The sequence below is a fragment of the Lepisma saccharinum genome, chromosome 12 (genome assembly GCF_977018435.1).
Source record: "Lepisma saccharinum chromosome 12, izLepSacc3.1, whole genome shotgun sequence".
In the NCBI taxonomy this organism is placed as follows: Eukaryota; Metazoa; Arthropoda; class Insecta; order Zygentoma; family Lepismatidae; genus Lepisma; species Lepisma saccharinum.
This window is the reverse complement of record NC_139240.1, coordinates 53700168-53844346: the sequence shown is the minus strand read 5'-3', so window position 1 is coordinate 53844346 and position 144179 is coordinate 53700168. Positions and strand designations below refer to the sequence as shown.

Sequence of the window (144179 nt, the reverse complement as noted above, 5' to 3'; positions counted from 1 at the left end):
CCTCTTCTTCCTCGTTTATCTCTCTCTCTCTCTCTCTCTCTCTCTCTCTCTCTCTCTCTCTCTCTCTCTCTCTAAGTAAATTGACAATCACATTTTAGCTAACGTTAACAGTTTTCGATTTTTGACCCATCAGTAATATACAATTGACCGATTGATTTGCTTCATTTTACTTCGCTTCTTGTGCCACTTTTGGCTAATTTGCTAAGATGGGGGGTGAAAGATGATATGATGAAATTGATTAATGGACATCCAAAAACCTCCCATGCCCAGGCCAGGATTCGAATCCGGGACCCCTGGCGTCGTAGCGCGATGTTCTAACCACTTCGTCACCGGAGCCGACAGTAACACAATTGACACGATCCTATTGTGTCATGCTATATGGTAACACACAGTGATAAAAAATGTAGTAACTGCTCAGATAAAAATATCTAATAGCCACATAGATCTACTTTTTTAATATTTACATTCATCACTGTTCTGATTCGTTAGTGGTTATTAAGAGTTGTGTTTCAATTTTAACACTGTGTTAAATATTATCTGATCAGATACCAATTCTGTGCAATTTCCGCAACGGTTTATAAATCGGAAAACTTAGGATTTCATTAGTATATCCGTGTATATGTAAGTGCAACGAAAGTTCCTGCCATCAATTAACTTAGGATATTGATAAAAATACAGAAGATGGTCAGGTTTTCAATGAATGCACATGGTATACGATAAAATGAGGCATTACTCACGAACTAACGGGAACCACCTTAATCTGTTAACCCTTTTCTTGTAAAAATTGCAGTTATCATGAAAAATGTACTTTTTCGTTCAAAAATCAAATATTCATGATCGTAATGTAGTATGGGTATTGGTTGGTTGAATTGAGGTTTTAAGTCCACTTTATGCACAGTAAGGCCAATTAGGGAATGGACCTACAGTTTAAAGTGGGATCCGAACCACTATGTGCCTCCACCGGGAATCGAACCCGGGACCCCTTGATTACAAGGCGACGACGCTACCACTGCGCCATCGGGGAGGCCTGTAGTATGGGTATGTATCAAACAATACTGCAATATGATTATAAATCTTTTGATTTGTTTTAATATATTTTTTTAATTTTAGTATATTTTATTGGATCGGAGGCAAAGTAGTACCAACTAACTCCCTAATATCTACGTAGACAGGTTGGTTTAGAATAGAATACAATGTGAACAGGCGATTTTAACTCGAGAAATAGGTTAAGAAAGGGAACATTTTTCTCGAGTTGGAGTTTATTTATGCACAGCTAGGGTAATCAGGACAGGACCTACAGTTTAAAGTGACCAATAGTGCCTCCACCGAGTGTCGAAGTCGGGACACTTTGATTACAAGCCGACTACGTTACTATTGCGCCATTGGGAAGGCCCGAAGATTCTTTCGTAGAATTTAGTTCTAGAATAAGTTAAATTGTTATTGCTCTAACTCTTAGGTTAATCGTAGCGATGAGGATCACGAAGAACAGTTTAACTGGATTAACGAAATGAAACATCCGTGTTTAGCAATGCATACTATTCTATCTATAAAACACGATTACATAATACAATTTTTCTTCTATTAAAGGAAACTCCCACCTGTTCCCCCTGATGACGACGTCCTTGAAAAACACAACGTGTGTCAAACTCTTTGGTTATTGCTTTTCAGCTAGTACCTAAATTTATCGCCTGATAATCGCAGGGTTATAGGTTCGTCTTATTGTTGGGAGGCTCAGTGCTGACAACTCGAACAAATCTGTAGCATCAGTCCATAATAGTGTCTGATGAGAGGGAGCTGGAAGTGAGAGAAGGGAGAAAGGGGTGGGAGGTCGAGAAAGAAAAGAAAGAAAAAGAAGGAGAAGAAGAAACGCCTCCATCTTCTCTTCCTCAGAGAGAGAGAGAGAGAGAGAGAGAGAGAGGGTGAAAGAGAGAGCGACAGTGAGAGAGAGAGAGGGATGGGGTGAACCAGAGAAAAGAAAGAAGGAAAGAAAGAAGGGTCCATATCGGCGCCCCCCACCCCGATAGAAAGGAAGAAGTTGATTTTCTCCTTTCAAGAAGAAAGAAGGGAAGAGGTTTCTCTCCGTCTCTCTCCTCCCTATTGTCCCTTGACAGTATCTCTCTCTTACACGTCACCCCCTCTTATTTTCTTCATTTTCTCTTTCTGGTGGAGAAAAAGCAGTCCCCCTCCCCGATGCCGCCGCCTCCCAGGAAAGAAGGGAAGAGAGAGAGAGAGGAAAATCGTCGCCCCTCCCTTTTCTTTCCTTCTTTCTTTATAGGGAAATGTAAAGAGAAATGAAGTCTCTCTCTCTCTCTCTCTCTCCTTTGGACAAAGAGAAAGACGAGAGAGGGAAGAAGAGTTGAGAGAGAGAGAGAGAGAGGAGAAGAAGGAAAGAAAGAGAGAGAAAATGGATGGAAATTGTCTCTCTCTCTCTCTTTCTTTCTTCTTCTGAAGGAAGAGAGGAGAGATTTATGAGAGAGAGAGAGAGAAAGAGGGAGAATTTGTCTTCCCCCTTCTCTCTTTCTACCTTTCTCGTTACACCCCTTATTCTTCCATCTTCTTTGCTCCTTCCTTTCTCTCTTGTAACCTTCTCCCTTTCGGAAGGAAAATAAAAGAGGATTCTATTTCTTTCTTTCTTTCATTCCGTCTTCTCCTTCTTTCTCTACAAAGAGAGAAAGAAGGATGGAGAGAGAGAGAAAGGGAGAGAAGTGAAAGAGAGAAATAGATTGCTCTCTCTCTCTCTCTCTCAAGAGAGAAAGAAAAAGCTGTCACTGGTCTTTAATGCCAGAGCTACGATACCGGTTCAGTCACATCTCCCGCTATATGGTTGGACACACTGAATCGCTGAAGGTCGCATCACCATCTGGTAGCAGCACGCATAGTGAGCAAAGGTTGAGTGTTTGGGCGAGACGTTTGGATCCTATCGGAAATTTTATCAACTGCAATGTAGTGTCTTGAAGACAGTTCATCAGCTCACAGTGGAAGAAAGCCGTAAGTAGCGTTTGCAAATCTGTTGGTCATTGCATTTGGGTAACAGAATTGACAGCGTGTGCACCATTTGATTTGATTTTTGTGATTTTAGCGTCACTTTCTGCGACTTTTGGCTAACCTCGACAATGGAAATAAGTGATGATATAATGTAATTGATGAACACCAATTCCAAAGCTGGGATTCGAACCAGGAACCCTGGCGTCGTAGCGCGCTGTAACCACTCCGCCACGTAGATCGGCGACATTACATAGACCCGGTCTCAATTACCCTGTATGTGCTTAAAGTTGTCATAAAAATATATGCACCGCGAACTACATGTTCCATATGACACCACATACATAATACATTTTTTCTATTAGGGGATGCGCTACCAACGCCCTTGTTGAAAAATATACGCAATGCCAAATTGCCTATGGGGTAGAAAAGAACAAAACTACTTCAGGCGCCAGCCCCTTTTCCCCAGGAGCCAGGTTTCCGTTTTTTTAAATCTATATATATATAAAAATGTATGTGTGGGTGTGTATATTTGTTTGTTCCGGCATAACTCTAGAACGCCTGGACCAATTTCAACCAAACTTGATACACGTATCACTTGCAAGCTGGAAAGAAATACTGTGGGTGTAAGACACCCGTGGCACCCATAGGGGTGGGGTGGGAAGAGGTGACATGTAAAAATAATCGAGAACCACCGATATTAAATTCCGCACAAACAGACATCCATGACACTATGCAATCCGCACAACGATATTGTTTCTCGGGTTGTCTAACATTCAGGCTGTGTTGCAAATGGAATCCATAGTTTTCGTGACACTCCCAATGCGGTTCAACTCCAAGTCCATCACCTATCGGCATGGGGAGTGAGAGGGGGTGAAAAGTAAAATTCCACAAATGACCTAGATTAGTGTCGAATCCATAGTTTTCAGACTCGCTAAGCTAATTGGTGACATTCACGATCACATTTAAAGTGGTTACATTTTACACTATAGTTAGAATTCAATATTTTCCTGTCTAATACAAGATATGGGATAAATAAATACCCGGGCAACGGCAGGTAAGCAGCTAGTATGGTCTAAGAAAGCCATGAATCAATTAAGATAAAGCTACACATTTTGAAATATGATCTTAACACATTATATTTATTAATTAATACAACATTGGATTAGCCGTCCTGCGGGCGGAGTGGTTAGCACAGCACGCCACGACGCCAGGGTCTCGCGCTCGAATCCCGGCCTGGACACGGGTCTTTTTTGTGAGTGTCCCTTTATTAATTCTATCATATCATCACTCGTCGCGATTAGCCAAAACTTGCAGAAAAGCGACGCTAAATAACAAAACTCAAATCAAGATAGTGCGATATAATCATACAAGGCCCTCCCATAAAATAACCGAACAATTACCTTCAAAATAATCACCAGAGGAGGCAAAACACTTTGACCACGTTTGTACAGATCTTGGAAACACTGTTGATAGTCTTTGACAGTAAGTGTTGGCAAAATACGCGTAACATTTAATTTAATGTCCGCGACGTCGTCAAATCTTCGCCCTTTCATAGCCACCTTAAAAAGGAAAATAATCAGCAGGCGATAAGTCTGAGGAATATGGAGAGTGATTGATCACTGTAACTGAATGCGGTTTGAGGCCGAGCATTATCGTGTAAAAGAGACCATTGGCCAAATGCGAGGCATAAAGCGAGCACACACTTTCCTCATTTGCAGGTCCCTGGTTAAAATTAACCTACAGCTTTCTTTGCTGACATGAATCATGTCTGACAGTTGCTGCGTGGTTAAACGTCTATCATCTCTCACCGGTACATGAACTTTCTCCTCATTGTCGTCGTTGAAGGGCGTCCATATCTTGGTTCATCCTCGACACTTTCACGTCCACCTTTGAAAACATTGTACCACTCATACACCTGGATTCTTGATAATGCTGCATCACCATACACTGCCCGTATCATCTGTAACGGTAAACGATTTACCAAATTTGTAACAAAACTTTATGCTGTAACGTTGTTTCATCTTGGTGCGCGTATTTTGTACGCCGCCTGCACACGACCTGCATCTGACACACGCTTGCCCCGATACCGACTGCATGTAACAGATTGAAACTTGCACTGACGGGACGTTTAGATATAGCTCTTTCCAGTGTTGCCAGAATACGGTACCTTTTTATTTGGTTTAGTTCTTTTTTTTCACAGTTCGGTTTCTTTATGGGCGGACCTTGTATAAATGGAACCTAGTGCGTACATACAGATGTGGTTAGAGAGTTTCAGGTAAATATATACACTTAGTGACTTGCATCCTTTGAGGGCCAAGGCGGCCTACCATATTTCCATTCAAGATGTATTGTCAATGTTGCCACAGTCTGAGGGCACAATTTTCCTTTGCTACGTGCAAAACTTATATTTTTCAACATTTTTTTTTTTTGCTTTAGTGGTTTATGGTTGACTTGATTTGGTGTTTTCAAGTCCACTTTATGCACAGTAAGGCTAATCGGGACTGAACCTACAGTTTAAAGTGAAATCCGAAGCACTATGTGTTCCCACCGGGTATCGAACCCGGGACCCTTTGATTACAAGGCGAGACGCTACCACTGCGCCATCGGGAGTCCTGTGTGGTTTCTGGCACTATACATATAGATAAATATTTTTTTTTATGAAAACGCGTTTTCTAGTAAGCGCCCCTGTAAAACATTTGAGCAGTTTGATTAAAGAAAATACAAAAATATATATAAATATTCATCTATCTGTTACCGATACTTTATATATGAGCATGGAAATGTTTCTTGAGTGTGTGAATAAAACTATAATAATTTCAGTAACTTTTCTTCCAGGGAAAATAAAACATTACTTTATACTAGTAACTTAAAATACTTTCTATAGTCTTTGTTGCTGAATTTTCGTATTTAATTTAAAATGATAGTTTGTTTGCAAAATATCAGCTGCCATGTTTATTTGCAGTTTAACGATAATGGCACTACTTACGGTTTAACATGATTAGTATTTTGTATATTTTTCTACACAATATGCTTGCTATTTTTGCCTATAAGAAGATTGAATTTTAAATCCTAAGAAATGTAAGTTTACATATTATATTTTCTTTCGTATGAGCCTCACCCCATCAGTACATAATTTTGTTTTTTTCCTTTCTTAGAGCTTTATAAACACCATTAAATTATTACAAGATTAATGTACTTCCACCAAAAGCGATTCTGATATCTGCAAAATGTTTATTGTATTTAAAGTGCATTAAATCAGTGATTTTTTTTTCAAAAAAATTACCTGATTTAAATCTTAAATCAATCGGTTCATCTTGCCTTGTTCTAACATCCATTTCATAAATTTATCCTCTTCATCGCTATTAACCGAAGATGCGTAAAAGCGACGTAAATAAAGAAAACAGAAATTTAAGTGAATATATAGGCTTATACTCAAAGGAGCGTCTCAAAGGAGCGACATAGTCTAGTTCCCATAGCGTATTTTCGTATTTAGTATTTTATTCGATCGCAAAAATAAATGCCGGTGTGACAACGAAGCTATCCAATAAGGTTGTATACACCCAACAAAATGCAATTCTTCGTGTGATAGATGATAATGTAGTTTCCTGAGATAAATGTTAACTGCACAGGATAATTTTTGTTTGTTTCATGAAAGTCGGCACCGTGTTATCTCGCAGGCCATAGCAGGCCTTATCAACAATTTTTAAACCCTCGCACATCCAGATAATAATTGGTGTGTAGATTGAGTTGCTTTATTTTACTTCGCTTTTTGTGCCACTTTTGGCTGATTTGCGAATATGGGGATGCCCCGGCCGGGATTCGAACCCGGGAATCCTGGCGTCGTAGCGCGATGTGCTAACCACTCCGCCACGAAGGCAGGCATTGGTATGTAGAAAAGACATATATCAATTTTCACCGAATTCAAAGACAGGCGACAGCTTCTATTTGGGCAACCGATCATTGCGCATGCGTTAAAATCTCCCCCCGCTCCAATAGGCCGCGTGTGTTTTCCTAACAGGTTCGCAATCATGGCGGCTCCATCCCATAATAAGTATTTCGATGACGTCAGCGAAACTCACCTATAGATATGGAAGAGTAAATGAGAGATAATTTAAAAAATACAGATTAGAAAATCGGTTAAGAAGATGATTTAGAGAGAGAAAGAGGAGGTGGTAACACGTGAGAAGAGAAAAGTTGGTGGGAAACAACACAAGAAGAAGGAAATTGAGAAAGGGAGAGAGAGAAATATATATTTCTGAAACTCGCATCATAATCCGTTACATTGATACCTTTCCTACCCTAATTTATGAATATGTAGCACCTGCCCAACCTGTAAAACATTTCTAGCACCATTCCTGAATCTCTCATAGGGAGATTTCACACCGAAACAACAAGCGACACATGTCGTTTTGGAACGAGCTTATCAACATCAACGTCTCACAGGCTGTGACAAGCCGATAAAGCTTTAGTTCGATTGGTGAAATCCTCAAGCTGCACGTGTCGCGTGTCGCTTTCGCTTCGGTGTGAAATCTCCCTTATATAATCTGAATAATTCGTCCATGCACATTATATGACTCATGATGTTTTCTTTTTTACAGTTGCAATTACTCTAGGGCTACAAGTTCATCCTTGACAACATTACTAACATCGATACAATTCCTCTGAAGATATTGTGATTCAATTTGAACGCCGTTACTCCACAACTTCAATTCATGAGCTAGAATTAATAATTCACGATGTTTCTTCTTGAGTACTGGCTCTCTATATCACTCACTTTGGTTGTGGGTGCCATAGGAGTGGTCTACCTGTTCTTCAAACACAAATACAACTTCTGGAAGAATAAAGGAGTCCCTTACTTAGAACCATCATTTCCTTTCGGCAACTTTAAAGACTTCATCCTGCAGAGAACTAACATGAACATTCTGGCGAAGCAACTCTACGATCAGTTGGAAGGCCACAAGTACGGAGGTTTGTATCTCATGCACAATCCTTTCTTGATAGTCAGAGACCCGGATGTATTGAAGACGATTCTAGTTAAGGATTTCCACCATTTCGAAGAGCATGCAGTCTTTGTCAACGAAGATGCGGACCCTTTGCAGGCAAAGGCTTTGATATCGCTCGACGCCAAACGTTGGAGGCACATGAGGATGAAGTTGACCCCTACCTTCACTTCTGGGAAGATGAAGAGAATGATCAACTTGGTGAGTAGCTGTGCTGAAGACCTGGTGAAGTTTCTGGAACCATCAGCGAAAGAAGAACGGGTGTTTGAAGTTAAGGATATGATGGCCAAGTACACGACTGATGTCATTGGTTCGTGTGCTTTTGGAATCAACACAAATTCCTTGAAAGACACAGACTCTGAGTTCAGAAAAATGGGTAAACAGTTCATGGATCCTCCAGGAGTATTCACGTTGATCAAGATCATGTTCATTATAATTTTCCCGGATATAACGAAAGCTTTAGGCTTCAGCACTACCCCGAATGAAGTCACTGAGTTCTTCAGGAACACACTGCGGGAGACAATGGAGTATCGGGAGAAGAACAATGTTACCAGGAATGATTTCGTTGATTTGCTGATTCAGCTGAAGAAGACGGGAAGAATAGAGAGCGATGATCCAAAGGATGAAGTGGAACCCAAACTGGAGGAGGGATCATCACAAGGTAAAATTATGATTAAGTAAAACCTTGAACTTTCTTGAGTAGAATTAGAAAAAAACATGTGTATGCAAAACTATTCCAGTGAATCACATCGCAATACCGAGTGATTTTTAGATAGGGACAGTGCTGCCTCGCATAACGAACGCCTTTCACAACGAACTTCCCGCACAACGAAACCGATTCCACATTATGATCCAAAAGCTAATATCGTCACACATGATTAACCCTCAATAGGCGCGTGGGGTTTTGTACTTTATACACGAGCAGGGACCTGGCTACAATTCATGTAAAAACGATTGTTGTAAATGTACTAAAGGAAAGACCGACCAAAGCTTCTAAAGTCGAAATAACAATGAACGAAAATCTGGAACATGAAATCAATTTGATGCATACCATTGTTACTACAGTCAGGTATCTAACACGTGGAACAAACTGTAAGCAACTTTGCGGCCAGTAAAGTTGGACAAAATAATATCTCGTGTATTTTTTATTCACCAATTTTTAACAACATTTTGCGATTTTGGACCGGGCTCGGGAACGGATTAAAATTATTCCTGTAGCTACACATGGGAAACAACGTACCTCATAACGAACACCGTTATGGAAAGGATTAAGTTCGTTATGCAACAGCACCACTGTATCTTCTTAGGCTTACTTGGACTTAATATGTAAATGTTATTAGCATGTTCTCAAAATTATTGAAATAAACGACGAAATTACAGAATACACTTTACTGGTAACTTATTGCATGCTACAATACTGTTTTATATTAATTGTTTTGTGTTGTATTAGTCAGAAAGTTGCAACATCAGATTTTTGTCACTGGCAAAATTATTGAAATAAACGACGAAATTACAGAATACACTTTACTGGTAACTTATTGCATGCTACAATACTGTTTTATATTAATTGTTTTGTGTTGTATTAGTCAGAAAGTTGCAACATCAGATTTTTGTCACTGGGCACTTCCAATTGACGTCACAACTTTGTAAGCTTATTATTTCCTTGCAGGATCCACCTATAATAGGTAGTAGCTTTGTCGTATCATTCAACCACATGTCCCCTAAACAGCATATATGGGATATATGAAACAATAACCTTTCTCTATTTCAGAATTGACGCACGATGATCTGACGGCTCAGGCGATGATCTTTTTCCTCGGAGGCTTCGAGACATCATCAACGCTGATGACCTTCATGCTCTACGAACTCGCCATCAACCCTGAGATCCAGAAACGGGTGCAGGAAGAGATAGATGCAACACTGAAGAACAACAATGGGAAATTTACCTACGAGGCTGTGTTGCATTCCATGGATTATCTAGATAAGGTGGTTTTAGGTAGGTATAGTATTTGTCTCAACAGTTTTGAGTCATATGCCTCTGCAGTCAATTCAGGTTGTGAACTAAGTAGAACTTGATGGCGTTACCGAAGTGGTATATTGCTTCATATTAAGTATAATCATGTCTGCAGGGCCGGCCCTAGGTGGCATAAAATATACGCGGGGCCTATAACCAAAAGTTTTACGAAGTCTGAAAAAATCAGAGGTTTTCTTTCCTTACTCTGAAGTACAGGTGGTCTATACAATCACAATACAAACACATTATTGCAATTAATAAACAATTTATTTATTTATTTCGTATAATTACCTAAGGGCAATACGGAACATGAGGATTAAAAACAGGAATTATGGGAGTCTAATAAAAAGTTTCTAAATTAGGATTTATGTGCTTCTGGTACGACGTACAGAACTGAATGTGTTCAATATCAAACTAATATTATTTTACCTATGAAAGTGGTAATTTTTAATCATGTCCAACAACATTCTATATCATAATTTTTCTTTACTTCTCTTAGAATTTTGACGGTGTTATGAATTTACATTTATTTTGTATATAATCTTTTCAATTCATGATTTCATTCTATATAATTAAACACATAGTGCATATTAGCTAGTTTTAATATAAATATTTGAACACGCTATTTATGTAGTACTTTCTTTAGAATATGATTTCAGTAATTTTGAATATTTTTTAAATGTGTCAGAACAATCCAAGAAGTTAGTATATCTCAGATTAGTTACTTAATTGGATGTACCATGGTCCTATAAACTCGCAATGAACCGAACACAAACATTTTTTATCTGCGGCGGGGTCTCGGGCTAGTGCCTGAGTTGCGCCTCCATAAGATTACCTAGCTAATGACATCACACTAATTGCAGGTACCATGAGTTTGTGAGAGTGCAGCAAAACACTAAAAGAGAAGGGATGTATCCAAGTTTTACAAATTCACGACTTTGGGTCACAATATTTATTTCTTTTTGCACGATTTTTAACAATTTTTTAATGTCTCCCTTTATATTCATTATGCGAGTATTGCACCTAACGACTCATCCATCTGCTTCTGCTCATGGAATAGAAAAGTTCATCAAATCCTCTTTCCATTTCTCACATGAACTTTACCTGTATGATCTCCAACATTCCTGTCTGTACATATGTCTGGAATAAGATACAGAGTTCCCGGCGTGAGTTTCGTCCTATCACGCTTGTTTCTTCCGCAATGTGTGACGTATAATAGCCTCATTAGCTGAGATTTTGTCTTATGGGTAGCTTTTCTCATGTTTTTGGTCGCATCTCAATATCGAACTGTATGGTATCTATCTATCAAAAGCATTTCGTCATTTTATTGGTGGTGGGTTTGAGGACGAATGCTCAGATTAACCAACATTTTGCAGTCACTTTCAAATCCATTTCGTCATTGCAGTGTCCAACGAAACTCCATCCCCTAAATCCGATCCTGAACTTAATTTCATATAACCATTCAGAAGCACATATTTAGTGTAAATTAGTGTTCCTCGACCACCGGGCCGCGTACCAATTATGCTGGCACCGAGAAGTTCTTAAATTTAACACTTTATTTTTTTCATTAACTGATATTTATACAGGATGGGCCAGAAAAACCTGATGATTTTGAAAATGATATAACAAAGAAAATAAAAGGAGTTCGTCTTTATTCATGCGCTAGCCTTACAACCATGTATGCCATTCTTATTGAAAGAAAAATACGATTTACACTAACGTAAGTGTAAAATAACATCTTGCAAATGACGCCCAATTTGGTCCACACACTCCTGGAGTCGGTGAACCTGAACTAAAGGCAGCGATTCAACGCGAGAAACATGCTGCAAAATGTAATTAGAAGTTTCGGCGACCGACTCCAGCAGTGTGTGGACCAAATTGGGTGCCACAAGATGTTATTTCCGCACTTAATCATATTCTTTTTTAATAATAATAATGACATAGATATGGCTATAAGACTAGCATATGAATAAATACGAACTTTTTTTATTTACTGTGTTAGGGTATTTCTGCCTCATCCTGTACTTGGTTTGATTGATTGAGTGATTTTGGTTCATTGTACTTCGCTTTTATGCCACTGTTGACTAATTGCAAAGATGGGGCTGAGTGATCACGTGATGAAATTGATGAATGAACACTCACAAACATCCATGCCCAGGCTGGGATTCGAACCCGGGACCCCATCCTGTATTTTGCAACAAGCCAAGATATTACATAATTATTACTCTTTATTATTTAATTTCAAGGGTACATTATTAATTAATGTATAAAGTTATAAATTAATAAGGTATTTAAGATGAATGTTATCTTGTCAGGACATCAACTATATTTTCAATAGTTGATTTTCTGTATGTTCTACTAGTTAGGCATAATATAACAATGTATTAAAATTATATATTTTGATAAACCACCGAGTAACTTCCTTTTTCTCTTTTCCAGAATCGCTGAGGAAGTATCCCCCGCTTCCAGCCACAGACAGGATATGTACGAATGAATACATAATTCCTGGAACGGACGTAACGCTGGAGAAGAAGTTAGGAGTCAATATACCAATCATGGGTTTCCACTATGATCCTCGCTTTTATCCTGATCCAGAGAAATTTGATCCCGAGAGATTCAGCGAAGAGAACAAGAAGACGAGGCCCAATTACACCTTTCTTCCATTTGGAGAAGGTCCACGAATGTGCATTGGTAGGTCATTAAAGAGTATCTGGATTATACTACTCACTGCTTTTGTGATATTGTGCAAAATCTAATTTTTACCAGTCATACCCTTCCTTCTAACTAACTAACTATAACTTTCTAGCATCCTTAAACCCGAAGGTATATCGCTGAACCCTATCCTGGGCAAGATCAATCAAATCTTTTCCATCCTGACCGATTCCCTTTAGGTCCATCTCAACGTTATCCCTCCATCTTCGTCTTGGTCTTCCTACTGGACTCGTACCATCAGGTTTCCCAACAAGAATCCTGTAAACTCTTCTTTCCTCTCCCATTCGTGCCACATGGCTTGCCCCCTAAGTCTTCTTGATTTAATTATTCTGATAATAGCTGGATATTAATATAAATTGTATAGTTCTACATTACGTCACCTTCTCCAATCACCTATCTGCTCATCCCTTTTAGGTCCAAATATTTCTCTAAGGAAAAATTTACCAGTCGTACTTTTCCTTCTAACTAACAGACGTAATTAAGGAACCTTCATGCAGCCATGTTTGCCACTCAACACCACCAGAAAGCCTTATACGAGGGCCATACTGAAAGTAATGAGCAACATTTTTTTAAGAATCAGAATCCATCAATACATGCAAACAAAGTAAATCATCACAAAATATAGACTTTACTGAACGCGTCGAGGTAGTGTGACGTCATTAGCTTCGATCGCATGACCGCAGGCAGTTGTTTCAAAATGGCTGACGGTGATGTTTCGTTTCGTCAACGTGCTGTGATTAAATTCACAATAGACTTCAGCGTGCATGTATGCATGTGTGCTAGCAGTGTTAGAAGATAGATAAAACATTTTTAATATGGAAACACAAGCATAAAAGATCAGTCTCGGAACAGTCACCCACAAACTGCTTCCATGGAGTTCAACATGGAAAGCAGAGGGGTGCATTCAGGTTGAATTTGTTGAACCTGGATAACCATAAATGCTCGCTGGTATATCCAAACCCTTCACAAGCTCTGTCGTGCATTGCGGAATAAACGTCCTGGAAAGAAAATCATCCTTCAACACGATAATGCACGCCCGCACTCTGCTCAGTTCACCATGGAGGAAATTGGGAAAATGGGGTGGGAACTTCTGCCTCACCCTCCCTACAGTCCCGACATTGCACCCTCCGAATATCATCTTTTCGCTTTTGTAAAGGAACAGTTACTAGGCCAACGCTACCAGATGACATACGGAAAGCAGTGCGTCAGTGTCTGCGAGTAGCTGGAACGGAGTTCTGTCGTAAGCTTCGAGATAGGTGGAGAAAATGCGTGCAAAGAAATGGAGACTTTGTTGGAAAGTAAAGAAAAGTCTGTATATTATGATGAAGAATGTTTTCTTTAATAAAACCAAAACTTGGTTCATGAAAATTGTTGCTAATACTTTTAGTATGACCCTCGTGGATGTTTAAATATTACTTGGCAAGCAAGTGTTATATATGGTGTCCCGACAAAACGTACCACTTGGATTTTCGCGACGAAACGTACCACTCAGATAAACATCTACCTGTGAAGGATCCACTAACAACTTCCAATATACTTACTGCGCGACAAAACGTACCACTTCAAGGAAAACGCTTGAACTTGCCCTTGACATGTCAGATATTCCAATACCGTGCGCTATCTGCCACCCGAATCAGCACCCAGCTAACTTGACCTTGAGTTAGGTTAGGTTAGTTTAGGTTATAGGTTCATGATCCCATATCTGCGATTCGCCAAGTGTTTCCTTCGACAGAAATCAGTGGGTGCTTCTTCCATTTTAAGAAATGCCTTTGGCGTCAAGTTAAAGATATAGGACTTTCGGTCGAATATCGAGAGAATGAGGAAATCCGTTTGCATATACACATGTGTAGCGCTCTGGCCTTCTTAAAAACGGAGGAAGTTATGATGGATGGCTGGAAATACGCTCTCAAGCCCCAGAATCAGCGAAGCTACCTCTATTCTTTGATTACTTTGTGAATAGTTGGTTGCAAAACGCGGAAACTCGAATAACAGTGTGGAACTGTAATAACAAACGACACGATTTTTGATGCCGTCCCATCAAGTAGTACGTTTTGTCGCATCGCAAGAGACTCATTAGAAGTCCCTTCGCAGGTAGCGTCCAGCTGGTAGGTACATTTTGTCGATGGTACGTTTTGTCCATGGTTCGTTTTGTCGCGTATTCGTTAATATATATCTTACAAAATCCCACAACTAATTAATATTATTAGCTTATGTATATAAACAGATGATACTGAATATGAGGTTTGGAAAAGTTTTGCACATATAAAGTGTCAAATCTATTCTTCAATAATATTTTCCAGTGCTTATCTACTCATTTCATTAGTATACAAAATAATTTACGTCAGAGTTAATAACCTCTTACCAGAGTAAGAAAATTTGATTTAAATGACCTCTTTCACAAACATTTAGTAGCAAGTCAGAACTTCAAATTTAAATCTTTCAATAAAGAACTCGTACAAGATTTCAACTCAAACCAACTAGTACTTTTTCAATTGATGTCTTATTCCCTATCTCAAATTTATTACTGTGTGACAGTATTATTCAGTCATAATTGTTTTTTGTTCACTGTATATAATATTACTGTTCTGTAGACATGGTATGTTATCTGTTAGATGCTGTATTCTTGATATGGTTTTCTGCTGAAAAAATATTTAGCTATTCATTGTTCTTTTAACTTGCTTATCGAATATTCTTAAGTACATAGATAACAAATAAATGTGTAATCATTGGATCATAGGTCACACTTTTTCATACGAAAAATGCTTTGATTTGTTGACGATAGGGACGCTCATTTGCGCATTGTACGTGATACTACTCTAACAATGTTGGTCGTAGACTTGTTTCATTTATTAACTTTAACTTATTCTCTGTCCACTAGAAGAACGAAGTCAATGTTAATGTAAACAAATACATGTGGTTTGTGAGAAATCCCATTGGTTGTTTGAAAGTCTTAAGGAATCTTGCACGTAGAAATATAGCACATTATGATAAAGCCATACTTGGCCGCAATATTTTAGTTCTTCTTCTTCTCCAATATACGTTTTATTTAATTTTTGCTTTTCATCTAAAATGTAAGATAATAAATAATACACACTTCTACAAAAACAATTAATGTTATAGTAAGTACACTATGATTTTTTACATATGTATGCACATAATGCACAGTGGTACATTAATTGAAGCATTATTATTATTTGCAATGAAAAAGTTTTTAACGCATTTAGTGTATCAAATTAACAACACAAAAAATTTACAACTACCAACATTTAAACACTTTTTTCCCTATTACTTTGAAGCATAAACAATACATAACGTACACATCTACTCAGGATTTCTGCAGAGAAACTGCTCACAATATTTCTAAAATACTATTTACTATAGAATTTGGTATACTATAAACATGAACGATGCTCTAAACATATATATAACTGATAAATGTAAGAAATTATATACTATAGCTTCTTGTTTCACCCTGGAAGGAAATTAAAGTTGATATTTGGGCATTTTCTTTGCTTAAAAGAAACATTTTACATTTACATTTTGTCTCGCATGCTTCTTCACATACAAACTGCTGTACATTTCTCACTTATGTATATTCTCCAGTAATAAGTTTTGTTCTCTATTTACAGGTCAACGTTTCGCCATGATGCAAACAAAAGTTGGAATTGTAAATTTGCTCTCTAAATACAGCTTCCAGAAATGCTCCAAAACAACTATTCCTGTTCAATTTGACGAAAAGAATTTCTTCCTAGCACCCAAGGGTGGAATGTGGCTTCAAATTGTGAACAGGAAACTTAACTAACCTGTGACTTTGTATTACTTTTAACTTACGTGTGATATTGTCTAAATCATTGTAGTCGAGAATTATTCATGTAAATATTGTATACAAATATATTAATTTTTTTATGTATTGCAGAATAATACAGAGTAAAAATTCAACAATTTTGGGAATATTTTGTACTAGTTTCTCCATGTTCATGTTATCCAGATGTCGGAACACAAAAGAGTGCTTAAGTACACGAATGTTGATTTATAACAATACTTTTGATTGATTGATTGATTTGGTTAATGTCACTTAGTTTTTCTGACACTTTTGGCTAATCGTGAAGAAGGATGAGTGACGACAGAATTGATGAAGGACGAAATTGATGAATGGACACTCACAAACAACACCCATGGCCAGGCCGAGATTCAAACCCGGGACCCCTGCCATTCGGCTAGGGACGTCGGCAACATTAATGATATACATAAATGCATATGATATATATATATATTATATACAGGGTGATTGGTAATTCGACCTATTCCTGGAAAAGGGTAATGCTAGAGCACATTTGCAACAAATTTGACCCTATGCACCGGGGGTCGGAAATCAATGGGTTTCGAGTTATTGCAGTTTGTAGATTTTCGTGAAATATTCCGACTTGCGACCAAAAAACTAATAATTTTGAAAAAACTACTACACCCTGGACACTTAATCGACACGTTGCTAACAGCTGACGAATGAGTGACTACTGGGGAAAAAATTCATGCCCATAATTCCCATACTCACAGAAAGAAACAGTCATTGGTGCACACGTCATGAAGAAATTTGGAAATTATCGTTTAAATCGAAGAGAATTACTCAAAAAATTGGTAACACACTTAGCGTAAAAATTACGGAAAAAACTTGCTCGTTTCATAAGCTCTCCAAAAATATACAAATATTGTCAACTGGCACACGGGTTGGGGGAAAAATCTGAATAAAAAGCGGAGAAGGCGCGTTGTAGACATCTTTGTAAAGTGAAAAGAAGTTGTCGGTTGTGAGAAATAAAGGGACGAAAATGAGTGAAATAATAATGTTATTTACCATTCTCATGATTCCAGGTTGTCAGAATTAACTGTTACAAAAACTACAAATCCTGTTAAAATTGCCTCCTCCGGTTACGTATGCAAACACGCAGCCTGCGGCGTACTTCAGACACAGTTACTCGCGTTGACACTCTGTCTCTTATGTCTCAACTCTCTCTCTCTCAACTCTTCATGGGAATCCACTGGTGTACTGTAGACTAACTCTTACATGTGACCCCAAATGCAAAATTCGCATGCTATTGAGGAGGGATATCCTGTCAGAAGGATGGATTTGTGTCGATATTTACTACATGCCGACACTGAAGACCCCCATCACCTGACAAGAATTCTGTGGACGGACGAATCCAAATTAGACCGCTATGGTATTACGAATTTTCATAATGCGCATTTTTGGGTCCCTAAGGGTCATAACCCAAGAAAATCTAAAGAAAAGGCTCACCAGAGAAAATTCTCACTAAATGGGAATCATTCACAATCATGTGATCGGGCCATTCTTTCTGCCACAAAACCTAAACGGCATTACCTTTGAAAACTTCCTAAGGGAAGAATTGACGACGCTGCTGGGATGTGCCGCTCGCCACAAGATTGGGTATGATTTACCAACATGATGGCTGCCCATCCCACTATTTCCGGGGTGTGCGACAGTGGCTGGACGACAATTATCCCATGCAATGGATTGGTCGAGGCGGCCCGAAATCCTGGCCGGCGAGGAGTCCGGATTTTACGCCATGCGACTTTTGCATTTGGGGTCACATGTAAGAGTCAGTCTACTGTACATCAGTGGATTCCCAAGAAGAGTTGAGAGAGAGAGAGTTGAGACATAAGAGACAGAGTGTCAACGCGAGTAACTGTGTCTGAAGTACGCCGCAGGCTGCGTGTTTGCATACGTAACCGAGGGAGGCGATTTTAACAGGATTTGTAGTTTTTGTAACAGTTAATTCTGACAACCTGGAATCATGAGAATGGTAAATAACATTATTATTTCACTCATTTTCGTCCCTTTATTTCTCACAACCGACAACTTCTTTTCACTTTACAAAGAGGTCTACAACGCGCCTTCTCCGCTTTTTATTCAGATTTTTCCCCCAACCCGTGTGCCAGTTGACAATATTTGTATATGTTTGGAGAGCTTATGAAACGAGCAAGTTTATTCCGTAATTTTTACGCTAAGTGTGTTACCAATTTTTTTGAGTAATTCTCTTCGATTTAAACGATAATTTCCAAATTTCTTCATGACGTGTGCACCAATGACTGTTTCTTTCTGTGAGTATGGGAATTATGGGCATGAATTTTTTCCCCAGTAGTCACTATAACCCCTCGATCACATATTCTTGTTTTTTTGGTTTGTGTAAGTGTGCGATTATGAAGAAAAGGCTTGGCAACAGTGAATGTACGTCAACAGTGATGTCATTGAAGGGCGCTGATTGGTGGAAGAGTGGAGGAGTACGTGCAGGACGATAACTGCTCTTGTCTATCGGCAGCCATGGGAGAGAGAGAGTCGCCTTGTCTTCAATCCCCAGTCTAGTTTTCAGTTAAGTATTATTGGTTTGATCTTTATTTCTTTGTGCGTGCATAAGTGTATAAATTGGTAATTGATTAAGTGATCATTCCAAAAGAAGTTTAATTTGATTTAACTTTCATATTACCATTTTGAAGAAAGGAACTACTGTCTCTCTCTCATGCACGCTCCCACTGAATGTGTGACCATGTGAAATAGTATATTCAGTAACTAAACCAACAATATGTAACTAAGCCACCGATTAATTTGAATAAATGTGTAGTTATCTTGAATTGTGTGTTACTCAAATTTTGACTACTGCAAATCTGGTTACTGTTCGACCGAGCATTGGGGACCTCTTATGGGCCCAGTTCTGGTAGGAGTTCAGCCCCGAAAGGCGGTTGTAAGTCAGAGCATGGTTCTTAATGCTCAGTTATAGTGTAAAAAAAAAAAAAAAACTTTATTTGCAGTACTCAAAATTTGACAATGCTTGTTACGGCTTGGGTAAATGATTCCGCTGAATATGGAAATGAAGCGTGTTGAGTCACATGTTTAGTAGCCAACGGAGGTATTCAGTTTTGTTTCCCCATTTCCTGGTCGTGAGTAGATAAGAAATAACAAAGCTTTATCAGTCAAATGGAACTACGGTCAAAAATGGCTTTTGCATTAAACCCTCTTGATACTATAGATGTAACTGGACTACCAGATCCACTCTTGCCAATTGATTCAGAATCAACTGTGTATATTCCTCCAATTTCTTCAACAAGACATGAACACTTAGCACTAACGAGAGAAATGCAAACTTCTCCGCCAAACTTGGCAACCCAGCAAAGGGAAGGTCAGGTACAGCAGACTTGTTCGAGGCTTCCTTGTAAGCCGTTGTGGGTTGATAGACGGCCCGCTTGCAATTTAATGTCTTTCAGTGGCTCCAGTTCTAGTGATGAGGAATTGGGTCCTACAGTTTTTACAGGGAGTGCCCTAAATAAATTGTCTACAAATTTAGCACAGCAAACGTTGTTGCAATTAATACAAGTAGTCCCCGTTGTGAAAGATGACACAGCGGAAAGTATCTTTGAATTTTTGTATAATGTACAATTAATAATAGAAAAGAGGCTGTATCCCCTAAGGGATATCATGTTGGCTGTAATGAGTAAATTGCCTGATAGTATGAGTAAATTATGGATAGAAAATATTTATAAGGGTTATTCTTGGGAGCAAGTCTGTGATAATTTCGTGAATAAATTTGTAAATTCTTTGAGTCGCGAAAGACTGATCACTAAATATGTATTAAGAGTGCAAGATAAGAATGAGGATATAGTGGAATTCCTTGACAGTAGAATACGTGCCGCACTAATTTTGCCAGTGACAACGTTAGAAGAAACATTCGTGAGCATGTTAGTGGAGAGACTTTTACCACACATTTCAAGACAGCTAATGTTTCAAGAACCGATTACCACACTAAAAATGTTGAAAAAGAAGCTAACTCTTTTTCAGCAACATAGCCGTCTCACCCAAGATTTTTATGGTGGAGAGAAGAGAAAAATGGAATTCCTGGGAACTAAGAAAGAAAAAAAATGCTTCTTTTAGTACTTACAGGAACCAGTCTTATTCTAAATTCCGAGCGAAGGATCGTTCACAGATGCCCTCAACTTCTCAGGTGATGTTTTCTTCTTCAAATACCGTAAGTACGAACAGTATCAAAGCAGTGTTTGTAAATGGTTATTTAGAACATTTACCAGTAAATATATGTTTAGACACGGGATCAACTGATAACTTAATTAAAGGTACAACTTTGCAACTTCTCGAAGCTAAAAGAGCAATAAAGACTGTTCCTCAAAACTGTCAAGTGATGACCGGCAACAGCTCTATGTTACAAGTTAATAAGCAAGTTACTGTGATAGTTCGCCTAGGAAAGTTAACTTGGCCAGTGAACTTTTATGTAGTGGAAAATTTACCCGTAGATGCTATTCTTGGTGTAAAATTTCAGATACGAACTAAAGCAATTTTGGATATGAATCAAGGAATAGTTCGTTTCGAGAACGTGCCAGACATTTTGCCTATAGTGTGGAACTGTGATAGTTTAATTAATACCACTCATGTTTCGCAGGAAAATTCTTCACAGGGACAGGTGAAAATTTCCGTTCCGGAAACGTCCACGTCGTTGGAGTCAACTGCAGGAAGACAAACGCGTCCCCAAACTTCATTTCAGAGATGGAACCGAAGAAGCTGGAAAAAGAAGACTTCTCAGCCTTCAACAATGAATGCTTTGGCAACTTCAATCGATCCTCCCGATGATGTGTACACTCAAAGAATCTGTGAGTTAAAACGAACTTATAGTGATGTAATAACTGATAAGATAGGGTTAATTAAGGATTTTGTATACACTATAAAAATGAAAGATCAAACACCTGTTCGCACAGCTCCCTATGGTTCGTCCCCTGACAGAAGGAAAGAAGTAAACGCTATAATTAAAGATTTGTTAGAACAAAATGTAATTGAACCATCGAATAGTAGTTATGCTGCACCTTGTTTCTTGGTCGATCAGAAAAGCAAATCTAAACGCTTAGTTGTTAATTATTCTAAGACGAATGAACATATAATGTTTGATGGGTTTCCTCCTAGTAACCTAGAAGAAAGTTTATCAATTTTGAGTCAAGGAAATATTTATTCGGTTTTGGATTGCAAAAAGGCTTTTCATCAAATCTTGTTAGACGAAGAGAGCCGTAAAGTAACAGCCTTCGTTACACAAGACAATCAATATCAATTTCGTACCATTCCCTTCGGATTGACGATTGGTCCAGCGGCTCTAGCTAGAGCCATGCAAAGGATCTTTGGAGATCTAAAAGGAAACTTTCTTTATTGGTATTGTGACGATTTAATTATATTTTCAAAAGATAAAGCCTCTCACTTTGAACATTTGAAAATAGTGTTAGACCGAATGAGAAAATTTGGGGTTACCATTTCTCCTAGTAAGTCACAGTTTCTTAAGGAAGAAATTAAATTCTTGGGCTTTATTATTAAGAATGGAAATTTAATAATGGACCCAGAACGAGTCGAAGCAATTAAGCAATTAAATCCCCCTAAAAATCTGCGAGGATTGATGAAATTGGTAGGGTTCCTTACTTATTTTTCGAGATATATACCCCAGTTCCAAGAAATAATTGGTCCTTTAAACGAGTTGAAAAGAAAAAATGTAAAATTTGTATGGGGGGCTTGCCAACAAAAGGCATTAGATCACGTTAAAAGGTTGTTTCAGGAAAATGTAGTGTTAAAATTACCAGACATGAATAAACGATTTGTTGTTCAAGCTGATGGCAGTCTGTCTGGCTATGGTGCAATTCTGTTACAGGAAGACGAGACAGGTAACTTAAGACCAGTCTCTTTCCACTCAAGAAGACTAAAAGAAAATGAAAAATCCAAAACCATTTATGACATAGAATTATATAGTTTAATGTTAGCACTCGATAAATTTTCATATTACTTGAAAGCACAACCATTTATCATTCAAATGGACTGTTTAAGTGTGACTTGGATGATAAGACGTTCAAAGAAATTTACTAAATACGCACGCTATTTAGAAAAACTCTCAACCTTTAAGTTCGAAATTCAACATATTACTGCCAAAGATAATATAGAAAAACTAGAGCTAAAGGAATGCCTTATAGAATATGCGTACCGCAACATTTAAGAAATAACTTAATGGATTATTTCCATAGTAATATATATTGTGGTGCACATGGAAATTGGCAGAAAACTCTTAGACGTCTTCAACGTCATTTCACGTGGGACGGGATGTCCAAAGATGTTAAGGCCTTTTGTCAGAGTTGTGATGTTTGTCAAAAGGCTAAGGAAAGAAATTTAAGACCAGTCAATACGCTTTCCTCTGAAATAGTAAATAAAGTAGGTCAAAGGTATTACATAGACATCGTCGGCCCCCTACCAACATCTAAAGGTTATCAATATATACTTATAATTGTAGATGCTATGTCAAAATTTGTTCGTTTTGAGCCACTACGGCAACTTTCATCTAAAATAATTGTGAAACATTTGTATAATGTATTGTTAGATACGGGGATTTGTATGGAAGTTGTTTCTGATAACGCTTCCTATTTTGTTTCTCAATATTTCACCTCCTTTTTGTTCAATTTAGGCATCAAACACATTACTTGTTCTCCGTATAATCCACAAAGTAACTTAGCTGAAAGGTATATCAAAACTTTAAAAGGAGCTTTGAGAACCTTATTTTCTAAGCAACAAAATCATTGGATGGATGGGTTAAAAGAAATTCAATATTCAATTAATTGTTCATACAATTCAGCAATTGATAACAGTCCAGCTTTGCTATTTACGGGCAGAAACTTCTATGATCCACTAGAAATAAAATGGCAATTAACTTTAAATGAAGATTCCCTTGCTCCAGATCAATTAAAAGAGGAATGGGAAAACGCAATAGCCTGTTTGCACAAACATTGTGATAAGCGAAATAAGCTTTACAAAAAAAGATTTGCCAATATTCCCTTTGTAGTAGGAGATCTTGTTCTTGCCAAAAGGCAGGTTATTTCGTCCTTAAAAGACCACACAACGAAAAGCCTCAGTTTTCCTTATGAGGGACCTTTTCGTATTGCTCGCTATCTCACTCCATCTAGCGTGTTGCTGCAACACGAGCAAAATCCCTCTGTTCAACGCAGGTGTCACGTGACCTTGCTCAAGCGTTATCTGCCCAGAGGGCAGATACCATAAGGTCAATGAAAGGGAAAACGATGCCGATAGAACATTAGTTTGTAAGAAAATCATTCGTCTTTCATTCATCAATACTGTTATGTCCTTGTCTTGTTTGTAAACATAATCATTTTGTGTATGGCAAGCTATCGGCTGTAACGTTTAAGTAATATATATATATGAATGCATTCATAACAATTAAAAATTCATAACAATTAAAAATTCATAAGAATTCAAAATCATAAGAATTGTGAGAAAATGTAATAGTTAGTCGAAAGACAAAACTAAACTCACAAGGTTGTAAATAAACTGTAAAATTCACCCATTGATAAGTCATGTTTGTGTAAAACTATATTTAATGTTAAAAAATGACTGCAGTTATCATGAGAAAAAAAAAAAAAAACAAGGGAGACATGATAGTTTTAATTTATGTAAGAAGTCAGATATTGGTTGGTTTCTTTGTATATTTCGCAGGATATAACCCAGAGAATGTCTAGACAAACTTCATCTTCTGATCAAGGGGAAAATCCTGTGAAACTACACCAACGCGATTTCTAAGGAATAACAAAAAAAAAAATGTGATCTTCGTAAGTTTATTTTGATCGCAGGGGGGGAAGTTTATAACCCCTCGATCACATATTCTTGTTTTTTTGGTTTGTGTAAGTGTGCGATTATGAAGAAAAGGCTTGGCAACAGTGAATGTACGTCAACAGTGATGTCATTGAAGGGCGCTGATTGGTGGAAGAGTGGAGGAGTACGTGCAGGACGATAACTGCTCTTGTCTATCGGCAGCCATGGGAGAGAGAGAGTCGCCTTGTCTTCAATCCCCAGTCTAGTTTTCAGTTAAGTATTATTGGTTTGATCTTTATTTCTTTGTGCGTGCATAAGTGTATAAATTGGTAATTGATTAAGTGATCATTCCAAAAGAAGTTTAATTTGATTTAACTTTCATATTACCATTTTGAAGAAAGGAACTACTGTCTCTCTCTCATGCACGCTCCCACTGAATGTGTGACCATGTGAAATAGTATATTCAGTAACTAAACCAACAATATGTAACTAAGCCACCGATTAATTTGAATAAATGTGTAGTTATCTTGAATTGTGTGTTACTCAAATTTTGACTACTGCAAATCTGGTTACTGTTCGACCGAGCATTGGGGACCTCTTATGGGCCCAGTTCTGGTAGGAGTTCAGCCCCGAAAGGCGGTTGTATCACTCATTCGTCAGCTGTTAGCAACGTGTCGATTAAGTGTCCAGGGTGTAGTAGTTTTTCCAAAATTATTAGTTTTTTGGTCGCAAGTCGGAATATTTCTCGAAAATCTACAAACTGCAATAACTCGAAACCCATTGATTTCCGACCCCCGGTGCATAGGGTCAAATTTGTTGCAAATGTGCTCTAGCATTACCCCTTTCCAGGAATAGGTCGAATTACCAATCACCCTGTATACACACACATACACACACACAGACACATACATATACATATCTCTCTATGCATAATTGTTAATTAATAATAATTTAATGCATTAACTGATTTTAGATGCAATTTTTATACAAAAGTTACTATTTTTAGTGCAATGAATACTATTCATTGATTATAAAAATATACAATTTGTCCAATGTAAAAACTCTATCGTATTTTGAAACGCTACACCACCATATGCTTTTCAATGTTCTCCGTGGTGAAGTTCTTCCAGTCGTCCGTGAGTGGGTGCTTGTAAAGTCACATTAACTTTTAAGGTGATCCTTAAAACCGAGAAGTGTCTTATGGAGAACCATCTCTCCACACCGCAGAAGTTATTGGTGCAAACGTCATAAATTCACCTTTTCCTGATTCCCAAGGCAGGTTTGGTTCACCCCGAGGCGTAGTTGTAACATCGTCGACTTGTAACCAAGAGGTCGTATGTTCAATATCCGTTGGAGACACATAGTGGTTCGGATCCCACTTTAAACTGTAGGTCAAGCCCAGATTAGTCTATCTGTGCATAAAGTGGGCTCAAAAAACTCAAACCACAGGCAGATTCACAGTAGTCATATCTCCTTGATGAACAGCCTCTACGTATACTAGGGCAGTTGTAGTCTCCGGCGCAAACCCTTGCACATAACTGTTGTGTCAATGGGAGAAATAGGCAATGTGATTGGCCACTTGCAGGGTTGCAGGGTGACTACTCATTACAGCAGGTACTCGAAACAGCCAATCAGACGGAGGTATTCTTGGAATTTTCCCCCGCTCTTACACTGTTGGAGGCAGGGAATAGCAACTGGATGATTTGGAGCGACCACAAGGAAAGCAACCTTGGACGAAAAGTCCCCGAGCAGCTTTCCCTTCTTCCGTTCAGCTCGGGCCATAAGGAAGCATGGTCCACTCTTACCCTCCCATTCTAGCCGGAGTACGGTGCACAGGAGTCGCGGGTCTGCGCAGGTTTCTTTGCTTGTGGTCCCGTCCCAAAACAGCCCAAATTTTTGTTTGGTATGCTACACCTACGGCCCTATTAATTGCCTGGGAAGTACAGCGTTTAACAACGGAGAACGCCTCATCCAGTCAGTTCGCTCCACATTTTCCAAATTTCGTAATGCAAGCTGAAAGATGGCGGAAATTTGCACAGACGTTGACACCCCTTGCTGTTTCTTCGCTTCTTTTGCTGGTAGGATTCGTTCAAGGTCTCAATGTTCAAGGGTCTCAAACCTTTGTGCTGGAAATAAATGGTCGTTCTTAATAAAAGTTTATTTTAAAGTTAACGAATGGTTTAAAAGGAGTTTTTTCAAGTCAAAATAGAGCTTTTAGGCATTTATAGGAATTTACAGTTCATTTAGGCATTTTTAGGTCCTATAGAATTTCAGTACCTCTACTGTGAACATGAAACGAAAAGATCTCTAAATAGCATATATCTAGGACGAAGCAAATATAATAGGTGGGTCATTCCATGCCATTTCAACGAGGTCAGGACACTCACCAACTCCGATTTCGATTAAATTTGGTATACACCTTTCATTTATGGTTGAAAGAAACCCCCTAAATGTTTTTCACTCTATCTCAAACGGTTTTCATTTTACAGCACTTTCAAATGTCATTAAATCAGTGTTGTCTGTCACCCTTGAGACCCTCGACGCAAGATACCCTTGCTTACATTTTATTTATTTTCTCCTTAACCAATCATCAGATATCTCTAAAATTTAATACAAAATTCAATGAAATAATGAGGATTTCAGAAAAAAATACATCAGCACTCAAAAAATTTTACAAATGCCTATAAAAAGACTAATAAAGGATTTGTAGCCTAATTTTTGTGGTGGGGAAAGTAGGTTAAGAAAATCTGAATTTTCATCATGTGGGTATGATGGAACCAAAAACTTTTGATGTTGAAAATTATTGCAAAGACATGGTCTTTCTCTACAAGAAATATTTTTTTTGGTTTTCTTATTCCTTCTAACGAAGATTTTACGTTTTTTGGAAATTGCCTAAAATTTGAAGGTTAATCCGTACCAAATGGTCCACCACTGGTCGCTCGACCATTTTTAAAATTTTCCATTTGTTTGTCGTTGTAACCCCTGTACAAGGGTAGTTCAAAACAGGCATAATTTCTCTAAAACTAGACTTCGTTTGAAAATGGCGGCCATTTTTGTTTCATGACTTGCAACATTCTTGGCCTATGCAGACAGTTGCGATAATTACGATAACTCAGCTAAGAAAAATTATAGAAATCTGGGGTAAGAAACATTGTTTTCAGTACATTTCAGGCTACATTTTATGTTCCGTATCTTTTTTTACCACATCTAATGCAAATGGCTGAAATTTAGAGTCAAAACTGACTGATATTCAATTTTGAAGGGAAATCAATGTATAGGATATTTTTTTAGTAGGTAAGCAATGAAACATCAGAGCTATAATTTTTACTTTAAAATAATAACATAAATTGACACTCTGCAAGACATTCTGCCTTGGAGTTGTTTCTTCCAGGCCTAAAGTTTGGAAATCGTTTTTGTAAGGTAAGTCGTTACTAAAATCACATTTGCGTTTCGGCATGGTTCAGATCTCCGTAGTTCAGATAGCTGATTCACATAACTTCACTTCTCCACTGACATGTAACAACTAAGAGAACAGCAGTTAAAAACTATTGTTTATTTCTGAATTCTGATGTCGTGAAACTCAAATCAAAGAAAGACGCGGCTAATCGCATATTCTTATCTATTGTTAGAAACTTGCTGATCACCATAAGCCGCGGTAGATATCACAAATGCTTTGAAATCAAAACCTTACGCGACAAGCGGCGACAACAGAAGAGACGCAAAAGTTCAACAATTTTTCTTTGTTGGAAGAAACATTTTCTTTCTTTGCGCTTGCAAGTGAGTGTGTCGTATTTCTTTACTTTGAAATTGAAGACGGAAAGAATATTAACAATTATTATCAAATAACAGAAAAGAGAACATTTCCAAATTTTCCTAAAAATCTACCATTTTTAGGACTCGAAAAAGAGGATTAGCCCTGGTAAAACAGGACGTCTGCTAACCCTAAACGACTTGTATCGCTGCACCGGTTACAGCGAGTCCACATATGTTTCTCACTCAGGGTGCACTCCCCCAACCCTAATAGTGGAGTCGCCTGTCACTACGTCACTGCACTTCCGTTGGGGAGCTAGCTGTACATCCAAAGTTTCAGAAGAATATATATATATTTGACACATTTTCTTTGATAATAGCTACTAACGGGCTTACTATGCCATTCGAATGTTGCAATTAATTAATACGTACACTAATTATAATTATAACTAATAACGTAAATTTGTATATTTTTGCCAAACTTCCCCCTGTTGTAACTTTGTTTTCATGTAATATCAATCTCGAAATTTTTTACAGGTACCTCTTTATGCATTAAATATCAAATCTTACTAGGTTCCCAACCAGATATTGGTTTGATTTCAGTTTTAAGTCAACTTTATGCACGGAAGACTAATCGAGACTGGACCTACAGTTTAATAAAGTGGGATCCGAACCAGTATGTGCCTCCACTGGGTATCGAAACCGGGACCCCTTGATTACAAAACGTCGACGTAACGACTATGCCATCCGGAAGACCTTTCCAACCAGACATATATTTGGAGCCCAAATTTTGAGAAAAATGAGCATTTTCAAAGAGCTTTAACTCAGTGTGGAAACCAGTAACAGAGCTCAAATATTTTCTGCTGAAACTTTGGATGTGTATCTCCTCTCTAAAAAAAATTATAGCTCTGATGTTTCATTGCTTACCTACTAAAAAAATATCCTATACATTGATTTCCCTTCAAAATTGAATATCAGTCAGTTTTGACTCTAAATTTCAGCCATTTGCATTAGATGTGGTAAAAAAAGATACGGAACATAAAATGTAGCCTGAAATGTACTGAAAACAATGTTTCTTACCCCAGATTTCTATAATTTTTCTTAGCTGAGTTATCGTAATTATCGCAACTGTCTGCATAGGCCAAGAATGTTGCAAGTCATGAAACAAAAATGGCCGCCATTTTCAAACGAAGTCTAGTTTTAGAAAAATTATGCCTGTTTTGAACTACCTTTGTACAGGGGTTACAACGACAAACAAATGAAAAATTTAAAAAATAATCGAGCGACCATTGGTGGACCATTTGGTACGGATTGACCTTCAAATTTTAGGCAATTTCCAAAAAACGTAAAATCTTCGTTAGAAGGAATAAGAAAACCAAAAAAAATATTTCTTGTAGAGAAAGACCATGTCTTTGCAATAATTTTCAACATCAAAAGTTTTTGGTTCCATCATACCCACATGATGAAAATTCAGATTTTCGTAACCTACTTTCCCCACCACAAAAATTAGGCTACAAATCCTTTATTAGTCTTTTTATAGGCATTTGAAAAATTTTTTGAGTGCTGATGTATTTTTTTCTGAAATCCTCATTATTTCATTGAATTTTGTGTCAAATTTTAGAGATATCTAATGATTGGTAAATGAGAAAATAAATAAAATGTAAGCAAGGGTATCTTGTGTCGAGGGTCTCCAGAATGACAGACAACACTGATTTAATGACATTTGAAAGTGCTGTAAAATGAAAACCGTTTGAGATAGTGAAAAAAAATTAGGGGGTTTCTTTCAACCATAAAGGAAAGGTGTATAATAAATTTCATCGAAATCGGATTTGTTGGGTGTCAAAATCTTAGATTTTTGCGTTGATTTGATGTAGAATGACCCAGGTATGTACCTAGAAATCCGTTCCTTACTGATCACATCACCTCTACAAATGGCCGATGCCATTGGTTAATGTGGGGAGACCCTACACCCACCTACCATATGCCTTCACCACAGCAACGTGCAGAGCAGTGTCAGCGATTAGGGGGCGTGGGGGGCAGTTGCCCCCTTCAGTTTTTGCCACTTTTGTCCACGCACTGTGCTGAACCTTATCTATTTAGGGTGAAGTAAACTACTCTTGACTCTCCCCCCAGTTTTGGAAACCAATCGCCGCCACTGGTATAGAGAATACCTTTACTTTATAATTTGTGTGTGTGACAAATAATGCTCCTACCTATGGTGCTAGTAGTCCTGGGGCAGATCTCAGAGGTGAAGTTCAAGATTTCGATATTGGTTGATCATTGTGTAAATATGAAGATATGCTGTATAGAAATAGCAGCACAATACGGTGTAGAAAAGAATAGGTCACCCTGATGGGCGAACACGTTCAGTGCGGAAGTGCCAGGTTCGAGTCTAAGCGTGGACATAGGCGTTCCTCTAAGACTGGTAATTCATCAGTTAGGTCTTCATCGTGGCGATTACCCAAAGGTGGAAGAAAACGACGTACTTTTTTTTACGTCACGTTTCTGCAACTTTAGCTAATTACGACGATTACAATGAAATATAACTACCGTGCGTCCATTTCGATCTTCAGCCGAGAGATCGGGAGAAGCGTGGCGGGCGGTGCTGACGGAGATGCCGACATTTGCGGCCTGTAATGCCCGCTTATTTTTATGGACATATGCAGACATTTATATATAAATATTGCAAAACGAGCACTAACCTGTGTTATAAGAGTATGGTTTTAATTTTAGTAGCTTAGTGGCTGTATGTGCTGATGATTTTGACACGCCCATCTCCTGTGAAACACGGCGTAGAGGTTTGTTTGGAGAACGTTCTAACGCTGCACCAATATCATCGAGTTTTGCTTCGGTTAGAATCCGTCGTATTTGCTTAGGTGTTTTAAAATTTAACTATCCAGTTTCTCGTAATGTAAGGACAAGATGTCTAACTCTATCTCTGTGTGGAGTTGAAACGCCTGGGAATTTCTGTACAAATTGCCTACACACGTCTCGACACAAGTCTGTTTTCACGTACGTGTCATGCATAAAAAAATCTTTGTTCTAACGTGAACCTTGCGGCTGGCATTCCAATCGTCTCACTGACACAACACACATACACACTGCAATAACACAAACAAGTAACTGCAAGTAACCAAGAATAACACTCTTGCGCACAGTACGAAATTAACACGATCTTGGTTTACATTGCTTGCCACTATATTCACAACTCTGTCTTCATCTAGTCGCGAAGGAACAAAAAAACTCGAGCTCGGATATTTCGGATTGCAAGGAAGCTCACGAAAACCATCCACTTTTAACGGTTTCGTCTGCAGCGTAATCTTTATTTATTTATTTATTTATTTACTCAGAGTTTCAGATACAGTCTTATTCGGCCATTTTACACTGAAACATCATAAAGTAGAAACAAAAAATAACAAAAGATAAAAACAATAACAAGATGGGATAGATTTACATGTTCTTCGTCAGTAATATACAAAAATTTCGTTCTGGAAGGAAAATATCTACATTCAGGGGAAGTTTGTTGTAGATTTCTGGGAGCCTGTAAAACAAGGAGCGTTGTAGAAGGGATAGCCTAGTGGTTGGGTTGTGGAAGAGTTGCAGGTTGCGCGTTAGCTTTTGGGATACCCTAAGTGTGAATTCACTGATTAGGAGATCTGTTCTGATTTTGCCATTTATTATCTTGTATAAAAATTTCATGTCAGCTAGATCACGACGAAAGGATGGAGTGTGAATATTCAGAGCAGCCATGGTGTCTGATTTGGATACATGTCGAAAGGAAGGTATTCTATGGCGAACAATTGCAAGAAAGAAACTGAGAACAGAATCTATTCTGGTGAGATTGGTTTTTGAGGCCATTGCCCAAATTGGGGAACAGTATTCGAGGATGGGCGAGATGAAAGATTTAAAGAATAAAGCAAGAGATGATGGGTTTTGAATTTCGCTAAATCTGTATAGAAGACCGAGAAGGCGCATGGCTTTTTTAGTGCCGTTTAGTTGCCACAAAACTCTTTCAAGGATATAAACTTAAGCAGGACGTTACTGGTCAAAACTATGATTAAAATGCTTTATTATCTGTGGCTCTTAACATCGTTTCTATAGCGTATTTATTTGTGTATATAAGGGCAGAACTTGGATGAATTACAGAAGAACGTTTGCGTGTTATAACACAGGTTAGTGCTCGTTTTGCAATATTTATATAAATGTCTGCATATGTCTATAAAAATAAGCGGGCATTACAGGCCGCAAATGTCGACATCTCCGTCAGCGCCGCCCGCCACGCTTCTCCCGATCTCTCGGCTGAAGATCGAAATGGACGCACGGTAGATAAAATTAACGAAGGAACGGTCGCAAAGATGAGCCAAGCTAATAATGGGACTCGAACCACTTAAAGCGCTCCCGTCTAAAACGAAATGACGTAATAAAAATATAGAAAATTAAATAACAATGATAACTTAACTCTTTGCGCTTATATCTTTGGTTCCTCCCTTATAAGTACAAGGTTCAATTCCAGTGGAGGCACACTGGTGCAGATTTTATTTAAACTGTAGGTCCATTCCAAATTAGGTTATGTAAGACGAATATTGCCTTAAAATGAACCTTGACAAGCTTGGACAGATTCATCGAAATCCATAACCCGAAAGCACTTTCCATGTACTTCAAAACATTCATGTCCCCCATTCTAGAATACTGTTCACCCTTCTGGAACATATGTCCAAGATCGACAGTGTTTTCAGCCTCTTCGTCTCCATCGTTCGATATGCCTACCTAAGAGAGATCTGCTTTGTAAACCTACACATTAATACGCCAGAATTTCCTCGTAGATACATTGCAGATGTGAAATCACTAAAGCTTTCGACACGAAAACAGTCCAGTCAAGGTCACGCCATCAACCTACAGTGTTGCCAATAAGCAGCAATTTCAACCGACGAAATCAACTGAATATGTTCAACGTGCGAAGTGTCGACTAAGCAGCTTGAAGTGTGGCAACCCTGAAGGGCCAGGGGCGTGGAGACCTTGACTGGTCTATTTTCGTGGAGAGCGCAATACACAAGATCATTAATGGAAACTTAACTGTAGATTCCCTCTTCACGAACTCTCCATCGGAATGTCTGGACATACAACAGGGAGCAAGGAAACTTTTCACACTGCAATTCTCACTCGTTCAACGTTCATAATTCCATAGGCTTCTAATCAGTTCAACGACATCTGAAACCAAGTAGATACATTCAGTTCATATTCGTATTTAATCACCAACTAAGAAAAAAATGTACATAAGTAATGCTATTGTGACACTGATGTTTACCTTGAAGCTGTTTTGGCTTGTCTATTATATCATATTCTTTTGTGTTTTTTAAAGCTAGTCTGTTTTACTATCGTTTCTTTCCGGTTCAAAATGGCTTCTGCTAAGTAAGTTTGCATATCCTAAATCTCCTTTTCATGGTCAGTTAGGGATGGACGATATCGGAAATTTGAAATCGCGATATATCATCAAGAAAATATCGTCACAGACGATACGATATGATATTTTTCCCGTATCGTGATATCGGCGATATATTGTCACCACGATATATATCGCCAAAATATCGTGACGATATATTGCCGACGCGATATATATCGCAAAAATATCGTGACGATATATCACCGACAAGATGTATATCGCCAAAATATCGTGACGATATATCGTCTAGTTGATACCGCCTGATCGATATTTTTTTTAATATCGCGAAATATCGTCTATACTCTGTCCCAGCTAACTGCGGAGCAGGCAAACGAAATCAAGTCTCTGCGCAAGTAGTGACGCGAGACGGCTCCACCAATGAACAAGTGAGAGGAACGGAATTGCGTGGACTCGCTTTTTCCCAGCAGCGTGTACTGCTTCGCTCTGGCCACTCGACTTCTTTCGCTTCTATGAAGCTATGCACGGCCTTGCTCCACAGTTAGCTGGAACAGAGTATAGACGATTTATCGCCCAACACTAGTTAGGATCCCTATTGACACACAGCGGAAAATGAACTTTCGTACAAATGTAAGTCACAAATCGTTCATAGTAGTTGGCAACACTGTGAACGATTGATTCATATGACGCAACGCTGTTCCGAGTGAGTCGCGTGTGAGTTGGAAGTTTCGTCGTGTGTAAGGTAGCGTGACGGAATACAACTCGAAATTTTTATTTCTTGAAGCGATTGGTTTTATCGGTGTCGTTCAATCAGCATGTGTGATCAACAAGGAGTGAATTATCGTTACAAGCAGACAAGGTAGGTTGTACATTTGTATTGGAATTTACAGAGATGTTAAAATACAGTGATGTATTTTCGTATCGGCTAAACTAGGTCAAAGATCATCGCCTTTTTTGTGTTGGGTAGTGGCTATTTTTGCCGTCTTCTTCTACTAAACAGTGTCGGCCATTAGCCCCCCCCACTTTACCCCCGCAACTTTTGACCCCGCACTGTGCTAAACCTTATTTACCAAGGGAAAATAACCTGTCCTTGCCCCCCCCCCAGTATTGGCATCCAATCGCCGCCACTGCTACTAAATTCTCCAATAGGACACGCCGACCTCTGCGGTGGAGTGGTCAGCACAGCGCGCCACGACGCTAGGACAGCACCGTATCTAGTTATTTTGCCGCCCTGGGCAGAGTTGTGGTTATGCGCACCCCAAACACACACCGCCGACACCACTGATATTTTATTTCCGTCCGATATTTTCTTCTTATGCCATGGTATGTGATATTTGCATTCTACAAATTTTGAAGTGATGAAAACTCATTAAAAATAATAGAGTTTATATTTAAAGATTCGTAGTTTGCATTTCTGATTTTAAAGAAAAGTTAGTACTCAAAAAATATTTCAGTTATGTTTTAGTGTCTGAATAAAATCTTTATAAACGTACTACCACAAATAAGGGTATATAAGCAGATGTCTAAGCGAGACATCCGGCGCACGGACCTCCCACTGGGAATCACCATTCGCAAGAAGTTCGGTAATAATCCGCTAAGCGGCGCTGAGAGCACCACTCGCACTTTTGCTTCCACTTCTGCCAAACAGAATAAGAGATGGCGCTGCTGAATTTCACCGATGTCCAGGTCAAAAACTGACGTCACCACCTCCCTGCGAAGCCTCAGTGCTTCGGTGGCTTCGCTTTGAAAATTGGCGTGATACCTTGACTTTTACTAGCGATTAGAAAACAATCTATGTAAAGAATAGATTGTGGAGAATACCTGGATATTATCTTCAATTCTCACAGATACTGAATAAATAAAGTAATAAAATCGGGCACTTTTTCAAGGAACATTTCAACAATTTACCACAGATAAATCGTTTACATGTGGTTTTTATTTATCTTGAGTTCTTTCATATTCTACATAAATACAACCACCATAAATAAATATACCCTTGTCTGTGGTACTACTTTGGGAACAGATAATTCCAGCAGTCTCTTGTTAGAATATACCTCTTCCAGTGCCGGCGATTGGGTTCCAAAATTTTGGGGGGCAAGGGCAGTTTACTTCCCCTTGGTAAATAAAGTTTAGCATAGTGCGGAGGAAAAGTGACAAAAGATTGGGGCAACTGTCTCCCAAGCTCCCCCTAATCACCACTACTGACCTCTGTCGCATGTTCTGACATTGCCGTCTATTTAAAAATCTTTGGAATGGCGCCCTAGGCATCATCCCCCCCCCCCATCTTACACCTCGTGTATGGGCCTGCCCGGGGGATCCCGGGTTCGAATCCCAGCGTGGGCGTGTGTGTTCTTTGTGAGTGTCCTTTCATCAATTTCTCATTTTCACTCATCCTCATCGTCGCGATCAGTACCCTTTACTTATTTATTAAGAACAGAACAAGGATATCCTCGATCACAGCGTCCCATAAACTAAAGTTTGACAATGTAATTTACACAGGCTGAGTACAGTTGTAATCTCGTGAATGAGATCGTACTGAAATTAATATTTTTTTCTGTAATCCCAACTATATTTACACTCACAATAACATTATTATAATCTATGTTATTGTACTCATTGATAACACTTGGGAACAGTGAAATTGCGGCACAGTGTTTGAGAGCTAATTTAGGGCGATTTCATGCTGCTGAATTATGATATAATAATATATTTCCTGAATTGGCTCTAATTTATGAAATAAATGCAACTAAATCAAAATGGCGGAAACATAAGACATACATATAAATGAACTTCCAACAACAATTTAATATTTCTTTTTGTGATTACAATAATTATTATAAAAATAAATTTATGTAGGCCTATGATCATAATAATTAAGAAAATATGTACACAATGAAGTAACAAACTATGTGAAACGTTTGCTATACGATTTCCTGCTGTATGCTTTTTAGGACAATCCCTCTGTAAGCTCCAACAGTAGTCGGCCATCATGTGGCGATCCCACCGTCCCTGGTACCTTTCTTCCATTATCCTTATATCCTGATGGAACCTTTCTCCCTGATCTTCACTAAAATAACCTAGGTTCTCAGGGAATCTGTCAATGTAGCTATGTAGAAAATGTATCTTCACACTCATATGAGCTCCCAATTTCTAAAAATTTTTCAATATATTTCCAACTATATCGCGGTAGTTTTCTGCTCTGTAATTCCCCCAAAAGTTTTTGACGACGGACACAAAGCTCAGCCAGGCCTCAGATTCGATGTAAGACATGTAAGTTGTAAAATTGGCATCATTTATAAGTGTAGGAATCTGTGGTGGTCCGTCAAAGATTCCTGCTTTCAATTTTTCAATACTTAGTCCTGGAAAAGTGTGGCATATATATTTGAAACAATCACCACTTGTATCTAAGGCCTTGACAAACTGTTTTATCAACCCAAGTTTAATATGCAGTGGCGGATGGATGATTTTGTCCCTATCTATCAGCGGTTCATGAATGATATTAGCTTTTCCCACTAATATTTTCTTTTGGGGGTCAAACTTTTATCGTCCAATGCTTTTCTCTAGCACGACTATCCCACAAACATAGGAGATATATTGCCTAGCAATGCTTCATAAGTTGCCTAGCAACAATTTAAAATTATATTAATAAGTTTCTTAATGGGATTTTCAGCCCATTATCAAATTTTGATATTACCGAGAAAAGCGTGGAGTAATTTTACCTCCTAAATTTTTCATGGTGTGTTTATTTTTTAAACTGGAGTCAATCAACTGAACCAATCATACAATTGGCAATCACAGCTGTCTTGTGTGCTGAAACTGTTATTAAACTTTATGCCACAAAATAAAATATTTTTTTTGTTCCCCAGTGTAATAATTATAATATATTTAACTGTTGCAATCGTACAATGCATTCAATAATATGCATAAACGTGCGCTATTCGAGGGGCGTTAAGGCGAGTTTCAATTGCCTATCTGGACAATGTTAGCCTAACTGTCGTAACTAGAAGCTCTTAGGTGTGTGAAGATGAAATCTCTGAAAATTCTTTATTACTTTACGACAAGTTTTCCTATGATTATGACGATATTTATATACTGCTGGCCAGTGGCGGCGATTGGGGGGCGAAAGGGGGCAGTTGCCCCCACACTTTTTGCCACTTTTGCCCCCCCCCCCAGTATGCTAAATCTTATCAACGAGGGAAAAAAAACTGTCTTCCCCCAGTTTTTGCACCATGCCCTAGTTTTGGAACCCAATCGCTTCAACTGCTGCTGGGCAAAAAGAAAACCGGACACCTTAACATTTGACATCTGAATTGCAATTACTTATGAATTATGCTCTCAGCTAAGCATTGAACATTTTACATACCTTTTCCGTTTATTATTATTCAGGTTTTCTTATTTCCAATAATTTCTGCAACATCTAGAGCCTTCGAAGCAAAACTTATGCGTTATCACAAAAAATGCAATGTCCGTTTTTTTAGTCCAGCTGTGTATTATTTAAATAAATAAACAATTGAAAATCAATATTGGCACTGAATATCCAACTCGGAACAAATGTGATCTAATACACGGCCATATTTCTACAGGTAATATCAAACTCAATCCATTGAAAAAAATATATAGGTTAAGTTGTTCCACATTTTCTAATGCATATTACGTCATAAAATATAATATTGTATCTGGTCACTGGATAGTTAATACTCTGTGCGATTTATTAAGTACAATAACATCTTCTTTACTACGTGATTACTGGTTATTATTCGGGTGAAGATTTTTAGGCAGTAAAAACCTCTCAAATAGGCAGGCAAATAGGCACAAAAATGATCAAAATAGGCACTTAAAAGGCACTAAAATAGGCTTTTAAAAGGCACCCTAAAATTAACCATGGCGCAGTGGTAGCGTCATTGCCTTGTAATCAAGGGGTCCCGGGTTCGATACCCGGTGGAGGCACAAGTGGTTCGGATCCCACTTTAAACTGTAGGTCCAGTCCCGATTAGCCTTACTGTGCATAAAGTGGACTTAAAACACCAACTCAAACCAAACCAAACCAAAATTAAGAAAGACATTATAATAGGCATTGAACGTTCCTTGAGACCCTCAAATCTGAAGAATTCCAGATTTCAGTCAGTTCAACATAAACAAAGGCCTACACTCTTCAATGTAGAGAGTAGAGAGAGCCATAGGCGCTTAAGAAAGGTGAATCAAGTAAAAATTGAAGAGTAGGGATGTTTAGGCACGATTAAGATAAATAGGCGCTTACCCTCAAAATAGGCATTTATAGGTACTATAAAATACGTATTCGAACTAGAAACACCATGAACCGAACTTTAATCATTAGAGTCAATATATATAAAAGGCAAATACTCAAAAATCCGCATCTTAGTTATTATAATTAACTAACTGATTACCAGGCGTTCTCCGGGTATTTATTAATCCCAATCTTCTATTAGACAGGAAAATAATGAATTCTAGCTATAGTGTAAAATGAACTTTGAGCTGAACGGCATTAGGAGTGTCACTATTCATCTTAGCGACCCCGAAAAGTATGGATTCCACACTAATATCGGTCGTTTCAGATTATTTTTACATGCCACCCCTTCCCACCCCTCCCCCCTGGGGGTGCCAGGTGTGTCTAACACCCACAGTAGGGTGTATCGAAAAAAACTTTTTTTCGAAATGTTAAGGTGGCTAGTGCGGAAAAGTGGCCATTTGTGACCAAAATCATGTCTGATTTTTTCTCAGATTTTTTGGAGGTCGCTTAGGTGGCGCGCATCGACCTTGAAGTTTTGATAGTGATTTGGTTATGCAACATGCACAACAATTTCACAAAAATGTCATTATTTGGCTATTTCATGTCTTTTTTCTGCATTATGGTCATTTATTGTTTTGTTTATGACAAATATGTTACATTCGTGCCTTAGGGGTAGTTTCCTATGCTGTTTACGTATGCTTTTGGTCAACAATTGCCAATTTGAGGCTAAAAATTCCTTTTTTTCTATTGATGGTTTCCAATTGGTTTCGACTTTGTGTTTTATTCGAAAGTTTTCCGATATAAAAGACTAAATAAAATATTTTGGCTTTCTAATTGCTAACAGTTCCTCAATTACTGTCCAGCGCTTCACTTATTATGCTTTGAAAATAACCCAGAGCTCACCACGAGGAGGTGGCTGGACTGCGAACTCCACCCAAACACCCACCCAAACTCTGTTGGCAAACATAATTTTACTAAGGGGCAGGCCAAGGTTTTCTTCTAGTTTTCTCCTTGAACTTTATAGTCACTTTTTGTTCGAAATGTCGGCATATGTTCTCTAGATTCCAATTTCGCTTTGATGTAGCCATCACGTGAGCTGGCGCCGAAAACGGAAAAAGCAGCCTCTGTGATGATTTACACAAGTCGCTCCACTCCTTGTGTGTGGCAGGGGAAGTCTTGAATTTCCGCTATTTTTTTGTTTTTAATGTAGTCATCTACTTCTTCATTTGTAATATTATTGGTCAACGGAGGCTCGTGGAGGGAGCATGAAGCCCAATCAACCATGTCATAGTATTGGTCTGCATTAAAATTGATGGTTGGTAAAACAAAAGTGCGAATTCTTTTGCCTTTTTTCAATCCTCTTGCTTTCTTTATTCTTTGCCAACCAAGACTTCTTATTTCTGGGATTTTGTCGGTTATTAAAGCCAGCAGGAGATTTTCAGGATGGGCCAAGAATGCGTTTTGTTGAATGACCCTATTAATCAGATCTCTCAAGTGGTGTGAGAGAAATCGGGACAAGTGGATCAAATTCCAGAGGTGTCGGGTCCGTCAGTTATCGATGGTTCCTTCTTGATCCCAAAGCACACCGGTGCGTAAACCTTCATTATGTAGTATGTGTGGTTTGGGAAGGAACCATCGATAACTGACGGACCCGACACCTCTGGAACTTGATCCACTTGTCCCGATTCTTCTACACAGAAAACATGTCGATGCTTTTGTTCCAAGGTATTTTATAACTCTTGCACATTTTACATATTCATGATATTTTTATCTTCTCAGTTCTTGCCCGCTTGATTATGAATATATGGTTTTTGTCAGTGTGCGAATTAACGCGGCGAGGACTGTGGCTGAAATGAAATTAGTGTCTTGTATATTCTTTTTAGATGGACTTTCATGTTCCAGGAGGGTCGTGACCCCCCTTCCCCCTTGCCTCCCTTCCGGACATATACATGTGTATTAACGTGTTCACAAGAAACTTGTAGTTAGTAAGTCTGAACTTGATAATAGAAATTTGGTGAAGTTTTCGGTGTTACTGGTTCGATATCTCTTTTTGTGTACAAGTTTAGGTTTTCTTAGAAAGTAAATATACTGTTTCTAAATTACGTGCGGAGCCCCCGTGGCGGAGTGCTTAGCACATCGCGCTATGACGCCAGGGTCCCAGGTTCGAATCCTGGCCTGGGCATGGATGTTTGTGAGTGTCCAGTCATCAATTCCATCACTCATCCCCATCTTCGCAAATTAGCCGAAGTGGCATAAGAAGCGAAGTTAAAGCAAATCAATGAATCAATCTAAATTACGTGTAAATGTTATCGTAAGATTTAATGACTTAGGTGAGAATCAATGTTTTAAGGTATTTAGAATCACAAGGCAATAGTTTAGTTTACCGACTGGTAACATATATACAGTAAAATCTCGTTAATCCGGACCCCGATAAGCCGAACTTTGCTTAATTCGGACAGGCAAAACGAAAAACTCAAAAATAAAGCAGAATGCAAGGTTTTAAATGTGACTAGAAGTCAACAAGAGAACTTCCCAAAGAAAAGGCGGTCAACCACTGATGAAATTCTGTTTCCCGCAGACTTTGTACTGTACTGTATAGTGTATTTAGGCCTATGCCCTTTAAATACACCATAATAAACGTGTTTCGTTGCTATAAACGGACTTTTAATGCACTTTATACTGTCCATTTAGGTTATTTCAGTTAATCCGGACTTTCGTTAAACCGGTCAACTTAGCCCCCCATTATTCCGGATTAACGAGGTTTTACTGTACAAATTTCCATCATTTAAAAAAAATCCCAAAATGAAATTACAAATACGCCAATGATGGGCATCCCCCCAAAGCATAATTCACACAGTGCGTCTAGTTGGCAGTAAATGTATTGAGGATATTAATTGGAAAATCTTTTAGATTCATAGAAAATATGTCGATGCTTTCGTCCGTAGATATTTTCTAGCAAAAAAGTAAAAAGTAAAGTGTTCTCCTGTGCATAGCACCACGCCATGAAGGCGTATAGGGGGTGTGGGGGTAACGCCCCACACTTACTTGACCCGGTCGTGAGTGGGGGTGATGTGATCAGCATCACGCCCCTGACCGCCTTTACCCCCCAGGGTTTCCCCCAGGTACCCATGTTATTCGACGCTGGGTAGGCGCCGGGGCCGCTTCCACCGTTAGAAAAGTTCCCGGATTTGAACCGGCCGGGGATCGAACCCGGGACCTTGAGCATGGTAGTCAGACGCGTTACCGGCTGAGCTACCGCGGCCACGATATTTTCTAGCTCTTTCACATTTTAAATAGTGGTGTTAGCATGTCAGTTATTGCTCGATTGATTAAGAATATTTAGGTTTTGTCGTTCTCAGTGAGGAAACTCGAAGTCTGACTTTTGTTTAAAGACTCGTTGCGCAAGCTTCATCATTTATTAACTTCCACGACAGCAATTTCCATGAAGTGTTCATCGATTCTGCAGTTTTGTGAAGCGAAACTCGGGAAACAAGTTTAGCACAGTGCTCAAATGCAGGATATGCTTTCTCGGTTTTGTATTTTATATACTGAACGGCGACGACTTATATGGGCCTGAGGTGCTCGAGCCCACCCAATAATTTGGCTGTTGGTTTGCGCTTTAGAAAACAAAAAGTTTCATCATTATACGCCTAAGAAATTCTCACAACTTAATTACTGTTATCAAAATATTTCATAATAATTTGATACATCTTCAATAAGATACGTTTCAGTGTCTATATTATTTACACTACCTAAGGTCACATTGTTATTAGGAAATTAAGGGAGGATAAGGGCTTATAACAAGGGTGACACACTAAAGACTCTTAAAGTTGGCAGGGTAGAGCACCAGAAATACAAAATAAGCACTAATAGTGATGAACATCAACAGATTTCTTCATTATTTCCACGGATTAGGCACTCAAAAAATCAGTTATCTTCGAAATAGGCACTTATGGCTAAAATAGACGAAAATAGCCAATTCTACGTGGATGTATTACTCACAGAAATGGCTTGAAACAGTTTTTTAACGTAAAAGCCTACCTTTTTTGGCCAAGAAACAGAAAAGCATTTCGGAGCAAATCCTGAGCCTACTTATGCATAAATTAGAAAACGCATCTCCGAGTTCAGCTCATCTAAGTTGGCGCGCCACTCTTACAGGCGTAGGTCTTACATGTGAGTAATACAATGCCTTGATTATAACACCATTAAGCCTTGTTTCCATGATATGAAAAACTCAATATGCTGACCAAGGCAGTAATTTATTTTATTATAAATCATAAACTAAACGTAACGTTTCAAACTTCTAGCAAGGTCTTCTTCAGACTCTGCACCAAGTACAAATGTAACAAGGTACAAGACAGGACGATATATATACACAAACATTACTCCCCTCCAGACTATTAGAAAGTTGTTCTGGAACATTCTAGCAGATGGCTTTCCCTTGTCAACTGTACTTTCACCTAAAAGGCTAAACATATTTACTTCCATCTAGAATGTGGTTGGACTCTTTATCTCACGCTCTTTTTCGTTCTTTCTTCTTCCTTCTTCTCTCCTCTTTCTCTCTTGTCCTTTCCACTCTTTCTAACACCTCCTTCCATTTTTTGTTTAACTTCAGTCCCCCATTCCAGTTCATTGTGTCTTCTTCACCTCTCTTCTCTATTTCCTTGGCCTCCTTCCATTTTCTCAGTAGTATTCTCTTCTCCCTTCCTATCTGCTTACCCTCATCCCACTCTATGTCATGTTCTGTTTCTATCGTTGTTTAAATATCGCATTTCTCTCTCTCTTAAGTCGTACATCATCCCTATGTTGTTTCAACCTGTCTTTCAACCTCTTTTTCGTTTCTACTATGTACACACTCTGACATTCTTTACATTTCACTTCGTAGATAATCCCTTCCTCTTCCTCTTCTCGGTTTTCCTTTTTCTTGTTTGTATTCTTCGCTATTCTAATAGTCTGGAGGAGAGTAATGTTTGTGCATATATATCGTCCTGTTTTTGTACCTTGTTACATTTGTACTTGGTGCAGAGTCTGAAGAAGACCTTGCTAGAAGGTTGAAACGTTACGTTTAGTTTGTTTTATAATAAAATAAATTACTGCCTTGGTCAGCATCTTGAGTTTTTCAATGCCTTGAGTACTTCGTGTTTTGGAATTCTCTTCCCTTTCTAGGATTGAATCCTACATTCCAAAATGCATTGCTAATTACAGTGTTGATGCGCTTAATGAAACTAAGATTATATTTTTTTAGATTTTAAATATGATTCCCACATCCTTTACTGAAAGCATGTAATTCGAATATTTTCCGAGGGCAAAGATACCTTGGCTTTATAGGAAGGGGCGAGACTGCTTGATTATAGGTTGCAGGAAGCCCACTGAGAAGGAGGGGGAGACACGAAGGAGAGAGAGAATGGAGAGAGACAGGAAGTCAGAGGGATAGAATGAAAGCCAGAGAAGGGGAAGAAGGAATCAGGCATGATAGAAAGAGAGAGGATGAAACGGAGGGACGAGAGAGGGGGACAGAGGTGGAAAGAGAGGGACAGAAAGAAGATGTAAATGAGGTATAGTGAGAAATAAGGAGAAAGAAAGAAAGATTGAAGAAGGAGAGGTGGGGAGAGAAAGAGAATGAAGGGGAGGGAGGAGAAAGAGGGGAAAGAGGGGAGGGAAAGAGGATGAAAGGGAGGGAGAAAGGGAAGAAAGATAAAGGGGTGAAAGAGAAATGGAGAAAGAGAGAGGGAGAGAAAGTGGATGTAACAGAGGGAGACTGGAGAAAGCAAGAGACAGGTGAGAAAAGAGAAAGACGATTAAATGGAGAAGAAGAAGGAGAGGAAGTAAGTATAAAAGGATAGGGACAAAGAGAGATAAGAAAAGAAAGGAGAGAGAATGATAGAAAGAGGGAAGATAAAAGGGAGAGAGAAATAGAGGGAGAGGCAGAGTTGGAGAGAGGATGAAAGAGGGACAGAGAGCGAGATGAGGAAAGAAAGAGAGGACAAAAGGGAGGAAGGGGAGAAGATGAAAAAAGAAGGATAGGGAGAGAAAGAGAAAGGTTAAAATGGGGTGAATTTCTTGAGCTGTAGAAGTGTCGGTACTTCTGGAGAAGAAAAGTCGTCTTCGCTTCCCTTTGCAGCTACACTTAGCGTGGGGTAGCAGAAATAAGCTACGGAGTTTTTTAAACCTCCACTTTCTCGTTACTTTCCGTGAGTCTTCGGGAAATCTCGCCAATGGGACCATGTGTATTATCGAAGTCAGTCACATCCTCATTCCCAAGGCAAGAACTTGCTTCGTGCGTTGTATCGAACAGCTGAAAAGATAAATTGATCAAATCCTATTCCTCCACACTGGGTTTTCATGAGAGTTCTCTTTGGAAATCATAAATAATTGTGAAAAATCTTAAGTTTCCAGTCAAAGTGACCCTCAAAGAATTCTAATGGCGTCTTATGATAATAGCAATTTAAAAAAATGAAAATTTTCAGTGTCTGCAAAGCACCGTATGGCAGTGAGAATTTCGGGTGGTGGGACCTTAAGCTGTTTTAAAAAAATGAATAGTGATTGCTTCAAAACATCGTATTTTTCGCCTACACAATTGATAGAAAAGCTGGGGAAGGGGCAATTATAAAAAATACAAAATAATACAAATGGAGTGTATTTGTAGGGAAAATAAGTATGTAGGACAGTTTCGACGTTAGTAACTTTCCTATTTAATGGACGGTTATTATTTTTTCAGATAACATCATTTCAACTGCAACTCCAATGTCTTCAACCCTAATTGGACGCGAAATTACGTCAGAGCCAAAACCGAACGGCAACTGTGGAAGTGTAGATACTCGCTCTGTCAAACTTCAGTGGTAACTGTGAAGCAGCTGTACTCTTGTGACTCACAACTTCATCATACATTTTGCAACAGTGACAATGTCAATCCTTGGGACCTGTCTGCTTATCATCACCACTTTCATTGTGGGTTCTGTTGGATTACTTTACTGGTTCATCAATTACAGATACAGCTTTTGGAAAAGTAAAGGATTGCCTTACTTGAAACCAAGTTTTCCTTTCGGCAACTTCAAGGAATTTTTCGTGCAAAAGATTCACATCAGCGTACAGGCGAAACAACTCTATGACAGATTGGCTGGTCACAAATATGCAGGGTTGTTTCTGGAACACAATCCTTTCTTAATGATCAGGGATCCAGAAGTGATCAAAAACGTTCTGGTAAAGGATTTCCACCATTTTGAGGAGCGTTCGGTGTTTGTCAATGAAGAGGCGGACCCTTTGCAGGCAAAATCCTTGATATCACTGAACGCCAAACGCTGGAGGCACATGAAGATGAAGTTGACTCCTACCTTCACCTGTGGGAAGATGAAGAGCATGTTTCACTTGGTGTCTAGCTGTGCTGAGGATCTGCTGAAGTTTCTGGAACCATCAGCGAAGGACGAACAGGTATTAGAAATCAAAGACATAATGGCCAAACACACGACGGATGTTATAGGATCATGTGCTTTTGGAATCAACACAAATTCCCTGACCAATGCTGACTCAGAGTTCAGAACCATGGGTAGGCAGTTTGTGTATGCTCCAGGTCTCCTCAGGGCGAGCAAGTGGGCAATCATTATGTTGTTTCCAGATTTGTCGAAGTCTCTTGGACTAAGCTCCACGCCGAAAGACGCGACGGAGTTTTTCAGGAGGACACTGAGAGAGACGATGGAGTACAGGGAGAAGAACAACGTTGCCAGGAACGACTTTGTGGACTTGCTGATTCAGCTGAAGAACAAGGGGAGAGTTGAGAGTGACGAACCAGAGGAAGAGCATGAAAACAACATGGAAGAGGATTCTCCACAAGGTATTGTAGTTTTAAAGCTGTATAGGTGCATAAGATTGTCGCGTAACTCACTGTTTCCCAAACAAAATTTGGATATTAGTAAATGGATATTTGTTCAGTCGCGAACAAATGTGCATTAAAGTTCTGTTCGCGCCCGTTTACTAACAGAATCATTTATCCTCGTTCCGGGACGTAATCCGTAGCTTTTCAGGATTGAGCCCTGGGATACACAAGGGGGGAGGGGGGGTGATAGGGCTATAGCCCCTCCCTATATTTGTGAATCAACAATTTCATACGAAAATTGACTCTCTATACAAAAGCTTATTACCGTTGATGCAAAACACTTATTATGGGCTAATGAATAAAATGTACCGTTGATACAAAAACTTATTATGGACTAATGAATAAAATGTACCGTTGATACAAAAACATATTATGGACTAATGAATAAAATGTACCGTTGATACAAAAACTTATTATGGACTAATGAATAAAGTGTACCGTTGATACAAAAACTTATTATGGACTAATGAATAAAATGTACCGTTGATGCAAAAACTTATTATGGACTAATGAATAAAATGTACCGTTGATCCAAAAACTTATTATGGACTAATGAATAAAATGTACCGTTGATACAAAAACTTATTATGGACTAATGAATAAAATGTACCGTTGATGCAAAACACTTATTATGGGCTAATGAATAAAATGTACCGTTGATGCAAAACACTTATTATGGGCTAATGAATAAAATAGACCGTTGGTATAAAAACATATGTAATAATGAATAATACAGACAGTTCATACAAAATTATTATGGACTAATGAATAAAATAAACTGTTGATACAAAAACCTTTGTATTAATTAATAAAACGGACTGTTGATACAAAAGTCATTTTAGAATAATGAATGAAATGGGCCGTTGATACAAAAAACTTATAATCATTCACATACAGTGGCGACGATTGGGGGGGTGATGGGGGCAGTTGCTCCCCACTATTTGCCACTTTTGCTCCGCACTATGCTAAACCTTATCTACCAAGTCCAAGTAAACTGTCCTTGCACCTCCAGTTTTGGAACACAATCGCCGCCACTGCTCACATAGTATCTAAAATACGAGTCGGTATATCTTATTTCCCTATTAGTTGGTGTTTAGGACGATTCGTATTAACACATTTCACTAAATTCTTTCCCTGTTTCAGAACTGACACATGATGATCTCACAGCACAGGCGATGATGTTCCTCCTGGGTGGTTTTGAGACATCAACAACTCTCATGACCTTCCTCTTGTACGAACTTGCCCTAAACCCTGAAGTCCAGAGACGTTTGCACAATGAGATAGCTGCAACAATGAGAGACAACAATGGATCCTTTACCTACGAAGCAGTATTACACAACATGACTTTCCTGGACAAGGTGGTAGCAGGTAGGAATGTGTGTTTTATAAAAGCCCTTTTTAACACAAAGGTTTTAAGCCCACCTACTCGTACTATACTGCTCCTTTGGTTGATTGAATTGTTGTTTAAGTCCACTTTATGCACAGAAAGGCTAATCGAAACTTGAGCTACAGTTTAAAGTGGGATACGAACCACTATTCCATATGTCTCCACCGGGTATCGAACCCTTCTACTAAAATTGCAGTAGTGTGTTACCAGAATCTGAGTATATAGGTAGAAGAAGGAAGAAGTAAAGAATAGTAAATGAAATAAATAATACAATATGCAGTATGTTCTCAGTAGAAAACAATGTAATTTAAGATTATTCAACTCTGCGTTAAAAAGATATAACATCGTTATTTCAAACTACAAATTATAAATTATAAACTCTCTCTCTCTCTCTCTCTCTCTTTCAATATCTACGTTCTGCTATTAAGCAAGAAAGTCCATTTGTTTATAAATTAACAATTTTTATTAAAGAAGAATAATATAATATTCATTTCTATAGGTGAAACAAATATCACATGCACCAATGCAAAAGAAATGTATTGTGTTTAATAGTTATGAAGTGTACTTTGCATTTCTCATTATTATAACGAAACCACAATTTGTTTTCCAAGAACATGCTCTAACTTATGTTATTTATCATTCTTTATAATTATGAAGTCAAGTTAATCATAAAAACATTATAAAATATGATACCAAGGCCAACATTTCATCGTCAACTACTACGTTAAAATCTAGTTCTAATTACTATTAAATTTTACAAGCAAGTGATTTTTAAAACTGTCACTTAAGAATTACCTCTTCGTGATGACAGCACAATTCCTCCCTTTCGGCTGCAGAACTGATGAGCATTCCAATACTGTACTTGATAAAGAATTCCTTTAATTTCTGGAAATGACAAATTGCGATACAATTGTGGATGTTCTAAACTAAGCACACAACAGAACCTAGCTATCTTGCCTTTCGCGATTCCACGATAATCCTTTCACCTTAGCATCCAGAGAAAATACATAGTTGGAAACAAGAGTTGCCAAATTTAGCTCTTCCCCACGTTATAAATATGCAAGTTTTTAATTTAAGTGTCGTAAAGTAACCGTTGATAACGTTACTACTATGGCAGAAAGTAATTTTGTTACAGTTACAATCCTTCAAAAAGTAACATTACAAATAAGTAGGTACTTCCAAACACTGATTTTCAACAAACATAAACGAACATGCTTTATTTTTATGGACCAGAGACCCTGAGGAAGTACCCCCCACTACCATTCACTGAAAGGATCTGCACCAGAGAGTACACAATTCCTGGAACGGATATCAAGCTGGAGAAGGGAACAAGCATTCATATACCTATCATGGCTTGCCACTACGATCCTCTTTATTATGCACAGCCAGAGAAATTTGATCCTGAGAGGTTCAGCGAAGCCAACAAGAGGAAGAGGATAAAGTACACCTACTTGCCATTTGGAGAAGGTCCACGGATGTGTATTGGTGAGTATATTTGTGTAATGTTTGTATTTGAAACTCAAAATGTTATCTTTGTAACCTCATTTAAGTTATAAAAATATTTTGACGTGAATATTATACTAAGAAAACTGGCTAAAAGTTGCTGATATGAAGTATTAAGAAAACTGACAGAGGTATCCAGTACAGTGAGATACACAAGTATTGCACGGCAGATTGTCCATGGTCATTTTCGTTAATTTTTCTCTTTGCATCCTATGTATTTTTAAGAAATTGATTTTAAAGTCTGTTGTTGCATAGGCTGTTAGCATCTTTTGTTTCAATTCTTGAATTCCGCATTGGATAATACAGGGAGCATGAACGTGGTGATGGACAATTTGCTTGGTAATACTTATGCATCCCACTGTACCACACATACATATTTTGAAATCATAGAGTATATAGTACACTCGAAATTTTTATTATAACTTAGCATTGAGGCAATTCCTTTCTTTATACAACGCATTTGTCCAAGCTAGTATTCGACCGACATTCTTAGATTGTTTGTAAGTAGAATTTTCTATCACTTTGAGTAATTAGTCTATAATTCTTCTAATTAATTTTACAAAAATAAATGCATCACAGTTGAACTGTATAAATTTACACATCGCTGAAGCTAATAAATGCGCTGACTGTACAGTGGAATCCACTAGTATTGCTCGGCAAATTGTCCATGACTATTTTCACTAATTTTTCTCTTGCATCCTATGTGTTCGTAAGCGATGGGTTTTTATGTATGCTGGTGCAGATGTTATCAACGGCTTGTTTGGAGTTTTCTTTTAATTCATGAAGCTCTTATTGGGTTAAATAAAGTGCACGAACATGGTGATGGACAATTTGCACGGTAATACTCACGGATCCCACTTTACATGTTCTGCCTATTCATGTCCATCGTTATTTTGATATTTTTTTGTTATTTTCCGCCAGTCACATACTTGTCTACGTTACTCGTGATAATGAGGATAAAAAGATTGTGAAATAAATGAATAGTCAAATACTAGAGGAGCCACTACTGAAGACAATACCGTTTCATAAACATATGATCTAGTAATATGTAGGAAGAAGAATTTCTAGAGGTGGAATGATCTGAAAATTGCATTTGAATACAATAAAAATACTCCAAATGCTGACATAACCCAATAGAACGTGACGTTTCAATCTTATAGCAAGGTCTTCCTTAGACTCTGAACCAAAGGTTGCTATGAGGTTGAAAAGTCACGTTATGTTGTGTTATTTTACAATAAATTCTGCATTTTTAGTGTTTTATTAAACAAGGCTTAATAGTGTTATCTGTGAATACAAGTTTTCAAAATGTCGGCCAAATTCTAAATTAAGAAAATCTGAGCAAATAACTCTACGCTTAAATCAGTTCCACGAGAATGGATCAAAATGTTTATTAACGGAATGGCTGCCATTTTGGAAAATATACCCTTCACAATTAGAGTAATGCCCTTTCATTGTATCTCTGATCCACTAATGTTCTTGCTTCGTCTGCAGGTCAACGTTTTGCGATGATGCAAACGAAGGTTGGGATTGTACACTTTCTCTCAAAATATGGCGTCCAAAGATGTCCCAAGACTCTTGTTCCCATGGAGTTCGATCCTGCCATTTTCTTTCTAAATGCAAAAGGTGGAATGTGGCTCAAGATTGTCAACAGAAAATCCACTTAATTGGGAACAAACTGTCTGTGATTATGACGTCATTGTAGTGACACATCTACCTCTGTCTTGTGAATCACGTATGACTTTGAATTGTATTGTATTTTTGAGATGTCAATTCTTGTGATTATTAAAAACACTGCGTTTTATATATTGTTCGTAATAAATTTGTACATTTCACAATGTTTCATTTAACTACTTCATTGCAATTGCTTTTTGTAAATACTTACTCATTGTTGCGGGGATTTTTTTTTATTAGCAATATGGTCCCTTTTTTTTAACAACAGTGTTATCTTCTTTTCGTGCAAATATTAGTTCATTTAGCCTAACGAAAATGTTATTAACAAGTGGAAAATTGTCAACACGTTCCTAGAACTGATAATGAAATTGAGCAACGTTATTATTTATCTTCTGAATGATAATGATAACAATTTATAAGAAATAGCTGGTTTAATGGTCCCAAAATGGATGTTAGTAATTTTCTGTACAGCACACACAGGGCCCAGATTTACAGGGTCTGTCCTTAAAGTAGTAGGACTGAGTGAATTAAAAAAAATTATTGACAGAAATAATACATACGCTTAATATTCTTCGAAATATGATCCTCCTGCATCAACACACCGCTGCCAGCGGGATTTCCAGTTTGTATACGCTTCCTGGAAGGCGGAAACTGGAATGCTGTTCAGCTCCCTCGTCACGGGCCTGTTGTAATGCTTCCACCGAGCCGTGATGATGTCCTTTCAGGGTGGTTTTGAGGCGGGGGAAGAGGAAAAAGTCTGGTGGGGCAATGTCGGGACTGTAGGGTGGCTGAGGCAAGGTTGCAACGTTGTGTTGGGCCAGATACGCCGCCACTCGGAAGGCTGTGTGGCTCGGCGCATTGTCATGATGCAGTCGCCAGGAGTTGGCGATGGCTGGGAGGACGCGGCCGTTTCCTCAGCCGTTCCAGGACCTCGAGATAAAAATCTGCATTGACAGTCTGTGCGTGGGGAACAAATTCCCTGTGGATCACTCCTTGTGAATCGAAAAAGCAAATGAGCATGCTTTTCACTTTTGACTTCGTCATGCGCGCCTTTTTGGGGCGTGGGGAATTTCTGGTGTGCCATTCCGCGCTTTGACGTTTGGTCGCAGGGTCATACTCAAACGTCCACGTCTCGTCCCCAGTTACTACATTGTCTAAAAAGTTTGGATTTTCACTCACTTCTTCGAGAAGGTCCTGGCAGATCCGTTTGCGAACGTCCTTTTGCTCGCCTGTCAGCACTCGCGGCACCAAATTTGCGCAAATTTCCCTCATTTGCAAATTTTCGTGCACAATTTCATGAACTTGGGTTTTAGCAATGCCAAGTTCATCGGCAATCATGCGAACAGTTAATCTTCGGCCACTGTCCAGCAAATTCTTCACTCTTGCAACATTTTCCTCAGTTTTGGAGCTCGAAGGTCGTCCTGACCGTGCGGCGTCTTCAACTTCCTCTCTCCCCTCCCGAAACAGCTTGTGCCACTCAAAAACACTCGATCTTCCAATGCCGTTATCACCGTAAGCCGTTTTGATCATTTCATGGGTCTCTTTACCAGTTTTACCGAGCTTCACGCAAAATTTGATGGCGTAACGCTATTCCAAAAGTTTGGCCATGACGCAGCGTGACGAGGGGCACTCGCAGAGGTTACGATGACAAGCGATCTTCACTCTGCTATGGCTGGCAGCCGACTGGCGCTGCTTCCTGCCTTTCCTTAGACCCACCTCAACCAACAACTGGTGGAGTAACCGCTGTCAGTCTGTAAAAAGAAAAGAAAAAAATCAGTCCTACTACTTTAAGGACAGACCCTGTAAGTCCTGGTCGAGCCTGCATTTTTCGCTGAAATGTCTGTACACCCAACAGCAAAAGAAACAGTAGGCGAATTGTCCACCATTATTTTCATTCGATCTGTATTACACAATGTAATGATAAGGTATTGAAGTAATTACGTCAATAAGCAGAGGACAATGCCTGCTTCGAACCAACATAGTTTCATTCCGTAAAACAACATTGAATGTAGAACAAAGAAGTAATTAAAATAGCGGTGGACAATTTGCCTACCATTATCTTTGCCGTTGACTGTACAAACCTATTCTGTTTGAGGAAATGCTAATAACTAAACATTTCATCAAGACTGATGTAGTTTATTCATTACTGCCCCGCACCTCCACCACGTCTCAAGCCTAAGAGGGTTTAGATTTAGGGGATCGTCGATAGGCTATGACAGCCCCTGGCCCCCGCTTGCTAAACGAGAAGAACGTTGTAAGAAAAAGGGGGTAGCCCTGAGGAGCTACGTCTACACTCAAACTGCAAAGGGGCTAGCACCGTGAAATAAGAACACACGGACATCTATTTAAAAACACTACCTTTGACTGAACATGCAGGGTGAGGAAAGACATAAGGAATGTTCGTTGGAAATTCTCGTCATTGGAGGCCCTTGCTTTGATGTGGTCCTACCCTGTAACAAATCGCAACTAGAGAGCGTAATTCGGTTTCTCCCAAAACTGCCCTAACGTCAACGCGATTTCTAAGCTATCACTTATTGAACGTAATTCTCTCCTTTTCCTTTAACTTATCTAAGAGCTCAATTGTTACGACTTAACTTCGATGTGAAACAGAACAGGAGCTTACTAGCAATTACTAAATTCGCTGTAAATCTAAAGGCAATTAAGAAACAGATTTTCTCACACGACCTATTTAAATGAAATTCGAACTATCGGCCGTTAAGACGGTTGACTCGATCGCGTCCTTTGGCAACGCCGATTCTGATGAAAAACGCTGATTTCCTGATTCTCATATTGTACTGGCCTAATGCAATGTCAGCGGTTGTTTTCCAACTTTGCTGAAGGTCGCTGTCGTAATTAGCTTTTAAGAAGCTCTTTTTCAATGCTTCACCGGGACCCTTTTTATAACGTGATTAGCTTATTTATTTAGGATGCCCGGGTCTTAGGTTCGACTCACGCCTGCGGCGTGATACGATAGCTTCTACATAAAAGAAAATGTGCATTTTTTTAGGGATTCTAGTCATTCTTTATCTGTTATTTTCTATTTGTTCTTCTCCATTCCTCTCTATTTCTCTCTGTCTCTCTTTCCCTCGCTCGATACCTTCTTCGTCTCCTCCACCTCCCTCTTCTCTCTCTTTCTCGCTGTCTTTCTTTTTTCCTCCTCCTCCACCCCTCTTCATCTTTCTCTACCTTTTCATATCTCAAATCGCCCTTTTTATCATTATCGATTGAGCACTTACTTCGGGAGAAATCGCTGTCTTTCTCCCTTCTTCTTCTTCATCTTATTTTCCTTTCGCTATCTTTCCCTCTCTCGGTTCCTTTCTCTCCTTTCATCCTTCTCCATCCTTCTATAACTCTCTCTCTCTCGCCACCGCTCTTTCTGTATCTAGCTGTTTTTCCCTCTTCTTCTCTTCCATCCATCTGTTTTGTTTTCTCTATCACTCTTTATCTCGCTCTTTCTCCTTTTCCATCTATCTTTTTCTCTCTTCTACATCTCTTTTTCTCCACTTCTCCTTCTTGCTCTCTCCGTCTCACTTTCCATCCCTCGCTGTCTTTCTCTTTTCTCCCCATCTCTCTCCCCTTCCTTTCTTTATGCTGTCTTACCATTCTCTCACTCGCTCTCATTCTCAACACCGAACTAAAAAAAAACTGACGAAAATGCCGCGATTCCGTATTTCCCTCAGTTCTGATCTCTGTGGCGTTGAAGTGATAGCGGGAAAACTGCAAACTTTAGGTACATTTCGTGGACGGAAGTTGGCAACACTGAAACACTGAAGGATGATACACTGTCGCCGCCAGTGGGCGCTGTTCCTGCACGAGAGACGTGCAGAACAGGAACCTTTGATTAGTTAAGGCGTAGCAGTGTCCTTGAAGATGTCTGGGATGTGTGTCTCCGTCTTTCAGTTACCATGTGCGATCAACATACGGGACTGAATTTACACTAGAGGAAAAGGTGAGTTGCTTATTTGCATAGGGGATGTTAGTGTTGTATTATTTTTCATTTTGCGTCATCTTTTCGACAATGTTTGGCTAATCGCGACGGCGAAAATGAATGCTGATTGGGTGAAATCGATTTCGGGACGTTCGAGACATGCATGAAGAGAAAATGTCACTTTTTTTATTATTGATTAATTTGCTATATTTTACTTCGCTTTTTTTGTGCCACTTTTGGCTAATTTGCGAAGATGGGGATAAGTGATGATGTGATTAAATTGATGAATGGACACTCACAAACATGCATGCCCAGGCTGGGATTCGAACCCGGAACCCCTGCCGTCGTAGCGCGATATGCTAACCACTTCGCAAAGGGGCCCGGCAAAATGTCGCTGGTGGTAGGAAGGGCAGCCAGGAGGACACTTGCTCCCTTCCCCGAGATATCTGGAAGACTTCATATAATTCAAATTTTGAAAATGTAGCGTACAAATATGGACGAGGGGTGCCTTGAAAGACAGTAGATTTAGTGTGTATGCAAATTATCCTTGTGCTGGGGATACTTTATAACACCCCACCTTCCTCCCTTTAAGCTGCCCCTCCTGAGAAAAAAATCCTGCGGGCGGCCTTGGGTGGTAGTGTGAGTCGACCACTCGAACAACTACCTGGACGGTGATTATGTTCTGTGTCTTAATGTGTCCTTATATTGATTGATAATAAGCTTGGTGTTTTAGCAATATATCAGAGCTTTTTTTTAGCTCGCACACCTCCCAGAAGGCAGGTCTGGAAAGTGATATTTTGTGTGTGGGGGGCCCGACCCTGTGGCCGAGTGGTTAGCACATCGCGCTGCGACGCCAAGGGTCCCGGGTTCGAATCCCGGTCGGGTTTGGTTGTTTGTGAATGTCCATTCATCAATTTCATCATTTCATCACTCATCTCCATCTTCGCAAATTAGCCAAGAGGCACAAAACGCGAAGTAAAATAAACTAAATCAATCAAATCAAATCAATTTGTGTGTGGGGGAGAGGGGGTTAGGAAGCGAGAAACAAAGAATTGGTTGATTGATTTTGTTTATCGTACTTTCACTTTTCTACCACTTTTAGCAAATCGCTAAAATGAGAATGAGCAGTGGCGGCGATTGGGTTCCAAAACTGGGGGAGAGACAAAGTGCCAAATCTAGGGGCAAGGACAATTTACGTTCCCTTGGTAGATAATGTTTAGCATAGCGCGAAGGCAAAAGTGGAAAAAAGTGGGCAACTGCCCCCCACGCCCACCCTAATCGCCGCCACTGAGGATGAGTGATGATATGTTGAAATTGATGAAGGGACACACACAAAGATCACCAAGCACAGCGCGCTACGACGCCAGTGGTACCGGGTTCGAATCCGTGCCTGGGCATGTATGTTCTTTGATCGTGTCCCTTTCATCAATTTCATCATATCATTAATCATCCTCATCCGCCGTGGAGGTCGCTGAACAGAGAGTTCGGTCCTGACTTGACTTCGGACCTGAAAATTAACAGAGAGAGAGGGAGGGGGAAAAGAGAGAACCTGTCTCTCTTTCTCGGGAAGATAGAAAGAAAATATAAGAAAGAATGAGGTTTTTTCGCTTTCTCTCTTTCTCTCCCTATCTTCTCTCTCTCTCCCTCTCTTATTCCTTCTCTCTCATTCTCCCTCTCCTTTTCTTACTTCCTTCTCTCTCATCCTCCCTCTCTTACTCCCTTCTCTCTCATTCTCCCTCTCTTTTTCTTACTTTCTTCTCTCTCATTCTCCCTCTCTTACTCCCTTCTCTCTCATTCTCCCTCTCTTTTTCTTACTTTCTTCTCTCTCATCCTCCCTCTCTTACTCCCTTCTCTCCCATTCTCCCTCTCTTTTTCTTAATTTCTTCTCTCTCATCCTCCCTCTCTTACTCCCTTCTCTCTCTCTCCCTCTCTTTTTCTTACTTCCTTCTCTCTCATCCTCCCTCTCTTACTCCCTTCTCTCTCATTTTCCCTCTCTTTTTCTTACTTTCTTCTCTCTCATCCTCCCTCTCTTACTCCCTTCTCTCTCATTCTCCCTCTTTTTCTTACTTTCTTCTCTCTCATCCTCCCTCTCTTACTCCCTTCTCTCTCATTCTCCCTCTCTTTTTCTTACTTCCTTCTCTCTCATCCTCCCTCTCTTACTCCCTTCTCTCTCATTCTCCCTCTCTTTTTCTTACTTTCTTCTCTCTCATCCTCCCTCTCTTACTCCCTTCTCTCTCATTCTCCCTCTCTTTTTCTTACTCCCTTCTCTCTCATTCTCCCTCTCTTTTTCTTACTCCCTTGTCTCTCATTCTCCGTCTCTTATTCCCTTCTCTCTCATTCTCCCTCTCTTTTTCTTACTCCCTTCTCTCTCATTCTCCCTCTCTTTTTCTTACTTCCTTCTCTCTCATCCTCCCTCTCTTACTCCCTTCTCTCTCATTCTCCCTCTCTTTCTCTTACTTCCTTCTCTCTCATCCTCCCTCTCTTACTCCCTTCTCTCTCATTCTCCCTCTCTTTTTCTTACTTTCTTCTCTCTCATTCTCCCTCTCTTACTCCCTTCTCTCTAATTTCTCCCTCTCTTTTTCTTACTTCCTTCTCTCTCATCCTCCCTCTCTTACTCCCTTCTCTCTCATTCTCCCTCTCTTTTTCTTACTTCCTTCTCTCTCATCCTCCCTCTCTTACTCCCTTCTCTCTCATTCTCCCTCTCTTTTTCTTACTTTCTTCTCTCTCATCCTCCCTCTCTTACTCCCTTCTCTCTCATTCTCCCTCTCTTTTTCTTACTTTCTTCTCTCTCATTCTCCCTCTCTTACTCCCTTCTCTCTCATTCTCCCTCTCTTTTTCTTACTTCCTTCTCTCTTATCTTCCCTCTCTTACTCCCTTCTCTGTCATTCTCCCTCTCTTTTTCTTACTTCCTTCTCTCTCATCCTCCCTCTCTTACTCCCTTCTCTCTCATTCTCCCTCTCTTTTTCTTACTTCCTTCTCTCTCATTCTCCCTCTCTTACTCCCTTCTCTCTCATTCTCCCTCTCTTTTTCTTTTCCCTTCCTCGCTTTCTCCCTCTCTTACTCCCTTCTCTCTCTCATTCTCCCTCTTTTTCTTTCTCCCTCCCTTACGCCATTCTCTCCCATTCTCCCTCTCTTTTTCTTTCTCCCTTCCTCGATTTCTCCGTCTTACTCCATTCTCTCTCATTCTCCCTCTCTTATTCCCTTCTCTCTTAGTCTCCCTCTCTTTTTCTTTCTCCCTTCCTCGCTTTCCCCCTTTCTTCATCCCTTCTATCTCATTCTCCCTCTCTTTTTCTTACTTTCTTCTCTCTCATTCTCTCTCTCTTACTCCCTTCTCTTTCATTCTCCCTCTCTTTTACTTACTCCCTTCTCTCACATTCTCCCTCTCTTACTCCCTTCTCTCTCATTCTCCCTCTCTTTTTCCATTCTCTCTCATTTTCCCTCTCTTTTTCTTACTTTCTTCTCTCTCATTCTCCCTCTCTTACTCCCTTCTCTTTCATTCTCCCTCTCTTTTTCTTACTCCCTTCTCTCTCATTCTCCCTCTCTTTTTATTACTCCCTTCTCTCTCATTCTCCCTCTCTTACTCCCTTCTCTCTCATTCTCCGTCTCTTATTCCCTTCTCTCTCATTCACCCTCTCTTTTTCTTACTCCCTTCTCTCTCATTCTCCCTCTCTTTTTCTTACTCCCTTGTCTCTCATTCTCCCTCTCTTACTCCCTTCTCTCTCATTCTCCCTCTCTTTTTCCCTTCTCTCTCATTCTCCCTCTCTTTTTCTTACTTTCTTCTCTCTCATTCTCCCTCTCTTACTCCCTTCTCTCTAATTTCTCCCTCTCTTTTTCTTACTTCCTTCTCTCTCATCCTCCCTCTCTTACTCCCTTCTCTCTCATTCTCCCTCTCTTTTTCTTACTTCCTTCTCTCTCATCCTCCCTCTCTTACTCCCTTCTCTCTCATTCTCCCTCTCTTTTTCTTACTTTCTTCTCTCTCATCCTCCCTCTCTTACTCCCTTCTCTCTCATTCTCCCTCTCTTTTTCTTACTCCCTTCTCTCTCATTCTCCCTCTCTTTTTCTTACTCCCTTGTCTCTCATTCTCCGTCTCTTATTCCCTTCTCTCTCATTCTCCCTCTCTTTTTCTTACTCCCTTCTCTCTCATTCTCCCTCTCTTTTTCTTACTTCCTTCTCTCTCATCCTCCCTCTCTTACTCCCTTCTCTCTCATTCTCCCTCTCTTTCTCTTACTTCCTTCTCTCTCATCCTCCCTCTCTTACTCCCTTCTCTCTCATTCTCCCTCTCTTTTTCTTACTTTCTTCTCTCTCATTCTCCCTCTCTTACTCCCTTCTCTCTAATTTCTCCCTCTCTTTTTCTTACTTCCTTCTCTCTCATCCTCCCTCTCTTACTCCCTTCTCTCTCATTCTCCCTCTCTTTTTCTTACTTCCTTCTCTCTCATCCTCCCTCTCTTACTCCCTTCTCTCTCATTCTCCCTCTCTTTTTCTTACTTTCTTCTCTCTCATCCTCCCTCTCTTACTCCCTTCTCTCTCATTCTCCCTCTCTTTTTCTTACTTTCTTCTCTCTCATTCTCCCTCTCTTACTCCCTTCTCTCTCATTCTCCCTCTCTTTTTCTTACTTCCTTCTCTCTTATCTTCCCTCTCTTACTCCCTTCTCTGTCATTCTCCCTCTCTTTTTCTTACTTCCTTCTCTCTCATCCTCCCTCTCTTACTCCCTTCTCTCTCATTCTCCCTCTCTTTTTCTTACTTCCTTCTCTCTCATTCTCCCTCTCTTACTCCCTTCTCTCTCATTCTCCCTCTCTTTTTCTTTTCCCTTCCTCGCTTTCTCCCTCTCTTACTCCCTTCTCTCTCTCATTCTCCCTCTTTTTCTTTCTCCCTCCCTTACGCCATTCTCTCCCATTCTCCCTCTCTTTTTCTTTCTCCCTTCCTCGATTTCTCCGTCTTACTCCATTCTCTCTCATTCTCCCTCTCTTATTCCCTTCTCTCTCAGTCTCCCTCTCTTTTTCTTTCTCCCTTCCTCGCTTTCCCCCTTTCTTCATCCCTTCTATCTCATTCTCCCTCTCTTTTTCTTACTTTCTTCTCTCTCATTCTCTCTCTCTTACTCCCTTCTCTTTCATTCTCCCTCTCTTTTACTTACTCCCTTCTCTCACATTCTCCCTCTCTTACTCCCTTCTCTCTCATTCTCCCTCTCTTTTTCCATTCTCTCTCATTTTCCCTCTCTTTTTCTTACTTTCTTCTCTCTCATTCTCCCTCTCTTACTCCCTTCTCTTTCATTCTCCCTCTCTTTTTCTTACTCCCTTCTCTCTCATTCTCCCTCTCTTTTTATTACTCCCTTCTCTCTCATTCTCCCTCTCTTACTCCCTTCTCTCTCATTCTCCGTCTCTTATTCCCTTCTCTCTCATTCTCCCTCTCTTTTTCTTACTCCCTTCTCTCTCATTCTCCCTCTCTTTTTCTTACTCCCTTGTCTCTCATTCTCCCTCTCTTACTCCCTTCTCTCTCATTCTCCCTCTCTTTTTCCCTTCTCTCTCATTTTCACTCTCTTTTTCTTACTTTATTCTCTCTCATTCTCCCTCTCTTACTCCCTTCTCTTTCATTCTCCCTCTCTTTTTCTTTCTCCCTTCCTCGCTTTCCCCCTTTCTTGCTCCCTTCTCTCTCATTCTCCCTCTCTTTTTCTTACTTTCTTCTCTCTCATTCTCCCACTCTTACTCCCTTCTTTTCATTCTCCCTATCTTTTTCTTACTCCCTTCTATCTCATTCTCCCTCTCTTACTCCCTTCTCTCTCATTCTCCCTCTCTTACTCCCTTCTCCCTCTGTTACTCCCTTCTCTCTCATTCTCCCTCTCTTACTCCCTTCTCTCTCATTCTCCCTCTCTTACTAACTTCTCTCTCATTCTCCCTCTCTTACTAACTTCTCCTTCATTCTCCCTCTCTTACTCCCTTCTCTCATTCTCCCTCTCTTACTCCCTTCTCTCTCATTCTCCCTCTCTTACTAACTTCTCTCTCATTCTCCCTCTCTCTTTCTTACTCCCTTCTCTCTCATTCTCCCTCTCTTATTCCCTTCTCTCTCATTCTCCCTCTCTTACTCCCTTCTCTCTCATTCTCCCTCTCTTTTTCTTTCACCCTTCCTCGCTTTCTCCCACTCTTACTCCCTTCTCTCTCATTCTCCCTCTCTCATTATCCTTCTCTTTTTCTTTTTCCCTTCCTCGCTTTCTCCCTCTCTCATTATCCTTCTCTTTTTCTTTTTCCCTTCCTCGCTTTCTCCCTCTCTTACTCCCTTCTCTCATTCTCCCTCTTTTTCTTTCTCCCTCCCTCGCTTTCTCTATATCTTTCTCTCTTTCCCCTCTTCCTGTTTCTCCTCCCTCTCTCTCTCTTTCTCTCCCCCTCCCTTACTCTCTCTCTCATTTTTCTCAGCCTAAAACATCCAATTTTAAGGCGTTGGAAACTTGGTTTCATGCTCTCCCGTCTATCATGGCCAGGGACCACGTGATCTGAGAGCCCATTAAGAGCGTGGGCATTTGCTAATTTGGGAGAACTGCCCTAGTTCCAGAAAACGTCTCAAAATTCAGTCCACTATCTAGTAAGTATTGTCCAGGGGCGTAGAAAGCGGGTGGGCTCTGGGGGTGAATCGCCTCTTCTGAAATGCTGTTTCGTTGGTAATAGTGTGTAGTTATTATAATTTTAGTTCCTTAACACGATTAAAAATCTTGTATGAGAATTGTGTAACTTCAAGTACAAAACAAATGTGCATACTCCCAGAAAGCCAGCGCATCTGCGAATGCTGAGTTCACATGACAAACAGCTGCTGCACTGCCGGGAAGGTCAGAATCAGTAAATAAATAATTATAAGCCTGCATGATTTGCAGAAGCTTTTGGTATACATCCAATTCTGCGATATATGCGTACAGTGGGATGCATAAGCATTTCCAAGCAATCCATCACCATGTTTATTGTTTTTATTTTAGGCGAGGTGAGCTTCAAGATTTTGAAACACTCATATGTAGTAATCCATTCCTTAAAAACACGTAGAATGCAAGAGAAAAGTTAACGACAATAGCCGTAGTAGGCAATGTACCGAACAATACTTCTGCATCCCACTGTACTACAGTGGCGGCTTAGTGCAGCGAAGATTGTCATGTAAAAACATTTGGAGATGAGTAGGCCTTCTGCCTAACAAGCTTCAGATTTGTAACTGCTAAATGTTATTCAGTACGTGCTTACAATGTTTTGTAGAGTTTGTAACGGTATATTTTGTGCTTTTAAGCTGATTCTCAGCAACATACACAATATACACAACCATACATTTTTGAATCCTTGTCCCGAGGTTCAAAACTTGCAGTACCTGAAGTTCTGTGGATGCTAGTTTAGGCAATAGACACGTACCTCTTCAAATTACAACTTAACGCCCATTTCCTTTTAGATATATATAGGTTTATTCATATTATATTTACAGAAGTTAATTCTTGGCCGTTATTCACAAAATTACATTCCGGTGTACCCTGTCCCCCCTTCCCGAAGAGAGTGTGTAGACTCGCGTAGCCACTGGCTCCACGAGTAAAAAAAAATATAACCCTCAGTACCAAAAAAGGTGGCTGAAGGTATGTGTGTTGTGTACCCGGTTTCCCACATGAAATAAACTATTGGAATAATGTGAAAAGAGCAAGTGTGTGTATTAAAAGAAAGAAAGTTAACATCCCCGCCGTCGGTTCACATAATAAGGAAAGGAAGCTCGCCCAGCCGCTCCCCTTAGAGAAAAAGATACCTCTTACATTGCTATACTCCGCCAAACATCTGAGGCCGACTGCTCCCGTGCCCTTCCTATTTATAGGCCCCGCTAATGACCTAAACCGTTACTGGAAACTTACCGCTTCCCCAACGGCCAAGAACCCAAACGTACAGGAATACATAGCCATACACAATTTATAACATAAAAAAGGATCCAGTAATGATCGCATCATTACATAGTCCCCCCTTCCTGAAGAGAGAAAAATCAAAGTTCTGTAACCTAGAAAAATAATAATAATATACATAAAGCACTTGTCCGCAGTTTCTGTTCACTACAAACACACTTTCATTAGATCACACGACACTGGCAGTCAATGTTCACTAATTTTGTCCACAAGTGTACTTCGAGATCCGCGATCTTCCCTCAGCACTGGAGTTGGTTAACCAATGTCGATTCTTACCCACTCAGCATCTCTTCCATCCTTCCTCCTGGACCAATGAGAGACAGTCTCCTGGAAATCCATCCAAGTCACCAAGGCTGCTGGTTCGACTCCCGGCAACGCCACCGAACTGCGGCTTCTCGATGAAATTACACAGTAAAAGAATACGCACTAACTTTGCGTTACTTTCTCGATGAAATTGACTGCGGAACGACACTTTTGTATGAGTACTGTATGAGGTATGAGGTAGAGAAAATAAGTGAAGGATAGAATAAAGAAAAGATAGATAAGTCCCTATGTACAATATTTACAAAAAATCCCCCTTTGAAATTAGACTAGAATATGTTTCTCAGCTTGTAACGCATCCGGGATATATCTTCGTCTTGCTCCTCCTGCCGAAGTTACGTGCGCTCTCTTTGCTGAATTGGATTCGGCTACTTTCCTTGCAAAGTCAGGTGGCGAAGAATAAGGCTTTAACTGGTCACTGTTGGCTCTCAATATTCTTCCGTCCCCGCTGTGTTTCATTTTGAAAGTATTTGCCGAAGTTTGCTCCACAATTGCATGTGATCCAGAGGACTTTCCCGAGAATTTACTGGTTACTCTGCGGACCTTACCAGAGATAGGATGTTCTTTAAGCCAAGCTTTATCCCCCACCTCAAACGTGCATTTGCGGCGTTTCTTATCACAAGGTTTCTTCTTGGCGTCTTCCATCCTGAATTTCGTTTCCTCCTTACTTGACATGAAATCTTGCTTATTCCTGTCATCTTTTAATACGCAGCATGGCTGACACGACTTACAATACTGGATAACGTCTTTAGTTAGGCCTATCCAAGTGTATTGTTGCCTAACCTTCGCTAACGTTTTCAATCTCCCAGGATGACAAGCGAATGCATTATCATGCAACGACACGAGAATTTGCGAACGTAGAGAAGTAGGTGCCCATATTTTCCCTTTTCCCTTCTCTTTGTACTTTTCCGTAGGCAAATTTCTCCTAAGAATTCCCTCGTTGTCGAAATTCGAAGATTTGGCCTGGGTCTTCACCTTTTCCTTGTACTTCTTCGTTCCTTCCACCTCCTCATTCCTTGTAACCCTCGCTACGTCAGCAAGAAACTTGTCTTTCATTTGCTCGGAAATGAGGGAGGCTGTGTCCAGAAGCCTACGTGGCTCCTCAGAATTGTATTCTTCATTTCCCTCAGTGGCAGAGAAAGGCAACAATGAAGAATCTTCCATATCTTTAATTCCCGAGAGACGAAGCATGGGCAGTTTTGTGCTCGGAAGCAAATTTTCCCTCTGTTTCTTCCTAATTTGCTTCGCACTTTCTGCAGTACACAAAGCGCTGAAATCTGCAACTGATTTCTGCACAGTGTCAGTCGAACATTCGACACGGTCAATCATGTCCTCAGTTTCGGGGTGTGGTTTGCAATTTCCCATCGTCGCGGTTGCTTCAGTAACAGTTTCATTTCTTTCCATCGTCGCAGTCATCGTCGCGGTTAGCCCAGCTTCAGCTTCCACAGTCGACGTTCTCCCCTGCTGCGAGAACGGAAGCCTCTTTCCCACTTCCCTCTTCTCCGCAGAAAATAAATTAATGACGTTACTGTTCTCAAAACTGTAGCCTCCCTGCTTCAAATGTAGCGATATGCCGGCCTTCCTTATGAACCCACGACCTGCGATAAATCCCGTGAAACAATTGCGCAGAACGACGAATTTGTGCTTAAATTTCATCCCATTCAAATGTACAGTAAGATACATTTCCCCACATGATTGTACAGAGCCTACTGCCAAAGAAATATTAATACGTTTATTGTGAATCTTATTGCCTTGTTTTTCCAATTCTCTTGCGATCTCAACAGACACGGTGCTCACAGACCCACCAGAATCCAAATATAGCAAGAAGTCCTTTCCCTGAACCTTACAGGTGACTAACGGTTTTTTTGTCGCCAGAAGTGAAATTTCTGCAGTTGCGTATTTCCCTATTCCTCCCCCTGTTTTGCTTTCCTTCTACGCGTGCAAGAACCGGAGTTATCTGTTCTCGTCTAACGGTATCTTTAGAAATGACACAGGTGGCACCTTTCTGCGGACCATCATACCCCCTTCTCCTCGCCGGTTCTTCTGCTCTCGACGGGGTTCCAAAATTCCCGGAAAGGCTCAAGCGGTTGAAAAGACCCGGATTTATGGCACTCATTGATACTTCTGTTCACACGCGGCCGAAAGGGTTCATTATCCCCGAGGCTGCTAATTGCCTTGCGACACTCCCTGAAGTTGACGCTAGTGGTAAACTGCTATCTCTTAGTTCAGGACAATAGTACAGGGCTTCAGGGGTGTAAGGGGCGGCCTTCTTCTAAGGCGCCCAAACGTCAACCTCACTTCCACGTAGTGCACCCTGGACTAAAGACTAACGAGGCTCTGGCGACTGGCTCTATGGCCAGTATAATTTTGTGTGTGTTGTCCTGTTTTTTGTCCTTGTGTGTGCTGAGTGCCCGTTTACAGCCTCAGCTTTTAACAAAAGTCAGAACATTTTAAGATTTTTAGTTAAGCAACGTTAGAGTTGTTATTTGTAATGATAAGGGGCTGGCCCCTATATAATGTGAAGGGAGCAAAATAGCCTAAGTGCTGACGCTCCCAAAATTTTAAATTCAAATTCAGTACAGGGCTTCTGAATACAATCTCTTTTGAATGTCCATAGCGCGAATCTCCAGATCTTTCAAGGTTGCAAAGGTTCTATCGTACAGGTGCGTTCTGAATTTAGGGTGGGAAAATTTCAAAACGTGCTGGATAATCTCGTCTTCTGTCCCCCGTTTCTCCCTCATTGCAAAAAGCTTCCTGGTGTGTCGAATAAATGCAAGAAGATACTGGTCTGGTGACTGGTAATTGTTCTGAATGATCCATGCTATTTCCGAATCATAATCGACACTAAAGAATTCCTCAAGAAAAGCCTTCTCGAATTCCCTAAAAGTGCCGAAAGGTCTCGAAAATCTGAACCAATCTGCAGCGATTTCCTTCAACGAAAGCGGCAAGATTCTATCTAAGAGAAAAGTATCCCCAATTTCCATGATTTCCTGATAACTGCGTAATTCATACAAGTAATCGTGTGGACTTACATCGCCGACGTTTCCCTTAAAGATCGGAATGTTAATGTTGCTTTTTTCCAAGATTTTGTTCATTTTCTCCTCGCCCGTCCTTGCCGAAGTTCCTTGCGTACGGTTTAGAGAAAGTCTCTCAAGTTCCCCAACAATATCTTCCTCAGACCTTCCCTCCAAGTTCGCATTGCCTAGCAACTTGCCAATGAGCTCCCTGTCTATTTGAATTGCCATTTTGTCTTCTATGATTTTCTTTCCACTTCACAATAACTAATGCCTTCAGTACTTTTCACAAAAAATATCCCTGACTGAGCCCCCAGTATGTAACGGTATATTTTGTGCTTTTAAGCTGATTCTCAGCAACATACACAATATACACAACCATACATTTTTGAATCCTTGTCCCGAGGTTCAAAACTTGCAGTACCTGAAGTTCTGTGGATGCTAGTTTAGGCAATAGACACGTACCTCTTCAAATTACAACTTAACGCCCATTTCCTTTTAGATATATATAGGTTTATTCATATTATATTTACAGAAGTTAATTCTTGGCCGTTATTCACAAAATTACATTCCGGTGTACCCTGTCCCCCCTTCCCGAAGAGAGTGTGTAGACTCGCGTAGCCACTGGCTCCACGAGTAAAAAAAAATATAACCCTCAGTACCAAAAAAGGTGGCTGAAGGTATGTGTGTTGTGTACCCGGTTTCCCACATGAAATAAACTATTGGAATAATGTGAAAAGAGCAAGTGTGTGTATTAAAAGAAAGAAAGTTAACATCCCCGCCGTCGGTTCACATAATAAGGAAAGGAAGCTCGCCCAGCCGCTCCCCACAGAGAAAAAGATACCTCTTACATTGCTGTACTCCGCCAAACATCTGAGGTCGACTGCTCCCGTGCCCTTCATATTTATAGGCCCCGCTAATGACCTAAACCGTTACTGGAAACTTACCGCTTCCCCAACGGCCAAGAACCCAAACGTACAGGAACACATAGCCATACACAATTTATAACATAAAAAAGGATCCAGTAATGATCGCATCATTACAAGTTTGATGCACAAATATTTCCAGGAAAAATTGTTCATCAATAATTAATTCACTTTCTTTCATATAATGTGCAATTTAAGCACTGAAACAAGACATCAACGTAGTAGTGCACAATTTCTCCATCAGCACTAGTTGAATTCCAACCCATAAAAAAACAATGTAGGAGAAAAATTAATAAAAATTGTAATGAACAATTTGCCTGGTAATACTTATACATCCCACTACACGAAGTATCACATTGTATGGCTTTAAAATACACAAAACATTAAACACTATCGTAAATTTATGAGGAAAAGCATTTTACGACAGGAATTCTTTATGTACAAATCAAATGTTTTCAGGCTTAAACGAAACGTAATACATTAATGTAACATATGCATGAACTTTTTTATTATCTAACAACTTTGTTCCTTGCAGTACGTTTTGTTGATTTTCTAAAATACTAGATTCTGGAAATGTGTGATGTCTGTAATAAACGATTCGATTAAAATGTGATACATTGATAATAATTACAAGAGAACGTTTTCTAACTTTTTCAGGTCTACGTCAGTATACATAATTACAACGTGACATTGCTCCAGACTAAGTGCTCGTATTGTAAAGTAACAATTAAGTAGTAAATAACGCAAGAAGTAGAAAAGGAACGTAAAATAACCAAAATAGGTGTAGAAAACAGAATATCAGTGAAAACTGCAGAATATTGATACACTTTTAAGCTACAATTTCACCACAAATACTGAAGTTTACAATGCCAGTTCTTGAGAGATGGCTGATTATTTCCACCACTTTCATTGTTGGTGGCGTAGGAATCCTGTACTTGTTTATGAAACACAGGTACGGCTTCTGGAAAAGAAAAGGGATACCTTACTTGGAACCATGTTTTCCTTTCGGCAACTTCAAAGATGCACTGATGCAAAGGGTAAACATGAACGTATTAGCACAAAAATTTTACGATGATTTTAAAGATCACAAATACGTTGGACTATACTTCTTGCACAACCCATTCATAATGATCAAGGATCCAGAAATCATCAGGACCATTCTTGTGAAAGACTTCCACCATTTTGAGGAACATTCTGTGTTCGTCAATGAAGAGGCAGATCCTTTGCAGGCGAAGAGCTTGTTTTCACTGGATGCCAAACGTTGGAGAGACATGAGGATGAAGTTGACACCTACTTTCACCTCTGGGAAGATGAAGAGAATGTTCAACTTGGTGTGCAGCTCTGCTGAGGATCTGGTGAAGTTTCTGGAACCATTAGCAAACGAAGAACGGTTGTTTGAAGTTAAGGACATGATGGCCAAGTACACGACTGATGTCATCGGCTCATGTGCTTTTGGGATCAACACAAATTCCTTGAAAGACACAGACTCTGAGTTCAGAAAAATGGGCAAAGTGTTCATGGATCCTCCAGGACTCTTTAGACTGATAAAGATGTGGTTCATGATACTGCTTCCAGAATTTTCGAAGTCTCTTGGACTAAGCTTCACACCAAAGAGTGTGACAGAGTTCTTCAGGAGTACAATGAAGGAGACTATACAGTACAGGGAGAAGAACCATGTTGTGAGGAATGACTTTGTTGACTTGTTGATTCAGCTAAAGAAAAGGGGAAAAGTTGAGAGTGATGAATCAGATGAAGAATTGGAGATCAGTGTACAAGAGGATTCAAAACAAGGTAATGTTGCAATACTCAACAGTAATACCACAGATGAACAAGATCTGTGGTAATAACTAGAATAAAATCATAATCTGTTGCAAGAGGTATTTCTATATTTAAATGAAATATTCGTTTAGTAGGTGATGTAAGTGGGTGTTTGATTGGATTAATATGGAAGGCAGTAGAGTTTATCTAAAAATAGTGAAGAAATCGACTAATTTTTCATAAACTTATCCTTATGTAAGCGTTTTACTATGCGTGTGTGCTATAACCATATGGATAGTTTTGTATCAACAGTAATATTTTCATTTTGTCATTTGTGTGTGTTAATCTTGTCGCCCACCTCCCGCCCAGAGGTCACAGGTAGTCGACATCACTGCTAATAGAATATAAACATAAATTCAGAATATTATTTATTTAAAACAGTATTAATAACACCATTAAGCCTTGTTTCCACGATATGAAAAACTCAATATGCTGACCAAGGCAGAAATTTATTTTATTATAAAACATAAACTAAACGTAACGTTTCAACCTTCTAGTTGAAGTACATAGGAGAAACGAAAAAGGGGCTGAAAGACAGGTTGAAACAACATAGGAATGATGTACGACTTTAGAGAGAGAGAAATCCGATATTTAAACACACGAGGGAAATAGGACATGACATAGAATGGGATGAGGCTAAGCAGATATGAAGGGAGAAGAGAATACTAGTGAGAAAATGGATTGGATTGATTTGTTGCTTTAAGTCCACTTTATGCACAGTAAGGCTAATCGGGAATGGACCTACAGTTTAATTTGGGATCCGAACCACTATGTGCCTCCACCGGGAATCGAACCCGGGACTCCTTGATTACAAGGCGACGACGCTACCACTGCGCCATCGGGGAGGCCTAATGAGAAAATGGAAGGAGGCCAAGGAAATAGAGAAGAAAAGTAGTAGTTGTATTTGTGGTATTATTGGCGCAACAAATGAAGAGGTCATTTGATTAAACAGCCCGATTTGGCTACACTTAAAACTATGCCAAGATGCCCATATGCCCCAATTGCCCAAGTGTGATATGCTCTCAATCCCAAGAATCCTGATTCCTAGTGTACAAATGAAGAACCCTAACAGACAGATTTGGCTACACTTAAAACTATGCCAAGTACCCATATGATCTTATTGCTTACAGTGTGCTACTCTGTCAAAATCCCAAGAATCCTGAATTCTAGTGTACAAATGAAGAAGCCTCAACAGATTGATTTGGCTATGTGTGCAAAGGCTGAATCTGTGAGATTGTTGTCCATAAGCTTGTCAAAAATATGCTCTTCTTGATATTGTTATGGCCACACTTAAAACTAAGCCAAAAATGCTCATAAGAGCTTTTACTTACACAGTAGTATAATGTAATATATGCTTAAATACTTGTTACCTGGAATATGCTCAATATTTTAATTGGACACCAGGCTCAACTTGCATATCTAGTACTAAGACAATGTAATATGCATAGGCTTTCTAGAATTGCTCTGTGACTCTCTCATTTCTTACATCATAAATATATGATTTTTCACCTATAAGAATAACACTACATATGGTGTCATCAGGGAGTGTATCGTGGAATTCACAGATAATTTTAATGTTTGTCCTGTCATTAACCACAACTTGTTTTCTTTTTGAAGTGTTGATGACAAACATGGGACTCTGTGTGTTTTAAATTCATCTGGTGTGTAATACATGTCAGCATTGCCAGTAGTGACCCTTTTGTATGCTGTAAATGCCTTGTATAATTTAAGAAAATCATCCTTGGACATGTCTAAATTATAATTTTCTCTAGGAAACACCTCATTTCTGCCATTTTTAAGATATATGTTCTTGATGTTGCAGTTATCAAATTTACTTGAATTTTTTTCTTGATTATTGTGTCTTCCAGTTTGAAACAGTACCACTACAAAATCTGGCATGTCATATTGTATGCTGGAGAATGAGTTTGTAGCATCAAATTCATAATAGCTACCAGTGGCAGGCTTCTGCACACATTGATATGTATAAAATTGTAAAGGCACCTGTGGATTTTTTAGGATATCTGCTTTGTATTTAAGAGCATAACTGGCTTCATATTCAACAACCGGGATTCTTAGCTCCATAGTCTGAATAATGCACTTGCCTTCATCAGGTAGGGTATTAGGCAGAGCTGCACCAGTAGAATTTAATGTACTGTACCTCATCAAAGCATTATTATCATTGGCAGCTCTTCTAAATGTAATTCTTAAACCACCCTTCCACATAATATCTTTGTAATCTGAGAAGAATCCTGGCAACAGGCGCATAGGAAACAATACTGTGTGGCTTTTAGATATAATTTTCTCACCAGCCTCAAATCCACCTATTTTGTAGTAAGAAGCCTCGGTCTTGGATAATTTTAGTGTGGCCAAAGCTGTAGAGGTAATAGTAGGGTAATCTACTCTGTTTATAACATCACCATGTTTTCTGATCTCAATTTCAGAGAACATATGTGGCACAAAATTGTCTACCAATCTTATATTTGAATTTGCCGGATAATCTGTACCATCGAGCTTTACAACATCAAATTTGATGTATAGATCTGCTCTGTGGGGGTGTATAAAGCAATCTCCTACATCAAGATCAACCTCAACCTCTGTGTTGGGTTGATTTAAATTTGCAAATGTCCTCCTGTTTGGAGGGAATGATTGTAGCTCATAACTCTCAATATTTTCCATTTTTTTTGTATGTATTTTTATTTAAATATTAATTTCTATGATAGCAGTTGTTGTGGCTCCAGCAAAATCAACTAATTCTTCTTTTTCATTAGTGACCATCAACTCAATGTAATCTATTCTATTATGGCACACAGGAAAATATAATGTTGGTGATGGAGTGTAGATGATGGGCTCCATAAATTCAGAGTTAGGTTTGAATGTTGCAATGATCCCAGTTTGTTTGTGAGTGCCTATGCCATTTGATTTGGTGATCATACCCTCGGCCACATTACAGTGAATATTCAGAGTCTCTATGGCTAAGAATTTAGGTATATTAATAGCAGTGTGTTTGATGGCTGGTTCAAGTTTTGTGTTGTTCTCAAATCCTAACAGCTCTCCTATAGTACCCAGATCCACTGTTTCTGTAGCAGACACAATCTCTATTCTGTGAGTGACAGAATTTTGAGTTAACACTATACCTCTAGGTAACTGAGCATTTAGAGTAGACAGATTATACTGCCCTGGAGTGATGACAATGTTTTGGTCACCAACTGTGATTGTATTGTTGTGGTGTGTAATATTAGGGATCAAGTACATGCCATAAAATGCTCTGAGAGCTATTGTTTTGGGATACACTATATCATCATGTAATCTAAGTTTCAATATTGAATTTTGGCTGGTGAGATGGAATACCCCCATGATGCTTCAAATACCACAAAACTTTTTGAAAATCTTCAATTGATGGTTTATTTATTTGAGACAGATATCTAAGAACAGATAAACACAGATGTCCACAATTAACATCTTTGAAATTTTGAACACGGGCATTATTGTAATAAAGATTAGTTGATTATAGATATTTTACTAAATTTTCAGGTGGAATACCTCCAAATGAATCAAACACAAAAGCCTCATCTTTTAAATATTTAAGATAACAGATCCAGTGAGTGCCCTGATTTTTGTACTTATCCAAATTAACTATGCCACACTCTTTGTTAAGTGGTTGTTCTGGCAAAGAATCAGACATGTACACAGCTCTAAAATTTTTGATGCCCAGTGGCTTGATTAAAGCTTCAATATCTTGGTTTGTAAGCGGCTCTTGTTTTTTTTAAACTTATTCATGGCTCTTTTAACACCTTTGCCTTGTTTCTCCATAGCCAGATTATGGCGCTTCAATTCATCTAATTCTGCCTTATTCTTCTTGGCATCTATTACTGTTTTTGCTATGGCAGCTGATCCCCCAGCCAAGCTCCCAACAGCCCCCAAAGCTGCTAAGTTGGCCGGGATAGTAAATATGAAACCACCCACATGTGATTTTTTCTAGATTGCTGTAATTTTTTTAATTGGGGGGTATTAAGTAACAATTTCATTCCATGGCCCTTGGCAAGACAAGAATTTTTTTTCTTGGGCTGCTTTTTTGGTTAGAAGACTATCAATAGTTTTAAGAGATTTAAGGCCTGCATAAGGTATCTGATACATAACAACCTTGGCCTTCATTGTAGGTTTATTATATATATATTCTGGGTTTACATAGCTTAATTAAGTGGCTTAAATTTATTTAATCTATCACAACCCCCACCCCAGTTTTTGTTTGGTGTTCATAGCTATGGTGGTCCCCAATGCTGGCATCCTCTCACTCAAAGAAGCATCTTTGCTTACAAATCTACCAAATGCAGCCTCTTCTAATTTCTTGTCTGCAACATGTCGCCTATCAAGTTCAGAATGTGTGTTGTATGCTATATCATGGTCTCTACAAGCAGCATCTAGGGGATTAACACCAGGATCACCTCTGTTTAATCTATGATCTGGTTTTGTGCCTGGACCACAATACTGATAGCCTGGTATGTGTAGTTCAAATGGCAGCTTGTTTATGATGTCATTAACCAGCCCCCGACCCTCAGAGATATTCCAAAATTTAGGGGGTAGAGTATTAATAATTTTTATAAGATATCCAATCCCCTTAGTGTCATTCACTATAAAATTAGACAATTTGGTGCTTATCATGTCCATAATTCCAACCTTTTCATTGTAAAAATTGTGCTTGCCTGCATTTTCCTCCCCAGCTATCACCAGCAACCTATCTACAAGTTTCCTGACATCATCAACCCACACAAATTCTTTAGGCAGGGTGTTGTATTGTTTGATTCCACTACCTGTCTTGATCTGTGTCCATATGGGCTTGATTAAGTTGTTGTATTTTGCTCCACTGCTAGACTTGACTCTTTTTTGTGTGGGATCATTGTTCTGGTATAGAGCATCTGATTTTATTAATATTTCTTTGTAATGCTCATAATCTTGATCTGTATAGCTGCCGCCAGGCCTTTTCCTAGTCATCAGTTCCCACAATCCAGGTGTGCCAGGATATTTAAAAAACCACCTCTTTCTCCAAGATGAGATTCTGAATATTCAATCAGATCATCTCCCATAAATGTTACTCTAAAATTGCCAATTCTATGTATGATGCTACCATCACGCTCTGTGTCAGCATATAAGCCAAAGACCTCATCTTTGTTGTCTTTAGGTGTGCTTAAATATTTTTGAGCAAGAGGACCCAATTCAATAGGATCCTGAGTAGCTTCAATTCTTCGAGGAGCAACAGGACTAGGTGTATGAATACTAGAAAGTGGGGTGATTGGATAATCTAATATGTTCCTAGCAGCTACAGGTACAAGCTCTGTGATTAAATTTTGATTTTGCTCTGTAACAGTTTTGATATTTTTACCTAATTCACTAATAGCATCAATAATAGGTTGTTTTGTTTGCTTGTGTTGTTCATAGATTCCTCGGTTCTCTGTTTTCCATCCCTTAAATCTTTTTACAAGATAATCTCTTAATTTAAGATCATCAATGATTGGCCTTTTCATGGTTATTTATATATGTTTCAATGTCTAGAAAATTGTTGATTTTATTTCTGTACTTACCACTATTGGGCTTCCTTGTCATATCAATTTTGACAAACCCATAGCTGTCCTGATTCCAGCACCTACTGCAAAACTTGGAAAAATCATTGTAGCTCAAGTCCCCACCTACATATTCATCATGTATCTGTTTGAGGTTGGTATGATCTTGATGAAACACACATATAAAATTGCTGTTGTCTCTTATCAGCTGCTTTGGAATTTTAGAAAAAGTCTGTGCCAGGTAAAAGCAATCTACGTTTTTGTGCCGCCCCTGTGTAAAAAAATTTCTAACCTTGTTTTGATTATCCAGTATAATGTCATCAAACACAACAACAGAATTATCGAGACAGTCATGGAGTGGCTTAACATCTGGTTCAAAAGTGGCTATATCCAGTCCATCATATAGCTTCATCAGCTGCTGATATTTTAATTGTTCTAAGCTCTTAGAGACGACATACAAATGCCTGTTTTTCCAGTCTAACCAGTTGGGTGCCAATAAAAAATTATCAATCATTAGTGTAGTTTTACCACAAGCCGATGGCCCAACAATAAGACATCTAATATTATCAGGCAGCAGCTTGCCATTTCTCTTAATCAGCTGTTCAGGCTCTGGCAGTCTCTTTATAACATCCCAGGTGTTCATAGTATCACTTTGTCTGCCTCGATCCAGCTGTGTTCTGGGAGACCTAGCCATTTCACCAGTATCTTTTTGCCTTTTCTGCGGATGATTTTTTCTATGAGATATGTGTCAGGCTGCTTAGTTTTGCTGAGTTCTTCTTCATAAAACCTGCCTTTGAGAATTTCTCCTCGGTGGTCTTTTATTATATATGTGTATCGGGTCCCAGGTTTAACTTGAACCACTGTAGATAATTCAGTGCTCCAGTTTCTGGTAAAGCCTCTTTTGAATAAGTGCTTATATTTGCTGATTCTTACTTGATCACCAACCTTGTATTTGGCTTTTCTTGTTGTTGGCTGGTATCTAGGATAATAAACAGTACTGATCAATTTTTGCTCATCAGATGAAGTTACCTCAGAGGGCTTCATGTTGATTGTGGAATGGACCGAGTTGTTATATTTATGTAGAAGTTCTGGTAGAATACTGAGCCATTTATAATTACCTTGAAGTGTGAATTGTTTATATATATGATTTTTTAGGGTTTTGTTGAATCTTTCTACAATAGAGGCCTTAAGATCACTGTAACTCGAGTAATGTTGTATTGACTGGCTTTTAATAAATTGTTGGAACACAGAATTATAGAATTCTTTGCCATTATCTGTTTGCAAATAGCGCGGTGATCTTCCACTCTGATTGATGATTGTCCTGAAGGCTTCTGTAACACATTTTCCAGTCTTGGATTTGAGTGGTACAGCCCAGGCATATTTTGAAAATGTATCTATGACAGTGAGTAGATACTTGTAGCCTTTGTTGATCTTGTCTAAGTTTTTCAGCTGTCCACTTGCCATCTCAACCAAGTCACACTGCCATAAATCATCTATGCCTTTTGTAACCACTGGCAGTCTCTTATAATTATGTCTGGCTTGTCTGTGTAATTCATCAACAATAATTTGTCTAGACATAGTATGTAAACAAGAATATTGCAACTATAGGGTGTTCAGCAGCTGATACTACAGGATTTTCTAAATATAATTTGTCTCCTATTTGTATATTAAATTCCAGAGCCATCATTTTGAGCATAAGATGTCTCTAATGTATTGGGGTCTGTAAAATCTTCTAACTCTACACTGGTGATTTTTGCTTTGTTATCAGCATTTGTTATTGATAAGGTAGGGTAGTGGTGTGCCTGTGGTTGTAGCCAATATTTGATCTTGATTGGTCTAAGTGTGCCCACAACAAAAAACTGGTAATAAAATTGTGCAGGGGACAGCATATATATTTTGCCACCTGGTGTAAATGGTGAATCATATTCTTTGTTGGGGATACTGTACAATTCAAGAATTACTGTATGTTTAGGATTCTCGATTATGCCAGTTATTTCTTTTTCTGCTGTAAGCAATCTGCTTGTTACAGATTCAAGGTGCTCGTTGATAGTCCTAACAACATCATCATGGCCTGGCTTGATCTTTATGTCCACAACAAGTTTCTTGTATTGTTGCACAATTTCTTGTAGCTGGGTGGCAAAAACAGACAGAGCATTTGCTTGGTTGGATTCCATGCTTCCTAGCTGTTGCTTGATATTAGCTACAATTTGCTGTAAATTTTCAACAACTGCCAATTTTGAATTTTGAGCAGTAAGATCATGGACTTGTCTTCTGATATCCTCAAATAAAGCATGCAGTTCATTAATATGTTGATTAGTTGGTAGAGTGGCCACTGTCTGAGTAAGTTGTTTGATCTCTGTCTGGATATTCTTGATATCTTCTGATTTCAATATGCGATTCACAGCTCTCTTAATATTTTTAAGTGATGTAGGCAGATTTGATACAGTATTCTGCAAAGATTCAAGTGCCAATTTTACATTATTTAATTCAGAAGCATCAGCCACACTTTGCATAGCATCTTGGAGCAGGGCTATGTCTGCCTGAGTAGGTGTTGATTGTTGTAAAATTTCAAGTTTTGTTTGGATATCATCGATCAAGTGATGAAAATGAGATAGCTCAGATTCAGTGTTGAGGTTTTCAAGTTTTGTGATCTGTTGCTGGACACTGACAAGGGTGTCTACAATACCAGGCAGGCGGGATTCTAGAGATTCTTGTACATTTGTCAGATCACTTTGCACTGCTGCTATTGTACCCTCAAGATGAGTTATGGTACTCTGAATTTTTCCAAAATCTTCATATGTCTCAAGTTGCAGCTTGATGTTGGCAACACTCCGAGTTATAGCACTCAGAGCATCAGAAGATGGCAAGTTGTTCATAAAATTTTCAAGTGTCTCAATTTTTTCTTTAACCTCGGCTATGACATTGTTCAGAGGGTCCAGATTAGGTATCTGTAGTGATTGAATCTGTTCTTTTAGAGTGGAAATTACTAGATCAAAATCTTCTTGTGATTTTATGCTTTTGACAATTGTTTGGAGCTGTGTCTGGACATTATTAATCTGTTCTTCGAATTGTTGTTTCAATTGCTCAGAGTTGGTGGCCTGGGTCTTAAATTTGGCTTGAAGAGCTGCTACAGCCTCCTCTAAATTTTGAAAATTATCTAATGTGGCCAAGTCAGTATATTTTTGAAGCAATAATTTGAGTTCTGAATCAATTTTAAGAAGAGGGTCCATGCATTGTGATTGTAAATTTGTAATTTCCAGTTGAAGACTGGCATTGAGTGTGGTTTGTAAAGCTTGTAAATCACTTCTTAATTTTTTGACTCTAACATCAAGCATCAGAATCTCATCACTGTGATCTTCATGCCTTGTATGGCCAAATATATCATTAGGCATTTTTGTTTTAGTGGTTATTTATTATTGAATATCTATTTCTTAATTCTATAAAAAAAGGTATAAGCTTGTTATAGGATCCCGGGACCTCAATATATCACCAGCAGAAACAGTATATACAGTGCCAGAGATCATGTTTGAGTGCTTAATTCTATAAATATTTCTCCCTACTGAAACCTTGACATTACCCTCGGGAGTTGTAATAAATTGTAATTGACCACCTACAGGTAATTGGTAATGATTTAAATTATTGTTAAATATGTACAATGTTTTACCTGTTTCATCATCAACATCTGTAAGTATGCTGTTCAGATGAATAATTAACAAACCACTTAGTTTAGATATCATAGATTGTATATCAGAAGAGGGTTGTGGTGTTGGCAGGTCCATAATAGCCTGTTTTTTGAACCCAAATAAGTTCATAGGCATGTTTATTTAATTCAAATCATGCTTTGTAATTGGGCATTGATTACCACTTTTCAAATCACAATGACCCCATGGTAGAGTATGTATGCCACATGATAAAATGCATCTCTTATCATCATGTGGGTCCAGAGCCACTTTTCTTACAACATTTGTAGTCAACAAGTGATCCACACTCTGAATTCTGCATTCTGATGTTCTCATTAAACTCTGTGATTTGAGACATTTTTTGTAATCTTCAAATTCAAGCTCTTTGTCAACAGTTACTCTGCCAATGCCCTTGGCCTTTTTGGCAACAACACCACTACATGTTTCAAAGCTGTACATCTTGGCCCTTAACCCAGCAAATGCCACAATAACATCACCAAGTGTCTCATCTTTTAACTTGCCAGGCACCTTTTTGTTGTGGGGTTGAATCTTTGTATGTTCACTGGTATCAAAATATTGAAGCAATGCAGGCTGTGACATATCTTCATAAACATCTTCTGTCTGAATATCAAGAATAAAACTATCTGTGTCCATGTACATCAGTTTTACACAATCACCATAAAAAGGCTTCAGCACATCATAATAGAGCTTTAACATGTGTAATTTGGCCAATTCTAATATCACAGCCCCTACATAAATAGGCTTATCAAACTTAATCTTTGTTTTTTTCATATTAAAAAGTGCCAGATTATCATCATAAATTCTTCTATAATTGAAATTAGGCTTTGCTATCAATTTTTTGCTCAGGCTGGGTTCAGTAATTAATTTAACATCACTATGTTTTCTAACATTTTCTATAGTTTTGCCATACACTGAATATACCATCAATTTAAACAAAGTTTTATCAAATTGGCTCATTGCAGATGTTCGAAGCTCTGTGTTTGTATCAATATATGGCTTCAACCATCTTGAGTGCCTGAACCTTAAGACTTTGCCAACTTTGGTCACTTGAACACCATGATTCATTAGGAACTGGAGGTCTTTGTAATATATGACATAATCCTGTTTTGGCTCCAGAGTCATCATGAGCTTCTTCTGTTTAGAGCCAGGTGAACACTCAACCTCAGGAATTGGGGGCAGATCAGAAAATGTGTTGTGTAAATCATCAGGAATTGTCAGATCAACTTCTAAGAACAGGCCATAGTTACTGTCATTAAAATCCTGAAGATCTTCAATATTGAAATCTTCAACCCACTCAAGCCCTGCATATGGCAGCTTATCCATCATAGCATAACCATACAGGCTGTTGTCATCTACATACAGTATATAATTTAATGGCAGTGCTGGATCATAATTGAGAATATACTTGTTATTTGCTCTGGCATATCTCTGAGAACATTGCACCATGCCTCCTCTTATACATTGCTCCATAAACAGATACATATCTTGATCTTGGATTTGATCCAATTGCAATTTAGTATTTAAAAACATTGCAGACCATGCTAGGCCTGGTGCACTATAGAAATACATTGGATCCAGTTTATAATTTTCCATGAAAGATTTTCTAAACGCCTGAAGTATATCAGCTAAGAGAGTCACATCAAGTTTTAAATATGCCTTGTGATAATCACCAAATGTCTGGCATTTTAAATTGTTCCACATCAACTGGGCATGGTGATAATCATCATCAGTAATTCCAGATGCCCTGAGTTTACTGTAGAATTCTTGTTGTGGTGGCAGAGAACACTCATTAAATTTAGAAAAATCTGTAACATAGTCATATGGGTATACACCCTTCCGCCTAATTAATTTCAGGTCCTGATTTGGAAACAAAGCACATGTGATTTTGAATTGATCATCAGATAATTGACTGGTCAGTGTAGCCAGGCTAGCCGATAAAATTCTGTAGGAATCAAGAAATCTTAAGTGAATAGGAACACCATTAACTTTAATTTTCTTGCTAATAGCAATATATTTCTCATTATTTTCTGCTAAAATATTTAAATTCTGCTTGTCAAACCCCTTGTACCTGATCAAATGATGAAAATCATAATTGGATGCACCATGGCAAAATATTGGGACAAATTTTGGTCTCTGGATCTTAATATTACAGCTATTACACAGGGCCATTTTGAATTTACCATCTGTATGAGAATGGTGTTTCACCTTGATATTTGTATCTGAAAATTCAGAATCACATACCGGGCATTTTTCTGCATTGTTGAAATCTTCAATCTGATCCTCTGTTAAAGGCAACATAGGTTTTGATTTTAATAAGACATTAGATGCTATGTTATGGCACTCATTTTCTATTCTATGTGCAAATTCTTTGATGGCATCTGGTCCCATGTATAAATATTCTTCACTAACAACACCATCCTGTACAACAACATAATAAAAACTAGAAGGCTCATGTAACTGGTATGATGTAATTGAAGATTCATCAGGATCTGGGCTGCAGAATGCAAGGGGTTTGAGGTTTGATTCAAAATCACAGACTATATATGCTGGGTGTTCCAACAAGGCTTCAATTTTTTTGAATTTGGCATTTTCATTTGGGTTAGGCATAAGCATATGAACAGGTTTATGGTTGCCACAGTATTTCAGATGCTCAAGTAACTTGTTTTTAGCAATTTCTGCATTCTCTTTACAAACACCATTCACCATTTTTCTACCATCAAATACAGTCAAACATCTTCTGCACAACTTGAATATTGTATTGGATTTGCCTTGTTGTTTTCTGACTAAAGCTTCTACACTGTGTATCAGAGTGTAATGGTATGTGTCATCCCTTTCAATTAAGAGCAGATCAATCGGAACAGCATCATCATCAAGTGTACTGATTCTGAGAGGTGCTATCAAGAAATTGCCACGGCCAGTAGAACAAATAAAAACATTAATAGATAATTGTTTACCATTGATATCCCTGGCCTTTTTTTCAAATTTATCAATATTCTGAACAGACATTGGATATTCTAAGCCATCCATAGTATCATCAAAATCATTTTCATATTGTTTATAATAAGTTATTCTTTGTGGATCCCTTAAAACTGGATACAAATCAGCTAAAATACACCACAAAAAACATTTCTCATCATTATTTTCTATGTTAACCACGGCTTTTTTGTTTTTGATATTGGCAGGTAATAGCAGATATGTAGATCCTTGTAATGGGCTGAATTCAGAAATATTAACATAGAGCTTGTGTGGAGATCCACATAGGCTCCATCCTGATTCTTTTGCTGCAAATTCAGAGTGTTTAATATTCAATTGCTCTATCAAACTGCTTATTATTTTGTCTAAATTTGCATTTGAATATACAGCTACAGTTTCTGTTATGTGGGGCTGTGTAAATTTTGTGCCATTTGATTTCTTATATTGTGTAAACAATTTGAGGGACAGCTTATAAGAGCCATTTTGTGCATTTAGAATTGCTGCACATCAGGATTTATTCTGTTCAAAAAATTCTTAATGTCACATCTTGGCTCTGATTCAAAACAGTGATCCCTAAGTTGGCCATTAAAACTGCTATGGATAGGTGGTGCATAGCGTGGCTGCTTTGCTGCTCTGGCATTAACAGGTGTTTCATGCTTCCTTTTCAGACCAGATGTAGATGGCTGTGAGGGCAATATTGGTGACTGTACATAACAAGTACACTTATGCCTATTGTAATATGCTTTGCTTAATATTTTATGGCATTTTGGGCATATTTTTGTGGCTGTTCTGCATTTTTCGGGATCACAATTATGCCGGTGCCTAGCCCAATTAGAACTAGAAATATTTTTTTTACACTGATTGCAATATTTCAAGTTTGGCATTTTTATTGTTTGTTTATATAAAATTTCTTGGTCCAAAAAACAGAACTATGGATAATATGCCAAAACAATTTTATACCCAGACAACAGCAATAACTAGGCTCTGGTGATCCCCAATATAGAGTAGTTTTGCTCTATTATGCTGTTGTAAAACACACTTTACCAGGTTTGATACTTGGGAGCTATCAGCTGCATATCAGCTAAATACAGTCAAAATTGGATTTTAAATCTGCAATAAATATTCTCAAAGTCTCACGTGTGGGGATATTATTCTGCCAAATGTATTTCAATCTCACACACTTTACCAGGCCTCAAACCGGGGAGCCTCTTGATTACAAGGCAATAATACCAACACTTTGCCATCAGGGAGGCCTACACACTCTACCAGGTTTCAAACCCGGGAGCCTCTTGATTACAAGGCAACAAGACTAGCACTTCTCTATGGGGAGGCCTCAAACCCAGGAGCCTTTGATTACAAGGCATATAAGCCATGGGGCTATGCCCACACTCTCTTCCAGGTTTCAGACCTGGAAGCTATGAGCTGGATATCGGCCAATACAGTTATACAGTGAATATTTTCAAAGTCTCACGTGTGGTATATATTATTTCAGAGCAAAGCCTTTTAGAATCGCACTCAGGGAGTAATATCCTTTTAGTAAGAATTTCCCCCTATTACACAGAAATATTAATTGAAGTTTTATGCTCTACCAGTGAATTGGAGTCAATGGCATGCAGGCCCATACATGCTATCATGCAAAGGGAATTTTCCCTGAAAGGGCACAGAAATATCAATAATGCCCCCTTTTAGCTTATTTTTCTGTGTAGATTAACTCCCATGCGTGCCAGCATATAAAAGCCCCCAAGCCTGCATAATTTATCTCCCCGATCATAACTGTCTAACAGACTAATGCATTTCTGAGCTAAGTAATTACTGCCCCGGGCAATAAAACTGATCAAAGATTAGGAAGAAAACAGGTAACAGCTCAATTTGCAGCTGCCTTTGTCCAAGATAATCCTGTATTGTATTAGATCTGTAAGTTGTTAGAGGCACCTACATGAGTATTTTTGGCTTAGTTTTAAGTGTGGCCAAATCAATATCAAGAAGAGCATATTTTTGACAAGCTTATGGACAACAATCTCACAGATTCAGCCTTTGCACACATGGCCAAATCAATCTGTTGAGGCTTCTTCATTTGTACACTAGAATTCAGGATTCTTGGGATTTTGACAGAGTAGCACACTGTAAGCAATAAGATCATATGGGTACTTGGCATAGTTTTAAGTGTAGCCAAATCTGTCTGTTAGGGTTCTTCATTTGTACACTAGGATTCAGGATTCTTGGGATTGAGAGCATATCACACTTGGGCAATTGGGGCATATGGGCATCTTGGCATAGTTTTAAGTGTAGCCAAATCGGGCTGTTTAATCAAATGACCTCTTCATTTGTTGCGCCAATAATACCACAAATACAACTACTAAAAGTTAAGAAGACACAATGAACTGGAATGGGGGACTGAAGTTAAACAAAGAATGGAAGCAGGTGTTAGAAAGAGTGGAAAGGACAAGAGAGAAAGAGGAGAGGAGAAGGAATAATGAAGGAAAAAGAGCGTGAGATAAAAAGTACAACCACATTCTATATGGGAGTAAATATGTTTAGCCTTTTAGGCGAAAGTACAGTTGACAAGGGAAAGCCATCTGCTAGAATGTTCCAGAACAACTTTCTAATACTCTGGAGGGGAGTAATGTTTGTGTATATATAAATCGTCCTGTTTTTGTACCTTGTTACATTTGTACTTGGTGCAGAGTCTGAAGAAGAACTTGCTAGAAGGTTGAAACGTTACGTTTAGTTTATGTTTTATAATAAAATAAATTTCTGCCTTGGTCAGCATATTGAGTATTAATAGTGCTGTGTAATGAAAATTCTAGTGTACAGCAGTTTTACCCACATACTGATAAATTTCGCAAAGTAAAATAAGATAATGAACAAACAAAATTATCATGATAATAAAATACTATATGTTTAACAATGATAAGAATGATATAAAAATCTGAGCAGTGGTATAATGTTAAAGGCGTATGTTAGGTAATAGAAAGTCCAAACAAGATACGTATAAATGTAGTTACTAATATATTGAATATTATTAGATTATGTAAAATTATTTCTTTCCGTTGTAGTTATGCATTTACTGACATTGGAACACAATTTATTGATATTTGTAATCCCAGTTTGATATGAAGATATTTTATCAGTCCAAATATTATCCACAAAATTAATTTCGAGATAACTTCTTCTGTCAGATAATGACCTAAAATTCAATCTATGTAATATATTTTCATAGTCATAATAGAGACGAAATAATTTATATTGGAAATAAATAAACTTAACTAACTGTTTCTGTGCACTCTCAAAGAATTCAGTATTACACTTTGTGCATTTCCAGTTCCAAATAACAGTTGCGAATTATAACATTGGTATAATTATTGTAACTAAATAACATTATAGTTAGTTTAGATGTGACCACGAAAATATAATATTGCTCAAGACTGTTCTACTTTTCATAACTGTTTGTATAATTTAATTTCAAACTAGAATCAAATAATACACCTAAGGCTCTTATACATAAAACATTTTCAATTTCGAAATTATTTATAAAATATCTTTAAAGAATCTGGGGAGGTTTTCTAACGAATGTTAAATGCTTGGATTTATGTCTGTTCTATTTAACCATTAACTGATAACCAATTATTATTGGCTGAGTTAATACAATGTTTACAGATGCTTAATTATGGCACATTCGAGAGAAATAATGAACAAATATTGAAATATGCTTTATGTGAACAGATAATAGTATTGAGAAATTCCATAGCTTAATTGTAACCCTACTTTAATAATAATAAATAATAATAATAATAATAATAATAATAATAATAATAATAATAATGGACTGACACTTCAGAAGCTGTTTTATTTATATTTTATTTATGTGTGTATTCAAGCAAGATCCAGGAAATTGACAAGTACTAGTAATTTTTTATTCTTTTCAAATGTATTCTGCCAGCACTATATAAATACATTTGAAGGTAACAAACTGACGCAATTGGCAACCTATGAATCTGCATTTTCTGAATCAAATTTAATGAAATAGTACTTGATGAGGTTTTTTCACAGACAAATTTTAGAGTTTAGAAACACGCGTATTGTATATTTGCAATCTAAAGATGTTTTCGTTTTAAACAATGTACATCACATTGCTCTTCACTGATACATAATTTTGACCAACATGGTTGACAATTTTCTGGAATTGCTCAATTTGTGAACGGTCTGTCATGTCTATTTTTGATTGATTGATTAAGTTGGTGTTTTACGTCCGTCCACTTTATGTACAGTAAGGCAACTCGGGACTGGACCTACAGTTTCAAGTGGGATCCGAACCACTATGTGCCTCAATCTTAGTAATATTAAGGACGAAGAATGCACAATAGCCTGAAACCGCAGCACAACGAAAGACTAATTCCTTCCCTCTATTTCAGTATTGACTCACGATGATCTCACAGCACAAGCGATGATCTTCTTTATCGGTGGCTTTGAGACGTCATCAATTCTCTTGACCTTCCTCCTATACGAGCTGGCTCTCAACCCTGAAGTCCAGAAACGGCTGCAAGAAGATGTAGACGCAGCACTGAAAGAAAATGACGGGAAATTTACGTACGAAGCCGTGATACACAACATGCCTTACCTAGATTGCGTGGTAGCAGGTAGGTTAATGCCTTACAATATCCTGGACTGTTGATTAGGCTGTTTAACTTTTATGAGAGGCTTGTAGAAACGTATTTCATACTTCTGTCTGTCAATATAGGTAATAGTATTTCAGTCAGTATCCTCAAAAAAGGTTAGTTGGAAAAATCGGACATACGCCATCATGCCACTGCACTAATGTCAATGTCCTCACATAGTGTGATCAGAAAGCTACATTTTAAAATTAGCTTTGCTAGAGCTACTCATGTGCGCTGCTTTCTACTAGGATGTATCAAAAAGTAAGGTGAATTTGTCTGTAAAACCCAGAGTTTTTTGTGTAGCTAATTCAATTTGTTGTGTGTGTCAGATACCTAGGTGATGCAAGTCTGACGGCAATTACAGCCTTCTACGTCAACCCGTCTGGTACCTAGAGCAATTCAAAGATGGCGCAACGACTTGAATATTACTCCAAGGAGGAGGTGCGGAGTGTTATTAGTTTTCTTATGGGTGAAGGGAAAGAAACGATCTGAAATTCATCGACAATTGTTTGGAGGTCTATGGAGAGAGTGTTATGTTGCAGAAACAAGTGTATGTGTGGTGTAACTCATTTGCAAGTGGTACGAGTAATGTGACAGATGATGACAGAAGTGGCAGACCAGCAATGTCCATCACCGACAGGAATGTGTGTGACGTGGATGCGATGATTCGTGAAGACAGAAGAGTCAGGTTGCATGACATTGCTGATGCATTGAACATCTCATATGGTTCAGTGAGGAGTATCGTCCATGACCAACTTGGCTTCAGGAAAGTGTGTGCGCGCTGGGTGCCCAAAAATCTGAGTGAGGACCAAAAACACCATCGAATGGCCATTTCCCTGACCCACCTCACACGATATACCCATCAAGGCAGTGGTTCCTATGTCGAATTTTAGTGTGATACCATGTGTCAAACATACTACAGTTTCATATTTTTTTCTATGAACGTTTTTCAATAAATCGAAAATTCACCTTACTTTTTGACACGCCTTAGTACTTCACTACTTTTGCATAAAAGATGTATAAAAGTAAAGGTCATTGAAAATCAGGAAGAGGAAATTTAGTAATATAAAATATGTCATTATTCCCAGGCAGTTACTCCATAAGCGACAGCTGCAGAAGAAACCACAGAAAGATAAAAGCAACGTCAACGGAAAAGGGACAAAGGCCAAATAGAAGTCAAGGCAACGGCACTTCAAAGACAATAAAACAAGAAAATTTTATTAATTCATTCAGACAGTTAGCTATCAGCCCAGCCAGAAAATATTAATGGAATGCTTGTCAGTTATTGGCGAGTTGGATTTACTGAGGAGCATAAGTAGGAAGGATGATACCTGAATAACTGGGGATTGTTATGTGGAAAGAGGCGAGAATCAATAGTTGGGGGAAAAGAGTGAAAGGAATCAATCGGGAGTCTCCGGAGTTCCAAGAAGACTCAGGTCTTATCACTGGGACGGGAAAGAATCCTTACTTCCATATCCAAATATGTGCCGGGTTCAACCATGACGATGTAAACGCATTGAAGTGTGCGAGTCCTTTAAAGTTCTTTTAAAGTTGTCCTTTCACCTCTCGCAGCTGACGCTATGGAGGCTTACCATATTTACAATTACTAAGGGCTAGGACTTTGATGACCTTAAAATTGCCAAAAAATGGCCTTTAGAAATGCATTTATGACCTAATACGTGCAAGAAAATTCCCTATAAACTTAGAAAAATGACCTACAAATTCTGTAAGATTTAAACTACCAAGAGAAATTCAAACTACAAATTAACGTTACAGTATCTATCACATGTTCATTGTGTATGGCAGTACAAGTAAGAAAGTTCACTTTTTTGTCATCTTTTACACCTGAAGTACTGAGTTGCAGTATACATCGAAAATCATACGCAAAATTTCGAAAGTGAATGATTGTCGGTTGTCGGACAAGAGAGCCTTGTACATGGAAAAATTTATCTCCACTTCCACCGACACTAGAGGAGCGTACTTCAAATGAACAAAGCACTTGCTGTTAAGTCACTTTCAATTCCATATAGTGCAAATTGCTTCCCTGACAAAATGTCCGACACAGAACATAAAACTTTTCACCCCTTGTTTTTTTAACAATAATCCGTCTGGCTACAATGTATGTACTGATAGAGGGTGAAATCACATTGTTTCAGCTGAATTGTTACACAACAGCTTGAATCAACAATACTGCACAGCAGGGTGCAAAATCCTGGGAGGGATGGGGGATTTCCCCCACCACCAGTCTTAGCCTCAAAAATTTCCGGAGGGGACGTTTTTGTTACAACAAACAAAAGATAAGCAATTACTTTTAATTTCAAATATACTGTACTAAGAATAATATCGAAAACATGCACAAATTATTGTAGTTGTGAGTGTTCAATGCTTTTCTCTCTCAAGAGATCATTAACAAATCTACTTCAATATGCACAATAAAGGTAAAAAAAGAATGCAAAACAATAATATCAATAATAATAATTGATTTATATTAACATAAAGCAAAAACTAAATAAAAACTTACACATAATAAGTAACATTTTTTATCTTGTGTAATTAATAATAATAATAATAATAATAATAATATATTTTTAATTTACTAATTTATTTTTACTTTAAATAACATTATAAATATGTATATCGTATAATTTATATGCATGTTTGTGGAGGAGGGGTGTTTGTTGATTAAGATCTTTCTCCCCCCCACCAGCCTTAAATGATTTCGCACCCTGCTGCACAGAATTACTTTGCTTCCTCAAACACAGTCGTTCAGAACTGCGCTGAAGGCAATGAGACTGGAGTCGGGAACATCTCTCCTTCAAAGGGTTACATTTGCATGTAAAATGCCCCTTCTTTCACCAAAAATGTAGAAAAATGCATAATATGACTTTTAAAAGGCCGAAAAATGACTTATACAGTTTAAAAAGTTTAAAAAAATGACTACTCCAAGAAGGGTAAAAAAATGCAAAAAATGCCCTAACAGAGGCATCACAATTTATTCACTTACGTGTAAAACACGTCCCTATCTACTTATGCAATGTTTCTGCCTTACCAAAAAAGGATGCATTTGCATTAAAATCCTAGCGATAATAATTAGTGTATAATTCGGATTGGGCTTACACACCCCAGGAAGTCGATCCCTGTACCGAGAGTATGTTACCCAGCCTGTTTTTACAGTTTTCATGTAACTGTAGGTACGATACGGTATTAAGAAATGTAAGGGTGTATTTAGGGCTAAAATGACCATAAATTGGTCCTTTATAAAAATAAAAAAATTATGCTGTGTTGAGGGAATATTGGGGATGCATAAATCACTGAAGCCCCCATGTTTAAATTCTTAGTGCGAGATGTTAATATCTCATATATTACACTGTCGTGTGAGAACCAGAGAGCCGTATCTCCAAAAATGTAACTTTCAGTTTTGTTTTAAGGTGGACAGTGGCGTCGCATGCAGTTCACATATGGGTGTTCACAATAAAATCTTTATACTGAATGCATATTTTCTCCTCTCCCTTGTAACTTTCACTTCAATTTGAAACCTACACATTTTTATCAACATAAAACTAGATTCCAATATTAATATTTCTTGTATTCTTAACTTAGACATGGTACATAACTTTTTACAAACTGTTTATTTACTACTATGTTCGATAGTCATTTTTTTTCATTTTGAACACGTACGTTCATAAATTCACATTACAAACTCATCATAACACAACACGTACGTTAATAAATTCACATTACAAACTCATCATAACTCAACATAACACAACACGTACGTTCATAAATTCACATTACAAACTCATCATAACTCAACATAACACAACACGTACGTTCATAAATTCACATTACAAACTCATCATAACTCAACATAACACAACACGTACGTTCATAAATTCACATTACAAACTCATCATAACTCAACATAACACAACATTGTAACTATTGTGCTCGTCACAAATTGAAAAATTGATTGATTGATTTGCTCTATTTTAGTTTGCTTTTGTGCCACTTTTGGCTAATTTGGCACTCCGCCTTTTTTTGGCATGAAAAACGTCGATTAATAAAAACGTTGCACAGTCTGAATGGCCCTTAGACGCACATGCGTAAATCATATACACCTCAATAGATAGTATGTAACTCCTGCAGACTAGTTTCTAAAGAATAGTCGCTTGTCACTATTCCGTGAATTTTAGTGCCCACTGAAATTTAAAATCCACCAGGTTTGGTGACTTTTTGCTAAAGTTTGCAACTATGTAGCGCAGACCTTTTTCGAGTTCCCATAGACATGCCTTGTATATGCTGCACTCTGGTTTTGAATGTAAGACGTATTGCCGCTTGAATCAGTGTTCGCACAGCAAAGTGAACATATTCGAGGTATAGTGGCCAACAGCCCCTTAGCTGTCAGTTTTATGCAACACGCACAACAATTGTGTTCAAAGCCCTCCGTCGAACATTCTGCAACCGAATTGCGCACAGATTTTGATCGAACGTTGCCACTTTGATAGCTTTAAAGTCTGCTTTTTCTTTAGGCAAGAGGAGAGAGAGAAATTAGAAATAAAATAGTAAATCTCTTAAGGATTAAATAATAAATATATAATTTGACCAGTAAATGTAGCAAGTCAAGATACAATTTACATAATACAGTATTGATGTTTTCAAGATACAATTTTCATAGCAATTTACTCAAACTCAAAAGTTAGGTTAGGTTAATGACTGCACAACAAACACTTCTGTCAATCGAAGCTCGTGACCTTCGGTATAAATACGGAGATACACCGACCATTACATTCTAGTCCACCAATCAGGTTCATCCTCTATGCCTATCTAATGCTACCCTTCCAGCAAAAACACGTGTAAGTCCACACACACAGAGAAACAAAGCCAACAGAAATGAGAACGGCTTGAGAACATTTTACATATGACAACATCGCCTCATTTTTTTGTGGGCAATCCTATACATTGTGCCAGTCAACGGCTTATCAGATACCACTGATAAAACCGGAAAAGTGTGCGCAATCCGGCTGTAGCCCGTCGGTGTCAGATTAAATTGTGTGTGTATACTTGGAACATCAAACAAAGTATTCTTTCGAATAAATATATGTGTTTGTGCATTTAATGAGTACGTAATTTAAAACATATGCACGAGTGTTCATGTGATCATGCGAACATTATCAGGCGGCGCGCCTGAAGGTGGAGTCATGTATCGTCAATTGACTGACTCCTCTTAAGACATTAAGAATCTTCTGTAAATTTGATAAATTAGTTACGTCCCTCTGGTTCTCACACGACGAAACATCAGCAATTTGGTGAAGTTTTGTTTTGTTTCCAATTGACATACGCATTATTTTTTTAAATTTTGTTTCATGGAACAGAGACCTTGAGGAAATATCCCCCACTTCCAGCCACCGATAGGATCTGCACCAGAGAGTACACACTTCCAGGAACGGATGTCAAGCTGGAAAAAGGAGCCGGAATCCATGTACCTATCATGGGTTTCCACTATGACCCTGTCTACTATCCAGACCCGGAGAAATTTGATCCTGAGAGGTTCAATGAGGACAACAAGAGGAAGAGACCCAACTACACCTACTTGCCATTTGGAGAAGGTCCACGAATGTGTATTGGTAAGTGTATTCATAATATGTTTGAAATTAACCCTCCCACCTCTTGATACACCGTTATGGTGCCGTATTTGAGGTACCACTTGAAGCTCACTGACAGTATTATCAATCGCAATCTATGCCTGGAGATTTTGTTGAGTCATTCACTTCGAGTGATTCCCAGTATAGAGTGTAAGAACCAATCTTGTTAGAAACAAGTCGTTACTTATTAACTGAATATAAATGTTAGGAACAAAAATTATTCCAATGGTCCCGGGTTCTATACTCGGTGGAGACACATAGCGGATTCAATTAACTTTCGAGGGCACAATCAAACTTTGGACAATTTAGGGGCACAATCAAACTTGGGACTTAACTTTCGAGGGCACAATCAAACTTGGGACAATTTAGGTGCACAATCAAACTTGGGACTTAACTTTCGAAGGCACAATCAAACTTGCGACTTAACTTTGGAGGGCACAATTAAACTGGGGACAATTTAGGGCCACAATCAAACTTGGGACTTAACTTTCGAGGGCACAATCAAACTTGGGACAATTTATGGGCACAATCAAACTTGGGACTTAACTTCCGAGGGCACAATCAAACTTGCGACTTAACTTCCGAGGGCACAATCAAACTTGGGACAATTTAGGTGCACAATCAAACTTGGGACTTAACTTTCGAAGGCACAATCAAACTTGCGACTTAACTTTCGAGGGCACAATCAAACTTGGGACAATTTAGGGGCGCAATCAAACTTGGGACTTAACTTCCGAGGGCACAATCAAACGTGGGACAATTTAGGTGCACAATCAAACTTGGGACTTAACTTTCGAGGGCACAATCAAACTTGGGACTTAACTTTCGAGGGCACAATTAAACTTGGCACAATTTATGGGCACAATCAAACTTGGGACTTAACTTCCGAGGGCACAATCAAACGTGGGACAATTTAGGTGCACAATCAAACTTGGGACTTAACTTTCGAGCGCACAATCAAACTTGGGACTTAACTTTCGAGGGCACAATTAAATTTGGGACAATTTAGGGGCACAATCAAACTTGGGACTTAATTTTCGGGGGCACAATCAAACTTGAGACAATTTAGGGGCACAATCAAACTTGGGACTTAACCTTTTGGGGGCAGAATCAAACTTGGAACATCGGTAGGCAGGATAGACAAGTTTTCCATCCACGAACACTCCAGAACTATTTTGCTAAGTAACTTACATTTGAGCAATCATAAAAAATATTCAACACCTTGCCCATCCTGTCCCAGGAGGTTAACAAAAGTATCTTGAATTTTTAAATTTAGTAACTTGATTTTTTTTGGGGGGGGGTGGCTAGTGCCTTCCCTTACCCCCGCCAAGTTAAGCCTATGATCCTACAGCAATGCAATCTTCTGTTTGGGGGAGCGGCCACAAATAACAGCCCATTGGTCCTTGCCGCATTTGTACAGTCAGGTTCATAGATAAATCGCTTTGTTTTGTGCAATGTGAGGTTCTAGATTTGAAACGAAATCGTCAACAAGATAGAGGCTACCCTCTCTAACACCCAGTGTAAGCGTGTAGGATGTAAAACGAAAGGGATTGAAAATAGTAATGAACAATTTCTGTCCACGTTTCTTTGAACATGGCTGTACCGCTGGGAAAGTCGGAAGCAGCAACCATGTACATCATCCACAAACGCCAATGTCTACTGTTAAGTGAGGATGAATTCGGAATTGGAAAATTAACACACATTTCTAGATGTGCACTAAACGCACTTCCATGAAATTAGGCGGCTGGCAGAAGTTCGCGCTGTTGCCACGTCGGAGCACAACCCCGTGTGTTAGGAGTTTTAAGAGAATGAAAGATCTCGTTGTAGAGTTGGCCTTTGTAATCCATGTGATACAAACTGACAGTATTTGCTCAAGAGGCCAGGGATGACACGGAGAGAGGTCGGTCTGACGCTCGAACTAGGCAACGCAGCCAGATTGACGTTGCCACACAGTGCGCGGGAACCAGCGACTTTAGTCCCGCTCTCGCTTGGCTTTTCCCACATGTGGCACCAGCGCAATTCTGCCCAGCCACCTATTTTCATTCCCCGGCGTTTACGTTTTATTTCCACATGCCATTCTTACGTTTTCCTCATCAATGCTTTTTATTATGTCTTCCACAGGTCAACGTTTCGCTATGATGCAAACCAAAGTTGGAGTAGCACACTTCCTCTCTAAATACACCGTCCAAAGATGTCCAAAGACGCTTGTTCCCATGGAGTTCGACGCTTCGAATTTTTTTCTGGCCGCAAAGGGTGGAATGTGGCTTCAAATTAAACACAGAAAGACCCCACAATACGTCTTAACAATTTCTCTTGAACCAGTGTAAAGTCACACCTAACTGTATATTTTAAGTCATGGTATTGTATATTTTATGCATATATAGTCTGTGTTCATTACATTGACTATTTGTAAGAGGTTTTACTTAATCATGTTAAATAAAAGTTCTGTATTTTAAATATATTTAGAGATGGTAACATTTTCAAGCCTTTTTTTCATGTTAAGAAACACTAAAAATGCTGACCAAGGCAGAATTTATAACATGACAACACACTATACAAATTAACATTTCCATCCTCTAGAATCTAAAGAAGACCTTGAATGCATTGGTCAGCATTTTTAATGTTTTTTTTTAAAATAATATTTAGAGACTATTTTATAATGGTGTCCAATATACAGAGTGATTGTCGAAGTGTGACACCACATTATTAGTTCAGATAGAGAAAAATGGAAATGTTGTTAGGAATATGTGGTTGTCAATCCAATATCTAATATGTCTAATTGGTTTAATATAGAATAAAGAATAAATTCCTCAACAGTGGAAAGACTGCATAATTGTTCCTGTGTTTAAAAAAGGTAATAAAATGAAGTGCAATAATTACTGTGGAATTTCTCTACTCTCAATAACATGTAAAATATTATCTATCATTCTCTTAACAAGACTAACCCCATATGCTAATGAAATTATAGGTGATTATCAATGTGGATTTAAACGTAACAGATCAAATTTTTCACATCAGACACTTGAGAAAAAGTGGGAATATAATCAAAGTGTCCATCAGATATTCATTGATTGAATGATTCAGTCAAAAAAGATAAATTTTATAATATACAGGGTGTTTCGTAAGTTCGTTTACAACGCTTGGGAGGTGGTTGTACGAGTGAAAATAAGGTGGAAAGTTCATGTAACGAAATTCCAGAAACGGCTTTGTTGCCGAGTTATTGGCGTTTGAAAACGTGGGAAAATGATTTTCCGAAGTGAATAATGGCAAAACGGGTGGAGAGAAGTCGTCAGTGTTGGGCGGTCCACTAAGAAATTGGGTACGCTCTTGTCAGAAAATCACGCGGCAATGTTGTGCAATCTCGGCGCAAGGGATTCCCAAAAGGACGCGAACGAAGATGTTGACGGGAGTGGGGTAGGTGTGCGTTCTACGTGAGCTGGTATCGACGAAAATTGGCATGTGTTGAATGACACCAAAAAACAAAAAACAAAGAAAATTTCCTGAGCGAAGGGCACCATGACTTAAAAACGAAAAAAATGAACTGTCATGGGTTGCATACCTTGAAGGGCACACAGTATGCTTAATGGAGATGTGAAGGGAACCTCATCAGACGGTTTTCAAAGTGTCCACCATGTACTTCCAAGCAGAGGTGACAACGGCGAATCAAGGATTGTCTAGTGCGACCCAACAACCCCGGCGTTTCTGCTATCGATGCTGCAGCTACATTGATACGGGCAACGAGGTCCTCGGCTGACACGACAGGTGTTTCGTAAACGAGGCGTTTCATCTCTCCACAGAGGAAGAAATTCAGTGGCGTAATATCAGGCGATCGAGGTGGCCATGGCACAGGCCCTCCCCTGCCAATGCACTGGTTGTGGAATACGGTATTGAGGAAATGGCGCACATTCCGATCGACATGTGGTGGTGCACCGTCATGTTGAAACCACAGTCTTTGTCTCTGTGCCAAGGGCACGTCCTCTAGTAGTTCAAGCAAAACCTCAGTGAGAAATGCTTGATAAGTGGGTCCACATAGGCGAACAGGGAGAATGTACGGTCCAATCAAATGGTCATGCAGTATCCCGCACCACACATTAACTGCAAATCTGTGCTGATGATGTGCCACTAGCAGTGCATGTGGATTTTCATGTTCCCACACATGACTGTTTTTACTATTGAACACACCAGTTTTCGTGAAGATAGCCTCATCAGTCCATAGTACCGTATTCTGAAATTTGGGGATAGTTTCAATTTGATGAACAAACCATTGGCAAAAGTCCTCACGTGGGCCAAAGTCCCGAGGTAAAAGTTCTTGCACTTTCTTCAATTTGTACGGGTGCATCCCCTCTTCTGCCAGGACTCGCCACACATTCACATGGGAGGTGTTTCGTTCGTGGACTAGTGCGCGCGTACTGTTGCCTGGATGATCCATCACTGCAGTAAGCACATCTTCCACAAACCGTCGTGTTCGCACACTTCGCGGTCGTCCAACTTATCGACGAGGAGACAACACTGATCCTGTTTCCCGAAGTCGAGTGTCTACAGTTTGAAATAAGGTGTGCGATGGTAACACCCTATTTGGAAAACGTGCCCTATACAGACGCCTTGAAGCACGGCTATTACCTCCAGCCTCCCCATAAATCAGATGCATGGCCGCCAGCTCTTGGGCGCAGCCATTTACCTTCGGGTTTAAGATGGCTAGAGAGTTAATGTCTTGCACTGTTGAGGCTGCAGATTGGTGCGAGCTTCAACGAGAAAGGAAAATTCCTTGTTGTTATGAGGTTCATATTTAAAGGGGACAGATACGTTCAAAACAGTTCCGTTATTGTAGCTTCTTACTTAGCTTTGCTATGACGTGAGATCATTACTTGTTCCCTTTTAAGATTCGGTGTTATATACAGTGTGAGTCATAAATATGGCTACACGTTTGAAGTAAATGTAGTATGTTACTGTACAATGTAGAGGAAAATGGTGAATGGCATATTAAACTTCATTTTTTGATTTCAGATACGAATCAAGCTCCCGACATGACGTCATTAGCGAAGATGGTGCTGAACATGCAACACAAAGTACAGTTGCATCGTGCCAAATAGCATACCAGAATGATCGTGAGACTCGGAACACGTGATTATAACGTAACATTGTTGCCGATGACTATGGGAAAGTAAGGAAAACAACGAGTCAAGGAAGGACAAGGAATATGTACAAAACTGTGGCATAGCTTTATTTTGAATGGTTTAAAACGGGAATAGTGTATATTTTACTTTCCAGCGTAAAAGCACTATGAACCAAACCAAAAGTTTCATCACTCCCTTTCCAGAGAAGCAAGTAGTCCCCCTTTCCACCCCGATGGATGCACCGTTGCTTTACGGTTTTGTAATAACGTAAATGTCCATTTAAGGAGAAAGCATGTGGCAACAAGACATTTTCCATTCTCATTGTAGTTCATCATGAAATTAGCCGGGTGGCAGAAGTTTGCACTGTTGCCACGTCAGGGCAATGAGGTTTAATAGAATAAAGATCTTGTTGTAGAATTGGTCTTTTTAATTAATGCCATACAAACTGACAGTATTTGCTCGAAAGGTCAGGAATGACGCAAGGGTGCCCCGGAGAGAGGTCGGCCTCACGCTCGAACTAGGCAACGCAGCCCGGTTGACGTTGCCACACAGTGCACGGAACGAGCGACTTTTGTACCGCTCTTGCTTTGCTTTTCCCACGTGTGGCACCAGCGCAATTCTGCCCAGCAGCCTATTTTCATGGCCGTACGTTTCGTAAACAGCCTCAACGGTGCATACTAACTAGAAAATTCAAGCACATTAGATTCAAAATCACGCATTTTCAACAACTTTACCTTCTTTCCATTTCTCACTATCTGCACAAATAAGTTACCTATTGTATATGGTTCCTGAATTTTGAATCACCCTGTATATATGATTTGCATATCTATCAATCAGCTGCTACACCACTTCGTGTAATAATGTAGAAAGGCAGGTAATTGTTTACTTATTCCTTAATATGAGGATATTTGTACTATCAATATACTGTACTTTTCTTTTATGCAACCCGTTTCAGCAATTGATGTGTTTGGTTTCTGTTATTTACCGTCGCTTTTCGGTCACTTTCGGCTATTCGCGACGATGAGGATAAATAATGATATGATTAAATTGGTAGAAACCCATAACCAAGCCGGGATTCGAACCCGCGATCCCTGTCCTAACCACTACGCCACGAAGGTCGATAGCAATTGGTCTCGTATTAGATACACTATTTAAGAAAATGTTTCTGACAATTGTCGCCTTGTAATCAACGGATCCCGTGTTTAAAGCACACTGCACAGTGATACGGATTCCACTTTAAAACTGAAGTCCAGTCCCGATTAGCGTATCTAAGCATAATCTGGAACGAAAACGTATACATTTCTTTTTATCTCTAATTTTCCACCACTGTTCTTTTTTTCCTTTATCTACTTGAGATAACAGCAACTAGCGCGAGTTAACTTTGTACGTGAAGTGGGCCTTACTGAAAATTTCTCAGAAGTTTAGACACAATTCGTGCTTGGGAGTTGGCAACACTGGAATATCGAACGAACTTCGGTTCGTGAAGGCCGCACGAGGAAACCGTTCTGCGTGGAGAAGCCTGACATGCTGAACAAAGAGTGTTTTATGAGCTAGAGTGTAGGGGTGTCCAGCGAATTAGCCGGGAAGTTCATTCCTTGGATAAAGTGTTTCCGTTTGTGCAGTTCGATCAGAAGTGCGTCATCAATACCTGGGAGTGAATTTCGCTTGGGACTGGAAAAACAAACGGAGGTTAGTAATACTTTTTAATGACAGTGTAATTTAGTGAATGTTATGTGAAATGACGTTAAGTAAAGGGGAAAGAGGACGAGGAAATGGAGAAAAAGGAGACAGGGAGGGACGGAGAGAATAGAGGAGAAAGAGGGAAGAGAGAGAGAAGAGAATAAGAGGGGAAACATAGGAATAGGAAAGAGGGAGAGACAGAGAGAAGAGGGAAAGAGAGAGACATAGAGAAAATGGAAGAGAGGAAATACGGAAAGAGATGTAGAGGGAGAGAGAGGGAAAGATAGAAGAGGGAGAGGAAGAGAAAGGTACACAGAGAAGAGGGAAGGAAAGCGAGATGAGGGGGGAGAAGAGGGATTGGGAGAAAGGAAGACGGCAAGAGAGAGACAGAGAAGAAAGAAAGAGCGTGAAAAGAAGGAGAGATATAGAGAAGGGATGGAGAGAGATAGAAGAGGGGGATACATAAAGATAAGAGGGAAGGAGAGAAAGAGATGAACGAAATAGATGGGAGAGAGAGAAGGAAGGAAAGGAAAACAGAAGAGAGGCAGATATGAGAGAAGAAGGAAAGAGCAACAAAAGTTGGAGGGAGAGAAAGAGAAGAGGAAAAGATATGGTAATAGAGAAGGAAAGAGGGGAAGAGAAAGAAAGAGAGTGAAGAGGAAGATAAGTAAAAATTGCACAGAAGAGGTGTAGCTTCTGCGAAACATCTGTGTCATGGATCTTGCACTTACAACAATGAAAAAGCTCATTTTAACTGCACATTCGTAATAGCAGTTATATAACCGTGAGAAAATGCTGTTCAAAACATGAACTTGTGCAACCATGATACGATCCATGGGCACGAAGAGTGCCTATAATAACCGTATTCTGAAGAATAAGACTATTATAATTTTAATAATGCCATGAACATACGTTGAATTATCACTATAAAGTTTTAATTGTGCAAATTTGTTAGGACATCCAACCTCAATCACACTTCATCACGTTTACTTCGACCAATGTCTTATCAAGTTATTATTTTATAGACATTTAGATCCACAAAATATCATAGTTCTATATTTATTAGTTAGCGACAATATCGAATGTTACTGTTAATTGTGAAATACCCATTGGCAGACAGATCGATCAATTTCGATGCCCTACAACTTGGTATAATTAGGGGGGGCGAAGTAAGCCCGCCTCCACCCGCATACATTTCAGGGTATGCGCTTTGTGTCCTGGTACCTTAAAATACACCAGTCAGTTGAATTTAACGGTTCCCCCGCCTTTTAGTTTTTCTTATTTATTGGTTAACTGGTTATTTATTGATACAATATATAATACATGACAAAATAACATGCATATAATGAAAGAAAAATATTGCATGGAACTTGGTTTAGAGTATTAGTATGTATGTCAGTCCACTAAATTCAATCTTTGTTGTATTTTCTTAGTAAGCAAAAGGTATTAAACGATTCAATTCAACGGCTGTCCAGTCGAGAATGTTTTGATCAATGATGTTGATTTGTCTCTCAGTACATCAAAAACTTGCATTTGATTGGTTCTGAGATGTCAATTCATTTAATTTCCATGTCAAGACGAACGTATCGACCGATATTAATTATGTCGGTAGCTAAATCTCTCATTCATTAAATTATATCCTTGTGTATATCTAACAGTTTCCAAGTGTTCAATGGGGAAGTTCATGCAAAGCTAATTGTAGGTGGCAGCACCCTTGAGCTTCAGACAGGCAACTGTCCTATCATTTAAATACATGGGAAATCATACTGGGCGTGCTGTTATTATATTAAATTGCGCATTAAATTTGATATTAACCTGAGAAGTGTTGTCGGAACACAATAGATGAATAATCAATGCTTTCAAACTAGAGTTTTATGAGGTGATCGTTCGAAACGGAAAACACAGGCGTTAAAATTTGCATAGCAGTCTTCACGTCACTTGCAATGCACAGTTTCAATGCTTTATTGTTGAGAGTTGGTGCATAATACACAATAGTTCAGTACGACTTTACTTCTATTTTCATAATTTTTCTTAAAAATTAACATTTGATTACATGATTGCACACTTTTCGATATGGTTAGTAAAAACTATCGGCGGCGATTGGGTTCCAAAAACCGGGGAGACAAGGTGCCAAAACTGGGGGGGGGGGGGGCAAAGAGAGTATATTTCCCTTTGTAGATAAGGTTTATCATAGCGCGGGGACAAAAGTGGAGAAGAGTGGTGGGGCAACTGCCCCCTAATCGCCGCCACCGTCTGTTTCGTATAAATTTATCTAGAAAAAACTTATTAATAAAAACATATTTTGTTCTGTTTCAATTCTCGCAACCTCTAGGGCGTTCTTATTTACAGGAATTATAATTTTGAAAGTGTTGTATAGGGCCTCCCTGAAGGCGCAGTGGTAGCGTCTTCGCCTTGTAATCAAGGGGTCCCGGGTTCGATACCCGGTGGAGGCACAAGTTGTTCGGATCCCACTTTAAACTGTAGGTCCAGTCCCGATTAGCCTTACTGTGCATAAAGTGGACTTAAAACAACAAATCAAATCAAAGTGTTGTAAAAAAAGGAAGAGAATAAAAGTGCAAGGCTGAAACAAAGGCCTGCTCAGTACAAAGAAAATATACTAAACATTATATTATTTGAGGAACCATAGTGTATAATTATAAATATCTTGCGCACAGACACTAAATACATTCTTCTGAAAGATTTGGAAAGAATCTCCCATTATATAAAAGGGGGGTTTCACATAACATTTATATTTTTAGTCCCTGGTTCGTTACACATGTACAGAAAGTGAATAAATACTTGGTTTAAGAGGACAGTACTGTAGTACTTGGAGTTAATTCAGCAAATCATAACATTTCTAGTAGGATTATATGGGTTTATTATACGTTGCTATTATTTACATATTTACAAAGTGTTTCCATATGTGCATTTACATAATCAACCAATTTCCTTAATTCAAGCAAAGGCGTACCTATGGCCTAAACATTGGTACTTTCATCAACACAGAGTTAGCCTAACTATCTCTGTGGCCTACCCTCGACTTAATTGATATTCCGACCAGTCATGCGTTTCCTTACGCAGCATCCTTACTCAGCCCGCTAGGCATTATGATGCGACTCGGCAATATCTTACAAATGCAAATCTTTCCTAATTGGGAAATTTGGGGATTTCAAACAGGGGTTGGCTTTGCCAAATGCTACATACATTTTCCATCATTAGTTTAGCCATCATAAGTGGACTAAACTCTCGAAGTAGGGTTCTTTAGCCAAGTATTACATTTACTTCTCGACCATTCAGTCTAGCCACCCTAAATGGACAAGACTTTGGAAGGGTCTTCGTCGTTGTGAAGGTAGTAAAAAAAAACTGTTGTTTTTTTCTAAAGCCCAACTGGCCTTTTTTATAGTCGGGGTAAACGTCCGTGAACGTGGACCCCGTAGCACTGTAAAATTCCACTGCAACGGTCTTTTGAAGGACAATGCCCAACTGGGAAGCTAAAAAACAGGGGAATCTAATATCCAGCAAAAATCAATCCATTTAAGCATATACACTTACATGCAATAATAACATAAAAGTACACACATGGAAACATATTAATTAACCCTACACCTTGTAGCTGGCCAGGAATTAATTAATACAAAATACCAAAATCAGTAATTGTCAATCCGACCATTACAGTTAAAAAATAAACACATATTTCAAATTCCGAAACATTTTGTTTGTAAAAAGTACTACATTTGCACATATTTGGATTGATTCGGTGGTTCGATTCTAAACCATGTGTAGACTAGCAAGTAAGTGTAATTTCAGTGAAAATATTGGTACATTCCGCGTTGCCACAGTAAGCCAGCCACGACGCCCCATGGCACCGCGGCGGACACTTTGAGAACCACTGGTGTAGAATATAAATTTTGTATTGTTAATTTACGGTAGCTAGGAACGATCCAAATGACACCAAGTTTAGTACTCTTCGTGCATAAGCATAACATACTTTAGTTAGGCCCTTCAAGGTATTTCGCTATTGTGCTTTAATAATCAACTTCCTAGCTTCACAAGAATGTAATCGACTTTGTTTACACGAGACTTACTACATTATGTAAAAGGCTTACGAAACACATTCATGTTATCGATTTAGGCGAGAAACTCTTCATTTCGGAGAAAATAACGTTTGAATAGCAAACTGCATCGTGCTCCAATGTAAAGATTAGGGGGACTGAAGGGATCACTTCGGGAACAACTACGGAGAAGCTTGGCAGTTCTGGGTTCGATTGTGTACCAGAACAGATAAATGGGTGAATCGGTAGGGAAGATTCATATCACACGGTTCAATTTTCCGAACTTCAAACTTGCATGTCGAATTTTCAAAGATATCATCACCATTCCGTTGTTTTCCTGTTATAGACAGACACGTTGGCAAATAATTATGTCGGTTTAAATTAGTATATGTTGTTCTTTGTAGCTACTCAGTGGTGATTTATTCATCATGGAGTTTTTGGACTATTAACCACTGTTAATTTTTACAAATAAAATTTTTATTTGTAAAAATTAACAGTGGTTAATAGTCCAAAAACTCCATGAAGTATATGTTGTGTCTCCAATTTTGGTATCGGGGGGAGGCGAACCGGTCCGTCGACCCCCCCCCTGGCCAAAATTCTCCGCACACCCTCCCCTCAATCTGTTCAACTAGAGCAACTGCTCCACTCTGCCCCTCCCTTCCAAAGGGGAGTACGATGCACAGGAGTCACGGATCTGCGTAGGTTCTTTTGCCTCTGGGTAGGATTGCACATGTTTGCTTCATTTTAGAATAGACACATTGCTCATGTGCATCTATTTTCAAGTCACTTTTACTTGTATATAGATTAAAACAAAAAAAATCTTCGTATTTTTCAAAAGGACCATTTCTTTCTGTTGCAGATCCAACTTCTAGCAGTACATCTACCAATGCGAAGTTACACTGTAACAGCTGTGATAGAGCTTCTCCTCAGACCTTCGAAACACCAATTCTGAATCAGTAACCACAACAATGCCACTTCTTGACAATTGGCTGATGATTTTTATCACTTTCATTGTTGGTGCTGTGGGATTACTATATTTCTATGTCAAGCACAAGCACAACTTCTGGAAAAGGAAAGGCGTGCCTTATTTGGAACCATCGTTCCCTTTCGGCAATTTCAAAGATTCGATGTTACAAAAAGTTAACATTGGTGTACAGGCGAGATATCTGTATGAGACATTGGCAGGCCAAAAATATGCAGGTTTATACTTAATGCACAATCCATTTCTAATGGTCAGAGATCCAGAACTTCTCAAAATGATTATGGTGAAGGATTTCCACCATTTTGAAGAACATGCGGTGGTAGTTAGTGAAGAGGCAGACCCTTTGCAGGCGAAGGCATTGATATCACTTGACGCCAAGCGATGGAGACACATGAGGGTGAAGTTGACCCCTACTTTCAGTTCTGGGAAGATGAAGAGAATGTTCCACTTTGTGTGTAGCTGTGCTGAGGAGATGGTGAAGTTTCTGGAACCATCAGCGAAGGAAGAACAGGTTTTGGAAGTCAAAGACATCATGGCGAAATACACGACGGATGTTATAGGCTCGTGTGCTTTTGGTATCAACACGAATTCTCTCAGAGACACCGATTCGGAGTTTAGAAGAATGGGTAGACTGTTCACTGATCCCCCAGGATTCTTCAGAATGATGACGCTTTTGATGATCATATCGCTCCCACAAATATCGAAGAAAATTGGGCTAAGCTTCACGCCGAAAGGAGTGACAGAGTTCTTCAGGAGGACTCTGAGAGAGACGATGGAGTACAGGGAGAAGAACAACGTTGTTAGGAATGACTTCGTTGACTTGCTGATTCAGCTGAAGAACAAGGGGAAAGTGGAAAGCGACGAACCAGAGGAAGAGCATGAAAACAACATAGAGGAGGATTCACCACAAGGTATTGTTGTAGTTCTAAAGCTATATTGCAAGGTGTGAAATCTTGGCCTCAAAAATCCCCCCACCAAAAATTTCCGGGGCTTAGTTTTTGTTATAATAAACAGGAGATAAGCAATTACTTTTAATTTCAAATATACTTTACTAAGAATAATATCGAATACACACACAAATTACTGTATTTGTGAGTATTGAATGCTTTCTCTCTCAAGAGATCGTTAACAAATCTACATAAATACGCACAACAAAAGTAAAACAAGAATGCAAAACAATAATTACTATGAAATCTAATTGATTTATATTAACATAAAGCACAAACTAAACAAAAACTTGCACATAATAGATCCACTTGAACTATTTCATAATTTATTAACATCTTTAACCAGTTAGTAAGGAAATTAGTTAGCTGCTTTGCAATGTCTGATATACGGTATATAAAAGTAACAAATTAATTTCCTTTATGTAATTAATAATAATAGTAATATTAATATATTTTTCATTGAGTAATTTATTATTACTTTTAATAACATTACAAATATGTATATCGTATAATTTACACTTTTCTTTGTAATGGAGGTGGTTTGTAGATGAAGAACTTTCTCCCCCCCCCACCAGTTTTGAATGATTTCGCACCCTACTATATTGTAGTCTGTGGAGCGTGTGTATGCTAATAACTGTAATGACTCATCTACTCCTATAGGAATTAAAGCTTTTCCTGGAAATCTGATTCCAAAAAATGTTCTCCTGTGAGGTATATTTCACATAGATACACGCGATATGTTTGAAATTATTTAAGAATTGGCCTAAATATAATTTATAAACAGAATCTTATATTTGTGTCTTGTGTTGGAATGAAATACTGAAATTCGAATTTTAAAAGCTTGGTATTAATATTAATTAAATTAACAAATATAATGAAGTAGTGCTGCCTGCCTGGGCAGGGGTGTCCCTTGAAAGTGTCCCTTCAGCAATTTCATCATATCATCACTCAACCACATCGTCTGTATTAGCCACACGTTGTAGAAAAGTTATGCTTAATTACAACACACACACTATATATATATATATATATATATATATATATATATATAATACTTATATAATATACTTATATAATATTTATACACCACCGCCACCTCCTAATGTTTGTATGGTGTCCCTAGTACAACGCAATCCGGTGTTGGATATAGTACAACTTTTGAACCGGAAGTGGTATACATATATTCCTTACACCAAATTGAAGCCTTGTTCATGCATATATTTTTAAACCGGAAATTTCATTAGTGCCTACGCAGTGTAGCCAGATGTAACGGGAAGTGTAATGACATTTTTTACAAAGCTAGTAAAATGGCATATAATAGACATGTACCGACATGTCGTCGGTAATTTTCAGTTTGGTTAGGTGGATTAGCTCTGCATCTATGGCAGTGAAAAAAGATAAGTTCATTTCTACCGATAGCCAATCGGATGAGGCGTCCTTAAGGGGAACTAGGAAAATCGTTGTTTTTAGAAATTAAGACTGCGTATTGGCAACACTGCTGGTGTTTCAGTGCCACAAAAGGTGTGTTTCAAAACTGTATACATTATGCAATTACTGAAAACAATAAAAAAATAAACTTGGAAATTTTCATGAAAATAGTGTTACTTTCATGCACCTGGCAACCATGCGATGCATCAGGAATGGAACACGACTGGCCTTTCCTTTGTTTCTTTCCAAGCGAAGGAAAATAGATATAAAATCCGAGAAATTTGGATTATGAAATATATAAGTATGAGATATATTATCATTATGTATCTTATCTGTATATTATTAAGTAGAAATAAAATATATAAGAATTTGAGAGTGGAATATAAGAAATTAGAATATTTAGTACCAGTACTATGTGTTGGGCGAATACTCTTTATCAGGTATTCTATGCTTTGGAGAAATCTTTAGGGAATCCTTAGGTTCCTTACTGTAATTATATTGAGTTTTGTAATGTTGAATTCTAATGGAATCCTTAGATTCAAAGCCCCCCCGTGACAGAGTGGTTAGCATATCGCGCTACAACGCCAGGGGTCCCGGGTTCGAATCCTGGCATCGGAATGAATGTTTGTGAGCATCCATTTATCAATTTCATCATGCCATTACTCATCCACATCTTCGCAAATTAGCCAAAATTGGCAGAAAAAGCGAAGTAATATAAAGGAATTCAAGCAATCAATCAAACCTTAGACTCCAATGTTATTGAGTCCTACTGTAAGGAAGGTTTCTAGTTGAAATTGTAACTACTAATTTCAAAACTTGGTTTAATATACCTACTATTAGTTAATACTTTTGAAACTAGCTAATTTCTGTAGAGAGAGTGGAAATGGAAAATGTTTGATGTTTTCTTTCTTTTCATCTTCTTCTCATTTCTTCTCTCTGCCTCACTCTTCCACCTTCTTCTTACGAAGATGCGATGAAAGAGGGGCATCTGTCTAGCAAGTCATCCCTCTTTTAATTATCCTCCTCTTCCTTCCATCTTCTTGCCTCCTCTCTTCCTCTCCTTTCTTCTGTTTTCTTTTAGCCAAAACTCATATTTCGAAGGAACCTTGATAAATGCGCTACAGAGGCTTATTTCTGTCTGTTTCAGAACTGACGCACGATGATCTCACAGCACAGGTGATGATTTTCTTTCTCGGTGGCTTTGAAACATCATCAACGCTAATGACCTTCTTGCTCTATGAGCTGGCCCTCAGCCCTGAAATCCAGGAACGAGTGCAAGAAGAGATAGATGGAGCCCTTAAGGACAATGGAGGGAAGTTCACCTACGAAGCCGTGTTACACCAAATGCCTTACCTAGACAAGGTTGTGTCGGGTAAGTTGACGGCTACCAAAAAACCTAGACATTTGCATGCGCTGTTTAATGTTCAAATCAAGGTTTGGTACGGAAGTTTGTTAAAGAACCATAAGAGGAATGTTTTCCCCAAATTTTAAAGGGAGAGATCAGGTTCGTAGCGAGGGGTAGGTTAGGGGGTTGAAGCGTAGGGCGCCTTGCACAAAGGGTGCCATTCATAGCTTTCTTTTTCTAAAAAAAGGGGCAACAAATAAATATTTTGCAAATTTTACTTACAATAATGTGTAATACTAGTTTATAACGACGTTATTTTTTTCAAGCAGAGTTCAACAATTTTAAATTACAATTTTTTCTATTGTTAACATACTGCACATTCAATTATTTATAATAATTAGTATTTTAAACTTTTTCCTTTCTTTACATGCGGACTTATATTTTGGTAACCTACTACGGGAATTTTCTATTCAGAAACTAGTGGTAATAGTATATTTGTAAAGATGTTCTTCAGACTCTAAGACAAAATATTCTTAAATATGCTAAACTTGTTTTCAAAATCAGAATTTTATAGTTAACCTACATTATTTTGTAATGAGTTTTTCTTCGTTTTCTCATTTTAATATTTTATCAAAATATAATATGGAAATGGATATTATCTAACTTTTATCTTATCGTATAATATCGAAGAAACTGAAAGTTAAAATATGCAAAACAGTAATTTTGCCTGTAGTATTATATGGATGCGAAACTTGATCCCTTACTTTCAAGGAGGAACATAAATTGAGAGTATTTGAAAATAAGATCATTAGGAAAATACTTGGATGAGGAAACAGGTGAGGGGAGACTGTTACATAATTTAGAACTGCATAATTTGTATTCATGTCCGGATATTATAAGAATAATTAAATCAAGAAGACTACTAGGGGATAATATAAATAGAATTAAGAATAATGCTAAAATATTTTTAGAAGCAGATAAAGAGGTTTGGAAGTTAGCAAAGAGAAAACTAAATATATGCTTACAGGCCGAAACCAAATGTTAAGCAATAATCAAAATTTAGTTATTGATAAGAACTCGTTTGAATCAGTTTCCACATTCAAGCACTTAGGGCCAAATGAAAATGATGTTAAAGAGGAAATAGAAAGAGACTTAATTCAGGATATCTTCTCGTAAACTATCTAAGAAATATTAATAATAATTAAAAATAAGACATAGTAAAATAACAATAAAATATATTTAATCTTCGTGCCTTCTTCTATCTCTTCGATGCATTAATTAGTTTGAGTTTTGGTAATTTATTATCATTAATTATTGGGCATTCCAGCGTTACGTGCGTGACATTCACACATAAAATGTAAGGTTCTAGACAAGCGATTGGCTACATATTCTAGTAATTTTTGTTGTTTAAATATGCTATATGCATTCACAAACATTTGAACCTTAATGCAATGAAAAGCAGTAATACTTTTCAGATTAATTTAGTTTATTATTTGTCAGGAGTAGAACCACTTTTCGTGGAATTCCCGAAATACAAAATCAATTCAGAACAAACGGCAAACAAGCAGGTAATCTTTGTATACATTTACTACATGGCAACTCTTTCGGGGAGGATCTGAATACACATTTGCTTATAACATATTTCAACTTTAAGTTATGTATTCTCTTTATGTTACTAACAGAAACCCTGAGGAAGTATCCACCAATCACAGCCATGGATAGGATCTGCACCAGAGATTATATAATTCCAGAAACGGATATCAAGCTGGAAAAAGGAGCATCTATTCAAATCCCTATCATGGGTTTCCACTATGACCCTCTCTACTATCCAGACCCGGAGAAATTTGAACCCGAAAGATTCAATGAAGAGAACAAGAGGAAGAGACCAAACTTCACGTATTTACCCTTTGGAGAAGGTCCGCGGACATGCATTGGTGAGTAGATTAGTTGAAAACTTCTGTATTTGAAATTGCTACTTCTCTGCGGCATCTTCAGCAACCTGACATCCTCACAACTTTGAACATTCAGTTACTGCAGACCCGACGCAATCTGGCCGACATGAAATGTTTTCATAAAATCATCAATGGAAAATTAAGATTCGAAATTCTACTCACAGAATTCAATTTCAGATTGCCCTCTCGATCTACCCGGAACGCTCAACTGTTCCACAACTCTACCACTAGTCTTTCTCTTGTACAGCGCTCTTTGTTCCACAGACTTCCCAGTTTTATAACAAACTACCCCCAAACATTGGAATTTTCTTTCCAGAAAGTACTTTCCGATCGTCACTTACTACATCTTTTGTTTGTTTCCTTGTTTATGTCTTGTCATGTTTTGTTTATATTTTTACCTTTCTTGTTTTTACCAAAAACCATCTTGACTTGTTTTAGTTAATCTATTACAGGTTCAGCAGTGTAAAATGACTATTACAGTGCTGTATCTGAAACTTGGACTAAATAAATAAATATTGTTAATTGCACTTGTATCATATTACACAAGACAATAAGAAATGTTGATGTTAAATGGTCATAATTGCATATTCTATGAACAAACTAGACTTTATATCTTTTCTTTTTGTAGTCTGTGACTATATTGTGTTATGCTAGTAACGTTTTTCATAAATTTGATTGATTTTACTTGTATCAAGTCGCTTCTCTGTCAATATTGGCTAATTGCGACGATAAGAATGAACAATGATAAGATTAGGTAGATGCGTCGTCGCCTTGCAATGAAGAGGTCCCGGATTCGGATCCCACCTTAAAATATAGGTCCAGTCACCATTAGCCTTACCGTTGTGGACTTAAAACACCAACTCAAGAAACAAATTTAGAAACATAAAAATAACACAAGTATTAATTACAGTATGTAGTAGAATATACAGTGGCGCAAAAGTCACTTTACCCAAAAAGCACATTGATAATGGTATGGGTACCCTGGCTTTTGCGCCACCCTTTGTATTGAAATTCTTCTTATGTGTATTCTGTTTACATTAACATTTTTTTATTGCAATTGACAGGTCAACGTTTCGCGATGATGCAGACGAAGGTTGGGCTAGTACACTTCCTCTCCAAATACACCGTCCAAAGATGTCCCAAGACGCTTGTTCCCATGGAGTTCGACGCAGCGAATTTTTTTCTAACTGCAAAAAGTGGAGTGTGGCTTCAGATTCTCAACAGAAGATCCACTTAATCTGAAACTAGTTATCTGTGACTGTTGCGCCATTGTAACGATTCATCTACCTCTATCTTGTAAATCATGGTATGCTTGACTTCGTATGTCCTGTGTTGATTGCACTGAATTTTCGTGGTTTTTTGTTAGTTTATATCTTACATGTGGTGTTTAATGAAAATGTTACAATATGTTAATTAAATACTACATCGCACTACCTACCTACCGTAAATACCTAGTATTTACTATGAGAGTACTTTACTTGAGAATTATATACTTTGTTGTGTATATATGTATATATGGGCAAATATGGTCTAAGAAAGCCATGAATAGAACTAAGATAAACCTACACATTTTGAAATATGATAACAAACATTTAAAATATCAATTGAAGAGTTTGGTTGTAAAACAGGGTGACATTTTCTTCATTTCGGAGTTCATTAAGAAAAAAGTTTATTAGAAGCTATACTGTTGATAAATTGTTTTCATGTTGTGTTTATCAATTTTAGAAGGGTTCAATGAGTCCAATTCAAATTGTATAACATAGCAATTTCACTCGAAAATTCAAGGATGTCACATTTTTTACTTTGTAACTTAAAAATGACCAAAATGTCACTTACCACATTTTACACCCGAACACTTCAATTAATACAAGATTGAATTAAAAGCACTTAATTCTTGCACCGGATTAGTCTTCTTAAAGAAGTCTGAACTGATAACAGCTTGAATAACTATGCAATATATTGCAAAAAAAACGACTCAACCATATTTGTGCAGATTTTAAACTTCGGCTAGGAACAGTGGAAAAAAACATAATGACATGTTTATTATTATGATGTAATATTACACGTGATACAGAAATCACACAAACATTAAAAAACACATACTGTGCTCGTTATTTAAAAAAAGGGGGATGGAAATTTCCATAAGCGAACTCGAAATATTAAAAAAATAATAATAAACACTGAATTTGAAAATTTGAAGGTGAAAATTTTCAGGCACCATAGCAACCGGATGCCCGGTTGTTTTCTACCCCTGTGTGTGTGTGTTTGTGTGTGTCATTTATTCCGTTTAGTATTTTATGGAAATTAGAAGTATTTGCGTTAAATAAACACATCAGTATGTCGAAGCCAAATACTTCTTTATAGATATTATTTTTTATGTATGACCTCGTGTCCTACAAACAGTTAGATCGATAGATTGAAAATGCTGTCTACTTTCGAATAGATTCAAGCGGGTTCTTCAAATATCCTTGTCTTAGTGGTCGAGTCCTCTAAGGGGTCTATACTGAGATGAAAAGCTTATTTGGAGGAATAACCATGAACAATAATTTTTCTTAACCATATTTATTTAAATTGGCGGAAAACAAATGATTGTCCAGTGGAACGAAATTCCTTTAGCAATAGTGCACAACCCCTTCCCTGTGAAATTTTCTGACAAAATGGTTTCCCGTTCTGTGTATTTTTTTTCTAAGTTTGCGTAGTAATATTTTTAAGTAGCTACTGCTTCAGCACAAATCATCCGAGTATAATGGTTCATACGTTTTTTTCTCTTCAGAACAGAACAGGCTTTCAAATGATACCCCACACACTTAATGTGTACATTAAGTATGAGGAAAGGGAAATTTCCCTCCGAAAAATCAGTTTTAGTAACTTTGGGGCCCTCTGGACCGGCCCTGGATATAGGTAACCGATTATAATCTACCTTGAAAAATACTATGCTCTATAAGTAATGCGTCCGCCAAGTTTCATTGCATTATCCTCAATAGGTATGAGGGATGAGATAAAAATATTTCGCAATCCTGTTTGACATACTATTAGAAACTCAGAAACTCACAAACCAAAAATAAATCAGCAACAGTTCAAATAACGCAACACCACAAAAAATGTACATAAAGCAACTGACTAAGCGGGGCACACAATCGAACTCACGTTTGCACTTTGTCAGCATAACTCATAACAGTTTACTTTCATCTGAACTTCTTCATCTTTTCTTCTTCTTCTACTTTTTCTTCTTCGTCTTCTTCTACTTTTCTTCTTCTTCTACTTTTTCTTCTTCTTCTTTTTCGGCACTGAAAATCGTGACTAAATAAATGGTCGTTGTTTCTTCAATAACAAAACATGTTTCACCAACAAAAACGTATTATTCCGTTCAACACAGGTTACTTCAGTCAGAGATTTTCGCGGGCATAATATTACGCCTAACACAGAATAAGCTATAGTGACCAAGGGTGTAATATTACGCCGAACACAGGGAAGGGGCAAAGAATTTAGTTAAAATTACCAAAATTAGTAACTGTTACTAAATGTTTTACCAAAATCGCTTAACCAAAACTGTTTTGTCAAACAAATAGTTTTTTTCTATGTTTTTACTCTGCAATGAATGGGTGGATATTGCGTATTTGATTATTTTTACATAGTTTTTTCCTCCACTTTAGGCTAATCGCGACGCTGAAAATGAATGTTGATTACAATCAGAAACAGAAGGACACTGAACACTGATACCATACAGGCTTTTTAATGTTCCATCGTTATGTTTGGTCATGCATTTGGTCCAATCAATCCTCCTCGTCGTTTCGATGAACGCAAAGAGATAGAAGATCGACGGAAATTACATAAACCTCACCGACACTACAGTTTCTAGCTAAATATGGCCGACTTCATCATCAACCTTCAGTTTTCCCAATTGACAATATTATTTCCACAGCCTCAAATCGTAATAGTCCTTCAATTTTCAACAGCGTTGTCCATCCACTTTAGGTTTGCTCCTTCTCTTAAAATTATTTGAGAATTGGGACCTCTGACATCGTCTATATACGCCATAGACACATATATTCATGTTCGTTACCCAACGACATTGCATTCTGAAATTTGGCTCGGAAGACAACAAGGCAATTTACGAAATTTACTGCAGCCAATTCATTTTCAAATAGTTTTAGACTAGAATATTTATGTATATTTTTTATTGTATTGCAATATGCACCCAACCTGTTCTGAAATGATATATTTAACAAGAAAGTGTCTTGAAAAGGCAATCGCATTCATTTGTGATTGAAATCACAAAAAAAAATTGTATAGATGCATAAGATATATCATATGGTCAAGTATCTTAAACTGGTTTACAAGATGCTCTGTACAAGCCATTTCTTCACTGCTGAGATGCAGATTTGAAATCAATCAGAGAAACAAATGTTCATTAACAATACAAGTTTGAGAGAGAGAGAGAGAAAGACATAAATATGGGTCTTGAAAAGTACCTACTTTCTGCATGCTTTTCATCTAAAAATAAACTGTTACAGTAAGGAACATGGACAAAGAACAATATTGGAAACATTGATACAATAATCATAAATCAAAATTAAAATGATATCAACTTTTTGCTTTAATTATCTCTATTTACACAAAGATGAAAGAAAAATATGTATTAATTAGACGAATAGTATTAATTAGACATATACTATATTGTAAAATATGAAATTTGTTGATCAAAAAGATTCAACTTGTTTTTACTCTTTTTCTTAATTTATATGAACACAGAAATATTTACACAAATCATGTCAAAATGTTTACTTTCTTCTCTCTGATAGTTGTAGCCATATTCCACTTTTGGATTGCACTACGAAGTTCCCAGGGTCAAGCACCAATGGTATTTCAGTTTTACTGCACGTTTTGACGTCATATTGAGACAGCACTGTCGTTAGACCAATTTTTGTTTGAAGCAAACCGAATCTGTTTCCTGGAAAAGAAGCAAAATGTTACTAATTTTATGTTGTGTAAGATAGCCATGGATTTTGTCGGTACGTGTGAAATCTTACACATTTAAACTTTCTTCTGCTTATTGTTAAAAATACATTGACTGATAGTAATTACGACATTAGTAGATGTTGTCCGCGCCAGTGGCTGTTTGTGCCCTCGGGCGTTTAATATTCGCAATTTATTCGCATGTACTTATAACTAATTTGCACGGGTGTTAATTAATTTGCATGTACTTAGAATTTATTTGCACGTACCTATAGTACTTTACATTTATGTATTTGCATGTTTATAACTTTTTATGAATATATAATTATTTATTTTATGAAAAATATGTATATAGAAGGTAATTAGAGGTACTAAACGCTATGCATATGGTTTTATATCCATTACTGCAAAGTATGTAATGTATAAATCGATAATATTAATGTTTATAATATTGAAAATAAGAGTTTATGGTTTATGAACCGCTATGAACGGTAGTAATGGGTGTAGGTACAGGTCCAATTACGATTGGGGACGGTCCCGGTACTCGAACCCGCGATATGTAATATTATTAATTAGTACTATGTAATAATTGCATTATATTATGAAACACGTTGGTTTCACACGCTAGACAGAATACTGTCTCAGAATTTCGACTCCGCTCTGATGCCAGACAGAGAGAATGAATTAATATTCCGCCCAGGTAGACGAGAAAGGAATTTGGGGAGTGTGCGTTCAAGGTCAAATGACGTCAGAACGCCAGGACAAAGAAGGAACCCGATTGACCAATCAGAGAACGCGTCGGTAGATTTTCAGAACCGGTTTTTTCAAGGTTAACCAGTACGCAAGAACAGGGGAAAGCTATGCAATACTGTAGGGCATGCGAAGGGATTGATCCAGACAACAAAGGATGTCTGGAAATGCACAGCAAGGGTCAAATCTCCGAAGCTATGCGTCGCTTGTAGAACCGGTTTCCGCCGCCAATTAATATTCAGCTCAGGGTTGCCCCAAGGCACAGGACGCTTTAGCGCAGGTTTTTTTTATCTGTACTACGAAGAAGGGAGAGCTATCAGGGACTGGGCCTACAGTTTTCACCATTTGCTTTTATCACGGGGTAACGAACCTAGGACCCTTTGATTATTGATTTAGGTAGTAAATGTATGTTACTGTGTGCTATTTAACTTAATTTTGAGTTTATTTTTTACCAAATTTTGACTTTATGTCAAACATTTTCACAGCTTATCCTTATTTTTACAAAAATAACACTATTTGTACTATTCAGGCAACATTTTTTATTAAATTTTGGACTTGCAAAGACATTTTTCAACTTTTAATTTATTATTTTACAACTTTGTTAATTTTTTTACCAAAATTACACTATTTGTACTATTCAGGCAACATTTTATATTAAATTTTGGACTCACAAAGACATTTTTTCAACTTTTAATTTATTATTTTACAACTTTATGTTAATTTTTTACCAAAATAACACTATTTGTACTATTCAGGCAACATTTTGTTATTAAATTTTGGACTTGCAAAGACATTTTTCAACTTTTAATTTATTATTTTACAACTTTGTTAATTTTTTTACCAAAATTACACTATTTGTACTATTCAGGCAACATTTTTTATTAAATTTTGGACTCACAAAGACATTTTTTCAACTTTTAATTTATTATTTTACAACTTTATGTTAATTTTTTACCAAAATAACACTATTTGTACTATTCAGGCAACATTTTGTTATTAAATTTTGGACTCACAAAGACATTTTTTTTTCAACTTCTATCTGTTTATTTCACAAGTTCAGGCTTATTATTACTCAAATAACACTATTTATAATATTCAGGCAACATTTTTTATTAACTTTTGGACTCACAAAGATATTTTTTCAACTTTTCACTAATTATTTTACAACTTTATGTTAATTTTTACCAAAATAACACTATTTATACTATTCAGGCAACATTTTTTCATTAAATTTTGGATTCACAAAGACATTTTTTCAACTTTTAACTTATTATTTTACAACTTTATGTTAATTTTTACCAAAATAACACTATTTATACTATTCAGGCAACATTTTTTCATTAAATTTTGGATTCACAAAGACATTTTTTTCAACTTTTAACTTATTATTTTACAATTTTATACCTATTTTTACCAAAATAACACTATTTATACTGTTCAGGAAAGACTTTTAGTTATATTTTCGACACACAAAGTGTGTTTTTCAACTTCTATCTGTTTATTTCACAAGTTTAGGCTTATTTTTACCAAAATAACACTATTTATACTATTCAGGAAAGACTTTTAGTTATATTTTCGACACACAAAGTGTGTTTTTCAACTTCTATCTGTTTATTTCACAAGTTTAGGCTTATTATTACCAAAATAATACAATTCAATCTGTTCAGGAAAGATTTTTAGTTCTCAACTGCTATCTGTTTATTTCACAAGTCTAGGCTTATTATTACCAAAATAACACAATTCAATCTGTTCAGGAAAGACTTGTAGTTACATTTTCGACACACTAAGTGTGTGTTCTCAACTTATATTTGTTTATTTCACAAGTTTAGCCTAATATTACTCAAATAACACAATTTAATCCAGTCAGGAAGGATTTGTTATTATATTTTGGATGCACATGAGATGTTTTCAACTTTTTTACTGATTTTTTGCAGGATATGTATTAATTTTTATGTATTTTGTTTTGTATTATATATACATTTACAAATTTTTAACTTAGAGTTTAGTATTTATTTAAATTTTTTCGAAAACACTAAAGAAAAAGTACTTTTAGCTAAAATGTAAGCCACAGAATATATTATTATTATTATTATTATTATTATTAGGGTTTACTGATTTTTACTATGCTATTTTTGGTTCTGTACTTCTATATGTATTTATTTAGGTCAGGTTACGCCTGCTACGTAGGAAAGTTTGTTTATTTTAGAGTTTGCTGAGTATTTTGTTACTCTTATACTAAGTTTTCTAAATATATCAGGTAGAGCTCCATCCATATACTTTTGTTTTTGCTGTTTGGAGATGATGCGATCAGCATCACTCTCCATCTGCTTTTTATTTTATGTACCCAATATTATTTTGAGGCTTAGTGAATTCTAGAGCCTATTTATGCAGGAGAGAGGGCTTGAAAATTTTGATCTCAGATAACCCACAACTATTTGTCAGAGTATTTTAAAGGATATTTTATATTTATTATGTGCCACTAGAATATCAAAGCTTGCTTAATTTTTATGTCTGTAACGCTGTTATTGTATTTCTAGCTAAGGTTTACTGGATAAAGTACACGAAATGTTTAACATTTCGACTATTTGCCTTTATACGAGGCCAAATTTTTAGTGTAACGAAAATTATTGTGTGTCTATAAAGACTGAAATCCCTTTACCGATGGGTCCATAACTGGACGCTTACCAACATTGTTCCTTTTTTTAAAAAATATAACCATTTATCAATATATTGACAATTCACAGGACAAGACGAAGTTCACAGACGACTGACTACATATATGAACCATAGGTCCATTTGCTAAACTTTTTTTCTATGCTAGAAGAATAATTTAGCCTTATAGCCTTTTTCAAGGTATTTTTGAAGTATTGCTGGTTTTTGGGTGCATCAACACTTGGGTTATTTCCATTTGGTTTATTATACGAGGCTACAATCACTATCTGAACACTGAAATCCTCTGATTGAAACTAAAAGCTTAGGCTGTAACTAGAGACTTAGTATGTATATCGACAATTTATAGGACAACACGAACTTTACAAAGGATTATAGGTGATGTATGCCCACACGCCAGAGCTTTGTTAATCTTCAAGAAGCATTTACAGCTAATGCTACGAGGAAATGAGGTTGATTTTTTACTGTTTCACAAGAATGCTATTTTTTATACACCCAATATTTGCTTTTCAAGTAACTACATGTACCAGAAGCACTTACAGGCCAACTCTAACTAGACTTCGATTTATATAAATGTGGCAAGAACTATATTTCTGAGGAAGTACGCAAAAGCAGATTACCCGATTAAAGTATCTGAAAAACAGATTTTTCTATGTAAGTATATTTTTATTGACTGGATTATTTAACAGATCAAACAGAAAGAAGGCAAAATTCACTAAACGTAGTTCTATAGTATAGGTGGTTTCAGAGATATAAAAAGAACAAATATAAGATTTCGCTTTTTTTTTGCTTCTGAGGCTAATCGGGACGCTAAGGGTAAATGGCCAGGAAATGTAACGGAGGAGAAACAATCCTAAAAGTTATGGGCTGCATGTTAGTTAATACCACAGAGATATTACAGTAGGTGTAGGTTCTACCACCAGAACATTTCTATCATAATAATACTGGTTATGCTGTACTGTTAGCTAAAGATGCTGATATTTGAGAAACTTAAAAGCTTATTTGCAAAATTTTAGATAAATAATAATCTGTTAGACTGTAAACATATTTTATATTTAGGCTGCACAAGATCTGATGACAAAATTTAAAAATTGTTATCGCCCAGACAGGGACTCGAACCCTGGACAGATAGGTTAAAAGCCTAACGATATACCAACTAAGCTATCTGGGCACAAGGTATTCTTTTATTGAAAAGTTAGTTATGTTAAGAAATATATTGAAACACTTGAGAACACTCTTGGTCTGGTTTGACAGAGAAGGAGACAACATTTCCAAATTTTTACAGACTGGGTGTATTTTTCCACTATAGAGGCCTTCACTATATGTAATTCGAAACGCTAAAGTTCACCTAGCTTCCAAAATTGAGGTAAAGATTGTGTTTGGCGAGATTAACAAGTTACAATTATATCCAGTTACGGACAAATAAAGCTAAAACTCTCAGATTTACTGTACTAGCCAAGTTTTAGTAACATTTTCTTCACTATAGTACAAATACCAAAGAAATAGGTATATTTTATTTTTAATTTGACAAAATGTACTAGTATTTAATTCACAAAGTTAGGTAAAAAACAGTATTTTTTAAAAATATTGTTACTGCCTTCAAATTTTATGTTATTTAGCCACTAACAACTGGTTTACACTGTTTAGCATCCTTTAAATAGGAAAAGAAGGAATTATTTGTTTAGTATTTTTACTACTTTATATTTATTTAAGAAAACAATTCTACAGTTTAACTTAATTTTAACAAATTGTTACTAATTTATATATCAAAGTTATGTTATTTAGAGTGTATGAAGGCGTATAAAGTTAATATTTGTACTTATCAGTTCAACTAACAATTATATTTTACACACAAAAGATAATGTTTACAGTTAAATTACTTGAATCAGAGAATAATATTTTACAGTAATTGATTCATTCAGCACTAGTCAGTACTTTTATGCATCAGAAAGTTTTTTTAATTTTCTATTACGCATGCTATTTTGGGCTATTCTTAAAATGTATTTCTAGGGCAAACTGGTTTAATTTTCTGCTTACTATGCAAAGTTGACAGTTTTCGAAAAATGCATTGTACATTTATTATATTCTCTATTTACAATCCAAATATTATGCTTATTTAATGTATAACTAACTAACTCTCTAGCCTTCTTAAACCCGAATGTTCATGGTTGCACCAACACATGCCTTTCATCTGTCCTTGTCCTGAGCAAGCTCTATATACTCCTTTCCTTCCCTACCAATTTCCTTTAGGTCCATCTCTACATTATCCCTCCATCTTTGTTTTGGTCTTTCTATTGGTTTTTTATCATCAGTTTTCCCAACAAGAATTCTGTATACTCTTCTTTCCTCTCCCATTTGTACCACATGATCTACACACCTAAGTCTTCTTGATTTAATCATTCTAATAATATCTGGACATGAATACAAATTATGTACTTCTAAATTATGTAACCTTCTCCACTCATCTGTCTCCTCATCTGTTTTAGGCCCAAATATTTTCCTAAGGATTTTATTTTCAAATACTCTCAATTTATGTTCCTTTTTCAATGTAAGGGACCAAGTATATTTACTGTATTTAACTTTTAATTAACTTGTAATTAACAAAAATTAAAAGCGTATACTGTAGTTATTATATCTTTTTCTATCACCTTATTTTGAAATTAATATTATTAGGTATAGTCTTTGATTTATAACTATATTGCTTTTTTTTAATCAATTTATCTAAGAGTACACGTAGACAAACACATGTGTACACACTTTTATGTGCGTAGATATGCCTCTTTCTCAATATTTTAGTATGAAGATTGCACTTTAGCTATTTAAGCAAGGGTAGGAAAGGTAGGATTTCTGAGAATTTGTTGCAGGATTTTGTTGTCAGTATTTTTTATTTTTTGAATTTTAATTACTTTAATTTTATATTAACTAACATATTTTACTTTAACAACAAAATAATTTACTGTAGTATAAAAACTTCTACTAACAAAAATGTGATATTATAGCTTTTAATTTTAGAAAATTGTATTTTTAAAACTTTAACTTAGAAAAATTGAATTTTAATTACTTTAATTTTACATTAACTAACATATTTTATTTTAACAACAAAATAATTTACTCTAGTATAAAGACTTCTACTAACAAAAATGTACTATTATAACTTTTAATTTTAGAAAATTGTATTTTAAAACTTTAACTTTGAAAATTGAATTTTAATAATTTGATTTTAACAATGTACTCTGAATTTTTTTATGTAAAAAATAAAAAATACTGAACAAATAAACAAATAAAGTCAAACCTAAGTCAAATTCAAGCAGCAAGAGGAATACACAGAAACCAACATGGCATCCAGAAAGAGAAATCAATAGTCACACCCATAGCACAGTTTAAAAAACTACATGGCTGAAAACTTAGAGAAACATAAAACTGCAAACACAATATATCTAGATTCTTCCAAGTCATAGAATAGAGTAAAAAAACATGGCTTCCTTATGGACAAACTCAACAACATAGGAATAAAATAGACAAGCAATCCTTTTTTCAGTAGAAAATTCCAATTACTCAAGTAAGCTACATCATACGTAGTACATAAAAAGAGCAAATTAACATCATCAGCAGTAAACCATCATGCAACTTCTACCTGCTGAAACAACTAAGTGAGTATAATTTATCAGAAAAATGCCTACATTTCAGCCTAATTTACCTCTACATTAATAATACTACAAGAATACTAAGGGTTCAAAAGTGAACACTAAGAATAATGTTCAGACTAAAGTATAGGGCATCTTGCAAAGGATTATTACTCCCTACATCTGCAAGTCAATAACAATTATTCTAAATACTACGAACTTGGACAAAATATAGTCAAATACACAACACAAAAAGGAAAATAATTACAAGTAAAACAGCAGACACTCAATATCTCAAAACAATCAGGTAAACATATTCTACAACAAACTGCCTCATAACATAAAACTGTTAAGTCCCCAAAACATATACAAATACAATCAATAAAAACTACTTGAAATGGGAAAACTGTCTACAGTCTCACAAAGTTGATGTGAAATAACAGCAACTTAGAAGCATGCACAGTCAATAGTGCTCAATTTGCATACAGTTCACATGCAAACTCTCATGAAAAGGTTCAAAACAGTCTCCCAGCTCAGTTCTCATCTATACTTGGACAACAAAATCCTGCAACAAATTCTCAGAAATCCTACCTTTCCTACCCTTGCTTAAATAGCTAAAGTGCAATCTTCATACTAAAATATTGAGAAAGAGGCATATCTACGCACATAAAAGTGTGTACACATGTGTTTGTCTACGTGTACTCTTAGATAAATTGATTAAAAAAAAGCAATATAGTTATAAATCAAAGACTATACCTAATAATATTAATTTCAAAATAAGGTGATAGAAAAAGATATAATAACTACAGTATACGCTTTTAATTTTTGTTAATTACAAGTTAATTAAAAGTTAAATACAGTAAATATACTTGGTCCCTTACATTGAAAAAGGAACATAAATTGAGAGTATTTGAAAATAAAATCCTTAGGAAAATATTTGGGCCTAAAACAGATGAGGAGACAGATGAGTGGAGAAGGTTACATAATTTAGAAGTACATAATTTGTATTCATGTCCAGATATTATTAGAATGATTAAATCAAGAAGACTTAGGTGTGTAGATCATGTGGTACAAATGGGAGAGGAAAGAAGAGTATACAGAATTCTTGTTGGGAAAACTGATGATAAAAAACCAATAGAAAGACCAAAACAAAGATGGAGGGATAATGTAGAGATGGACCTAAAGGAAATTGGTAGGGAAGGAAAGGAGTATATAGAGCTTGCTCAGGACAAGGACAGATGAAAGGCATGTGTTGGTGCAACCATGAACATTCGGGTTTAAGAAGGCTAGAGAGTTAGTTAGTTATACATTAAATAAGCATAATATTTGGATTGTAAATAGAGAATATAATAAATGTACAATGCATTTTTCGAAAACTGTCAACTTTGCATAGTAAGCAGAAAATTAAACCAGTTTGCCCTAGAAATACATTTTAAGAATAGCCCAAAATAGCATGCGTAATAGAAAATTAAAAAAACTTTCTGATGCATAAAAGTACTGACTAGTGCTGAATGAATCAATTACTGTAAAATATTATTCTCTGATTCAAGTAATTTAACTGTAAACATTATCTTTTGTGTGTAAAATATAATTGTTAGTTGAACTGATAAGTACAAATATTAACTTTATACGCCTTCATACACTCTAAATAACATAACTTTGATATATAAATTAGTAACAATTTGTTAAAATTAAGTTAAACTGTAGAATTGTTTTCTTAAATAAATATAAAGTAGTAAAAATACTAAACAAATAATTCCTTCTTTTCCTATTTAAAGGATGCTAAACAGTGTAAACCAGTTGTTAGTGGCTAAATAACATAAAATTTGAAGGCAGTAACAATATTTTTAAAAAATACTGTTTTTTACCTAACTTTGTGAATTAAATACTAGTACATTTTGTCAAATTAAAAATAAAATATACCTATTTCTTTGGTATTTGTACTATAGTGAAGAAAATGTTACTAAAACTTGGCTAGTACAGTAAATCTGAGAGTTTTAGCTTTATTTGTCCGTAACTGGATATAATTGTAACTTGTTAATCTCGCCAAACACAATCTTTACCTCAATTTTGGAAGCTAGGTGAACTTTAGCGTTTCGAATTACATATAGTGAAGGCCTCTATAGTGGAAAACTACACCCAGTCTGTAAAAATTTGGAAATGTTGTCTCCTTCTCTGTCAAACCAGACCAAGAGTGTTCTCAAGTGTTTCAATATATTTCTTAACATAACTAACTTTTCAAGAAAAGAATACCTTGTGCCCAGATAGCTTAGTTGGTATAGCGTTAGGCTTTTAACCTATCTGTCCAGGGTTCGAGTCCCTGTCTGGGCGATAACAATTTTTAAATTTTGTCATCAGATCTTGTGCAGCCTAAATATAAAATATGTTTACAGTCTAACAGATTATTATTTATCTAAAATTTTGCAAATAAGCTTTTAAGTTTCTCAAATATCAGCATCTTTAGCTAACAGTACAGCATAACCAGTATTATTATGATAGAAATGTTCTGGTGGTAGAACCTACACCTACTGTAATATCTCTGTGGTATTAACTAACATGCAGCCCATAACTTTTAGGATTGTTTCTCCTCCGTTACATTTCCTGGCCATTTACCCTTAGCGTCCCGATTAGCCTCAGAAGCAAAAAAAAAGCGAAATCTTATATTTGTTCTTTTTATATCTCTGAAACCACCTATACTATAGAACTACGTTTAGTGAATTTTGCCTTCTTTCTGTTTGATCTGTTAAATAATCCAGTCAATAAAAATATACTTACATAGAAAAATCTGTTTTTCAGATACTTTAATCGGGTAATCTGCTTTTGCGTACTTCCTCAGAAATATAGTTCTTGCCACATTTATATAAATCGAAGTCTAGTTAGAGTTGGCCTGTAAGTGCTTCTGGTACATGTAGTTACTTGAAAAGCAAATATTGGGTGTATAAAAAATAGCATTCTTGTGAAACAGTAAAAAATCAACCTCATTTCCTCGTAGCATTAGCTGTAAATGCTTCTTGAAGATTAACAAAGCTCTGGCGTGTGGGCATACATCACCTATAATCCTTTGTAAAGTTCGTGTTGTCCTATAAATTGTCGATATACATACTAAGTCTCTAGTTACAGCCTAAGCTTTTAGTTTCAATCAGAGGATTTCAGTGTTCAGATAGTGATTGTAGCCTCGTATAATAAACCAAATGGAAATAACCCAAGTGTTGATGCACCCAAAAACCAGCAATACTTCAAAAATACCTTGAAAAAGGCTATAAGGCTAAATTATTCTTCTAGCATAGAAAAAAAGTTTAGCAAATGGACCTATGGTTCATATATGTAGTCAGTCGTCTGTGAACTTCGTCTTGTCCTGTGAATTGTCAATATATTGATAAATGGTTATATTTTTTAAAAAAAGGAACAATGTTGGTAAGCGTCCAGTTATGGACCCATCGGTAAAGGGATTTCAGTCTTTATAGACACACAATAATTTTCGTTACACTAAAAATTTGGCCTCGTATAAAGGCAAATAGTCGAAATGTTAAACATTTCGTGTACTTTATCCAGTAAACCTTAGCTAGAAATACAATAACAGCGTTACAGACATAAAAATTAAGCAAGCTTTGATATTCTAGTGGCACATAATAAATATAAAATATCCTTTAAAATACTCTGACAAATAGTTGTGGGTTATCTGAGATCAAAATTTTCAAGCCCTCTCTCCTGCATAAATAGGCTCTAGAATTCACTAAGCCTCAAAATAATATTGGGTACATAAAATAAAAAGCAGATGGAGAGTGATGCTGATCGCATCATCTCCAAACAGCAAAAACAAAAGTATATGGATGGAGCTCTACCTGATATATTTAGAAAACTTAGTATAAGAGTAACAAAATACTCAGCAAACTCTAAAATAAACAAACTTTCCTACGTAGCAGGCGTAACCTGACCTAAATAAATACATATAGAAGTACAGAACCAAAAATAGCATAGTAAAAATCAGTAAACCCTAATAATAATAATAATAATAATAATAATATATTCTGTGGCTTACATTTTAGCTAAAAGTACTTTTTCTTTAGTGTTTTCGAAAAAATTTAAATAAATACTAAACTCTAAGTTAAAAATTTGTAAATGTATATATAATACAAAACAAAATACATAAAAATTAATACATATCCTGCAAAAAATCAGTAAAAAAGTTGAAAACATCTCATGTGCATCCAAAATATAATAACAAATCCTTCCTGACTGGATTAAATTGTGTTATTTGAGTAATATTAGGCTAAACTTGTGAAATAAACAAATATAAGTTGAGAACACACACTTAGTGTGTCGAAAATGTAACTACAAGTCTTTCCTGAACAGATTGAATTGTGTTATTTTGGTAATAATAAGCCTAGACTTGTGAAATAAACAGATAGCAGTTGAGAACTAAAAATCTTTCCTGAACAGATTGAATTGTATTATTTTGGTAATAATAAGCCTAAACTTGTGAAATAAACAGATAGAAGTTGAAAAACACACTTTGTGTGTCGAAAATATAACTAAAAGTCTTTCCTGAATAGTATAAATAGTGTTATTTTGGTAAAAATAAGCCTAAACTTGTGAAATAAACGGATAGAAGTTGAAAAAACACACTTTGTGTGTCGAAAATATAACTAAAAGTCTTTCCTGAACAGTATAAATAGTGTTATTTTGGTAAAAATAGGTATAAAATTGTAAAATAATAAGTTAAAAGTTGAAAAAAATGTCTTTGTGAATCCAAAATTTAATGAAAAAATGTTGCCTGAATAGTATAAATAGTGTTATTTTGGTAAAAATTAACATAAAGTTGTAAAATAATAAGTTAAAAGTTGAAAAAATGTCTTTGTGAATCCAAAATTTAATGAAAAAATGTTGCCTGAATAGTATAAATAGTGTTATTTTGGTAAAAATTAACATAAAGTTGTAAAATAATTAGTGAAAAGTTGAAAAAATATCTTTGTGAGTCCAAAAGTTAATAAAAAATGTTGCCTGAATATTATAAATAGTGTTATTTGAGTAATAATAAGCCTGAACTTGTGAAATAAACAGATAGAAGTTGAAAAAAAAATGTCTTTGTGAGTCCAAAATTTAATAACAAAATGTTGCCTGAATAGTACAAATAGTGTTATTTTGGTAAAAAATTAACATAAAGTTGTAAAATAATAAATTAAAAGTTGAAAAAATGTCTTTGTGAGTCCAAAATTTAATAAAAAATGTTGCCTGAATAGTACAAATAGTGTAATTTTGGTAAAAAAATTAACAAAGTTGTAAAATAATAAATTAAAAGTTGAAAAATGTCTTTGCAAGTCCAAAATTTAATAACAAAATGTTGCCTGAATAGTACAAATAGTGTTATTTTGGTAAAAAATTAACATAAAGTTGTAAAATAATAAATTAAAAGTTGAAAAAATGTCTTTGTGAGTCCAAAATTTAATAAAAAATGTTGCCTGAATAGTACAAATAGTGTAATTTTGGTAAAAAAATTAACAAAGTTGTAAAATAATAAATTAAAAGTTGAAAAATGTCTTTGCAAGTCCAAAATTTAATAAAAAATGTTGCCTGAATAGTACAAATAGTGTAATTTTGGTAAAAAAATTAACAAAGTTGTAAAATAATAAATTAAAAGTTGAAAAATGTCTTTGCAAGTCCAAAATTTAATAACAAAATGTTGCCTGAATAGTACAAATAGTGTTATTTTGGTAAAAAATTAACATAAAGTTGTAAAATAATAAATTAAAAGTTGAAAAAATGTCTTTGTGAGTCCAAAATTTAATAAAAAATGTTGCCTGAATAGTACAAATAGTGTAATTTTGGTAAAAAAATTAACAAAGTTGTAAAATAATAAATTAAAAGTTGAAAAATGTCTTTGCAAGTCCAAAATTTAATAAAAAATGTTGCCTGAATAGTACAAATAGTGTTATTTTTGTAAAAATAAGGATAAGCTGTGAAAATGTTTGACATAAAGTCAAAATTTGGTAAAAAATAAACTCAAAATTAAGTTAAATAGCACACAGTAACATACATTTACTACCTAAATCAATAATCAAAGGGTCCTAGGTTCGTTACCCCGTGATAAAAGCAAATGGTGAAAACTGTAGGCCCAGTCCCTGATAGCTCTCCCTTCTTCATAGTACAGATAAAAAAAACCTGCGCTAAAGCGTCCTGTGCCTTGGGGCAACCCTGAGCTGAATATTAATTGGCGGCGGAAACCGGTTCTACAAGCGACGCATAGCTTCGGAGATTTGACCCTTGCTGTGCATTTCCAGACATCCTTTGTTGTCTGGATCAATCCCTTCGCATGCCCTACAGTATTGCATAGCTTTCCCCTGTTCTTGCGTACTGGTTAACCTTGAAAAAACCGGTTCTGAAAATCTACCGACGCGTTCTCTGATTGGTCAATCGGGTTCCTTCTTTGTCCTGGCGTTCTGACGTCATTTGACCTTGAACGCACACTCCCCAAATTCCTTTCTCGTCTACCTGGGCGGAATATTAATTCATTCTCTCTGTCTGGCATCAGAGCGGAGTCGAAATTCTGAGACAGTATTCTGTCTAGCGTGTGAAACCAACGTGTTTCATAATATAATGCAATTATTACATAGTACTAATTAATAATATTACATATCGCGGGTTCGAGTACCGGGACCGTCCCCAATCGTAATTGGACCTGTACCTACACCCATTACTACCGTTCATAGCGGTTCATAAACCATAAACTCTTATTTTCAATATTATAAACATTAATATTATCGATTTATACATTACATACTTTGCAGTAATGGATATAAAACCATATGCATAGCGTTTAGTACCTCTAATTACCTTCTATATACATATTTTTCATAAAATAAATAATTATATATTCATAAAAAGTTATAAACATGCAAATACATAAATGTAAAGTACTATAGGTACGTGCAAATAAATTCTAAGTACATGCAAATTAATTAACACCCGTGCAAATTAGTTATAAGTACATGCGAATAAATTGCGAATATTAAACGCCCGAGGGCACAAACAGCCACTGGCGCGGACAACATCTACTACTGACATTTCATATTCTGTATAGGCAATAATTTCCATAAGTGTTCAGGAGCGTATTGAAACCTAGGAAGATTTGAGGTGAGCGGTAACTTTTAAGCTAGCACTTTTCAAGAAAGATCAACTCATTTGCAAGGCAATATTTATAATCAAATTAGTAGAAATATGTGTAAAATGGCAATAGTTTTCTTTACCCGTGTAACGCTTGCTGTTGCAATCCGAAACAAACAATAATGCACCTGTACCGGCGTTGCTTTACATCAATTGTTAGGCATTGTGATAACAATGAACTCTTCAAAGGTGCTACAACACAGCAGCATCGTTGTAAAGAAGACTTGGAAGAATATTTGACCGATGAGATAATTCATTTCAAGTCTTGTGTTTTCCATGAATTCTACCGAACGACTACGTAGAATTCGAAGATGTGATCGACGAATTTGCATACTCGTTGCCTAGGGTTACTATATTTCAAAAGCGAAAAATCCGGGACGCCGCTTACCCGAAACCTGGGGGTTGGGGTGTTGGACCGACAAATTATGGATTATACAATGAGACTGGCATAGAATTCCAAAGGGGTAAGGTACTTAAGAACGATTTTCAATGACGCGGATAAATTTTCTTTTTTTTTCTGAAGGAACGTTTCTGCAACAAACGTCACAAAAATACAAGACTTAAAATGAATTTCCTGAAAAAAGTTTTGTATCTTACATAATAGATTCGTATACATTAATGCAATTAATAAATTGTGGATTTCGTGAAAATATAGTCTTCATCATTTCTGCTTTCCCACCCAATTCCGCAACATTAGTGCGAAGAAACTTTTCGAGACACCGGGACTGTCCCGAAAAATCCGGGACGTATAGCAACTCTATCCTTACCTGACGAGTACTTGGGAAGTTCAATATGCATATATTGCTAATTCCTATTGTTATCTTTATTATTGTTGTTATTGTTAGTTGGTAGTATACGGTATATTTATTTCAAAGTAAGGAACGGCAAAGTTTTCGTCTGCTTAAGTGACTAAACACCTACATACGATTAAAGAAAACAAAAGACACTCGTCGGAATGGTTCATTGGCACGTCTTGACTCAACACAGTCTCTCTGCAGACTGAAGGATGCGATCACAAAACCAGTTTTAAACAAGGTTGCCAGGTCAAAATCACCAACATTGAGACCATACTTGCCTATACACTGCCTAGGTCCCTGTCCAAAGGGCATGTGTGTGTAATCAGCTTTACTCCACTTGTGTTCTTCGCTGAATCTATCAGGATTAAACTTCTCAGGATTCGGAAAATACTGCGGATCTCTTTGTATGCCGTATATTGGTACGTGTACGTCTACTCCCTTTTCAATTACCAAGTCGGAGTTTGGTACTTTGTACTCCTTTGTGCATTTTCTGCTCAGGATTCCAAGGGGTGGGTATTTCCTCAAGGTTTCTGAAAATATAGATTTTGTTTGCATTTAATCACATTCCTGCTTGCTTATTTTGTCCCGTTCCCGTTACTTTATTATGGGTGTGTGTATTTTAAAATGATTTATGTACTACGTTGTAGTGACATTACCTAATGCCCTACAACGTAGTACATAAATAATTGAAAACACACTAGAATTGACGAGTTGTATCTTTGTGGGTGAACCCTAACCAAACCAGGTTGCGCAGTAACAAGGCGAGTGCCTCAGCCACTGCGCATCCTTGTCTTGTTGACGACCACCCAAACGACGAGTTGGTGGAAAGTACTCTCTCTGCGCCGAGTTTTACAAGTTCATCCTCAAAGATACACCTCCTCAACTCTAGTAATAGTTATCTTTTTCGCTAAAGACAACTAGTTACTTTATGAAAGTAGTAACTAATTCAGCATTTTTTTTATCGAGGAACGAAATTAATAGTTACTTTTGAAGATTTTTGTATTCCCTAACATTAATCAACAAATTTATGGTTTTACGAATAACAAAAATTAAATTGTTATCCTCATAACATATATTATATACAGTGGCGGCGATTGGGTTCCAAATCCGGAAGTGCAAGGTGTCAAAATTGGGTGCATAGACAGCATATTTCCCTTTGAAGATAAGATTTAGTATAGTGCCGGGGCAAAAGTAGCGAAAAGTAGGGGGCAACTGCCCCCCTTGTACCCCAATCGCCGCCACTAATTATTAACATTCGTTACAATAAAATGATTTAGTTTACGTAATATTTTTCAAGTATATAAAGATTTACTTTAAATTTTCTCACGTCTATTTCCATTTTTGGACCTCTCCAATGGCGCACTGGTAGCGTCGTCACCTTGTAATCAAAGGGTCCCGGGTTCGATACCCGGCGGAAGCACATAGTGGTTCGGATCCTACTTTAAACTGTAGGTCCAGTTCCGATTAGCCTTACTGTGCATAAAGTGGAACTGAAAATCAAATCAAACAATCTATTTCAATTTTTAAACATGAAGGTTTGTAAGGTTAATTTTTAGATGGTGACATCCGTAAAGAAAATAACAGCCTGTTTACAGTTGATACTTTTACAACAAAGGAACTTGCAACAAACTGTAACTCATTTTCTATTTAACAGTAAACTTTGTACACACTGGTCATAATACCATGAAATACGCCACTATCTAGCTATGTTTTATCTGTATGATGCCTTATGTAAGTCTGGAACCAAAACATTACCCTATAAGTAACCGCCACGAAAAATGTCCAGTCAAGGTCACAGTCACGTACAGTGTTGCCAATAAGCAACAATTTCAACTTTCAATAATAATTCCGAAAAAAATGTTAGAAAATAGTACTTAACGGAAATAATATTACGTGGTATTTTTCACACTGAAATACTTTCTTGGCAATTAAGAAAAAAATAAAAACATGTTTCCGTGAAATTCACGAGGAAATTATTATTCTTTACTTCAAACTGTAAAAAATAATGGAAGCAGTGACGCAAGAGGGTTAGAAAAAATAGCGAAGCATTCTTAAGGTCCATAGATGCCTACAGTATATATTTCATACACAAAATGTATAAGCATGTGAAGTAAAGAAGTAAAATGTTCAAAGATTCTGCAAAATTTTCAGTTTATGTAATGTAAAATATCGTCGCTGGCTAACTCGCGTTCTATTTGACCACGTAAAAACTTTCAGCGAGAAAGTTTTTAATAAAACATTGAAATTAATGTTAAGAACAAATACAGCGTCCTTAGAGTGACATGTCAACTGTATTTTATGTTTTATTTGAACGGATTTTGCTGTGCATCGATCTTGCCGAGCGATGCCTGTGAGGTGTGCCCACCTACATTTACTTCACTGGGGGAACGAAATATTTCCCGCAAGTTCACATATTCGTACTTCGTCCACAGTAAGAATCATCACTATCTCCCTCTATAAAAGTGGTGGCATCAGGATTAATCATCTAGGGGTGTTGGGGGGGAATGCGGAATCAAATTAAGTGGTTGCGATCTTAAAATTAAATACGACAAGAAACAAACATGTACGGATGTTAACACCAATCAACTCTTAGAAGGTTTCCATAAAAATGTGCCATTGAAAAAATTCGGCCGCTTATTGAACTGTGCCATCGAGGCGGTGTTTCATTCTTGCAAGAATGAAACACATGTTTTGTAATTTGAAACGAAGAAGGCTTGTTCAAGGAAAGCCAATGGCATACTATATTACGTTTCACTTCAAGGGATGTGGTTATAAAATGAATAAACAAATGGGGAAACAATTCTTAACAACAAAAGAGCGACCGTTTGTAACTCTTTGTTGGTAACTGGAAGACAACGTTCACACCTCGAGAATCTGCCGAAGTTAAAGTACTGCCGATATGTTCTACAGACTTTTCAGAAACCCCACACGCTTCCGCCGTCAGTTTTTGTACTTGTGAAAAGTTCATGTTCTTCTTTGCTTCTTCGTTATATGCAAGATTTCTGAAAAAGTTGTAAACGTTTCGAAGGATACCTTACTTTGCGCCAGGTAAGTACAGTACCATCAATTCCACCTGCTATTATACCGCACGTAGGACGTTGCTCCTCAATGTCATTCATAATGAATGCAAAATTAAATAATCCGTACACAATACACCATCGAACACGCAATCGACCGCATACGTACAAAGCGCGAAGTGTCGACCTAGCAGCTTAGAAGAAGTGTGGCAACCCTGGAGGGCCAGGGGTGTAGAGGAGTCAAGGGGACGCTTCGACCTTGACTGGACAGTTTTCGTGGCGTTTACTTTAGTCAATTCTTTACCTTAGAAAAAATCCATTACTTGGTTTGGAATGACAAAGAAATTATTTAAACATGTTTAAACAGGCGACAAACACATGATTTTTCCTAGAACAATTGTGTCAATAAAGATAGAAATGTCCCAATTCTAACAATCGTCTTGCAATAATCAAATGTTTTGTTTATAAGCCAACTGATACTAATTTTGTCTAACACCTGTGTTATTTCTAAAGTGTTATAGTTTTTCGTAATTCCAAAATTCCGGATTTCAAATACAGTTTAGTGATGCTACCATCTACCGTGTTTACCTTTAATTAAAATGAGACACCCACTGCTGAATACATACCTTTTATGACTTTATCGAGATACACCATTTCGTGGATACCTTCATATGTCATTCCGCCATGTTTCTGAAGATTCGAGTCAATCTCTTCCTGTAGTTTGGTCTTTACTTCCGGGTTCAAGGACAGTTCGTACAGGGCAAACGTCATTGTGTTTGCAGAAGTTTCAAACCCGCCAATGAAAAACACGAACGCCTGCGCAGTAAGGTCATCATGTGAGAATTCTGCAAAATTCAAAATATAAAAAATGCCTGTTTTGATAAGGAGCTTTACTTTCAATGGTCTTCGGCTAAAGTTAGGTACATATATGGAAACATGTTTCAGCTATTTTGTGGACCACAATACATTCTAAATAGTTTTCCATTACAGTAATGTTAAAAATGGCTTTTATAATATAAAAATTGCTAATTGCTTCAAAACATTGTTGACGAGATTAAGTGCTAATAGCTAATACTATTGTACTATTTATCTCCTTACTAGATTCAATTCGGAACAATCAAACTCTAATTAATATCAATCTATTAGGGAATGTCTGTGATTATTGTACACAACAGCCCAAATTAATCATATTCACTATTTCAAACATCTCATTACAACAGACACTATATATGGGCCTCCCCGATGGCGCAGTGGTAGCGTTATCGCTGTGTAATCAAGGGGTCCCGGGTTTGATACCCGGTGGAGGAACATAGTGGTTCGGATCCCACTTTAAACTGTAGGTCCAGTCCCGATTAGTCATACTGTGCATAAAGTGGACTAAATACATCAAATAAACCAACCAACCAACCAACAGACACCATATGGAAGGTTTATTGCTTGATTGGATGTTTCATTGTGAGTGTTCCTTACCCAATTTTATCCAATCACCACCACCGTCACGATTAACTCAAGGTTGAAGAAGCGTGACGTACAGTCACAGGCAATAAAATAATACATATCTCTATGGCGGTAATAGGACTTGCCATTGAAAATTTGCTATTAAAATACACTTATTACTGTAGAGTTAGGCAACATACATAACGCCTTCTAAAGAAGCAAGCATTTCAGGATCTAGGAATCCCATTTTTATTGTCTGTGACTGTACATTCAGAAAAATCAAATAAATACATGAATATGTATAACATTTTATTGCAATGCAAGCTCATGGTGTTCCAATTCTGCATTCTTACTTGCATAAATATGAATGCAATTGTCTTTAGTGAATGAGTCTTAAGACATAATTGTTTTTCTGAGCTGTTAAGTGGAATTTGAAAATCTTTGAAACTACTCTAATAGAGTTCTGATTGGGATGACGTTTCAGTAATGAAAAAGATATACCTTTTCACCATGCAATTCTTACTGAAGAAACAATGCATATGTACACACTCTTTCTGCCTATCTCAACTACTTGAAACATGTATATGTCATATGATATAATTCTTACCTTGTTTTGCACCACCGTTCATCACATGTTTCTTTGGGCTCAGGTCGTCATCCTCCACATACCCCTTGTTTTTCAACTGAATCAGAAAATCTATCAGGTCATTCCTGGACACTTTATTCTTTTCCCGATATTCCATGGAGTCCCTTACAAGATTCCTGAAGAAGTGGGTGTTCTCCTCAGATACAAATCTGGCCCTGAAGTACTTGTTGAATCCAGGAAAGAAAAGGATTATAAACAGCTCAAAGGCCTTGTAGAAGCTTGGATTGTCTGTCAACTCTTTACCGACCTTTCTGAATTCAGCGTTTGGATCTTGAAGGCAGTTGCACCTCACGCCGAAAGCACAGGAGGAAATGACGTCAGTTGTGAATTTTGCCATGGTATCTTTCACGTCAACAACTTCCTCCTTCTTTGCCAGAGGAACCAAATAGTTCTTCAGTTCCTCAGCACACTCCATCATGAGAGGAAACATCTTTTTCATCTTTCCGGACGTGAACATAGGTGTCAGCTTCGTCCTCATGTTCCTCCACTTCTCGCCTGTAATGGTTACCAAGTTCTTAGCGTCCAAAGGGTCAACGTCCTCGTGTACGGTGAAATTGCGATCTTGAAAGTGGTTGAAGTCTTTGACGAGGACATGCTTTATCAGGTCAATATCCCTGACCAGAAGACTCGGCCTCCACATCTCGTAGATCCCTATGTACTTCTCACCCTTTGCCTCATTGTAGAAATCTTGAAATAGTTCGGACGTCTGCTTCTTTTGGAGGAAGTTGTCAGAAAGATTCCCCAACAAGAAAGTTGGCTTAAGTTGCTTCACTCCTCTTTTCTCCCAGTACTTGTAATTGTTGACCAGGTACAGGTACAAGACTCCCAGAATTCCAAAGAATATTGACAAAGCATCTAGAAGCCAGCTTCCTGTAATGATGGCCATTGTTCTACTTCCGGTTGTCCTACAGAGAATAAAATAGAATATGGGTCTTTAAGCAGACTTCATGAGCTGTTCTTGCAACCAACCTTTGTCAAAGTTACAATGAATTAATAAAAACAAAGAAAGAAAATAAACATAATGATCATGATATTATAATAAAGATAATACAAATATTATACAATGGAGAGTCAAGTTTCCTGCACAGACCTATTGCTGATCTACATATATTTTTAACTTTGAGTTAGTGCCTGTACACCTTAAGAGGAATAAGTCTTTGGGGTCCACGTGCATTCACTTATGATCCTCTGCGAAGGCCTTTCCACACATCTGCCTGCGAACTGAGGCCATTCTCGAACTTTATCCTACATTAGCAAACTTGCTGGCGTGATAAGTGTGCACAGAGATATTAAATTCATTTGCCGAGATATGTTTGTAAGTTTCAGGCTGACAGATGGCTAGAAACCACTCATCCTCACTGGTAAAAGTGTGTAGAGGAGGCCCCATCTTTAAAATAGCAAAAAAACATGTCCAACTATAACTGATACAGAGTCTGAAGAAGACCTTGCTAGAAGGTTGAAACGTAACGTTTAATTTATGTTTTAAAATAAAATAAATTTCTGCCTAGGTTAGCATATTGAGTTTTTTTCAAAAAATGATGTTTTGAAGCTCACTTGATCAGTGTTGCAGCCTTTAGGTCGTTTTGTAAATAACAGTTGATAACTCATGTACATTTGAGCTGCGCACAGTCTGCCCTACAATATGTATTGGACTCTTAATATTTTCATTTGACTCGTGTGATACAATGAAAGAATAATACCTACATTGAATTGATAATTATGTATACCGTGTAGTAAAGATATGTAATAAGTCATTAGTAGTGTATTGTAGATGTGATAGGCATGCGTTATATGATATGTAAGTACAGGTGCAATTATTAAGATTGGTGTAGGCTAATATAGTTGTTGGGACAACAGTAAGTTCTTTAGTTTTTTCTTATAATTATGAGGACAAATAATGATAGTCAATGGTGCAGGTAGTTTGTTCCATTCCCTAATCCTTGTAACTATGATGGACTTGTTGTAAGTGGAGGCTGTGGCGGCAATTAGGGGGGCGTGCTAGACAGGCACGTAGCCATGGGAAGGCTAAGGGGCTGATGCCCCCCAAAAAATCCTACAAATATCTCATTTAAATAGTGTATATTGGTAATTAATTTTACTTCCTTAGCAGGATTAAACATTTGAACAAAAAATATTAGTGTATAAAAGAGGAACTATTATGCTATTCTACTATTTAATACAAAGAATAAATGGATCCACAGTTTCAACAAATTATAGTTTTCTTTGTGAGGTCACACAATTTAAAATTTTAAGGCCTTTCTTGAACGAAATGTGTAAAAGTTAAAAACAAAATACTATAACTATGAATTTCAGTACACTAACTGTACAAAATGTAAGAAAAATAATTGACAATAGTTGTGTTATTCACTCATACGGTGGATCGAGTAGCAGTCTCTCCTTTCCATTTATATAATAATAATAACAAATTTGGATTAAAATTTGTTTATTTTTAATAACTTATAATAGTTATTATTGTAAAATAACAATTATAACAATGGTAATAATTATTATTGGCATTATTATTTCTACTAATCAAGTTTTATCAGCGGGCGTCCCATTTTCAAATATTTCTGGCGACGCCTGTCCTGTTCGATTAGGGGTGAGCCCCTTCCCCCCGAAATAAAATCCTGGCTACGGGCCTGGTGATAGAATACTACTAAATTCTCACTAGACAAGAAAAAGCATTGCTTCGTCACAGCTTCAAGAACCACTAAAAATAATAAGAAAGATCACGAAGACAAAAAAAACAAAAAAACAATTGAAACTCAAGGAAGGCTATTAACTAACCTTTAGATTCCCGCTCCGTTCTTCTTCCCAACACGTGTTTGTAGCGAGTGGTTTGAGATTAAATTAAATCGCGGAAAACAGAGGAAAGGAACATGTTTCGGAAGATGATCTGGATTGTACGTAAAAGAAAGGGTAGAACTTTCTAACTTTACATTCTCTATAGTTACTACATACAAAGTGTCCCAAAATAGTGTTTACACGCTTTGAATGTTAATAACTATTAACTTACCAAGTACAAAAATTAAATGCGTTTAACATTTGTTGAGTAATCGAAGGTTATTTGCTTTAATTTATTTGAAGGCAATAAATATTTAGTTTTTTATAATTATTTTATTTAACATTAATTTGATCTGTGTGTGTGTGTCTAAACAAAAACTAACGTAGTACAATGTATCTTTTGTTTCATAACAACAACAAAAGTATTTTATTGGGAGACGCTTGACGCTAAAGTATCCTACCGCACTACAAGGACATATTTAGGGGCGAAGACCTAGGTTCCGGACCCCCCCCCCCCCCGAAAGACTTAGCAAGTACTAACAGTAAACAACGATAATATAATTACTTGTTTAGCATTTGCTGTATAATCGAGAGTTATTTATATCCGCCGACCTTTGAATGACAGTACCAAATATACCGTAGTATTAATCTGAAAATTTAATTTTCGTCAACTGGATTCTTTCTTGTTATTTAATAAATGAGGCGTTGAAGATACGAAGGGCGAACTCAACAACCGTACATTGTCAGGGGAATGGTTTCAAGTTGTCAGACACAATACATCGGAATGTTTCATGCGTGATTTCCAAAGTTTTATTTTTGTAGAGTTCGCATTGTGCTTGACAACTTCAAACGTATTTCCCTCACAATGCACGTTTGTTGAGTTCGCCCTTCGTATCCGCAACGCCTCAAATATTAATTACTTATCTATTTGGCACTGATTTCCTTGCCAGCGCAGTTGCTTTCATACAAATTTTAGCGATCCTAACTACACGTACGCTAGATAATGAATACATTCTTTTATATCTCTATTCTTACACAGTTCTTTTACCTTTTAATGTAATAATAGCAATACAATCTTTATTTAATATCTATTAATTACTATTATTTCAATTTAATATAATTATAATATAATTATTTTAATTTGAACGTTTATATTATTATTTATTATTATTATTTCTGAGACACTTTGTTCAGACCCCCCCCCCCCCGAAATAAATTTCTAAATACGTGCCTGCTCACAAAGTATTGCTACCAATGAACGTCTATAACTTTAAGGTATGTGACACCCAAAAAATGTTAATACTTGATATTACTAGTCTTACCAATATTATTAACGTTCAAAGAGTGTAAACACTACTTTGGGACTCTCTGTATTTATTATTTTCTCTTCAAACGTTGACGACTTTTCTTTCTGACAAGAACACTTTTATTTGGGGGTGGTGATCTCAAAGGTAAAAGCCCATAAGGTTCCATACTGAGTTCTATACCTGGGAGCGCCTGAAATAGGGGTATGATTCTTTCTGAAATAGTACACGGTGAGTGTGTCAACACATTTCTCATTTGCGTTTTTGCAAAACACATTGTATGGCCGAGCGAATGAATATATATATATATATATATATATATATATATATATATATATATATATATATATATATATATTGTGGAACGATTCAAGGGAAGGGAGACTCTGTAAAAAAGGTAAAATCTCTCGCCAGACATCAGTGCTCGGTCAAGCGACAATTTACAAACACAAGGTAACATGCCACAAATAGCGGAAACACATGACGTCAGGAGACACGGCATTCTTCGATACTACCGGGTTCAAGCCCGCCATCGGCTGGCAAATACGGAAGTGCTGTCCAAGCAGCTAGGAAGTATTTGCCAGCAGCTCAAAAGAGCTAAGCACCAGAATTCGTGGCTCAGACAAGTCTCAGAATTCAAGGACCTCCAGAAGAATACCAGCTACCAGGCAAAGACCTCGACACCTTCCAGGTCTCAGCCCGGTTCGGGAAACCGAGACGAAGCTTTCGCCTAAGGCAACCGCAGTACATTCGCGAATTGACTATCTTCAGCACCACGCTACAAATTGTAGCCGTCGGTCAGACCACCGTCCCGGCGCCTTTTCTAGGGCCGATACTCCAAGACCAGCGTGTGCTTCGTCGCCAGCCACGGGCAAGAAGACCGTGCGCCGTCGAACTCAGGACTCCGTGCTCTGTCGCCTGACGTCCATACTCAACCGCTTGGCCGAGAGGTAAGATGTACGTCGTCTACATCCCTTGAAATCGCCCGACCCTATGGCCGAGTGGTTAGCACATCGCGCTGCGACGCCAAGGGTCCCGGGTTCGAATCCCAGTCGGGCTTGGTTGTTTGTGAATGTCCATTCATCAATTTCATCATTTCATCACTCATCCCCATCTTCGCAAATTAGCCAAGAGACACAAAACGCGAAGTAAAATAAACTAAATCAAATAAAAAAAACATCCCTTGAAATCATTCCACTCTCTTTCAGAAGCCTGTCAGTGAGATTGTATGGGGACCATAAACGTAACCTAGCTCTACCATCTGACCCCTAAAGCGTTCACAGTAATAATCTCCGTAGTTTTAGCAATTGAAACCAGTGAACGCATCAATATATACCGCGTGAGGCACCTACAAGTACCACCTGAAATAGCGAAGAAACCAGAAACAGTAGCGATGTGAGGTTTGCGGGAAACAATAATATCAAATGGGGCTCGTAAATCGGAGGTATGGGGTGGGTCGAAAAATATCGACAAATGGAGCATCTGGAGTAAAGTCATATTTTTTTTAATGGAACGATATACAATAACATGCATAATATAAAAGAGCACACGCAGAGAAACACAACGCCGTTGGTCTCATGCATCTACTGCACATAGGAACGAAGATATGGCCATGTGAAAATATGTAAACAAACTTGGCCCACTTGACCGTCAGTACCACGGCATGTACAAGTATGAGATGTCGGAAGCCATTGGACAAGATGAAGACAGAACGTGTTAAAGGAAGAAAAAATACAGTAGACATCGTCAGCACCATGTATTTGACAGTGTTACAGCATAATGAAAATGACCATGACAGTATGTCGAAGAACCACTGCGTAAGAAGCGAAAACCTGTCAAAGTGTGTGTTGAAAGTGGTGGCCGTCAGCTGCGATACAGGCAACGTGGCGCCCACGCAAAGATCGTTGCACAGAATGTAGCATCTCGTAGGGAATGTCCCTACAGGCCGCAGTAATGCGGTGTTGCATATCCTCTGGAGTTGTTGGCACATCCCGGTAGACAATGTCCTTCAGCTTTCCCCACAGGAAAAAGTCTAACGGTGTCAAATCTGGGGAATGAGCCGGCCATTTGACAGGCCCTCCACGTCCAATCCAACGATTTGGAAATGTATTTTCCACACATGCTGTAGCGCGTCTTGCACTGTGAGCTGGGCACCCATCATGTTGGTACCACATGTCCCTCCTTATCTGAAGTGGTATGTCCTCCAATAGTACAGGCAGTTCATGTTGTAAAAACTGTATGTATCGGTCAGCATTCAGTGTCCCTTGTATAAAAAAAGGGCCAATGAGATGTTCATCCACTATACCACACCACACGTTCACACTACATGGGCGCTGGTCTTCCACTTGGCGAAGCCAATGTGGATTTGTCACCGACCAATAGTGCATGTTCCTTAGGTTGACATTTCCATGATTGGTAAGAGTTGCCTCGTCAGTGAAGAGGATACGTGACAAATCGGGTGTGTCGTGTCGTAACAACCATGTGCAAAACCGAACACGGTCCACAAAATCATTCCCGTGAAGTTCCTGATGGAGGGAGATATGATATGGGTGAAACTTGTGTGTGTGCAGAATGCGCAATACACTTCGCTGACTCATCCCAGCATCCCTGGCAATTTCACGGGAGCTAACGTGCGGATTCACAGCAACAGCGGCGAGAACATTTGTTGCACCTGCCTCACCTGTAGTTGGCTTGTTCCGCACACGTGCTCGTGGTGTTACACTTCCGGTGTCTCTTAATTTAATAAATAACTTACCAAACAGACGTCGAGATGGCTGTCGTCTGTCCGCATATCTCTCTGCGTACACACGGTAGGCTTCTGACGCATTCTTTCGGCATTCCCCATAAATCAGGATCATGTCCGCTTTTTCTATGTTTGCGAACACCATAATCTTCGCTCTTACCACTACGACTGCTTGCTATGAACTAACACGATCTCGTGGACCTGGTATCAAAACTTGCTCTGCGTAAAGGCAGTTCTGTCAGGCACCTGAGAAGTCTTACATGCCGTGGTACTGACGGTCAAGTGGGCCACTTGTTAGTTTGTTTACATATTTTCACATGGCCATATCTTCGTTCCTATGTGCAGTAGATGCATGAGACCAACGGCGTTGTGTTTCTCTGCGTGTGCTCTTTTATATTATGCATGTTATTGTATATCGTTCCATTAAAAAAAAAAATATGACTTTGCTCCAGATGCTCCATTTGTCGATATTTTTCGACCCACCTCATACCTTCGATTTACGAGCCCCATTTGATATTATTGTTTCCCGCAAACCTCACATCGCTACTGTTTCTGGTTTCTTCGCTATTTCAGGTGGTACTTTTAGGTGCCTCACGCGGTATATATCTTAAATTAAAAGAAGGAGACTTGTCCAGATATTAACAAGAAGTGCAGTTGCTACAACAATAAAATTAAACATCACTTACCCTGACAAGGCTGTGCTACATCGCCAGGATTCAAGTCAGAATGATTTGAAGTTTGCATGTGCAGTATTACATAACATCCAAGCCTGTTAAGTCATTGGGTGACTTTGAAATTAAACCCTCTTTGACGATCAAGAGAAGAGACAACACGAATCAAAAACGACAATGGGAAAACTTCATGCTTAGTATTATAAAGGTAACCCAGAAAAAAACTTACGTAATGCCTTGGGATCTCAAGGCTGTTCAGCCTCTCCCAAATATTTCTTTTCAGTTAAGATGCACCGTTGTAGCCATTGCTTATATCAGGGACTAGGCATACAGGCGACAACAGGGGTTACGAAATGCTACAATAGTTCAATATCGTATCGTTCCCAAGGTATTGGGTAGAAGGGACAAGTCTTCTGTTATTCTTAGCATAGCAGGAAACAGAGAAAGGAATGCGGAATAAGCAATTAGGCAAACGTTAGGTTATTGACTTGAGAGACGGATGGACTGAGCGTTGGAATCGAGAAGGAGCGAGGACAGTTGGCGAGGATACGAGACAGAGAAAAGATCGCGGATGGTGAGAGAAAATGGAAGGGGACGATTATTGGACAATGGTGCGTGAACAGAGTGAATTCTGACAGGGAGGTCAGACATGTGACAATTGAGAGTGTGGAAATAACCTTCATCTAATTGTGAGGCAAGTGATATCCTTTTCTAGATAAATTCATATCGGTTCAGTCATGGAGAGTGCAGAAATCCAATTATTCTACATGTGAATTATTTTGCCATTCCTTTGAATGTAACCTCTTGCATATATCACATTTAGGCCAAGCGAGTGATGATAACTATCTGAAAGATGAATAACTACACCACCCAATACAATCTAAAGGTCCCTAGTTCGATCACCACGCAGTATTAACATTGCGTTACAATATAGAGGGTGGTCCATAAGTACGGAAACACCCGTCTAAAACATTTACGAATGGTGAAACAGGAATAAAACAGACTCAAACATGATACAGGGTCGGACGAATAAGGTATGTGACCAAAATGGCGGCCATCTTGGATTCAACTTCAGTATTTTAAGTGGGAAGGTGGGGTATGCGATATATGAAAATGGGCTGAAATTTTAAGAACTCCAGTAGAGTATTCAAAGATCAATTACATTCTATCTTTGTCTTAAATTTTTTTTTCATGATTTGAAAATTCACAGAAATTAAAATTAATGCATTATTAAGTATAATGGAAGTGTTCGTCTGCCTAACACAAAATTATTCACTCGTAGCTATAAATGTGAGAAAGTATACTAAAGGTAGTTATGTTTAATCAACAGTATTTTGTTTTATATTTAATTACACAGAAACTGTAAGAAAAATGTTGCTTAACTATCAGTAGAATAACTACCTTAGTATCAAAACTGTAGTCTGCGTGTCCCACCTGTAACAATGGAATGCTCCACATATGTGTGTGGAAAACGTAATGTGTATCCCTAATATTACATTTCAATATACCTACATATCGTATAAGTACTTGCCTGATATATCACTGCAAAAAATACGTTTCAGCTTCCAATCTCTGCCTTCAAAGTCTTACAACTACCAGCAGTTTTATGAACTTGTTTTCATTATGTTTCATAACAACATTACATTGCAAGTCATATTTTGGGGAAATGTTATCAAGAAGACTTATCGAGAAGATTTAAACGCTGAATAACCTTGAGTTAAGGTCTACAGATAACAGCATGTTGTAGGGCAAGATTGCTGTTTATAATTTCAGAGCGAAAAAAAATTAAAGGCATTCCTGGATCACGACCTCTGTATGGTAATTGCAGACTTGAGAAATGTATATAAATAATTATAAGGTGTGTTCCAAAGTAACGAGACAATTTATTTATAAGTGAATCTTATCACTGGTGAAAGTAACACGCATTATGTTTTTGTATTTTTACACAAAAGTCAAATGAATTTGCGTGCCAAATATTTAATATTGTGTGCCGAAGCATTATTTGGTATTACATTGAAAGGTAATGCTTAAGATGCTAATGATATGTAGTTTAATAATGTCCTTACCTGAGGAATAGGATTAAGGATCAATGCATTTGTCAGAATGTTTTAATTTCACTATTTTTGCACTGTAAAACAAAATTTATCCAATAATTATACACGACCGTGAAAATAAATGAGTGGCGCATGATTGTATGTAAGGATGAATGATGAAAAGATGAAATTGATGAAAGGGCAATCACAAACACGCATGGACAAGTCGCAACACAAGCCTCATAGAGGATTATACTGGCCGTAGGTACAGACGCCAGAGCCGCGTTAGCGCACATAATGCAGTCCAGGGTGTATTACGAAGAAAAGAGGATCACATTTGGTTGCCTTCATAAAATATACTGGCGTTGCGACATTGTAAAAAATCAATCTAGTTTTTTTTTATATTTGAGCATTATTTTACTTGAAATATATGTGAATATATTTTATAATTTCCTCTATCAAGATAATTTTTTTACTT

The 144179-nt window shown here is 37.6% G+C and overlaps 4 protein-coding genes across 6 annotated transcripts; 3 read left to right on the top strand and 1 right to left on the bottom strand.

Moving 5' to 3' along the window:
- The first annotated feature begins 2884 nt into the window (after positions 1-2884).
- Positions 2885-51277, top strand: LOC145996337 (uncharacterized). Its single transcript, XM_083132767.1, has 9 exons — positions 2885-2988; positions 7584-8646; positions 9757-9981; positions 12439-12690; positions 16341-16506; positions 45597-46573; positions 47759-47983; positions 49236-49487; positions 50997-51277. Exons 2-9 carry the CDS (start codon positions 7722-7724, stop codon positions 51167-51169), a joined length of 3195 nt encoding a protein of 1064 aa, XP_082988893.1. The 5' UTR covers positions 2885-2988; positions 7584-7721; the 3' UTR covers positions 51170-51277.
- A 3714-nt stretch (positions 51278-54991) lies between these two features.
- LOC145996090 (cytochrome P450 6k1-like) lies at positions 54992-94086 on the top strand. The gene is made up of 5 exons (XM_083132344.1): positions 54992-55125; positions 67923-69056; positions 85725-85949; positions 91340-91591; positions 93731-94086. Exons 2-5 carry the CDS (start codon positions 68132-68134, stop codon positions 93934-93936), a joined length of 1608 nt encoding a protein of 535 aa, XP_082988470.1. The 5' UTR covers positions 54992-55125; positions 67923-68131; the 3' UTR covers positions 93937-94086.
- A 4154-nt stretch (positions 94087-98240) lies between these two features.
- LOC145996089 (cytochrome P450 6k1-like) lies at positions 98241-110557 on the top strand. The gene is made up of 5 exons (XM_083132343.1): positions 98241-98412; positions 103315-104348; positions 106960-107184; positions 108840-109091; positions 110174-110557. Exons 2-5 carry the CDS (start codon positions 103424-103426, stop codon positions 110344-110346), a joined length of 1575 nt encoding a protein of 524 aa, XP_082988469.1. The 5' UTR covers positions 98241-98412; positions 103315-103423; the 3' UTR covers positions 110347-110557.
- A 2693-nt stretch (positions 110558-113250) lies between these two features.
- Positions 113251-143306, bottom strand: LOC145996088 (cytochrome P450 6k1-like). Of its 3 annotated transcripts, none has more exons than XM_083132339.1 (5): positions 143200-143306; positions 134128-135071; positions 132710-132928; positions 129345-129596; positions 113251-114060 (listed from the first exon to the last, which is right to left on the bottom strand). In XM_083132339.1, exons 2-5 carry the CDS (start codon positions 135050-135052, stop codon positions 113891-113893), a joined length of 1566 nt encoding a protein of 521 aa, XP_082988465.1. In that variant the 5' UTR covers positions 135053-135071; positions 143200-143306; the 3' UTR covers positions 113251-113890. The 3 variants fall into 3 exon arrangements, with proteins under 3 accessions (XP_082988465.1, XP_082988466.1, XP_082988467.1); XM_083132340.1 differs by having other exon boundaries at positions 134128-135098; positions 143200-143256; XM_083132341.1 differs by lacking the exon at positions 143200-143306 and adding an exon at positions 143070-143148.
- Positions 143307-144179: the final 873 nt, after the last annotated feature.

What these genes read in the sequence shown, in the direction of transcription:
- LOC145996337 (XM_083132767.1), top strand. Translation starts at nt 7,722, where the DNA reads ATGTTTCTTCTTGAGTACTGGCTCTCTATATCACTCACTTTGGTTGTG. An exon ending in AGGTCCACGAATGTGCATTG is followed by an intron (nt 12,691 to 16,340) that starts GTAGGTCATTAA and finishes CTCTATTTACAG; the next exon opens with GTCAACGTTTCGCCATGATG. An exon ending in AGGTCCACGGATGTGTATTG is followed by an intron (nt 49,488 to 50,996) that starts GTGAGTATATTT and finishes CTTCGTCTGCAG; the next exon opens with GTCAACGTTTTGCGATGATG.
- LOC145996090 (XM_083132344.1), top strand. Translation starts at nt 68,132, where the DNA reads ATGCCAGTTCTTGAGAGATGGCTGATTATTTCCACCACTTTCATTGTT. An exon ending in ACAAGAGGATTCAAAACAAG is followed by an intron (nt 69,057 to 85,724) that starts GTAATGTTGCAA and finishes CCTCTATTTCAG; the next exon opens with TATTGACTCACGATGATCTC. An exon ending in AGGTCCACGAATGTGTATTG is followed by an intron (nt 91,592 to 93,730) that starts GTAAGTGTATTC and finishes TGTCTTCCACAG; the next exon opens with GTCAACGTTTCGCTATGATG.
- LOC145996088 (XM_083132339.1), bottom strand. Translation starts at nt 135,052, where the DNA reads ATGGCCATCATTACAGGAAGCTGGCTTCTAGATGCTTTGTCAATATTC. An exon ending in GAACGGTGGTGCAAAACAAG is followed by an intron (nt 132,929 to 134,127) that starts GTAAGAATTATA and finishes TGAATTTTGCAG; the next exon opens with AATTCTCACATGATGACCTT. An exon ending in TCTCGATAAAGTCATAAAAG is followed by an intron (nt 129,597 to 132,709) that starts GTATGTATTCAG and finishes CTATATTTTCAG; the next exon opens with AAACCTTGAGGAAATACCCA.
- LOC145996089 (XM_083132343.1), top strand. Translation starts at nt 103,424, where the DNA reads ATGCCACTTCTTGACAATTGGCTGATGATTTTTATCACTTTCATTGTT. An exon ending in AGAGGAGGATTCACCACAAG is followed by an intron (nt 104,349 to 106,959) that starts GTATTGTTGTAG and finishes TGTCTGTTTCAG; the next exon opens with AACTGACGCACGATGATCTC. An exon ending in CCTAGACAAGGTTGTGTCGG is followed by an intron (nt 107,185 to 108,839) that starts GTAAGTTGACGG and finishes TGTTACTAACAG; the next exon opens with AAACCCTGAGGAAGTATCCA.